Source organism: Coregonus lavaretus (genome assembly GCF_964263955.1).
Source record: "Coregonus lavaretus genome assembly, chromosome: 2".
NCBI classification, from domain to species: domain Eukaryota; kingdom Metazoa; phylum Chordata; class Actinopteri; order Salmoniformes; family Salmonidae; genus Coregonus; species Coregonus lavaretus.
The window spans coordinates 53,630,020-53,774,198 of NC_139989.1; the positions used below are offsets into that span (position 1 = coordinate 53,630,020).

General features: G+C 44.8%; 2 protein-coding genes and 1 pseudogene across 5 annotated transcripts; 2 read left to right on the forward strand and 1 right to left on the reverse strand.

Annotated features, from left to right (window-relative positions):
- The first annotated feature begins 1,125 nt into the window (after positions 1-1,125).
- On the forward strand, positions 1,126-8,245 carry LOC311139679 (inter-alpha-trypsin inhibitor heavy chain H3-like; annotated as a pseudogene). Its single transcript has 3 exons — positions 1,126-1,206; positions 5,215-5,864; positions 7,547-8,245. The product of its transcript is annotated as an inter-alpha-trypsin inhibitor heavy chain H3-like (transcript).
- Positions 8,246-21,687: 13,442 nt separating this feature from the next.
- Positions 21,688-47,899, forward strand: LOC311147916 (GDP-L-fucose synthase-like). Of its 2 annotated transcripts, XM_084184758.1 has the most exons (11): positions 21,688-22,125; positions 42,670-42,832; positions 43,391-43,505; positions 45,203-45,331; positions 45,580-45,653; positions 46,509-46,642; positions 46,751-46,815; positions 46,917-46,983; positions 47,085-47,164; positions 47,478-47,577; positions 47,812-47,899. In XM_084184758.1, exons 2-11 carry the CDS (start codon positions 42,678-42,680, stop codon positions 47,865-47,867), a joined length of 975 nt encoding a protein of 324 aa, XP_084040884.1. In that variant the 5' UTR covers positions 21,688-22,125; positions 42,670-42,677; the 3' UTR covers positions 47,868-47,899. The 2 variants fall into 2 exon arrangements, with proteins under 2 accessions (XP_084040884.1, XP_084040885.1); XM_084184759.1 differs by lacking the exons at positions 21,688-22,125; positions 42,670-42,832; positions 43,391-43,505 and adding an exon at positions 44,684-44,890.
- Positions 47,900-49,651: 1,752 nt separating this feature from the next.
- LOC311144186 (general transcription factor IIF subunit 1-like) lies at positions 49,652-61,601 on the reverse strand. Of its 2 annotated transcripts, none has more exons than XM_084180191.1 (14): positions 61,450-61,601; positions 61,100-61,163; positions 59,652-59,698; positions 55,188-55,260; positions 54,572-54,765; positions 54,163-54,333; positions 53,421-53,629; positions 52,485-52,638; positions 52,236-52,294; positions 52,034-52,159; positions 51,810-51,883; positions 51,118-51,259; positions 50,714-50,867; positions 49,652-50,394 (listed from the first exon to the last, which is right to left on the reverse strand). In XM_084180191.1, the coding sequence occupies exons 2-14, from the start codon at positions 61,109-61,111 to the stop codon at positions 50,190-50,192; spliced, it is 1,620 nt and encodes a 539-aa protein (XP_084036317.1). In that variant the 5' UTR covers positions 61,112-61,163; positions 61,450-61,601; the 3' UTR covers positions 49,652-50,189. The 2 variants fall into 2 exon arrangements, with proteins under 2 accessions (XP_084036317.1, XP_084036318.1); XM_084180192.1 differs by having other exon boundaries at positions 51,118-51,256; positions 61,450-61,597.
- Positions 61,602-144,179: the final 82,578 nt, after the last annotated feature.

Consider the following 144,179-nt stretch of genomic DNA (forward strand, 5'->3'; position numbering starts at 1 on the left):
CTGATGCTAAAGGCATCGAATGCGCTTGAGCAGGTCGAACTCTGAGCCAGAGTAATACGTCAAAATCAGAAACAGAAAAAAGCACTGTGTAGAGAAAAAGATGGATGGGTGGAGAGTGCAATATGGTACACAGTAGAATATCAAACGTGGGGTGGAGGGGCCTACTCAACTCATGAAAGAAGCACCTTTTTAGCTATGGCAGTAGGCCTATGAATAAAGGGAAGGGGGGGAGTTAATTCTAAGATGTGTGTGTGTGTGTGTGTGTGTGTGTGTGTGTGTGTGTGTGTGTGTGTGTGTGTGCGTGTGTTTGCAGTGCATGTGTGCCCATATGTCCCAAGCTTCTGTGGCATACTTGTCACTGTCATTGTTTGATATATGCTGTCTGTGTGGCCAGCTGATAATCTCTGCAACCATGGAGTGTGCTGTGCTCTCAGTCAGAAGTCCCTAATCATCCCCTGCAGGAGACCCAGTCTCTCCCCCTTCAAGCATAGCCTAGCCTCCTCCTCCTCCTTTTCCTCCTCTTCCTCCTTTTCCTCCTCCTCCTCCTCCTCCTCCTCCTCCTCTCCTCCTCCTCTTCCTCCTCTCCCATACTCTGTAGAATAAGCACTGGAAAAATTGGAACTAAGATACTTACCAGCAATGAGAGAAACGCCATAGTCAACACCAATGGCAATGGACAACTAACAATGGATAAGTATGGGCATGTGTGCAGAGATACAAAACCCTCTCAGGGGTGGTCGCCTTATTTGCCTGGACCCATAATAACACAGGTTCCAATAAGCACCCTCAATGGAGAGGTCCCTGAGTAGGCTTCATCTGGGTCTGTGCAACCATCCATATAACTTGTGAAACCCATGTTAAGCCCTAGGAGGTGTTTTTCTGAAAGCTCAGGTCAGACCAAGCAGTGGGTGGGTGCATCCTGCAGGCTGTGAGGCTGGGTGAGGCTGGGTGGTTCTGGGTTGCAGCCTAAGAAGGAGCCGTATGTGACTCAATGATTCATAAAGCTGAATAATTCATTGGCTGGAGGCATGTAGAGCTCTCTCCCTCTGCCTCTGCCTCTCCGTCCCTGGTGAACCGTCTCTCTCTGACTCTGCTCTGACAGACCTACTGCAGTAAGTAGTCACTATGCGGACAGGCAAGAAAGGACAGAACAACTCCAGTAAGAAGTCACTATACAGCCAGGCTACAAAGGACAGACTTACTGCAGTGAGTAGACGGCCAGGCTACAGAGGGCAGAAATAGCTATGTTGCCAAAACTGTCATCTTTCTCCAATGCAGTGTCACGGGAACCCACTGGGAGTGCAGGCTTTTGTTCCAGCCCAATGTACACCTGATTCAATTCATCAACCAATTATCAAGCCCTTAAATCAGGTGCGTTAGCATTGGGCTGTGTGTGTTCATGTGATCAGGTTGATGAGTAGACTATGTTAATGATGCTTAAAACTGGGACTCACAGAATGCTCACAGATAGAGGGCTGCTAATTCCTCAATCCCCTGTGTGTGTGTGTGTGTGTGTGTGTGTGTGTGTGTGTGTGTGTGTGTGTGTGTGTGTGTGTGTGTGTGTGTGTGTGTGTGTGTGTGTCTTGGTGTGCTGTGCCTGTCTAGGTGCTGCAGTACACACAGGCAGGCAGAAGCGGTGCTGATGTAAGCACAATACATTTTTAAACAGCTGGAATTATTAACCCGCTCATAAGTAGGCTCCTACTGCTCACAGTCTTCTACCAGAGGAGCAAGAGGTTTCTGTAACATTTTCAATCAAATTCAATGGTGTTTTCTTGGCTTACAGTACATACAGTACCGTACCGTGTAGTGCAATGCAACAATAAGAGCAAATCATGTACTTCTCTAAGAGGAACCTATCTCTGCCAAATGGAATGTATCTCCATCAGATTCACTTGACATTCTATTTTCCTTGAGGAACACAGCATTTCTTTTTTTTTTTAAATAAGTTAAAAAAGGACTTGTTTTGCAAGACGAGAGGAGGTTAGCCTGGAAAGAGAAGAGGGAGTTGGGAGTGATGTGATGGGGATGGAGGAGACGTGTGGAGAGCGCGGGAGAGAGAGAGAGAGAGAGAAAGAGAGACAGAGAAAGAGAGAGAAAAAGAGAGAGAGAGGGAGGGAGTAAGTAGGCCAACATGGTTTGCTGGTGAGAATGAAGCCACCAGAATATCTGCAGAGAGCACTCCCCCCTCCTTTCTCCCCATCCTCTCTTTTCCCAGCCCCCACCTCTCTCTCTTTCTCTCCCTCCTCACCCTCCTTTCTCATCATCCCCTATTGTCCATACCCCAGAACTTGCTTTGTGGAGTGTGGTGTCAAAAAAGCAGAGCATCTCTTTATTACAGACAGACCTCTCCCCATCTTTACAACCATTGAATCTATATGTTATGACAGTTTACAATCTAAGGTAACGCCAAGTAATTAAGTCTCCTCAACTTCAACAGCCACACCATTCATTACCAGATTCAGCTGAAGTCTAGAACTTAGGGAATTATTTGTACCAAATACAATGCTCTTAGTTTTAGAGATGTTCAGGACTAGTTTATTACTGGCCACCCATTTCAAAACAGACCGCAACTCTTTGCTAAGGGTTTCAGTGACTTCGTTAGCTGTGGTTGCTGACGCGTAGCGTATATGGTTGAATCATCAGCATACATGGACACACATGCTTTGTTTAATGCCAGTGGCAGGTCATTGGTAAAAATAGAAAAGAGTAAAGGGCCTAGAGAGTAGAGCCTAGAGAAGGTTCTCATTGAAGCGTTCATGTTACAAGCAGGAACTATGATACTATACTGTCACCTAGTGTCTATGAGTAGTACTGTCAATGTGTCAGCCTCCCTCTCCTTGTAGCGACATGACGTCATCATGCATAGCAGACAGAGGGCACATCCTCTGCCCAGGCGCTGCTGACGCATGCCAGATCTTATAAGGCATGGATAGATATTTTTGACATATCAGCTAACCACATCATATGTTCTAGCAATAAGTCAGTCAATGACACAGTCGATGACGTTGTATGTAAGCATTGGTTGATTCATGCAACATCTGACCAGGGGAAAGCGACCTGAATTGTTTTGGTCGAATTCTGACCTGATCTAACTGAACATTCTGTAACCTTGTACCTTGCTGAACCAGCTGTGCAAGCAGTATGAAGCAGAGGCATGACAACCTGGTTAAGGATCAAGAGAAAATGGACACCTGCCTTCTTGGCTGCACCCTTCCTGTGCCCCTTTTTGTTTTGTTTCTCCCCCAACTGGAAGGTAGGCTATTTTAGGAAAGATAGCATGTCCCACAAAGATAGCATGAGTATAGCCTAGTGAGCAAAAGACAACACAAAAAAAAATACAATAAAAGAGAACTCTAAACAGCAGTAATCAAGTAATTTACCATTCGCAAAGAAAGAGGATATATCCAGATTACAACCTCTCACTTTCAGTTAACTGAAAATTGAACCTTTTTCAAAATATCGCCCTTTCTAAAACAAGCCATACAAAGCTGGTTGCAATTCCAGTTTCATCCTCCAGAAAAGACAGAACAGATATTACAACAAATAAAAATGGTTAAATTCAAATATTCAAATTTATTTTAATTTTTTACTTTCATTATAAAAACGTATTATCTTTGTTAATGATATTATGAATAGGAAAGGTGGAGTTATGTCAAATGCAAACATACAGTACAGTATATATCTGTAGCTCATTTGGTAGAGCATGGCGCTTGTAACGCCAGGGTAGTGGGTTCGATCCCCGGGACCACCCATACGTAAAAATGTATGCACACATGACTGTAAGTCGCTTTGGATAAAAGCGTCTGCTAAATGGCATATTATTATATTATTATGGAAATGTTTGCTCTATCCAAAATTACAACCAACTGATTGCAGCATTACCAAAAAAAAATGGAGGAGGCAAGTGGACGGGGGAGAAGGTAGGAAACTTGTTTTTCTGCCCTTTATTAAAGACCAAAATTGGCAACAACAAAAAAATAAAATAAAAATGTATACATGTTTTACTTGAGGACCAAAATGTTGACCGAGTGTGATGAAAGGAGTCAGGCGCAGGAGGGTAATCACCGAATACAGCGTTTAATCCTTCGTTAACACACAAATGCGCTCAAATCCAATAAACATAGGCACAGGGGAAAATTCTACCCTGGCAACAGCAAGGTAAGGGTAGCTCAACCGCGCTACACACAGCTCACTTTCAAACAATCACCCACACAGACAACGAAGCAGAGCGAACACTTATACAATGAATAATGAGGGCTAAGGACCAGGTGTGTGTGATTGATAGGACAAGACAAATGGAGTGATGATAAATGGATCGGCAATAGCTAGTAAGCCGGTGACGCCGAACGCCGAAACCTGCCTGAACAAGGAGGCAGCCTCGGCGGAAGTGCCATACAGGTTGCAAAATAGTGAGGAAGAGATATTTCGATGTGCCGATTCCATGGCACATGGTTTATGAACTGATACACAAAATAACGCCAGATTCAAAACTTAGTTTTTCAATTTAAATTATTATACAAAATTCTTGCCACAAACAGAATGTTATGTATATGGATCATACAACCATCTCAGCTCTGCAGATGTAGCTATGAAGAGACAGAATCATTAGATCACTTATTTTGTTATTGCCCCCATGTAGCTTGTTTCTGATCACAGGTTCAGGAGGGGCTGAAAAAATCGCATTTATCAAAAATTAACCCTACAAATAGCATTGTTGGGAGATTTGGAAAACCATGGTCAATCAATCATTGTAAAAAATATGTATCTTTAACTTACAATCTGACAGATTAGACAGGTTCAGAATTTAAGTAAAACATCACTGCACAGTTGAAAAATATATGGCACATGGAAATCATAAGAGGGTGGTTTACAGAGATACTGTAGGTGGGATGGACAGAGTAGCTGAGGGGTGGGTTTAAAAGCTCATGACTGAAAACACAATGTATAATTTATAAGTACTATCTATCTAGATGTAATCTATATCAACATATCAAATAATTTTATTCTTGCTATCTAATTACTGTAAAAAATAAATATATAATAATAAATACAAAAAGTGCCATGTATGTAAAATGTGTGTAGAATGTACATGTAAAACAGAAAGGAAAACGCTGCACACTGAACATGTAACAACTAAAGAAAAAGCTGTAAAAACAAAGTTTATTTTTGTCCTCCGAAGAGGATGGGCCCCAAAAAATAAATAAATAAAAGGTGCATTGTGACAGCTGTGGAGAGCAGGACCTGAACAAAGACCTGGTCATTGTCTATGACGTCCACAGGAACACGTCCATGGGAGTCAAAATGATATTTTGTCCATCACCTTGCTCCCAGTGACCTACCACGCATACCAAAAAATGTGGTCTTCATCGTTGATCGGAGTGGCTCCATGCATGGCAGGAAAATGGAGCAGACCTGTGAGGCCTTGTTGAAGATCCTGGTAGACCTGGCAGAGGACAACCACTTTGGCCTAATCACCTTCGACTACTTTGTATCTACCTGGAAGAAGGAGCTGCTGCCGGCCAACCAGGAAAACCTGGAGGCTGCCAAGAGCTTTGCACTACACATTCACGACAGAGGAGCCACCGACATTAATGCTGCAGTCTTGGAGGGCACAGCCATGTTACACCGACTCCCACGAGAGGGCTCAGCCTCCCTCCGCACACTGCTCACTGATGGAGACCCAACCACAGGTGAGACCAACCTGGAAAAGATCCACAAGAACGTAAAGGAAGCCATTGGTAAGAAATTCCCGCTCTACTGTCTTGGCTTTGGAATGGATGTCAACTTTGAGTTCCTGGAGAAGATGGCACAGTGTGGGATGCAGAATATATGAGGAATCTGATGCTGCTCTGCAGCTGCAAGAAAGGGAACACACACTGTGTATTCACACTACAGTCTCTGCACTACAATGGATTTGAATTTTTTCTTACATACACTACATGACCAAAAGTATGTGGACGCCTGCTCGTCGAACATCTCATTCCAAAATCATGGGCATTAATATGGAGTTGGTCCCCCCCTTTGCTGATATAACAGCCTCCACTCTTCTGGGATGGCTTTCCACTTGATAATAATAATAATAATAATAATATGTTGGAACATTGCTGTGGGGATTTGCTTCCATTCAGCCACAAGAGCATTAGTGAGGTCTGGCACTGATGTTGGCGTTCCAATTCATCCCAAAGGTGTTAGATGGGGTTGAGGTCAGGGCTCTGTACAGGCCAGTCAAGTTCTTCCACACCGATCTCGACAAACAATTTCTGTATGGACCTCGTTTGCACAGGGGCATTGTCATGCTGAAACAGGAAAGGGCCTTCCCCAAACTGTTGCCACAAACATGGAAGCACAGAATCGTCTAAAATGTCATTGCATGCTGTAGCGTTAAGATATCCCTTCATTGGAGCTAAGGGGCCTAGCCTGAACCATGAAAAACAGCCGCAGACCATTATTCCTCCTCCACCAAACTTTACAGTTGGCACTATATATATTCGGGCAGGTAGCGTTCTCCTGGCGTTCTCACCATCTCTTGTCCTTTGGACTGCCAAATGGTGAAGGGTGATTAATCAATCCAGAGAACACGTTTCCACTGCTCCGGAGTCCAATGGCGGCGAGCTTTACACCACTCCAGCCGACGCTTTGCATTGCGCATGGTGATCTTAGGCTTGTGTGCGGCTGCTCAGCCATTTCATGAAGCTCCCGACGAACAGTTCTTGTGCTGACCTTGCTTCCAGAGGCAGTTTGGAACTCGGTAGTGAGTGTTGCAACCGAGGACAGACAATCTTTACATGCTTCAGCACTTGGCAGTCCCGTTCTGTGAGCTTGTGTGGCCTACCACTTCGCGGCTGAGCCGTTGTTGCTCCTAGACATTTCCACTTCACAATAACAGCACTTACAGTTGACCGGGGCTCTAGCAGGGCCGAAATTTGACAAACTGACTTTTTGGAAAGGTGACATTCTCTGACGGTGCCATGTTGAAAATCACTGAGCTCTTCTGTACGGGCCATTCTACTGCCAATGTTTGTCTATGGAGAATGCATGGCTGTTTGCTCGATTTGATACACCTGTCAGCAACGGGTGTGGCTGAAATAGCCAAATCTACTAATTTGAAGGGGTGTCCACATACCCTTGGCTATGTAGTGTAGCTCAACATAAATCATAAAACACAAATGATCAAAAATGGTCCCGACTAAGCTTCAGTAAATGGAATATAAAAGGGCTGAACCAACCTTTAAAGCGCAATTAGATTGTATTTCATCTAAGGAGGCTTGACTGTTATATCCTGATTTCCTCAATGTAGATTTTTTGAGAGGCAACAAGGAGGAGCAGGGGGCAGGACTAATGGATTCTGTACATTTACATTTTAGTCATTTAGCAGACACTCTTATCCAGAGTGTCTTATAGGAGCAATTAGGGTTGAGTGCCATGCTCAAGGGCACATTGATAGATTTTTCACCTAGTTGGCTCTGGGATTCAAACCAGCGACCTCTCGGTTACTGGCCCAACACTCATAACAACTAGGCTACCTGTACTGTATGATTAACAGGGATTTTATGAAGAGGTGGCCTCACCCCTATTGATGGACATGCAGATGGTGTACCTGAGTGGGGCTAACCTGACCCAGACCAACTTCAGCCAGTACTACAACGGCTCCAAGATCGTGGTGTCTGGCAAGATCACCGACAACAACATAGAGATGTTCACCGCAGAGGTCATAGCCATATCAAAAATAAATAGGGTGATGTACTCTGAGACAATACCAATGGAGGACCCCATTGAAGCCAGTTCTGACAGCCACATCCAGAGGCTGTAGGACTACCTCACTGTAAAGCAGCTACTGGACAAAAAGGTGCAGTCGAGTGGGAAGGCGAAAGAGAAGGTGTAGAATGAGGCCCTGGATCTTTGTCGGAAGTGTGGCTTCGTGACTCATCTCACCTCCATGGTGGTCACCAAGCCCCAGGGAGAGGACTCACAGGTGGCCCACAAACCCAAGGAGGGGGAGAAGCCCTCAGGATCCAGGCAAGGCTTCTCCGGGTCAATCTTCCAGTTCATGAGCGGCCAACCCGGACTCCCCAGGCCCCCTGCACAGACAGTGCCAGATTATGGTGGACAAACTCAGACAATGGGAGGAGGAGGAGGAGGAGAAGGAGGAGTCGGCTTGATGCTTGATGCTGAGGAGGAGCATGAGTCATATCCTGCCTATAAAATAGTGAGACCTATCATGAGGTTCCTGTTGCCAGCTTGAAACTTAAGATTCAGGACAAAGAAGTAGCTGTCTCCAGGAGCTTTGCTGTGGATCTCAGTGTTCGCTCTGCCTCCACCGTGGCATGCTGGTTGCTGACTCTTCAGTCTGCCCTACAGGGGGAGCTAGTTGATTTCACCGTCACACAACTCTAAATGACCATGTATACTGAACAAAAATATAAACGCAACATGCAACAATTTCAACGATTTTACTGAGTTACAGTTCATATAAGGAAATCAGTCAATTGAAATAAATAAATGAGGCCCTAATCTATGGATTTCACATGGCTGTACAAGGGTGCAGCCATGGGTGGGCCAGAAAAGGATACATTTATTCAACAAGGAATTTGTAACAGGAGATGTTAGAAGTGTTATTATGTGAACTCATAGAACTCTATAAAGAAACCTCAGTCTTTATTGTTGCTCTTCTTAATTCTAGAACATAATTACTGAATGTATAGTGTTTATCAGTTGATGATGGGAGCAACTATACTGAACAAAAATATAAACACAACATGTAAAGTGTTGGTCCACAGCGGTTGCCAGAGAATTGAATGTTCAACGTCGTTTTAGAGAATTTGGCAGTATGTCCACTTGGCCTCACAACCGCAGACCACTTGTAACCACGCCAGCCCAGGACCCCCACATCCGGCTTCTTCACCTGAGGGATTATCTGAGACCAGCCACCCGGACAGCTGAGAAAATTGTGGGTTTGCACAACCAAAGAATTTCCGCACAAACGGTCAGAAAGCGTTTCAGGGAAGCTCATCTGGGTGCTCGTTATCCTCACCAGGGTCTTGACCTGACTGCAGTTCGGCGTCGTAACCAACTTCAGTGGGCAAATGCTCACCTTCGATGGCCACTGGCATGCTGGAGAAGTGTGCTCTTCACAGATTGATCCCGGTTTCAACCATACCGGGCAGATGGCAGACAGCGTATATATGGCATCATGTGGGCGAGCGGTTAGCTGACGTCAACATTGTGAACAGAGCGCCCCATGGTGGCAGTGGGGTTAAGGTATGGGTAGGCATAAACTACGGACAACGAAAACAATAGCATTTTATCGATGGCAATTTGAATGCATAACGAGATCCTTATTGAGACTTTTACTTTTGATTCTTCAGTATATTTAAAACCAAAGACTTTTAGACTTTTACTCAAGGAGTATTTTACTGGGTGACTTTCACGTTTACTTCAGTCATTTTCTATTAAGATATCTTTACTTTTACTCAAGTATGATAATTGGGTACTTTTTCCACCACTGGCTATTGGTACTCTGTAATTACAAGTAAGTACCCCTCAAGATAAACGTAATTATAACTAGCCAAATCCTGTGTAACATCTAGTATTTACATTGTACTTATGTGAATATTACATGTACTCTATGGCGTACTAGTGTGTTTATTCTCCCACTTGGATGGCGCTTCCAGAAGCTATAAATTGAGGGCCAGGTTGTCAGGATGGGTAATGTACTGTATAAGTACACATTAATTACAAAATAAGTATCCCTCAAGATACACGTCATTTTAACTAGCTAAATCCTGTGTAACAACTAATAATTGCATTGTACGTAGGCAAACATTACATGTACTATGCTTTGAAATAGTGTCTTATTCCTCATCTGAGATGACACTCGTACTAGATCTGTTTTCGTAAGCTCAACCAAGTTAACCCAGATAGTATGCTTTATTTTTGGGGCAAGTACTAGCAACAATGTTGACTGGAGATATATTTTGAACAGTGCACTTTCATGGTTAAATAATTATAGCCTATGGCTATAATCGCTCAGACACCCAGCGCTTCCACAAGGGATCCCAACCTTTGTCACAGTTGTTAATGAATCGGATGCAGCTGAGAAGAAACAAAACAATTAGTTGGTGAATTTAGTGGAAACCTGCCCATTTGTAACAAGCATGGCAACAAGCATTCCTTGTTACACTTCTGTAATTACAGATCGAAATTACTACCAGTTACATGTTGTTATTAAACTGTAACTATGAGTTGTTAGTTAACTACAATACTTGTTACAGTGTAATAAGGACGCATTAATAGGACGTTTTACAAAAAAAATCGATCTTAAGGGGTCTATCAGTGACAGAGTGGACAACAGATACTCAAAACAGAAAGATTTTCCCCTCTAAAAATAAATGTTAAATACAAACAATTCTAAAATATGGAAAATTATTCATTTGAAAATCCCCAATAAAAACATAATCATTTTATTAGAACTTTCAGCACTCTGATGGAGTTGACATTAAACAGAAGTTTGACAGAGTTGATGTTTTACAGTTAACAAAAATGTAATTGTTCTTCTTCATTCAAGTGGTATACACAGTAGCAATTCTAAAACCTAATAAAAAAAACATATTTGAACCAAAATTCATATTCTATCTTAATCTATTAGATAGATGGAGTTGACAGTTTATGGTTGTGACCATGGTGATTCCAATATTGTTTCTTTAAATCTATCAAAAGGAGAGAACTTAACAGATCATGAGTGGTCTTGTTGCACTACATGTTATGAGGACATGAAGAAGGGGTCCTTGTTGTATAGCTGACCCTGCTTATTCCTGATTAATTTATGATTTTAGACAAATCTGACGGAGTTCACCAAATCTCCTGACACATCTTTTAGGAATCACAGTTTTGAGAGAAATATTATTTAAAGTCACAGAGTGTCACGTACGTTGATGAACGGGTCAGAGCAAGGCGCAGCGTGATATGCAAACATGTTTATTACACGAATAAACAATAAACTAACGACACGTGAAGTCCTAAGGTAACACAACAAACCTTATACAGAACAAGATCCCACAACCCACTAGTGCCAATAGGCTGCCTAAGTATGGTCCCCAATCAGAGACAACAAGCAACAGCTGCCTCTGATTGGGAACCACACCGGCCAACATAGATCTAGACATACTAGACTTACATTACATTTTAGTCATTTAGCAGACGCTCTTATCCAGAGCGACTTACAGTTAGTGAATACATATATATATATATTTTTTTTATACTGCCCCCCCCCCGGGGAAACGAACCCACAACCCTGGCGTTGCAAACGCCATGCTCTATCAACTGAGCTACATCCCTGCCGGCCATTCCCTCCCCTACCCTGGACGACGCTGGGCCAATTGTGCGCCGCCCATGAGTCTCCCGGTCGGCTGCGACAGAGCCTGGATCTCTAGTGGCATGGTTAGCACTGCGATGCAGTGCCTTAGACCACTGCGCCACTCAGGAGTTAAAACATATAACATAGACCTACACCCAGTGGCGGCTCCTGAAAAAATTCTCAGGGGGGGCAATTTTTCTGATGATTTAGGTGACCTACACACATTTTTAAAAAGATATGTCCAGCAACAACATGAAGACAGGGGCAGCATATAAGTCAATACCAGAAGCATTTATTGACTGATCTCAAAAGTGTTGGCTTACAAAATCAAAATAAGTTATCACAGTAAAAATAATCAAGGGTGTTCTTTCACATTCCTCAACACTGCATAAACAATATGCATTTCCATAAACAAATGAAATATCAGCTGAAAATACAGCATCTTGGTATTTGTTCAGATTGCAGGATCAACAAGAGCTTTTACCACATGTTTTGCCTCATGGTTGAATTGGAAATATGTGCACCTGAGCATAATTCACAACAAGCAAGCAGGAGCTTTTGATAGAGGCTACTGAAAACATTGATGCAAGTTATTGGTAATAAGAAATTTTTATAGACTTCCATATTCTGCCCTCTTGTATAGATTTGTGAAAATGAACAGTGATAGACATTTTGCCTGAAAACAGAATTTGAAAGTAATTTCTAGAAAAGGTAAACACAGCTATCTGTATGGCTTTGTAAAAATGAACAACCATATTCTGGCCAATTGTATAGATTTGTAAATATGAACAACCATATTCTGGCCAATTGTATAGATTTGTAAAAATGAACATGAACAGATTATTTTTTTTTTTACTTTTTTTTAAATGAAAAATAACTATTTTAAACAACATCAACTGTGAACTGATTTGGGCGTGTGTGTGTTAAAGAGACAGACAGGGAGGGACAAAGAGAGAGAGAGGCTACATTACTTGTACTGAAACTGTTCTCTTCTCTGTTTCAATACAGCAAAGCGTTCAATGACTTTCTCATTGAAATCAGGCATGCTGAGGACTAGTTCCTTCTCCATGGAAAGCATGGCCAGTGCATTCAGACGTTCCTAGCCCATTGAATTTCGCAGGAATGTCTTAACTCGTGTCAAAGTTGAGAAACATCTCTCAGCTTCAGCTGTTGTCATGGGAGTAGTTATGAGGATGTTCAACAGAGTCACAGTCTCAGAGAACATCTCCTGGAGGTTGTAGCTCATGAGAACCTGGTACAGTGCCAGTGCACCACAGCAGCCCTTGAATTCAGGATTCTCATAGATCAGAGATAGTTCTGTCTTGAGCTTTGCCTTGCTCAGCATGGGGTATGCATTCACAGTGGCATTCAGAGCCTCATCAGGAAATGAATGGCAGTACCTTTCAAACATGTCTGCTTGCAGTAAGGTAGCACTCACAAGGTGGCCAGAGAAAGAGAACCTTTCTTTGGTGTGATCCAGGATGGTGTTGCAGACCTCTTCAGACAGCCTCTGCTTCTCCTCTTCTCTCAAAGCTGTTCTGGGTCTTTTGGCTCCTGTTGCTTCTTGCAGCTGCTGTTGAGAGGAGTCCCTGAAGGCAAACAGACCAATGTGTTTGTTGGCTTTGTACAGTATTGTTGTCTATGTGATGCACAGGTATATGCAATGTATCCATGTATAGTACAAATACTTCAGTTCCACTTAAAATGGGCAGGGATGCATAAAGTCTTTAGTGTTTAAGTTAGCCTTTGTGTCTCACATAGCCTGGATGTTCAGCACAGTATACAGTGGTGCTCATAAGCTTATGATCCCATGCTAAAGTTGACTAAAAAGAGGAATAAAAAAGAAAAGAAAATTGGTGTCCTTAAAGGTTGGATTTTCCAACTTTTTTAATTAAGTCATTAAGATCAATTTCCAAAATATGATTTTTTTATTTTTTTATTCCTCTTTTTAGTCAACTTTAGAATGTGTTCATACACTTATGAGCACCACTGTACAGTACACATAGTATATAAAATAAGCTAGATTACACCACTGGCCATATATAATGAGAATAATGTAATTTCAAACACAAATGCAGTCTCCTTTCATGCATACATTTTCAAATAAAGCTCTGCTTTGAGAAAGATCGAATGATATTGTTTAATCTTACCTTATGGCCTGCACACTGCTTGTGAAGCTGTCGAGGGCACGTTTGATAAAGACAGCATCGATGTCCTTCTTCTGTAGCTTCTGGTACAGAATGTCGACGTGGGGCATGATTTTGTGAAAAAGCCGCAGGAAAAAAATAAAATCTTCATCATGTAGCATCCTCACGTAGCCAGATGCCTCTCTCACGGTGGGCTGGTCAAATGAACCCAATGAACCCGTCCGAATGGCTTCAAAACATTCTATGAGGTCGTCTCGATTCTCGTAGACAGTGTTCACGACTCTGCTTAGTAGAAACCTGTTGAATTATTAAATTTGGTCTGGGAGGTCCTAATTGTTTCGTTGCCAATTTATCTTGATTTGTTCGCCGACAAAAAGGAACTTCTTTCAAAGAGACAATCGAGTTGCACTGAAGGCTAGCCATTTTGACAGTAGTAGTGAATTGATTGATGAGGCTACCCGCTCTTTTCTTAGTTACGTTCATGGTTATGTTACGTATGACGAAAGCGCGTAAGTGCAAGCCCTCAGAAACCCATAGAGATTGTATTGAAAGCTCTGATATTTGAAAAAAATTGATTTTACATTAGAGGCTATGAGAGACTTCTGGGCGATTTTCAACCTGACTGAAATCGCCCCAAAACGGGCGGGGACATTTGAAGCACGACTTTAGCCTGATTGGACATTTAGTGGCAGATAAGACGTCTAGATTAGAACACTGATAACTACTTTTGCCGTGATATAATTGATTAGAAAAAAAATCCCTTCCTTTTCCCGTTTGGCAGTGCGTCGCCCATATCGCCCTAATGAACACACGGCCCCTGCCTACACCACATAGAAAATACACACCCTGACTCAACAAATAAGACTCCCCAGAGTCAGGGCGTGACACAGAGGGCTATGCAAGAAACTACATAAGATTATTTTTCAGTTAATATCCATTGTTGCCGTTTTTAGAATTGTAAACACTTTTTTGGAGAGTTTGAAATTGGGTCCTTTGCTCCGGACAAGGGCATTTCCAGGCATGGAAATGAATAATGAAAGTATTTAGAAAATTCCAAAAACAAATATTTTCCCTTATAAAATACCCCTATATTTGCTTTTTAAGTTCAAATAATGAAAAAAAAAATATATTTTTACTATAACAATAAAGTTTCCCTGCCAGACAAGGATTGTCCTGACATTCAAGAATCCCTGATTAATGTTGAGGAGTACTTTATACTTCATCTATTTGTAACAGAGCAATATTCCCCAGCCACATAATAGCCTGCAGACCCATTATGACATGCACCAACCTCATAAAGACCACTTTTTGAGAACTTTTGAAGTGTTATCATGAAATTGGTGTTGTTTAACTTATATAAAAAATGTTGGGTGATTAGTTTGATATGTTGTTTCTGGTTGCTGAATTGGTTTTTCCTTATATATGCAGGCTACACAATGAGCAAAAAATAACAGTCGCCCCATTCACAGAACCATTTCTATATGTAACAGGGTTATATTGGTGATTCCCCTTGCCACATTATTGTTAAGCCAATGGGTTTTTGGTTTTGTCTTGCCTTCACCTACTCAACATGGCATCTTATTGGCTGGTTGGCGTAGCTTGCTTACGAGGGAGGATGTTTCAGTTAGAATCGTCCCAGTGAACAAGCACCAAACCAGCGGTAAGTTGTTGGTTGCAAAGCACTGTACGTCAAAAGTGATTTTTATACTCCCAAGTGATGATGTAAATGTATAATTTATATCAATTTGTTTGTAAATGTTATTCGAACATCACACATAAGATGCAGTGTTTTTTGGTGAATATTTGTTGTAGAGAATTCCAGCTAATACTAGCTAGCAACTTACTGTGTCTGGTGGGGGGTTTGTATATTTTGTACAGTGCAATTTTGTGCTGTTCCTATCAGGTACATTGTTAAAGATATTATATTGTAATTGTATTATTTTGGTAACTACATGCCCCAGTGAACAAGCACCAAACCAGCGTGCGTGAGTGCAGAGTTGGATGGTGAGCCGTGCATTGCATGACTTGCAATTTTGTGCTGTTCCTATCAGAATAAAGCTCCATGACTGGTGTTACAAGATGGAGTTCGTGTTGATGATTGATTGTACACAACGCAAGAAGAGTACTGTTACATATAGGCACATTCAAAGTGACGGTTGGGAGGGTTGTAGTAAGCTGCATGATTGTCCTCAATAAAACCCCACCTGTTTAGGCTATAATTGTGTCCTCTGTTGAGTAATGGCAGGTTGGTGCATCAACCATTAACCATTAATGGTTGGCTTTAATTTGTTTGAGGCCCGCCAGAAAAACAGTTTTACCTTTCTGTTTGTTTTGTTGCATAAAAGGAGACTAGTTTGTCTAGTCAATCATTTGCATGTGTTTGTACAGCAGCAAGTAGTGAAGAAACTGTGTTCTAAAGTGTCCGCATACATGTATTTACCTACAGTGTGTATATCAGCTGAGTTAGCTTTGTAGAGTGTTTAACGCCAGAACTCATATCAGTCCTCCACACCCATGTCATCACCCTCCATTGTGCAAGATAAATGAAAGTAGTCCACAGAGAGGCTATGGTGGGGAAGTACACTGTGTAAGAGACATGGGATTTTATGAGTGTAGGTCATGCTTCACAAAGTTAGCACGACCCGGAGCTATGGAAATAAATTACTTATTTACATAGCCTCTAACTGTATGGCTCTGGCATGAAATACAAAGATAGCATGGGCATAGCCTAGTGAGCAAAAGACAACACCCAAAAGACAATAAAAGAGCTCACAGCATTAGGCCTAGTTTAGTACCGTTCTTGTAAGACTATCTATTTGATTTAAAAATACTTATACATTCCTTTTTTACATAGCCTTTATGCATTTGACATGGATAACTGTCACGATCGTCTAACATAGAGGACCAATGCGCAGCGTTGAAGGTGAACATATTTTATTACTATAAATGATCACACGATCAAAAACACAAACGAAAACGTGACGTCTACGGTTTAACACGAACCGAAATGAACAAGAAACCACAAACACAACGTGAAAGACAGATAGTTAAATATGGCTCCCAATCAGAGACAACGAGCCAACAGCTGACACTCGTTACCTCTGATTGGGAGTCACTCAAACAAAGAAATACAATAACCTAGAACCCACAACAAAACATAGAAACTAACACCCTGGCTCAACATACGAGAGTCCCCCGAGCCAGGGCGTGACAGTACCCCCCCCTAAAGGCGCGGACTCCGACCGCGCCAACGAAACACAACAGGGGAGGGACCGGGTGGGCACTCCGCCTAGGCGGCGGATCCGGCTCCAGTGGAACAGGCACGTGCCGTGCCGGACCGACGACGCACACCACTGGCTTGGTGTGGGGAACAGGCACGGGCCGTGCTGCACTGACGACGCACACCACTGGCTTGGTGTGGGGAGCAGGAGCGGGCCGGACAGGGCTGACGAACCGCCCCACAGACTTGGTGCTGGGAGCAGGAATGGGCCGGACCGGGCTGGCGACGCGCACCACAGACCTGGTGCGGAGAGCAGGAACGGGCAGAGCCGGGCTGACGAGACGCACCACAGACTTGACGCGGGGAGCAGGAATGGGCCGGACCGGGCTGGCGACGCGCACCCCCGACCTGGTGCGGGGAGCAGGAACGGGCAGAGCCGGGCTGACGAGACGCACCACAGACTTGACGCGGGGAGCAGGAATGGGCCGGACCGGGCTGGCGACGCGCACCCCCGACCTGGTGCGGGGAGCAGGAACGGGCAGAGCCGGGCTGACGAGATGCACCACAGACTTGATGCGGGGAGCAGGAATGGGCCGGACTGGGCTGGCGACGCGCACCGCAGGTTCGGTGCGGGGAGCAGGAATAGACCGGACCGTACTGGGGACACACACCACTGGCTCTACACCGGGATCTGGAACGGGCCGGACCGGACTGGCAACACACGCCAGTACCTCTCGCCGTGCCTCCACACCTTCCATCCCCTCTTCTACCAGTGGCCCCCGTAACCCGGCGGCCTTCTCCGGCAACCCACTGGACCGCTCTATCGCGGCCTCCTGCTGGTCCGCCGTCGTGAGCCCCCCCCTAAAAATTTTCGGGGCGTCTCTCCTACCCGTGGACCACGTCTCCATATCCCTCGCCAGCTTCTCGCCCTTCTGCCATAATGTCAAGCCCTTGTCTTCCTCCCTCGGCTTGACCCAGTCCAGGAGGCGAAGGAGATCTGTGAGGGATCTCCCTGGCGATGGCTCCTGAACACGCTGCTTGGTCCCATCTTGGTGGTTTCTTCTGTCACGATCGTCTAACATAGAGGACCAATGCGCAGCGTTGAAGGTGAACATATTTTATTACTATAAATGATCACACGATCAAAAACACAAACGAAAACGTGACGTCTACGGTTTAACACGAACCGAAATGAACAAGAAACCACAAACACAACGTGAAAGACAGATAGTTAAATATGGCTCCCAATCAGAGACAACGAGCCAACAGCTGACACTCGTTACCTCTGATTGGGAGTCACTCAAACAAAGAAATACAATAACCTAGAACCCACAACAAAACATAGAAACTAACACCCTGGCTCAACATACGAGAGTCCCCCGAGCCAGGGCGTGACAATAACATAGAAGCTTGTTGTAATTTCAGGGAAAAGGTTAATAGCTTGTTATTTTAGGCCTAGGCAGCTAGGCTTTATTTATTTATTGAAAAGTGTGACGACAATACAACTCCTGATTGTCGTGGAGCTTTATTTGGGTGCAATGAGGCTGGACGCGAGGCTACCATGGAGGATAGGTGTAGGCCTCCATTGTCATTGTCATTGCACATTGGGACATGGGAAATGGGAAGATGGCGGAAGCGGATGATGAAGTGGAATCTGAGTACAATGGCGGTAGAATCAAGGAGAATTGGAGTATTGTTCAAAAGAATGGAAAACGGAGCAAAGTAGGGTACAGTGATGAGAATGACCCTTCGTATCTAGTAGGAGTACAGTTTGTTAATAAGGAGCAGCCGAGCAGAGTACCAATCTTGAAGAAACCATTTGAGTTATCCAAACTGGTGGAGAGAGTGCTGGGTAAAGTGAAGATGTGAGGATCACGAGAGTTGGGCTTATTTAGATTTTTTGTGATTCTGTGGAACAGAAGGAACGTGTGTTGTGTATTAATCGATTTCATAAGTTTGAAGTGTTGTGTGTGTCTCTTCGGAACAGGGCACCCCTCAAGAGGGTTATATCTGGCGTTTCGTGGGAAGTTGATTTGGAAGAGAAGAAAAATATTCCTGGAGAACCAAAAGAAGGAAGAAGTGGGAGTTTTGTTTGTTTAGGCAATGTACTATTTTTATTAGTGTGGATTGTTAGAATCACTATTAAGTATGGATTTATTTATGTACTTTATTTTTGGTTTCAAACAGTCAAGCTGGTGGTGGCAATACAACTTTTGGATGTAGTCCACCATAAAACAAACAGAAGAAGATAGAACTCCCACAATGCAGTGCGTTTTCAAAATGTCGCCCTCCTTCGTGATCTGACTTCTGTGCCATCAGACAACAACAAACCATAGCTTCATTTAGCAAATCTGACAGTCTACATGAAGACTTTTATTTAATGAAGCATGAGACTGCTGATTACAGCTGCCAGACGAATTCATAAACGGCCTCTGTGCAGTTCCACATCATGTATAAGTTCGGCAGCGAGTTGCTCCGGAGCTGCTACGAAGAGCGGCCTGCAGTTCAGAGATGACCAGCTAATCTGCGGTTCGACCCGGGAGTTGGTCCAGAGGCTTCGCGGACAGGTGGACGTGAGGATGGAATTCATAAGTGAGGAAGAGGAGGGTGCTCTCATTAAAGAACTCGAGCCTGGGCTGAGGAAGAAAATATATGAGTTCGACCACTGGGACGATGTAAGTTGTAAATTGACCTTGCTTGTTGACTACAAAGTGCCTAGATAAAGGATGTGGCTAAAGCTGCTGCACGTCCTCCGCTCCAACCTACACTCAGAGGGGCTGCTTCAGTATGCAAGGAGGAACTCTTTTGGTTAATTTCCCTATTGGCATCATGCAAATGCTTTGTAGTCTTATATTTCACTTACAAACATGTAGAGAAAACAGTAGCAGCAATAACAACAATATCCATATTCTACTAGATGCTGTAAAGTTTCATATTTGGATTGAGTTAGGCTATTAATCATCGTCATCATGCATTAAAAGTTTAATAGATCTTCATTTAGATAGAGAAATCAGGGCCCGGTTTCCCAATAGCGATGCAATTTAGGCTTATGCGTGTTTTAACGATGCATCGGCCGAAGATGTAACATGCGTTTCCCAAAACACCACGCAGAAAGAACGTTTGCCAAGTGCATCGTTGGATCGTTTATTGATACTGATAGGTATGAGAGAAAAAAGTTAGCTGTACTCTCAGATCAGCTTTCTCCATTTAAATCTCACCTTCACTTTAGAATTATTCCACAATAATAGCTCCAGAGAGATATTAGCTCCAGAGAGATATTATCACCTAGGCCTATATGACTGCAATTATTGAGGCTGCTTATTGTAATACTTACCCAATAGTTATGCACTAAATCACAGATTTGGCACAATATTGCACACGTTACACATCATGAAATACACTGAACAAAAATATAAACGCAACATGTAAAGTGTTGGTCCCATGTTTCATGAGCTGAAATACAAAATCCCAGACATTTTCCATACGCACAAAAAGCTTATCTCTCTCAAATGTTGTGCACAAATTTGTTTACATCCCTGTTAGTGAGCATTTCTTCTATGCCAAGAGAATCCATCCACCTGACAGGTGTTGCATATCAATAAGCTGATTAAACAGCATGATCATTACACAGGTGCACCTTGTGCTAGGTACAATAAAAGGCCACTCTAAGGTGGTGAGGAGTATTTCTGTCTGTAATAAAGTCCTTTTGTGGAGAAAAAACTCATTCTGATTGGCAGGGCCTGGCTCTCCAGTGGGTGAGCCTGGCTGCCAAGTAGGTGGGCCTATGCCCTCCAAGGCCCACCCATGGCTGCACCCCTGCCCAGTCATGTGAAATCCATAGATTAGGGCCTAATTTATTTATAATAGACTGTTTTTATAGACTGTTTTCCTTATATGAACTGTAAATCTTTGAAATTGTTGCATGTTGTGTTTTATATTTGTGTTCAGTGGAGAGAGCGTAGAAGTGAGAAGGAATAGATCAGCTAGCTGCAGGCAAGAGTGTGAGGCAAAAATAACAGAAAGTGTAGCCTACAATTAGCAAAATAGAACTCAATTTACTGAACATGAAATAGATTTCAACATGATTGAAATATATGGGCCTATGTCAGTGGTGGTTGGTGCCGTTTAAGATGAGGGAGGAAGATTATTTTTATGATGAGCATGGCCTTATTTCTATTACAGCATATTAGATGACTGTCATTCATATTTCATTTACCCAGCTCAATGTAACATCGATAGGTTTAGGCTACTACATGATACTACTTCATGATTTTCCCTATACCCATCATAAGGTTGCTACAATCTAGCCTATGAATGAAAGTTTACAACGTAGGTGCACTGCTCGAGAGAAAATAGAGTAATCAAGGTGACAGACAATGACACATTCAATACCGCCTTGTACACTCTTGCCTGCAGCTAGCTGATCTATTCCTTCTAACTTCTACGCTCTCTCCTCCTCTCATCTTTTCCCTTTGCTTGTAGACTTCAGTGCACAACAAATCAGCTGTCTGTGACCAGGCGAAAATACCTTTCCAAGCCAAACCTTCATATCATAACCGCTAACCGCTACACTCAGCCTACATCGTTGTCACCATATTAGCTAACGTCATAGTCAACAAAGCTACTAGAACTAACGCGTTAGTAAACCCATTACAATCATGCAGTACTGTGTACAGTCAATAAATTAATAAAACCAAAAGCTTACCTTGACTTTGAAGAGTTCCAGTGTTGGATAGCCATAGCCAGCTAGCTAAGTAGCATCCCTCTCTGTCTGAGCTGGGTGTTTTGAGTAGGCAGCTAAGTGAAAGTGAAGAGCAAAGCCTATTCATGGTTACCGGGAGACCGAGTATGCTCGGTGGGGAGCTGTGTGTGAGGGGGGAATGGATCGCCTCCGAGCTGTGGCTTTCTCTGAGGGCAGCCCTCTCCTAGGCCCTGTGCATATCCTGGACCTGGACAAGGCTGGATACATCAAACCACACATCGACAGTGTCAAGGTAGGTAGACGGCTCTCATATTAACCTGAAATGCATGATAAATATGGAACATGGTGTTCTGTGTGCTAGAATTTTGCCCTGACATGATTATTGAGTGGGCACAATGTGAATACTTTTTGGGCAAAAGTGTTGTTTCTTTTACAATGCTGTTTGGAACTCTGTCATTCTCTCGTCCCACCTCACCCCTTTTTTTTTGTCTTTCATCCTGCCTCTCTCTCTCCCTTTCTCTTTCACTGTCTCCCTGCCCCCTTCTATCCCTTCCTCTCCTCTCTCTCTCTGTCAGTTCTGTGGCAGCTCTATAGCAGGGCTGAGTTTGTTGTCAGACAGTGTGATGCGCTTGGTGAGGGAGGATGAACCCGCTGAATGGCTGGACTTGTTTCTGCCGCATCGCTCTCTCTACATACTCAGGTACGGACCCAAGAAAACCTGCCATAGAAACATGCTGTCTTTCATTGTTTACAAATGACCACCTGCGCATACACTGTAATCAGAGTCTACCTGGTAGGCCTAGTAGTAGGTTTTAACTACCCAAAATGATTCTATGGATTTATATGACCAGGGAAAAGAGCAACTGAGTAAATACCGTAATGAGAGTCTGCACTAAACTCACAGTATCTCCTGTGGAGAACAAGGACATGAAGTGGTTTACAATGTACTTAATTGTTCTCTGTTACCTCCATGTCTGTATACTCTGACTGAACCCCTCCTATAACTATCCTTATGAAGGCCCAGAGGTCAACCTGGTCAGATGACCTGGGGTCGTATGCATCAACTATCAAGCATCTCAGAGTGGAAGTGCTAATCTAGGATCAGGTCCTCCCCTGTCCGTGTTGAATTTAATACCACAAAACTATGAAATAACACATATGGAATCATGTAGTAACCAAAAAATGATAAACAAATCTAAATATATTTTATTTGAGATTCTTCAAATAGCCACCCTTTGCCTTGATGACAGCATTGCACACTCTTGGCATTCTGTCAACCAGCTTCATGAGGGGGTCACCTGGAATGCATTTCAATTAACAAGTGTGCCTTCTTAAAAGTTAATTTGGGGGGGGGCATACATAAGATAGCCCTATTTGGTAAAATACCATGTCCATATTATGGCAAGAACAAATTTCAAGAACATTGAACATTTCTTCAAGTACAGTCGCAAAAACCATCAAGCGCTATGATGAAACTGTCTCATGAGGACCGCCATAGGAAAGGAAGACCCAGAGTTACCTCTGCTGCAGAGGATAAGTTAATTTGAGTTAGCAGCCTCAGAAATTGCAGCCCTAATAAATGCTTCACAGAGTTCAAGTAACAGACACATCTCAACATCAACTGTTCAGAGGGGACTGTGTGAATCAGGCCTTCATGGTCGAATTGCTGCAAAGAAACCACTACTAAAGGACACCAATAATAAGAAGAGACCTGCTTGGGCTAAGAAACATGAGCAATGGACATTAGACCGGTGGAAATCTGTCCTTTGGTCTGGAGTCCAAGTTTGAGATTTTTGGTTCCTACCGCCGTGTCTTTGTGAGACGTGGTGTGGGTGAACGGATGATCTCCACATGTGTAGTTTCCACCGTAAAGCATGGAGGAGGAGGTGTTAAGGTATGGGGGTGCTTTGCTGGTGAGACTGTCAGTGATTAATTTAGAATTCAAGGCACACTTAACCAGCATGGCTACCACAGCATTCTGCAGCGATACGCCATCCCATCTGGTTTGGGCTTTGTGGGACTATAATTTGTTTTTCAACAGGACAATGACCCAACACACCTCCAGGCTGTGTAAGGAGAGTGATGGTGTGCTGCATCAGATGATCTGGCCTCCACAATGCCAAGAGTGTGCAAAGCTGTCATCAAGGCAAAGGGTGGCTATTTGAAGAATATTTTTCGGTTACTACATGATTCCATATGTGTTATTTCATAGTTTTGATGTCTTAACTAATATTCTACAATGTAAAAATAAAGAAAAACCCTTGAATGAGTAGGTGTGTCCAAACTTTTGACTGGTACTGTATATATATATATATATAACATGAAATATAGCTAGCTCTCTCTCTCGCTTTTCCTTAATTTAGGAAGAAATGAATTTGTTTAAAACTGTACAACTGTTGTCTTTCTCTCTGAGTCAACTACTCACCACATTTTATGCAGTGCTAGCTAGCTGTAGCTTATGCTTTCAGTACTAGATTCATTCTCTGATCCTTTGATTGGGTAAACAACATGTCAGTTCATGCTGCAAGAGCTCTGATAGGTTGGAGGACGTCCTCCGGAAGTTGTAATAATTACTGTGTAAGTCTATGGAACGGGGTGAGAACCATGATCCTCCTAGATTTTGTATTGAAGTCAATGTACCCAGAAGAGGACAGAAGCTAGCTGTTCTCCGGCTACACCATGGTGGTACCCTACATTTTTCTGAAATTCACTGAGGATGGTCCTCCCCTTCCTCCTCTGAGGACCCTCCACTGCACCTCAGCCACAGTGGTCAGAGTTAACAGACGTGAACGCAGCAAACTTGAATCACATGTAGTTTCCTCCCTCTAAAGCCCTCAAACTCAACTCTGGACCTCGAAGCCAGTTCCACTAGTTTTCATTGTTCCCCTCTAAATCAGGGATTGATATAGACCTGTCACACCAGGTTGGTGCAATTAATTATCAGGTAGAACAGAAAACCAGCAGGCTCCGGACCTCATAGGGTAAGAGTTGAATTCCCCTGCTCTAAAGTTTCAACTTAATGGTTTACACCTCAGCGACTTTTCTTACATTTCCACCTTCATTCCCTTACACCACATTCACAACCAGCAACGTCCACCAGTCACACACATACCAGTACATACAGTGCCATCGGAAAGTATTCATACCCCTTGACTTTTTCCACATTTTGTTAAGTTACAGCCTTATTCTAAAATTGATTAAATAAATAAAAATCCTGAGCAATCTACACACAATAACCCATAATGACAAAGCGAAAACAGGTTTTTAGCCATTTTTACTAATGTATTAAAAATTAAAAACACATACCTTATTTACATAAGTATTCAGACCCTTTGCTATGAGATTCGAAATTGAGCTCAGGTGCATCCTTGTTCCATTGATCATCCTTGAGCTGTTTCTACAACTTGATTGGAGTCCACCTGTGGTAAATTCAATTGATTGGGCATATTTGGAAAGGCACACCTGTCTATATGAGGTCCCACAGTTGACAGTGCATGTCAGAGCAAAAACCAAGCCATGAGGTCGAAGGAATTGTCCGTAGAGCTCCAAGACAGGATTGTGTCGAGGCACAGATCTGGGGAAGGGTACCAAAGAATTTCTGCAGCATTGAAGGTCCCCAAGAACACAGTGGCATTCAATTCTGCAGTATTTCAATTCCCTCTCCCTGTATATTCCATTAATTTCATTTCAAATTCCAGGTCAGTCTTTGAATTGAGATAATTCAATTCCTCATGATCATGTCACTGTTCAGACAGCTTAGCTATACTGGAAGTTTAAATGATATATTTTTTTAAAAGCAGGCCATTTATTTATACTAAGTACATGAATTCCATTAAGTGGGAATTATACAAATATTGAATTCTAATTAAATTCCAAAGATTACTTTTTTTCACAATTCCAATTCAAACAGTCTAATTCCAATTTAATTCCAATTCCATAACTTGGTTGTTGACATTCTAATTGAATTCAACATACAGTAAATCCTCCACTTCATGAGTGAATTGACCAACTGTCACACTCTGGCTCCGGGACTGTGTGTTAGAGCCAGGGTGTATTTCATTTGGTGGTGTTGGGGATGGGTGTGTTTCATTTGTTTGTGTTTAGTGGTGATTGGTCAATGACTCCCAATCGGAGGTAACGAGTGTCAGCTGTCGGCTCGTTATCTCTGATTGGGAGCCATATTTAAACTGTGTGTTTTCACTTTGTGGTGGTGGGTTTTTGTTCCATTGTTCTATGTTACGTGTTCCTGTTTCAGTAGTAGTCACTGAGGACGTTACGATCGTGTTTTGTTTCGTTTTCGTGTGTGCGCTTTACATAATAAAGTATGTACGCTTATCACGCTGCGCCTTGGTCCGCTCATTTTGAAGACGATCGTGACAGAAAAACCCACCACAAAAGGACCAAGCGGCGTGTCCAGCGGCAACAGTATCCACCTATAAAGGATTCGTGGACATGGGAGGAGATACTGGCTGGAGAGGGTCCTTGGGCACAACCGGGAGAATATCGCCGCCCTCGTGAAGAGCTGGAGGCAGCGAAAGCCGAGAGGAGGTGGTATGAGGAGGCAGCACGGAGTCGAGGCTGGAAGCCCGTGGACGAGAGGCAACCCCAAGAAATTTTTGGGGGGGGGCACATGGCTTGGGCGGCTGGGCAGCAGGAGGCTGCCACAGGTAGACGTGGAGAGAAGGCTACCGGAGTACGGGAGCCATTGGCGAGTAGAGGGAGGGAAGTTGTTGTGGCACGGCGTGAGAGACTGAAGTGTGTTACCAGTCCGGTCCGGCCCGTTCCTGAGCCCCGGTTAAGGCCAGTGGTGTGTGTTCCCAGTACGGACCGGCCTGTGTCTACTCCACGCGTCAAGCCCACGGTGTGCGTCGCCAGCCCAGCCCGGCCTGTTCCTGCGCCACGTACGAAGCCTACGGTGTGCGTCGCCAGCCCAGCCCGGCCTGTCCCTGCGCCACGTAGGAAGCCTACGGTGTGCGTCGCCAGCCCAGCCCGGCCTGTTCCTGCGCCACGTACGAAGCCTATGGTGTGCGTCGCCAGCCCAGCCCGGCCTGTCCCTGCGCCACGTAGGAAGCCTACGGTGTGCGTCGCCAGCCCAGCCCGGCCTGTTCCTGCGCCACGTACGAAGCCTACGGTGTGCGTCGCCAGCCCAGCCCGGCCTGTCCCTGCGTCACGTAGGAAACCTACGGTGTGCGTCGCCAGCCCAGCCCGGCCGGTTCCTGTGCCACGTACGGAGCCTACGGTGTGCGTCGCCAGCCCGGCCCGGCCTGTTCCTGCCACTCGCACCAAACCAGGGGTGCGAGTCGCCAGCCTGGTCCAGCCCGTTCCGGCTATTCGCACCAAGCCTCCGGTGTGTCCCCAGAGTCCTGTGCGTCCTGTTGCTGCTCCCCGCACTAGCCCTGAGATGCGTGTCCTCAGCCCGGGACCACCAGTTCCGGCACCACGCACTAGGCCTTGTGTGCGTCCCCAGGATCCGTCAGCCAGCCATGAGCAGCCAGATCCGTCAGCCAGCCATGAGCAGCCAGATCCGTCAGCCAGCCATGAGCAGCCAGATCCGTCAGCCAGCCATGAGCAGCCAGATCCGTCAGCCAGCCATGAGCAGCCAGATCCGTTAGCCAGCCATGAGCAGCCAGATCCGTCAGCCAGCCATGAGCAGCCAGATCCGTCAGCCAGCCATGAGCAGCCAGATCCGTCAGCCAGCCATGAGCAGCCAGATCCGTCAGCCAGCCATGAGCAGCCAGATCCGTCAGCCAGCCATGGGCAGCCAGATCCGTCAGCCAGCCATGAGCCGTCCAGCCAGGATCCGCCAGAGCCGTCCAGCCGGGATCCGCCAGAGCCGTCCAGCCGGGATCCGCCAGAGCCGTCCAGCCGGGATCCGCCAGAGCCGTCCAGCCGGGATCCGCCAGAGCCGTCCAGCCGGGATCCGCCAGAGCCGTCCAGCCGGGATCCGCCAGAGCCGTCCAGCCGGGATCCGCCAGAGCCGTCCAGCCGGGATCCGCCAGAGCCGTCCAGCCGGGATCCGCCAGAGCCGTCCAGCCAGGATCCGCCAGCCAGCCAGGATCCACCAGAGCCAGCCAGCCAGGATCCGCCATTTAGTCCGGTGCTGCCCCTTAGCTCGGTGTTGCTCCTTATCCTGGTGCTGTCCCTTATCCTGGTGCTGCCCCTTAGTCCGGTGCTGTCCCTTAGCTCGGTGCTGCTCCTTATCCTGGTGCTGTCCCTTAGTCCGGTGCTGCCCCTTAGTCCGGTGCTGCCTCTTAGTCCGGTGCTGCCCCTTAATCCAGGTGGGTTAGGTTGTAGGGTGGTCAAATGGAGGAGGCTACTAAAGCGGGTAGTGACTATGGTGGGGTGGGGACCACGACCAGTGCCAGAGCCGCCCCCGAGGAGCAACACCCACCCAGCCCTCCCCATTTTTTGGGTTAGGCGCGGTCGGAGTCCGCGCCTTTGGGGGGGGGTACTGTCACACTCTGGCTCCGGGACTGTGTGTTAGAGCCAGGGTGTATTTCATTTGGTGGTGTTGGGGATGGGTGTGTTTCATTTGTTTGTGTTTAGTGGTGATTGGTCAATGACTCCCAATCGGAGGTAACGAGTGTCAGCTGTCGGCTCGTTATCTCTGATTGGGAGCCATATTTAAACTGTGTGTTTTCACTTTGTGGTGGTGGGTTTTTGTTCCATTGTTCTATGTTACGTGTTCCTGTTTCAGTAGTAGTCACTGAGGACGTTACGATCGTGTTTTGTTTCGTTTTCGTGTGTGCGCTTTACATAATAAAGTATGTACGCTTATCACGCTGCGCCTTGGTCCGCTCATTTTGAAGACGATCGTGACACCAACACTGGTCCATGTATTCATATTCATGTTGATCTAAAAGGCTAAACTGATCCTAAATCGGCACTCATACTCTGAAACACTTGATACAACTCCTGGCATTTCACACATTGTGCTTGTGTGGTGAATGACTGATGGAATTGTTTTCCTGCATCCTTCCACCCATGAGATCCTTAAAGATGCCGAGTCCATTTTTTCTATTGGTCACATACACATGGTTAGCAGATGTTATTGCGAGTGTAGCGAAATGCTTGTGCTTCTAGTTCCGACAGTGCAGTAATATCTAGCAAGTAATATCTAACAGTTCCACAACAAATATCTAATACACACAAATTTAAGTAAAGGAATGGAGTAAGAATATATAAATATATGGATGAGCAATGTCATTGTCAGAGCGGCATAGGCTAAGATCCAATAGATAGTATAGAATACAGTATATACATATGAGATGGGTAATGCAAGATATGTAAACATTATTACGATAGTATAGAATACAGTATATACATATGAGACGAGTAATGCAAGATATATAAACATTATTAAAGTGGCATTATTAAAGTGACTAGTGTTCCATTTATTAAAGTGGCCAGAGATTTTCAGGTCTGTATGTAGGCAGCAGCGCCTCTGTGCTAGTGACAGCCTACGAATAAAAGTTTACAACGTAGGTGCACAGGTCGAGAGAAATTAGAGTACGTGACAGACAATGACACATTCAATACCACCTTGCACACTCTTGCCTCATCTAGCTGATCTAGGTTGTAATCATTAGTCAGTTGCAAACAAGAGTTTCTATTGGACAAATTCAGGTATGTTTATCCCCGTTTCGTTCCATTTGCTTCCGTTTAAGAAACATTTTTCAACAGAATCGACGGAATGAATACACCCCTGATCACATGCAAACACAGAACTAGCAGCCACATATAAACCGCATCTCCTCCTCACCTTTTCCCTTCGCTTGTGGACTTCAGTGCACAATATTGCCTACAACAGCTGTCTGACCAGGTGAAAAAATATTTCCAAGCCAAACTTTCATACCATAACTACTACACACAGCCTACATCCTTTTCACCATATTATCATAGTCAACATACAGTGGGGGGAAAAAGTATTTAGTCAGCCACCAATTGTGCAAGTTCTCCCACTTAAAAAGATGAGAGGCCTGTAATTTTCATCATAGGTACACGTCAACTATGACAGACAAATTGAGAAGAAAAAAATCCAGAAAATCACATTGTAGGATTTTTAATGAATTTATTTGCAAATTATGGTGGAAAATAAGTATTTGGTCACCTACAAACAAGCAAGATTTCTGGCTCTCACAGACCTGTAACTTCTTCTTTAAGAGGCTCCTCTGTCCTCCACTCGTTACCTGTATTAATGGCACCTATTTGAACTTGTTATCAGTATAAAAGACACCTGTCCACAACCTCAAACAGTCACACTCCAAACTCCACTATGGCCAAGACCAAAGAGCTGTCAAAGGACACCAGAAACAAAATTGTAGACCTGCACCAGGCTGGGAAGACTGAATCTGCAATAGGTAAGCAGCTTGGTTTGAAGAAATCAACTGTGGGAGCAATTATTAGGAAATGGAAGACATACAAGACCACTGATAATCTCCCTCGATCTGGGGCTCCACGCAAGATCTCACCCCGTGGAGTCAAAATGATCACAAGAATGGTGAGCAAAAATCCCAGAACCACACGGGGGGACCTAGTGAATGACCTGCAGAGAGCTGGGACCAAAGTAACAAAGCCTACCATCAGTAACACACTACGTCGCCAGGGACTCAAATCCTGCAGTGCGAGACGTGTCCCCCTGCTTAAGCCAGTACATGTCCAGGCCCGTCTGAAGTTTGCTAGAGTGCATTTGGATGATCCAGAAGAGGATTGGGAGAATGTCATATGGTCAGATGAAACCAAAATATAACTTTTTGGTAAAAACTCAACTCGTCGTGTTTGGAGGACAAAGAATGCTGAGTTGCATCCAAAGAACACCATACCTACTGTGAAGCATGGGGGTGGAAACATCATGCTTTGGGGCTGTTTTTCTGCAAAGGGACCAGGACGACTGATCCGTGTAAAGGAAAGAATGAATGGGGCCATGTATCGTGAGATTTTGAGTGAAAACCTCCTTCCATCAGCAAGGGCATTGAAGATGAAACGTGGCTGGGTCTTTCAGCATGACAATGATCCCAAACACACCGCCCGGGCAAAGAAGGAGTGGCTTCGTAAGAAGCATTTCAAGGTCCTGGAGTGGCCTAGCCAGTCTCCAGATCTCAACCCCATAGAAAATCTTTGGAGGGAGTTGAAAGTCTGTGTTGCCCAGCGACAGCCCCAAAACATCACTGCTCTAGAGGAGATCTGCATGGAGGAATGGGCCAAAATACCAGCAACAGTGTGTGAAAACCTTGTGAAGACTTACAGAAAACGTTTGACCTGTGTCATTGCCAACAAAGGGTATATAACAAAGTATTGAGAAACTTTTGTTATTGACCAAATACTTATTTTCCAAATAAATTCATTAAAAATCCTACAATGTGATTTTCTGGAGAAAAAAATTCTCATTTTGTCTGTCATAGTTGACGTGTACCTATGATGAAAATTACAGGCCTCTCTCATCTTTTTAAGTGGGAGAACTTGCACAATTGGTGGCTGACTAAATACTTTTTTTCCCCACTGTATGATCGACATGTGTAGTGTGTGTGTGTGTGTGTGTGTGTGAGACACATATTGGGTGTGTGTGCATGAGTGTGTGTGTGTGCTGGTAACCTACTTTCCCCGAGCCCACTCACTGCTGAGGAGGAGAAACACTGCAATCCTTTCACACCCCTCCTTTATCCCTCTCTTCTCTTGTTTCTCCTCTGCCTCTGCTGCTTCTTGCAGCTCACTTCTATTTTTCACTAATTTCCTTCTCTGGTTTTCAGACCATGATCCTCTTTCTTTCGTTCTACCTCTTTTCAGTCGTTTTTGCACCCTCAAGACAGCCAACTTTCTCTCTTTATCTCTCTCTTTCTCTCTCTCTCTCTCCAATTTTCTCTTCTTCTCCCATTCTCTCTCTCTCACTCTCTCTCTCTGTAGGGATAGAGTGAGAGAGAGAGAGAGAGAGAGAGAGTTGAGTTTTAAATAATCTTTATTGGGTCTGGGAGCCCACCACACAAATACTCATACAAAACCGTATTTACACATCAATTAAAAACACAACTCCAATTCCTCCTCCACAGTAACTGAACACAACAGCCTCTGAATACCCCATATACTCATAAACAGATCAATATTGTTGACAAGTTTATAATAGGCAAACTCAACCCTTAGTCTTGCTGCCAACATTCCCTCCAGCATTCCCACCACATCCACAGACCCCTGTCCCCGAATACTGTTCTTTCGGGTCTTCCATATGGCTAATTTTGCTGCCCCTAACACAAAATTAAGCAACACAACTACACCTTTCTGACTAAACCTGTACTTTGGCCCAAATATATACAGTTGGGAAGAGAAAACCTCTCCCAGAGCTGAGAACCAATTAGTGATCAGGTCAATCATCCCGACCAACCTGGGACACTGTAAAAACAGATGTGCCAGAGTTTCAGACTGAGCACAGAATGGACACCCCTCCCCAACAGTAGGATCCAGGTGTACCAGATACATGTTGGTGGCTATGGCTCCATGTATTATCCTCCATTGGAGGTCAGCTGTCCTCTTATCAATAGGCAGTTTGTATAATGTTCGCCAACAGCCTTTTGGGGAGGCACCTGGACCAAGCACACCCGCCCACCTCGTCGATTTTACCCCTTCCAGGGAAGAGGCATGGGACACCTTTACACATATTCTGTACATGGCCTTCTTTCCCACCTCCTTGAACTCCCCCAGCTCCGGGGTATCGAAGGAAAGCAGCATCCCCACGTCCTCCTCGAATGCCCCCGCCGCAGCACTAACAATCAGTGCAGGGAACACATAATCCAGACCCTCCTTCCACCGATCAGAATTGGAAGTGTCAGTCACATACTGCAGATGAAGTACTGGCAAGGAATCACAGACCTCAGCAACGACCTTCCTCAGTAGGCGAGATGATCGGATCCCCGCTCTTTCTCCCAGCTCCTCCAACGACCTATTCCTTTTCCACATCAGATGACCCAGCTTAGTACACCCCACGCCTAACAGGCATGAACGTAGGCTAGCTGAACCCAGAACACGAGACTGGATGGCAGTGTTGTGAAAAAGAGGCTCTTCAAAAAGCCACATCCCTGGTGGCGTGCAGGCCTTACGGGACTTGACCAGAACTCTCCAAGCCTGCATAACAGACTCATAAAATGGAGTCAGGCCAGGCAACTCACCCCCCTCCAGATTTAAGAGGAAAAGGTGCTTGTCTAAGCCCAAACAGCCCGCTCTCCTCATCAATGCGTAGGCTGTGTCAACCCAGCTAGAACCGTCACTGTACAACAGTCTCTGGGCTGCTTGAAGCCGGAAAGCCATGATCCTGGAAGAAATGTCCACCAGGCCTTGCCCACCCTCGTGCAGTGGCAGGTACAGGGCTGAAGCTTTAATCCAATGTTGTCCAGACCAGAAGAAGTTGACAAGGGTCCTCTGAAGCTCTTGTATCAGACCCTTTGGTGGCTGTAAAATCATTAGTCTGTGCCACAGGGTAGAGGCAGCTAGGTTATTAGCTACCAGTACCCTTCCCCTATAAGACAGCTGGGGCAGCACCCATTTCCATCTTGACAGTCTGGCACACACTTTCTCCACTACACCCTCCCAGTTCTTTTTCTGAAAGACATCGGAGCCTAGAAAAACCCCCAAAGTCTTCATCCCATCTCTGCCCCACTGAAGCCCCCCTGGTAACCGTGGAGCGGACCCCATCTGAAGCTGGCCTGCCCACAGCGCTTCACTCTTTCCCCAATTGACTCTAGCTGAGGAGGCCCCCTCATACACCTTTAAAGCGTCTGAGAGAACCTTAACATCCTCACCCCCTGTAATAAAAACTGTCACGTCATCTGCATACGCAGACAGTGCTATCGTGGGACCCTTCATTACACCTGGCACAGAGAAACCAGTAAGCTTCGCTCTTAAAAAACAAAGCATTGGTTCAATCGCCAGACTGTATAACTGCCCTGAAATTGGGCATCCCTGCCTGATGCCCCTTTGGACAGGGATGGGACAACTCAAACCACCCCCCACCTTCACCATACACGAGGCCCCAGCATACAGTAAATTCACCAAGACAAAAAAACATCTCCAAACCCAAAGGCTTTCATTGTTTTAAACAAGTACTGGTGGTCCACACGATCAAAAGCCTTCTCCTGATCCAAAGAAAGTAAACCCACATTTACATCAGACAGTTTACAAATGTCCAAAACATCTCTTATTAGAAACAAATTGTCAACAATAGAGCGATCAGGTACACAGTAGGACTGGTCCTTGTGGACCAACAATCCCAGATACTCTTTCAACCTGTTTGAGAGACATTTAGAAACAATTTTATATTCTGCACACAGCAAAGCAACAGGTCTCCAATTTTTTATGAGAGCCAAATCCCCCTTTTTTGGCAACAGTGAAAGTACAGCACGTTGACAAGATACAGGAAGAGAGCCCTCATGAAAAGATTCACACACCACTTCATAAAAATCCTCCCCAATAGACCCCCAAAAGTGCTTATAAAACTCAGATGGTAAACCATCAATGCCAGGGGCTCGGCCTGTTGAGAGCTGCATAACTGCTGTGGACAGCTCTTGCAGTGTAATGTCAGAGTCCAATGCGACTCTTTGCTCAGGTCCCAATTGAGGAAGACCGTATAACAACTGTTCAGTACACAGAGAGTCACAATCCTCCGCCTTATAGAGGGCAGAATAGAAATCCACGGCATGTTGACGCATTTCACTGTCATCCGTGGTCACCTTCCCATCAGGGAGACGAAGGCAGACCATCTGTTTACGTTGCAATGTCGACTGTCCTAGGTTTTTTTTTAAAGCACTAGGAGCATCCATATCCTTGAGGGAAGCGAAACGAGACCTAATCAATGCACCCTTCACTCTTTCATGCAGAAACGACCTCAATTCATGTTTCTTGTCCTGTAAGTTCATGACTAGTCCGGGGTCATTCTGAGTGAGCAACTTCAATTCAATAGATTTAATGTTCTGTTCAAGGGCCCTGATAGTCTCTTTAACTTCAATTAGAGACAGAGCAGTATACTGTTGACAAAATAATCGTATTTGGGCCTTCCCAACCTCCCACCATTGTCTCAAGGACTCAAAATTCCCTTTTGTAACCCTCCATTTTTCCCAAAACAACAAAAACCTTTCACAAAACATGACATCATGTAACAATTTAACATTAAAATACCAATAAGATGATGACCTTCGTGGACAGGACAAGTGAATATCAACAGTGACAATATGGTGATCAGAGAAACCCACAGGAGTAATGTCACACCTTCCAACCCTACTACAGTATTGCTCAGATACATACTACCTGTCTAACCTTGCTGCACTGACATGACATTCATTAACTTTTAGCCATGTGTACTGCCTAACTTTTGCATTCCTTACTCTCCACACATCAGAAAGCTCAAACTCAGTTAATAGACCAGACAGACAAGTTCAGCGGTGCGATCAACAGTAAAATCCACTGTACAGTTCCAGTCCCCCCCTAAAACCATACACTCCTCTTGGTCACACTGTCTTAAGGTTTCCTTTATTTTATCAAAACCAACAATACGCTCTGTACCCTCATTAGGAGCATAAACATTAAAAAAAAAAAAAAAAAAAACATAACATCCACCTTGACCAATAAAACCCGACCCTTGACAATCTCTGTTGTAGATACCACAGTCACCCCTAAGCCTGAAGAAAACAAGATTGCCACCCCAGCACTGAAATTAGTACCATGACTGAGTATATGCTGCCCCTCCCACCACATACCCAGTCAGCCTCATTTTCCTCATCACTATGTGTCTCCTGTAGGAAAACTACATTAAGCCTTTTCTGTTTTATTACTTCTAATACCCAAGCCCTCTTATTCCTGTCCCTTCCTCCATTAATATTGAGAGAACCTACCCTTAGTACCTCCATATAGAAAAGAAAAAGGAAAAGCAGAAGATACCACAGAGAAACCAGACAAAGAGAATAGAACACCCTATGAGGCATAATCATCATCATTATTTAAATTTTCTCTTAACCTGACCACGTTTCCCACCACCTTTTGCTGCTGCAACAGCAGTAACAAATTTCCTCAAGCGAAACCGCTTCTTCTCACTCAACTGGTCTAACCCCACCGTCTTCTGTAACATCACAGCTGACCTCACAAACTTATCAACATCAAAATAATCTGCCAATTTGACGGATTTCCCAAAAGTCTGATCCAGAAACCCATTTACCTCCTCTAGATCGTAAATTGAGTCCTCACCAGCTGATATCGTATCAAGAGAGATATCCATATCCTTCTCCTGATCCTCCTCAACTGAGGCCACAGACCACTGACTCCCCTCTACCACATCCCTTTCAACACTCCCCACTTGCACCCCATCACTCGTACCAGGCATCTCCTCCACTACCTGGGAGACTAGCCCCACCTGAACCCCATTACTCGTAGTGGGCATCTCCTCCACTACCTGGGAGACTAGCCCCACCTGAACCCCATTACTCGTAGTGGGCATCTCCTCCACTACCTGGGAGACTAGCCCCACCTGAACCCCATTACTTGTAGTGGGCATCTCCTCCACTACCTGGGAGACTAGCCCCACCTGAACCCCATTACTCGTAGTGGGCATCTCCTCCACTACCTGGGAGACTAGCCCCACCTGAACCCCATTACTCGTAGTGGGCATCTCCTCCACTACCTGGGAGACTAGCCCCACCTGAACCCCATTTACTCGTAGTGGGCATCTCCTCCACTACCTGGGAGACTAGCCCCCCCTGTACCCCAGCACTCATAGTGGGCATCTCCTCCACTACCTGGGAGACTAGCCCCCCCTGTACCCCAGCACTCATAGTGGGCATCTCCTCCACTACCTGGGAGATGAGCTCCACATGAACCCTCTCCTGTAACCCATTACTTGTAGTGGGCATCTCCTCCACTACCTGGGAGATTAGCTCCACATGTACCCCCTCCTGTACCACAGCACTCGTACTGGGCACCTCCTCACCAGTCTGAGGAAATGGCCCTTCAGATCCATCCTTACCTTCTACAACAATTTTTTTCTGCTGCATAACATTTCCCTCTGGTACAAGTTGCACCTCTGTGCCCTCAACACGGACAACTTGTTCCTCAGCAACAGATGCGTGTGGCTGCTCTACCACTGTCAGCCCACCTCTTCCTACATCAGTGGGCCCAGGCGTTACGAGGACCACCTGCGCCCCTCCCTCTGCCTTCTCCCTTTTCGGGCAAGCATGTCGCTTATGACCAACATCCCCACACTCAAAACACCGTTGACTACCCGTACTAGCATAAGCCATATACAGTCTATTGTCATACTTGACTTTAAACGATAACTCCAAAGTCTGCTCCGGTGAGTCCAAAAACATAAACACCTGTCGCCGAAACGACATTACCTGTTTCAACGCCGGGTGTTTGCAACCCAATGGGACAACCTTAATTGAACTTGCAAACTTCCCAAAGCGCAATAACTCGCGCTCCAATAGCTCATTTGGAATGAACGGCGGTACATTTGAAATCGTTACCCTTGTTGACGGAGAAAAAAGCGGCGTAACTTGAATAAACATTCCTTTAAGAAGTATGCCATGCTCAACCATACGATCAACAAGGCGCTCTTCTTTAAGAAATACCACCACCGCTTTATTCATCCGTGATGCATAAGCAACATTCTCATATCCTACCTTCTCTCCTACGGCGACCAGAACCTCTTCCACCGTGACAGTAGCTTCAGTAACACACCTAAAGCCGTGCCGAAGTGACAGGGACGGCGTCCCGATTCGGGCCGCCATCCCCACCAAAATCAGGGTGATTTCGACACGAAAAACAATATACTTAATTCTACCACAACAAAAAAATAGAAATAATAACCGTAATCATGCATAGAAGAAAAAAGGATATCACCAAGAAAAGGAAAACCCAGGATATTGTAGTATCGAGTCAAATGTTGCTAGTCATTGCTGATAAACAAAGGAGTCCGCTCATACTGAACCTTGATCATAAGTTTATTCATATCACAAGCTTTCAGCATAAGTTTTACAGATGTCATGACACCCGGAGAGCGACGTCCCAGATTGCAATGGCCGCTCTAACCTCTTCGTCGTTTTTACCCAGTATATATAATCTTCCCAAGATAGGGGTGGCTCCCTCTACTGTCCAATCCCCTGTCTACAACACACAGACTTCTCTGTCCTATCCGGGGTGTCACATTAAAACCAGCTCTCTTTCTGCTAAATAAACATCCTTTCAGGTTCCACTTAAAAACATTAACAAAGTCATAATCTTCATATACGACAATATCTAACTCTACACAACACTCGCACTTAGCACTCACTCAAACAATTCCCAGCACGCACCAAACACTCCCAGCATGCAGAGAGAGAGAGAGAGAGAGAGAGAGAGAGAGAGAGAGAGAGAGAGAGAGAGAGAGAGAGAGAGAGAGAGAGAGAGAGAGAGAGAGAGAGAGAGAGAGAGAGAGAGAGAGAGAGAGATATATTTTGGCAGTGTATCAAATACTTGTTCTCCCCACTGTATGTATGTATATGTATATACAGTGGGGAGAACAAGTATTTGATACACTGCCGATTTTGCAGGTTTTCCTACTTACAAAGCATGTAGAGGTCTGTAATTTGTATCATAGGTACACTTCAACTGTGAGAGACAGAATCTAAAACAAAAATCCAGAAAATCACATTGTATGATTTTTAAGTAATTAATTTGCATTTTATTGCATGACTTAAGTATTTGATTCATCAGAAAAGCAGAACTTAATATTTGGTACAGGAACCTTTGTTTGCAATGACAGAGATCATATGTTTCCTGTAGGTCTTGACCAGGTTTGCACACACTGCAGCAGGGATTTTGGCCCACTCCTCTATACAGACCTTCTCCAGATCCTTCAGGTTTCGGGGCTGTCGCTGGGCAATACGGACTTTCAGCTCCCTCCAAAGATTTTCTATTGGGTTCAGGTCTGGAGACTGGCTAGGCCACTCCAGGACCTTGAGATGCTTCTTATGGAGCCACTCCTTAGTTGCCCTGGCTGTGTGTTTCGGGTCGTTGTCATGCTGGAAGACCCTGCCACGACCCATCTTCAATGCTCTTACTGAGGGAAGGAGGTTGTTGGCCAAGATCTTGCGATACATGGCCCCATCCATCCTCCCCTCAATATGGTGCAGTCGTCCTGTCCCCTTTTCAGAAAAGCATCCCCAAAGAATTATGTTTCCACTTCCATGCTTCACGGTTGGGATGGTGTTCTTGGGGTTGTACTCATCCTTCTTCTTCCTCCAAACACGGCGAGTGGAGTTTGACCAAAAAGCTCTATTTTTGTCTCATCAGACCACATTACCTTCTCCCATTCCTCCTCTGGATCATCCAGATGGTCATTGGCAAACTTCAGACGGGCCTGGACATGCGCTGGCTTGAGCAGGGGGACCTTGCGTGCGCTGCAGGATTTTAATCCATGACGGCGTAGTGTGTTACTAATGTTTTTCTTTGAGACTGTGGTCCCAGCTCTCTTCAGGTCATTGACCAGGTCCTGCCGTGTAGTTCTGGGCTGATCCCTCACCTTCCTCATGATCTTGCATGGAGCCCCAGACCGAGGGTGATTGACCGTCATCTTGAACTTCTTCCATTTTCTAATAGTTGCGCCAACAGTTGTTGCCTTCTCACCAAGCTGCTTGCCTATTGTCCTGTAGCCCATCCCAGCCTTGTGCAGGCCTACAATTTTATCCCTGATGTCCTTACACAGCTCTCTGGTCTTTGCCATTGTGGAGAGGTTGGAGTCTGTTTGATTGAGTGTGTGGACAGGTGTCTTTTATACAGGTAACGAGTTCAAACAGGTGCAGTTAATACAGGTAATGAGTGGAGAACAGGAGGGCTTCTTAAAGAAAAACTAACAGGTCTGTGAGAGCCGGAATTCTTACTGGTTGGTAGGTGATCAAATACTTATGTCATGCAATAAAATGCAAATTAATTACTTAAAAATCATACAATGTGATTTTCTGGATTTTTGTTTTAGATTCCGTCTCTCACAGTTGAAGTGTACCTATGATAAAAATGACAGACCTCTACATGCTTTGTAAGTAGGAAAACCTGCAAAATCGGCAGTGTATCAAATACTTTTTCTCCCCACTGTATATATATATATATATATATATATGTGTGTATGTATGTATATATAATAATATGCCATTTAGCAGACGCTTTTATCCAAAGCGACTTACAGTCATGTGTGCATACATTTTTTTTACGTATAGGTGGTCCCGGGTTGCAAACATTTTTTTTACGTATGGGTGGTCCCAGGGATTGAACCCACTACCCTGGCGTTACAAGCGCCATGCTCTACCAATTGAGCTACAGACGAGTGTATGTATGTATGTATGTATGTATGTATGTATGTATGTATGTATGTATGTATGTATGTATGTATGTATGTATGTATGTATGTATGTATGTATGTATGTATGTATGTATGTATGTATGTATGTATGTATGTATGTATGTATGTATGTATGTATGTATGTATGTATGTATGTATGTATGTATGTATGTATGTATGTATGTATATGCATGCATGCATACATAGTCGCGGGAAGTAGGGTTGCTGAGGATGCACCCCCTGAAAAATCAGAATAAAAAACGTATTAATTTAAAAAAGTAGTGCACTGGGCCTTTACTAGTCCTGTATTAGCAGACCATATAGACTTCTGTAGAACAGGCAAATAAAAAAAAATCTGCATCTCTGCTTTGGCAGAAAAGGTTGTTTTATAATTAAGAACAGCATCTTGTAGGATTCAATAGTTGGAATTGTAAGAGTTGTTGCCCTGTCCCTTTCTCTGTGATCGTCATTCTAATGTAATCCAGAAAGCAAAACCTTGTCCTCAAACATTTACATCAAAAGGTGTAAAGTTATGGACAAAGACCCAAAACATCCACAACAAATTAAATATTTTTCTTGATCAAATAACATGGAAAACCTCCGCTTTTTGTGCAGTATTAATTTACCATACTTACAAACCACTAAATGTAAATACTGTATTATACATATGCTGGTCATCTATTTGTACCTGTAGACTTTCCATCAGCATGAAGAAAAAAATGCACAATACAGTAATTGAGTACACTGCGACATCAATTGGTTTGTGATGATGTGATGTGATGATGTGTCTCAGTTGGTAGAGCATGGCGCTTGCAATGCTAGGGTTGTGTGTTCGAATCCCACGGGGACCAGTATGAAAATGTATGCACTCACTATTGTAAGTTGCTCTGGATATTATTTTTCAACTGGAAACATTTAACAAGCAAGTATTTTTATGTTCCACAAGTATTATCAGTTTAACTGTTTTATACAGATAATTATCAGACTCAAGTTGCAAAATGGAAAAATAGGGTTAAGTTGTTAAAATAAAATAAAAAGAATAAACAGAACCACTTTTCAGGAGGATACAGACAGGTCAAGAAGTATGCTTAGACATGCAGAAAAATACTTGGTTTAAACGTAATCTGGCACCTTATGATAATATCATGATATTTTTCTGCATGTCTAAGCATACTTAAGCATATTTTTTATTACATACCTACAGTATAAAAGAGGGAGATATATTATTTCTAATGATGTCAACTTTATTTCTCAACTCCTTATATTGAGCAAATTACACTCAGAGATAATTACACTCACTGTATCTGACATAGGCTTAGCACTCCAATCATTGGTCGGGAAGCCCCCCCCCGCAAGTTACGCACCTGCCTATATAGCCCTATGTTGGATACAATGCTGCAGTTGTGAAACAAAGAAAGTAAAATAAATAAATAAAATTGATATACTTGTGTCAGTATATTTTAATTATGGAATGATTTGATATGGTTTTATCAAAATGTTTGAGAAGGCTATACTGATGTTATGTAGTGCGGACCTGGTACAACGCCATAAAACATTGCAATAAAGAGTCAACACCATAAATGCGTTAAAATCGCCTATACATTTACCAGACAGAAGTGATATTACATTTATGGTGGGGAAAACTTTTTTTTTTCAGCAAACCTATTTTAACAGTCCTGGTATTTTCTTAATGTGGTACCTGAGATGGTGCGAGAAACTGGCATCGTCAGATTCGCTGCACATGATGTCACCTGTAAGGCTACTACACTCAGTATAACCCTTTTTTTCTAAGAGTGTAGCTCACAGGTAACCTATAAGAGCGTCCGCACCTTGCGCCTGCGGCTTTGCTATTGACATGTTTAGTGCGCAAGACAAGAGAGATAGCCTAGACCTCATTTATATTCTTCAGCGTACAGAAATAGGATCTAATACTGACTTTATTCGAGGAGGACAATTCTAACGAAACATTTTACAGGTTTGAATTCATACATTAACTTTGTGTATTGATGAGATACATATTTAAATAACATGAGGGTCTTGCCGAGTAAAACATTTGATTGATTATAATTCTAAATAGCCCACATAAACTATACGGATTAATATTTGAAATGTTTTGCCTTCATTCACATTTGAAATGTTTTGCCTTCATTAATATTTGGCCTATGAATCCTATTTATAGGCCTTTTTTCTTTTGTTGAATGAATGGGTGCTTTTGACTTCAACACATTATTTTTATTTAAAATAGTAGGCCTAGACATTTTCTTTCGACAAACTTCGTATAGGCTACTTTTAGCCTGCTCTTGTTTGCGTTGCTAAAATAATGTCAGTGGTGTAGCCTATATGATCATCTGATGTTGTAATATACTATTTTGTAATATAAGCCTAATGAGCCTAACCATTATTTCGATTAAACACATTTTTAATTTGAAAAATCAAATACTGTATCTGTCGGTATTGGCTTAAGCTATTTGTCCTTTTTCTAAAATTAACATTATCATAATGCAATTCATTCCGTTTTGGACTCTTGATCTTAATATTTAATATGCCAAATTGAATTTATTTCAAAATAAAAAAAATCATTAAATGTAGACAGGAAATAAATACAATAAAGTAGTCTCCATGGTTAAACAAATAGGCTACAACGAAATCGTAAACGAAACGAAAAGTGTGTTAATACGTTTTCAACTTGCGTTTGATGTATAGCATGTTATTAATTCCTTATTAGCCTAAATGTATAACTATTCTTAGTTTTGTATTATCATCATTATTACGTTTTAATGTAGGCTATAAATAGGGCCATGATCACACTGTCATTCGTATCAGCCTACTTTGCTTAGGGCTTCATCGTAATAGCGTTATGTGAATATCACAACTGAAAAATAAAAGTTAGCTTTCTTTGATCAGAGTGAGAGATGGATTCGCAGACTAAGGCTGCGCCGATGCGCGTGCTCGTCACGGGCGGATCCGGATTGGTCGGGAAGGCCATCGAGCACGTGGTGAAACAAGAAGGCGGCTGTCTCGAGGGCGAACAGTGGACCTTCCTCTGCTCCAAAGAAGCCAACCTCGTGTAAGTTATGTCACATAAACCTCATATTCTCAGCAGAGCTGGTCTGAGGCTTGGTCGTTGCAGATAAAAATGACCTAATCTATATAGAGATGCCATGATCCCATAGTCTACATGCCCGAGAAACACCAGCATGTCTGTTCTACATAACATATTTCTATAGGAAATGTATGTCACGTTGCACTGTATGAAACCCTGGTTTAAATATTTGTAAATTCCTGTTATGACCCTTTTGCTTCTGGGACTGGTTTTGTGGTTCAAACAGGAACGAAATGGATAAAAGAAGTCCAAAAAAGAAGTTCACTCCTGGAAAAATTATTATATTCTCTGCTATTCAATTATTTTCTATTCAATTCTATAGATTGATGGATTGATGGATATATACAGTATATAGGTAGAGTTTCTATATAGTTCCTGTTGGAACCACATTAAATGTTTAGCTAATTACATTTGTGCATGCATACTTTTATGAGATTGATGTGTTTTCCATTAAATAGGATGATGATGATGATGATGATGATGATGATGATGAATGATGACATGTATACAATGTTCTGCCAGAGATCTACAACAGACAATAGCAGTTTTTAAGAAGTATCGGCCCACCCATGTCATCCACCTGGCTGCCAAGGTGGGAGGACTCTACCTTCACATGAAGGAGAACCTACACTTTCTGGTGAGATTCATTATCTAACTACCCAGTTTGTTTCAATACCTAGGCTATATGTTTCAGTCCTAAAGTACATTTGTTCAATCAGGGATGGGACTAGAAATTCGGACCGGGCATTACATTTTTTTTTATTTCACCTTTATTTAACCAGGTAAGCCAGTTGAGAACAAGTTCTCATTTACAACTGCGACCTGGCCAAGATAAAGCAAAGCAGTGCGATAAAAACAACAACACAGAGTTACATATGGGGTAAAAAAACATAATGTCAAAAAATACAACAGAAAATATATATACAGTGTGTGCAAATGTAGCAAGTTATGGAGGTAAGGCAATAAATAGGCTATAGTGCAAAATAATTACAATTAGAATGCTAGATGTGCAAGAGATTATGTGCAAATAGAGATACCGGGGTGCAAAAGAGCAAAATAAATAACAATATAGGGATGAGGTAGTTGGGTGGGCTAATTTCAGATGGGCTGTGTACAGGTGCAGTGATCGGTAAGGTGCTCTGACAACTGATGCTTAAAGTTAGTGAGGGAGATAAGAGTCTCCAGCTTCAGAGATTTTTGCAATTCGTTCCAGTCATTGGCAGCAGAGAACTGGAAGGAATGGCGGCCAAAGGAGGTGTTGGCTTTGGGAATGACCAGTGAGATATACCTGCTGGAGCGCAGACTACGGGTGGGTGCTGCTATGGTGACCAATGAGCTAAGATAAGGCGGGGATTTGCCTAGCAGTGATTTATAGATGGCCTGGAGCCAGTGGGTTTGACGACGAACATGTAGTGAGGACCAGCCAACAAGAGCGTACAGGTCACAGTGGTGGGTAGTGTATGGGGCTTTGGAGACAAAACGGATGGCACTGTGATAGACTACATCCAATTTGCTGAGTAGAGTGTTGGAGGCTATTTTGTAAATGACATCGCCGAAGTCAAGGATCGGACTCTACCTGCATTTCTAACTCACCGGACCATTTTTTCCCTCAAAGCTCCCACACTGGCCCATTTTTTTACCTAGAGGCCCCAATTGTTAACCAAATAATGATCATTCTATACAAAACCCCCAATTTAGACAAGCCGATGGGCTGAAGATGGAACCAGCCCATCTGGCATTTTGCCTGAACTGTCCAAAGGTCGGTCCGTTTCTGTGTTCAATTCTGTCCAGTATTTTGTTCAGATCAGTGACTTTTGGTCCCATAGCCTAGTATAATATTGAATGACACAAAACCGATACATCGAAACATACTATATGACTAAATATTTGTGTGTACTGTATTTGTTCTGTGTAGTTATGTCATATACAGTGTGTTTGTTTTGTGTTGTTCAGTACGTTTGTTGTCACAGCATTGCCGTGAAATGGTTTGTTTTATCTAGCTACCGGTTGAGTGCACTGACTGTAAGTAGCTCTGGAAAATATATTCTGCTGAATGACCTAAATATAAATGTCCATGTTTGCCTAGCTGGGCAACAATCTAGGCTGACATTTAGTTGAACTTGTCAAAGCGAAGTTTACACAGTGACTTTGTTGCCACACTTCTTAATCTAATTCCGAAAGGGTATTAATCCATCTGTGAGGAGAGTTACAGGGGAGCTTGTTATCACAGTATCCAAATGCATTCTTTGAATTCATTTGTGGGAAAACAAGTTATTGTGTAAAGCCGTAATACGGGTTTGATTGAATTGAGACCACAGTGTTTTGCCTTCACAGAGGGCCAACCTTCGCATCAATGACAACGTGCTGCAGACGTCTCACGAAATGGGCGTCATCAAGGTGGTGTCCTGCCTGTCCAGCTGCATCTTTCCTGACAAGACCACCTACCCTATCGATGAGAGCATGGTGAGTTGAACAACCAATAAGACCCTATCAATGAGTGCATGTTGAGTTTAATACTAAAATACTATGTGCATTACTTTTGACCAGAGCCCTAATGGCGCTAGTCAAAAGAAGGAGATCAACAGTATAGGAAGCCTATGTGCCCAGTGACAGTATAACTACTGTATGTTTGGGAACCTCTGGCCCTTCAAAATGTGATTTTTAAGAAAAGCTGGTGTATGATCACTCATGCTTTCCTCCCCTTCACACAGATCCACAATGGGCCTCCACACGACTCGAACTTTGGCTACTCACATGCCAAAAGAATGATTGATATTCAGAACAGGTGAGCTGGTGACTAATTGGTTACCTGTGCAGGTACATTAGCACACAGTTTAAAGACCCACTCCAGCCTCCCTAGGACCTCATTTATCACCTGATTTACTTAACAAAAGGTGCATTTCAGTAGCTGGTACAGGTCCCTCATTACATGACACAACCCAGCTAGCACATAATGTTCTGAGAACCATATGTTTCTTAGAGCTTGGTGAGAGCGTGGTTGTCCAATGTTTATTTTCATTATAACCTTCCGACAATGTTCTGGGAATCGTGCAGGATACCCAGCTAGCACATAAAGTTCTGAGAACCATATGTTTCTTAGGTGGGAATTGCTCTTCTATTGTTCTGGGAAGCAAGGGGGAAGGCCGATGACATCAGTGTGCATCCAATTTCAATTTAAGGGGCTTTATTGGCATGGGAAACATGTGTTTACATTGCCAAAGCAAGTGAAATAGATAATAAACAAAAGTGAAATAAACAATACAAAGTTAACAGTAAACATTACACTCACAAAAGTTCCAAAAGAATAAAGACATTACAAGTGTCATATTATGTCTATATACAGTGTTGTAATGATGTGCAAATAGTACAAAAGGGAAAATAAACACAGCCGTTTTCCATCATCCCAACCCCTTGAATTGCCAACTCCTGCCATTGTGTTGAAAAAAACACCATTTTGCAAAAAATATATGTTTTTACCCTTAAGGGTGTGTACCTTTTACTGTATGTATACGTGGAATATTGTTTTTTAACGGGAAAGTAAAAAAATAGCTGGAGTGGGTCTTTAAATGTTCAAACCACAACATGATTGTGTGTGTGTGTGTTTGTGTTTGTATGTGTGTGTGGGCTTGATTGACAACAGGGGATACTTTGCACAGCATGGGCGTCGCTACACCGCCGTAATCCCGACTAACGTGTATGGTCCCTATGACAACTTCAACTTTGAAAATGGTCACGTGCTGTCGGCACTCATGCACAAGACACATGCTGCTAAAAGTAAGTAACACACACACTACTTGTACGCACTCACGCAAACACACACACACACACACACACACACACACAGATACAAACACTTACTCCTTTCTACTCTCCTTCTGACAGAGGAGGGAACCCCTCTACAGGTGTGGGGCTCCGGAACACCCAGGAGACAATTCATCTACTCTCTGGTAGGTTTAGTGAATTACTCTGTGTGTGTGTGTGTGTGTCAGTGCATGTCAGATATGTGTGTGTATGCATTACATCTGTGTGTGTGTGTGTGTTCTCTCAGGATGTAGCGCGTCTGTTCCTCTGGGTGCTGCGGGAGTATGATGAGATTGACCCCATCATTCTCTCTGGTGAGTCCAACATGGTGTGTGTGGGTGGGTGGGTGATCAGTCAATGTGTGTGTGTACAGTATGCAACTGGACCAATCTCCTTTGACACTTGTCTCTCATAGTGGGGGAGGAGGAGGAGCTCTCCATCAAGGACGCCGTAGACATGATCGCAGACGCCCTGGACTTCAAAGGTCAAATAATTGTATCCTTCCACAGGCTGTATACTCCTGATAGGAGTTGCCCCTAGGCACAGATCTAGGATCAGCATATCCTCCCCAAATCCTAACCATTATTCAAATTTGACCTTAGATCAGTGTCTAGAGCCAATCTAGTAGAATCCTTAGTACAACACCAGCAACCACATCTAGAGGTTCATTACACCTGTTGGACTGACAGACTTACAGTTGTAGTAGGTTAAAAGCCCACTCGGGCTGGCTACCCCCCATATCCGTTGTACTGTAACTATGTAATCTCCCTGTCCTTTGCCTATTGTGACCCTTGACCTATGACATCAGTTCGACACCAGCAAGTCAGACGGTCAGATGAAGAAGACGGCCAGCAATGCCAAGCTGCGACGCTACCTCCCTGACTTCACCTTCACGCCGCTCTCTGAAGGTCAGAGATCAAAACACTGAGGGATGCATTTTCTGTCCAGAAAACAACTCAATATTGTAGTGGGAATTAGTTGCCTTGTAAATAACACTGACACATTACCACATGATATTTGATACCTATCCGGTTATCAGTAGTTTTATGATTATGATGAAAGGAACGTTCATGGTAATTAAACCACTCTTCCAAAATGCACAGTATCCATAAATGACTGACTGTGTCTCTCCTCCCCTACAGGTATCAAGAAGACCTGTGATTGGTTCGTGAACAACTACGACATAGCCCGAACATGAAGACCAATGAAGATAGAGACATGAAGATTGTTTAATGAAAAAGACTAGGGCTACGTCCCAATACTACTACTGTGCCTTCCTTCTCTTGTGTCCTTTCCTTCATGTCAACTGATAAGTGAAAGTTCTGGATAGGTTTCACCATATGGCCGGTTAATTTCTGTCAGATCAGTGGTCATGAAGGAAAGGCACACAGCACTCACAATCTCTGTGAAAGTGGAGGCAGGTATACCCCAACTTGTTGTTCTCCCCAGCACTGTAGCAGGTCAAAAAAGCCCCAGTGTAGCCCCTATGTTAGGCTACTGAAATTCAGCTTTAAAAAATCACCTGCCTAATGGGGCAACCACAGAGCAGGTTCAACTTGTCCGGTGGCCATAAATGCCATAAATTGTCCGTCTTTCACTTAAACAATGGGGATGAACCAGAATGATCAATTTTAGGCTAGGTCTACTGGAATTTTATGCAGTTTTGTTTTCAGTAAAAATAAAAATCACATGGGAAAACCTCAGAGCAGGTTCAACTTGCCCGACTGCTCAGTTCACTTGCTCCAGGCAATAGGGCAACCCTTAAGGTCAACCCCTGATTATGTCCTTCCCTGACGGTGGCTGAAACGGTCCAGTCACCTGATCACCTATGACTACCAGTTACTATGAGCAATACTGCAGGGTAATGTGTTTACACTCAAATATATCACATTTTTATTTCAATATCTAAAATATATAGTTGAAGTGTATGATCTATTTGTGATTGAATATTGACAAAAATATTAAAGGGCTTTTTCTTGATGTAAGAATGAGGTGTCAGAGTCATTGAGGAGAGTGATACTGTATTTCTCACTACAAAACAACAAGTATAAGCCTACAGTAAAGTAGCCTGGATCTAATCATTGGAGCCAACTGTTTCTCATCATTCACTTGCCTTGGTCCAGACACTGCAGATAATAATACTGGTTTGTATTAAAAGAAGATAGACACACCATGTGATTTATCTGAGATGAACATAAACTAGAAGAATAGGCCTACCTATGTAGAGCCATCAGACACTGTAATATAAAGTCAACTTCCTGAAGAATTTTGAGATTTATGACATCGCTGTCGCTCCATGTCATTGTAAAAAATACAATCCCTCAATCGTAGAAACATGAGCGGAAGAAGCAGGTTTTTAGGAGTCACGACAGTTTCTAATGTCAACAGGGTTTGACGATAACACTGAGGAAACCAAGATCAGTTGGGATCTGCCAGTAATCATGCCATTAATAGACGGTCAGATGTGCCATTAGTAGATTTGACTCTACTTGGCACATCTTAAGCAATTTTCCTCAGCATAGGAAGAAGCAGGTATACCATTAATAAGCCTACACCTGTCATGTCATGCTGAATAACGATGAATAAAAAGAATGACTCATGACTTCTGTTTAACATGGTTTCTCACTACACAACCACTTCTCTATGGCATGAAGAGCTACAGTCCAACAGTAGACTGTCACTGAAGTAAGTACACACTACTCTTATCCAAGTAAGTACACACTACTCTTATCCAAGTAAGTACACACTACTCTTATCCAAGTAAGTACACACTACTCTTATCCAAGTACGTACACATCGGTGCCAACAGTTGCTGCAAAGTAGATTTCCAATGAATCCACTGGATAGCACAGTAGACTTCCGGCAGAACCTCAAAGAATATTAGAGCTTCTATATTGAAGAGCCATAAGATGTATGACATCCTCGTCCAGTGTTCTGCTTCTAATTATGCAAACCAACCAGAAACATGACAAGGAGACCAGCCATGGCAACAGCAGGGTTTTTATTAGAAATGAAAATAAACAAACAAAAAAATACTAAATTCTAAAACAAGAAATAGAGGCCTGGGGAGATACGCCAATTCGTACAAAATAACCCACACTTGTTTTGTTGAATCCAGTGGTTTGTGGTGGGAGATGAATCGGCAGGCAAGATCTACACGGAATGTTTTCATTGATACTTTCACATTGCCTAATTCATGGACAAACCTATGTCTTGTAAGAGTAAGTGGTTTGACCTGAAAGGAATGCCACAGGAACACTTGACTTCAAACCATTTCTAGAGACAGATATTGAAGCTAGTTTACACCGCATCTCAAATCACAGTTGCATAACACTTTACTTTTTACCTTACTTTACCACTTTCTCTTCCTCGTCTACCCTTCCTCTTCCAAGGACCCTATTCTATTCATCTCCTCCTTCCTCCCTGGGTCATATTCATTAGGCACCAAAGGGATTGAAACAGGGACTTGGACTTCGTTTTCCATTTTAAAACGCATGCCCTAATGAAACACGAGTCCGGTTCACTCGGTGAGATAGAAGTGCATCTTGTCGTTGACGTTCTTCCTCTCAGGGTTGAGGCGTTTGAGGATCTGGGCCAGGACGTTGACCGTCTGCTCGCTGCTCAGGCCCGTCCTCTTGGTCTGGAACTTCTTCAGCAGGTCCTTGGTGGTCATGGGCTTCCGAATCAGGTAGCGGCGCACCGCCTCCTCTGTCAGCTGAACGTCACTGTTGAGAGGGAGGGAGGATGGAGAGGGGGAGAACAAAGCAGGGGGAGGGTAGGTGGTGGGAGGGGGAAGGGAATGAGGCAAGAAGAGTAGGGGAGAGAAAGAGAGGGTGATAGAGAGTGGGAACATGAGAAGATAAGAGAGGAGGGGAGAGAATAGAAGAGGAAGAAAGAAAGAGTATGTGTGGGAGAGGAGAGGAGAGTAGGGGACAGAGAAAAGAGGAAGAAGAGAAAGAGAGAGAACGAGTGTGTGTGTGAGAGCTAGAGAGAGGGTAAGGGTGAGAAAAGAGAACCAACAGGAGAGATTGAAGAGGAATATACCTGGAGCTGGGAGTTGATTTGCCTGAGGGGGGCTGTGGAGTGCTCTTCCCTGAGGGGGCAGGACTCTGGGTGGTGATAGCCGTGCTGCTGGACTCCATCTTCAGCCTCTTGGCAGCTGGAGACTCAGAGCTACCACCCACCACCTGTCTCTTACCTGTGAGGAGGGAGGGAGGGGGGAGGGGGAGGCAGAGCGCAGGATGTTAGAGACAGTTTTAACAACACTTTATTGTTCAATCAAGAAGAGTTAGCATACAGTGCTGAGGTCACACATAGCCTTAAGGTAAGACAAACAAAATAAGACTTTCATATCCTGTGAATATGTTAATGTGCATGCAAATATTACAAATATAAATATCTATTTCCGATCTGTGAAAATGTGTGTGAGTGCGTGTGTGCGTGTGTACCTTGCTCCAGTTTGCTAGCAGCGGCTCGGAGTGTGTTGGAGGTGGAGGCAGAGTCTATGGACGGTGTTCCGGGGCGACTGCCAGTCCTGGAGCTGCCTCCAGAGCCACGCCCACCACCACGCTTAGGAGGAGTACGCTTCTTCTGAGAGGGGGGGAGCAAGAGAGCGAGGAAATTGGGAATGGCGGGAAAACAGAAATGTCAAGAGCGGAAGTCAAGAGCAAAGTCCACTCAAGATCCAGACCAAGAAAGACCCAGTGTTTAGAGACCATTGCCACACCAAGACCAGTTGAAATGTGGAAATCCAAGATCGAGAGCCAGACCAACACCAACCACATCAAAGTGTTAAAAAGGCATATTTTTGTGCCCACACTGCTGCCACACTAGAGAAGCAAGATACCCTGGAAATTGTGTGTTGTGTCACCCCTTTTGTGTCACATAAAAACGACAAAATATGGCATCAGGTTAATCAACTACCATACCCAGGGTTTTAGAAAAGACCCAGACCAAGATCTTGGGCACCATGACCCAGATCAAGAACACGAGATCAAGACTCCATCTCTGCGAGAAAGAGAGAGAGAGTGGGGTCGACATTGAACAGTGGCACTACAAAAGGGACCACACACAAACTGTAACACACACTTACTTTCTCTCATACACACACACACACACACACACACACAAACACACTCACCACCATGAAGAGAGCTGAGGCTGCCTCTCCATCGATGTCGCTGTCCTCTGAAGTGTCCGACTCACCGCTGCTGTCTGAAACACACACACAACATTGTTATCACAAAATAGCCTTCAACAAAAACACACAGTATATTTCCATGGGTTCAAGTCTTGCCACTTCCCTGTGAAACGTGATCAGTAAAGATTCAATAAAGATTCTAAAGAAGAAGAATGAACTGCTACCTCGCTTCTTCTTTGTCTGGACCGGGGTCTTCTTCCCTTCCTCTTCCTCCTCCTCCTCTTTCCCCTCTTCCTCGTTCTGTTTCTCCTCCTCGCTCTCTTCCTCACTCTCCGATGCCTCGTCGATTCCTGTGAACAGAGTTAGAGTTCTTAGAATTCACACACATGCACACGTTGTATTGTTGCCATGGGGGTGCCCTCTGACCTTTGGGAACGGCCTCTTTATTGGACTTGGCCTTCTCTTCGCCGGCCTCTTCCTCTGAACTGCAGGAACAAGGGAGTAAGGAGCAAGAGAGCGAGGAAGGGATGAAGGAGAGAAACAAATAAATTAGAGGTTGCAGGAAGTGTTTTTGTGTATGGCTCTACAAGTGTCAGCTGTGGTGTGTGTGACCCTACAGCTGCAATAGAAGCTCTGGTGTATGTTTGTGTATCTGTGTGTGTGTGTGTGTCTCACCTGCTCTCATCTGACATGTAGTCGACCTCCAGGCCCTCAAAGTCTCCATCGTCACTGTCCTCATTAGCCTCGCTGTCACTACCCCTCTTCTTCTTCTTCTTCTTCTTCTTCCCCTTCGCATCCCCCTCTTTCTTCTTGGGCTTGCTGTCTCCATCTGAGAGGAAAAGAAGAAGGGGAGGTGAGAAAAGAAAGGAAGAAGAGGGGGTGAGAAAAGAAAGGAAACGGAAAGAGAGATGCACCTTCTAACAATTTAACAGTTGAATATCTAAAATGTACTGTCCATTATTTGTTAGACATTGAGATGAGTCTTCGGCTAACAGGCATGTGGTTCATACACATTGTATACTAGTGATGAGCACCGACATGGATAATCCTTGTCGATATCAGTTGCATCCATCCTTCTCTCCTCCCTCCATCCTTCTCTCCTCCCTCCATCCTTCTCTCCTCCCTCCATCCTTCTATCCTCCCTCCATCCTTCTATCCTCCCTCCATCCTTCTCTCCTCATCTCCACAGAAGCTGCTGTCTCTTTCCTCTACTCCATCCTTGGCTCCATCTCAATTTATCTTTCTGTGACTCCTCACGTCCAATCTCCTTGCGTCCTCCTCAACTGTATTGGAGAAGGTCCAAGTTCCTCCCCAAAGAACTTAGTCTCCAATGAGTTTTGAGAAGGAGACGAGGATGCAAAGAATCGAGGGAAGATGAATTGAAGAAAAGCCCAAACCTTCTAACACACCACTGTTGCTCTTGTCACTTAATAATAAATAATAATATGCCATTTAGCAGACGCTTTTATCCAAAGCGACTTACAGTCATGCGTGCATACATTTTTGTGTATGGGTGGTCCCGGGGATCGAACCCACTACCTTGGCGTTACAAGCGCCGTGCTCTACCAGCTTAGGTCTCCTCTCTCCTCTCCTTCGTCCCTCACTCATTACCTTCTCCTCCGCTGCTGTCGCTCTCATCACTGCTCAACTCCAGGTCGTCCTCCAGGTCATGGATGCGCAGGTCCCCTCCTCTTCCTCCCTTCTTCTTTTTCTTCTTCCCTCCCTTCTCGCCCTCCTCGTCATCATCGTCCGGCCCTCTCTCCTGCTCCCGCAGGCGCCTCTGGAGCATGATGCTGAAGTGGTTCACCACCTTGTTCCTCCTGAGGGGGGGGGGGGGGGGGGGGGGAGATTGTGTGTTTGAGAGTGTCACCATCACATTTTCTCTGTACTCTCCTACCTCACTACATTCCCCAGTCCCCCTGCCCCTACCCCCTAGTGTTTTTACCTGAGGGGTGAAGTGGCACCATCACATTTTCATCACATGTTCTTGTTCTTTGTTTATTGTTTTATTATCTCGCTGTCATACTGTGTTCAACCGTGGTCGATCTTGCCTAGCCATCTTGTTTCAAGAGGAACACAATGGAAATAAGTCCCAGACTTTATTGTGTGTTATCCTCGATGATTTTACTCTGGTGCATGTATGGCTTTTTCAAGTGTTATGTGTTCTTGTTTTTTTTTATTGTAGAATTAATCAACTAAACTAAATACCCCACTATGTTCCCCAGTCCCCCTGCCCCTACCGCCTAGTGTTTTTACCTGAGGGGTGAAGTTGCACCCCCAATCTTTATTCTTCCCCTCAGTATCTTCCCTTCTCCTGTCTCCCCCACCCCTCACCTGTCTCCCCTCCCCTCACCTGCCCCACTCCTCCTCGGCCTCCTCGGCGGTCAGCGTGCGGTGTTTGGCCTGGGGGACGAAGTTGTACCAGCCATTGACGGGGAAGGCCTCGAAGGCCCCGTCGGGACACTGGGTAAAGATGTAGTAGGACGCGTTCTCCGTCACGCCCCCCTTCTTCGTACCCTTGAACCTGAGACAAATAGAGAGAGAAACAGAGAGAGAGAGAAAGGGGGCTTCATGTTGATATAAAAGGATAGTGCAGGCAATATGGGAGATCCTCCTGGCCCTCGGATAGACAGAAAGACAGAGGATGTCTTGGTAAGTATTTGTGAGAGAACCAGAGCTAAGTAAAAGTAAGCTCAAAGCCTGTGTGTAGCCTCCCTGCTTTGCTGTTTGTGTGTGTGTGTATGGTTGGGTGTCTGCCTCACCTCTTCCCTGCCTTGCCGTTGACCTTGAGGATCCAGGGTTGGTCCTCCACCTTGAACTCCCTGGTGACGATGCCAAACTTCTTCCTGCGCGCCTCCTCCCTCTGCTTCTTCCCAAACTCACTGCCTGCCGCCCCCTCCTCCGTCTCCTCCACACCATACATCCTCCTGTTACTCATGTCCCGCTCCATACGAGCCTGGGGGGAGGGAGGGAGAGCGAGAGAGAGACAGGAAGGGAAGAGAGACAGAGAGAGAGAGAGAGAGAGAGAGACCGGGAGGGAGAGAGAGGCAGGGAGATAGAGAGACAGGGAGAGAGAGAGACAGGGAGAGACAGGGAGAGAGAGAGAGACAGGGAGAGAGAGAGAGACAGGGAGAGAGAGACAGGGAGAGAGAGACAGGGAGAGAGAGACAGGGAGAGAGAGACAGAGGGAGAGAGAGACAGAGGGAGAGAGAGACAGGGAGGGAGAGCGAGGCCGGGAGAGAGAGAGAGAGGCCGGGAGAGAGAGAGAGACAGGGAGGGAGAGAAACAGAGAGGGATAGCGAATCAGTGAGTGTTCTAGAAGCCTACTGAGGAGAGTTGTAATGAGAGGCGAGTTTCCCAGAGAGTTGGCCTACATACCTGGGTCCAGGAGGAGCAGTTGACTTTGTCCCCAGAGTTAAAGGCCATGATGCTGTACTTCTTACTGGTGTTCCTACACACGCACACAAGGGTTAGTGGTGTAAGCTTTGTCATGATTCATGTAGATACCACATCATGTACAGTGCATTCGGAAAGTATTCAGACCCCTTGACTTTTTCCACATTTTGTTACGTTACAGCCTTATTCTGGATTACATTTATTTTATTTTTTCCTCAATCCACACACCATACCCCAATAATGACAAAGCAAAAACTGGTTTTTAGAAATGTTAGCAAATGTATTAAAAATAACAAACTGAAATATCACATTTACATAACTATAAAGACCCTTTACTCAGTACTTTGTTGAAGCACCTTTGGGAGCAATTACAGCCTTGTGTCTTCTTGGGTGTGACGCTCCAATTCTTCTCTGCAGAGCCTCTCAAGCTCTGTCAGGTTAGATGGGGAGCGTCGCTGCAAAGCTATTTTCTGGTCTCTCCAGAGATGTTCGATCGGGTTCAAGTCCTGGCTGGGCCACTCAAGGACATTCAGAGACTTGTCCCGAAGCTACTCCTATGTTGGCTTGGCTGTGTGCTTAGGGTCGTTGTCCTGTTGGAAGGTGAACCTTCGCCCCCAGTCTGAGGTCCTGAGTACTCTGGAGCAGGTTTTTATCAAGGATCTCTCTGTACTTTGCTCTGTTCATCTTTCCCTCGATCCCGATTAGTCTCCCAGTCCCTGCCGCTGAAAAACATTCCCACAGCATGATGCTGCCACCACGTTTCATCATAGGGATGGTGCCAGGTGTCCTCCAGACGTGACGCATAGCATTCAGGCCAAAAAGTTCAACCTTGGTTTCATCAGACCAGAGAATATTGTTTCTCATGGTCTGAGAGTCCTTTAGGTGCCTTTTGGTAAACTCCAAACGGGCTGTCAGGTGCCTTTTACTGAGGAGTGGCTTCCGTCTGGCTACTCTACCATAAAAGGCCTGGTTGGTGGAGTCCTGCAGAGATGGTTGTCCTTCTGGAAGGTTCTCCCATCTCCACAGAGGAACTCTAGAGCTCTGTCAGAGTGACCATCAGGTTCTTGGTCACCTCCCTGACCAAGGCCCTTCTCCCCCGATAGCTCAGTTTGGCCGGCTCTAGGAAGAGTCTTGGTGGTTCCAAACTTCTTCCATTTAAGAATGATGGAGGCCACTGTGTTCTTGGGGACCTTCAATGCTGCAGATATTTTTTGGTACCCTTCCCCAGATCTGTGCCTCGACACAATCCTGTCTCGGAGCTCTACGGACAATTCCTTCGACCTCATGGCTTGGTTTTTGCTCTGACATGCACTGTCAACTGTGGGACCTTATATAGACAGGTGCGTGCCTTTCCAAATCATGTCCAATCAATTAAATTTACCACAGGTGGACTCCAATCAAGTTGTAAAAACATCAAGGATGATCAATGGAAACAGGATGCACCGGAGCTCAATTCCGAGTCTCATAGCAAAGGGTCTGAATACTTATATAAAGGGATCTGTTTTTTGTTTTTTATAAATGTGCAAAAATGTATAAAAACGTGTTTTTGCTTTGTCATTATGGAGTATGTGGGTAGATTGAAGATTATTAATTTTTTTATACATTTTAGAATAAGGCTGTAATGTAACAAAATGTTGAAAAAGTAAAGGGGTCTGAATACTTTCCGAATGCACTGTAGCTTATACCTACCATTTGATTTCTCTATACTAAATATTGACATGTCAATATAACAAGCCTGGCTGGCGTGTTGGTTCTACACACAGGGCCATACCCGTGGATGTTTGAACATAGTTTACATCTCAGGAGGATGTTGCCCTTTTGAATCCAATGCTACATTGGATTCAATCCACGTCCCTTTTGATTAGCGGAGGTGATTTGGTCACGTGTAAAACGCTCAATCTAAAAACAATTGATCATTGATAGCAGTACGGTTTTGGAAACCTTGGAACCAGGGCCTAAAATTAACACCCGACACCTGCCAAATGCAGGTAGTTTTTGGCATTGGATGTCTATTTCACCAGCCACGTTGGCGGGTGGTTAGGGCTCCACAGTGCGAAAATTTCACTCGCATTTGTGAATCAAAATAGTAAAGTATGATCACATTTACAGTAAAATAAATAATGCAGTAGCTGTTTTCAAAGTATTTCTGCTGTTTTATTTCATAGCTGGTAAATTAATCGCACAAAGTCAAAGAACTACGAATCCTATATAGCCTATTCCACCTAGCACTGCAACAGGTCACAAAAAATGAAATTAAACAACATAACACATTACTACTAGTAATACATTTATTGTTTTAGAAACATTACAAAGCCTGCTCATCTGTTTTTTGTGTGTAATTTTTGTGGGGGGAAAAAACATTTTGTCTGGTAGAAAATCTGAGTGGATGGTAGATTTTGGTGGACCAAAAGGTGAATTGTACAGTGAGGGAAAAATGTATTTGATCCCCTGCTGATTTTGTACGTTTGCCCACTGACAAAGAAATGATCAATCTATAATTTTAATGGTAGGTTTATTTGAACAGTGAGAGACAGAATAACAACAAAAAAATCCAGAAAAACACATGTCAAAAATGTTATAAATTGATTTGCATTTTAATAAGGGAAATAAGTATTTGACCCCTCTGCAAAACATGACTTAGTACAAGGGCAAAACCCTTGTTGGCTATCACAGAGGTCAGACGTTTCTTGTAGTTGGCCACCAGGTTTGCACACATCTCAGGAAGGATTTTGTCCCACTCCTCTTTGCAGATCTTCTCCAAGTCATTAAGGTTTCGAGCCTGACTTTTGGCAACTCGAACCTTCAGCTCCCTCCACAGATTTTCTATGGGATTAAGGTCTGGAGACTGGCTAGGCCACTCCAGGACATTAATGTGCTTCTTCTTGAGCCACTCCTTTGTTACCTTGGCCGTGTGTTTTGGGTCATTGTCATGCTGGAATACCCATCCACGACCCATTTTCAATGCCCTGGCTGAGGGAAGGAGGTTCTCACCCAAGATTTGACGGTACATGACCCCGTCCATCGTCCCTTTGATGCGGTGAAGTTGTCCTGTCCCCTTAGCAGAAAAACACCCCCAAAGCATAATGTTTCCACCTCCATGTTTGACGGTGGGGATGGTGTTCTTGGGGTCATAGGCAGCATTCCTCCTCCTCCAAACACGCCGAGTTGAGTTGATGCCAAAGAGCTCCATTTTGGTCTCATCTGACCACAACACTTTCACCCAGTTCTCCTCTGAATCATTCAGATGTTCATTGGCAAACTTCAGACGGGCCTGTATATGTGTTTTCTTGAGCAGGGGGACCTTGCAGGCGCTGCAGGATTTCAGTCCTTCACGGTGTAGTGTGTTACCAATTGTTTTCTTGGTGACTATGGTCCCAGCTGCCTTGAGATCATTGACAAGATCCTCCCGTGTAGTTCTGGGCTGATTCCTCACCGTTCTCATGATCATTGCAACTCCACGAGGTGAGATATTGCATGGAGCCCCAGGCCGAGGGAGATTGACAGTTCTTTTGTGTTTCTTCCATTTGCGAATAATCGCACCAACTGTTGTCACCTTCTCACCAAGCTGATTGGCGATGGTCTTGTAGCCCATTCCAGCCTTGTGTAGGTCTACAATCTTGTCCCTGACATCCCTGGAGAGCTCTTTGGTCTTGGCCATGGTGGAGAGTTTGGAATCTGATTGATTGATTGCTTCTGTGGACAGGTGTCTTTTATACATGTAACAAGCTGAGATTAGGAGCACTCCCTTTAAGAGTGTGCTCCTAATCTCAGCTCGTTACCTGTATAAAAGACACCTGGGAGGCAGAAATCTTTCTGATTGAGAGGGGGTCAAATACTTATTTCCCTCATTAAATTGTAAATCAATTTATAACATTTTTTACATGCGTTTTTCTGGATTTTTTTGTTGTTATTCTGTCTCTCACTGTTCAAATAAACCTACCATTAAACTTATAGACTGATCATTTCTTTGTCAGTGGGCAAACATACAAAATCAGCAGGGGATCAAATACTTTTTTCCCCTCACTGTATGTCCTGCTTGGAACACTTTATAAATACAAAACATACACTTACGGAAAGTTAGCTGTTTTACCACAGATTTAAATTGAGGTTTTTGTGTAACGCTGGTTCGAGACAACGTTTTTTTTAATGTGTTCGCCCCCGTGTTTCCATTAGCTCAGGAAGAGTCATAGTTCAGGTAGTTCAGGTAAATGTGCAACGCAAAACACCTCTGTGGGAATCCGTGTTAAAATTACACACAGTAAGTTTGTCTTTTGTATTAGAAACATTATTTTGGAGCGATATGAAAGTAGAGTTTATGAGGTTTCCAAAACCATTTTGCATGCGATGATTAACGGTTAGAGTGTCAGGAATGTTGTACACATTGGCCCTGCTGTGGTCAAATGTTGAATGACAACCCAATGGCTGTAAGCCTTGGATAGTACTTACTTGGGGACCCGGACTATGTACTCTGTAGAAGAGGAACTGCTGCCCCCCTGTAAAGAAAATAAATAAATACACACACACACACACACACACACAGTTAACTACACTATATATACAAAAGTATGTGGATACCCATTCAAATTAGTGGATTCGGCTATGTCAGCCACACCCGTTGCTGACAGGTGTATAAAATCGAGCACACAGCCATGCAATCTCAATAGACAAACATTGGCAGTAGAATGCCCTTACTGAAGAGCTCAGTGACTTTCAATGTGGCACCGTCATAGGATGCCACCTTTCCAACTAGTCAGTTCGTCAAATTTCTGCCCTGGAAGAGCTGCCCCGGTCAACTGTAACTGCTGTTAATGTGAAGTGGAAAAGTCTAGGAGCAACAACGGCTCAGCCGCGAAGTGGTAGGCCACACAAGCTCACAGAACGGGACCGCTGACTGCTGAAGCGCGTAAAAATCATCTGTCCTCGGTTGCAACACTCACTACCGAGTTCCAAACTGCCTCTAGAAGCAATGTCAGCACAATAACTGTTCGTCAGGAGCTTCATGAAAACAGGTTTCCATGGCCGAGCAGCCACATGCCTAAGATCACCATGCGCAATGCCAAGCATCGGCTGGAGTGGTCTAAAGCTTGCCGCCATTGGACTCTGGAGCAGTGGAAATGTGTTCTCTGGACTGATGAATCACGCTTCACCATCTGGCAGTCCAACAGACAAATCTGGCTTTGGAGGATGCCAGGAGAATACTACCTGCTCCAATGCATAGTGCCAACTGTAAAGTTTGGTGGAGGAGGAATAATGGTCAGGGGCTGTTTTCCATGATTCGGGCTAGGCCCCTTAGTTCCGGTAAGGGAAATCTTAACGCTACAGCATTTTTTTCATTTTTACAGCAGACATTGACATTCTGGACGATTCTGTGCTTCCAAGTTTGTGGCAACAGTTTGGGGAAGGCCCTTTCCTGTTTCAGCATGACAATGCCCTGTGCACAAAGCACTGTCCATACATAAATTGTTTGTCGAGATCGGTGTGGAAGAATTTGACTGGCCTGCATAAAGCCCTGACCTCAACCCCATCGAACACCTTTGGGATGAATTGGAACACAGACTGCGAGCCAGGCCTAATCGCCCAACATCAGTGCCCGACCTCACTAATGTTCTTGCGGCTGAATGGAAGCAAATCCCGGCAGCAATGTTCCAACAACTAGTGGAAAGCCTTCCCAGAACAGTGGAAGCTGTTATAGCAGCAAAACTCAAAATTTATGCCCAGCAAGCCTGGCAATGAGATACGCAAGCAACATATGAAGCAAATGTGTTGAGCGATAGACTGATACCATCATTACATTTACGTCATTTAGCAGACGCTCTTATCCAGAGCGACTTACAAATAGGTGCATTCACCTTATCATGTTGACCCCACAAGCAAACCATACACCCAAGACTTACCAGTGACGTCATGGTCGACTGTATGCCCCGGTTCTTAGTCAAACAGTCGCCTGTAAGTGATCACCTGTTGAAGTATAACGACATTTCATTCAGTTCATAGCTAGGTTGCAACCTATAGGACATGCTTAACTGACTTTGGTCTCAGCATATGCAGAAATGACTCATCATAATGCAGTTGTTTGTGGTCATTTATGTACTAAAGTTAGCTATAGAGCCATAGATTTAGGATATTAAAGGCTTTGCCTCTTACTCTCTGATAGAGCTAAGTTACTATTGTAGTCTGTGGCTAACGTTAGCTACTAGTAGGCTAAGAAAGACACTCCAGAAATATATTGACCCAGCCAACCTACCTCTTCAAAATGTGCAGAACAAAAAGATGTTAATGTATTTTATGCTTTATAGGTAATCAAACGTAAGTATTGGATAACATTTCATATTACTATGTAGCTAGCGTTCCTCATGCAGTCGTTTGTTAAATATTTGTCTTGGGTTAGTGCTATCTGGAATCCTTGGGACGTCCCTACCCTAAACCTAAACCTAACCATAAACCTTTTCCATTACGTCGGTAGCGACATCCCAAGGATCCCAAATAGCATACATGATTTGTCTTGCTGCGTTCAGCCAACCGTTCCGTCAAGAATAATGGTCGGCCGGAAAACAAAGTCAAACAGCAGTTAGTTCTTAGTGCCATAGGCGCGTGCCGCGAAAAAACAAAGAATCTTCTATTATTATAGCAACTGTCCAGTGTTTCCAGATATCTATGAAATATGACCTATAATTAATTACAATTCCTTCCAAAAAATTATAATTAAGTATGTTAAAAAGCAGCTTTTCTGTGTTAGAATGGTGTGGGGTACCCCAACAACGGAATGGTGTATATACCGGTCATAAAAAATATTCATGCGGGTAGATGACATCATCCTCTGTGAGGAAATAGCAAACATTTTTTAAACATCTGTTTGAGATACAAGTTTGAGGTATGGTTTTTGAAGTGTTTTTTCTCAAATGTATACGTTGACCACAAATACGAGTATAATGGGTCAACATTATTTGTGTACAAGTTAACAGAAATGTACTTTTAAAAGTGAGATTTTCACTGGACAGTTACTTTAAATCATTGGTGGCGAGTCATGATTCAAAAAATCAGGTTGACAGCTGTTTAGAGATCTACCGTAGGCTGCTATGATTCTATCTTGCTGCATATTTACCAAGGCTCAGTTATTTACCAACAAATTATTTTTATTTATCAAACGGTCTCGCGCAATATATACACATTTTCATTGATAAATTATAGCCACACTATATTTGTGCACTTGTTGACGAGCGTTACAAACCTGCCTGGAAAACGCCCTCCATTCATCATTTATGGTACAAAAACACCCTCATTTGCTGTATGATTTGGAGATGTTGAAACTGGGCCATGAAAGTTTCTAAAAGATAATGCAATGACAAATTAGATCACATTTATATAAAGGTGTGGGCAGAATGTTTTTATCTTTTGCAGTGACTTTTTCAAACAAAAAATGAATGCCGCTAATAGCAAGTGCCAAACACTGGAGTGCATTTTGCAAGTTTGATTGTCGAACAATTAAAAAGTAAATGCTACAGCACACTTGTATGGAAAATATGAATTGATGTTCAATATTTCAGCCTGGTCTCATAGACTAGACGTAACATAAAAAAATCAGGGATACTCAAATTAGTATGTTATGTTATGTTTGGTGTGGTTACATAAGACAGAAGGTTACTTAAGGCAAAAACTAAAGGTGGGTGGGCATATAACGCGATTGTCTAGAAACCCAAAGGTTGCGTGTTTGAATCTCATCACGGACAAGTTTAGCATTTTAGTTAATTAGCAACTTTGCAACTACGTACTACTTTTTAGCTACTTTGCAACTACTTAGCATGTTAGCTAACCCTTCCCCTAACCCTAACCCTAACCCTTTAACCTAACTCCTAACCTTAACCCTAACCTAAACCCCTATCCCCTAGCCTAGCTAAGGTTAGCCGCCTAGCTAACGTTAGCCACCTAGCTAATGTTAGCATTACCCACCTAGCCAGCTAGCTATCGTTAGCCACAACAAATTGCAATTCACAACATATCATACAAATTGTAATACGTAACATATCATACGAATTGTAATTAGTAACATACTGTATCATACGAAATGGATGATGGACATCCACAAATTAATACATACCATGCCAAACGTAACATATCATACTAATTTGAGTGTCCCTGATTTTTGTTTACTATGTTACGTCCAGGTTGAATAATTTGTTTATCAATAGATGATTGTGTTCTGTCTATCTGCTGCCTTGGTATAGGCTCTGCATTTAAATAGGCTATGATGTTGTGCTCCAACTGCACTGCAATAGGCCAACTGTAGCCTATGCTGTCAAATATTTTAAATAGGCTACCTGTCTGTCTTTACTTTTGAGGAAGCTTGGCTATTAAATGAGTGATGGATAAATGGTAGGCTAATATTTGTTGTGTAGTGGGAATAAGTCAGTCATGTCAGAAAAGGAGAAACATCCTGCAATATGATTATGATTTAGGCCTATATAATACAAGTAAAATAAGCACATAAGGCTACATGCTGCCTTGCGATCTCCTTACCAACGGCAAATGTATCTGTTTTATCATTAGGCCTACATTATAATGTTTTTATTAGACAACCATTATTATAATTCATGTGCATCAAAAAACGTCAATTTCCCTCAAAATAACAATATTTGCTTGCAATATAATTGATCAACCACTAGAAGTTGTGCATACACATGGTCTGAGAGTGTGTGGGCTATGGAGATAATCATAGTTTCCTGTCAAGTTCATAATTGATAATACCAACCTTTGCAGCAAGGGCTGCGTTCAGTACGTTTTTACGTTCTGGAACATTCAATTAAACGGAAACGGTGCTGTACTGAACAACCAGTTGAAAAACGGGGAGGGGTTGGGTTGTGGATTGGGGAACGCTGTCAGCATGGCCACTGCCCTTTAAATAGGTCACTCATTGTTTCAAGCCACACCTCGCCACACCCACCAAATGGGAGCAAAACTACCTCAAAGTCTGTTCAAGAACATACCAGAAAGAATGCTTTGGGGAAACGTGTCGTTCAGTACAAACCGTTCCGCAACGTAGAAAACGTTCAAGTGAACTGCCGTTCTGCTGCCAACAAAGCTGACTTCATCCCAGCCTATGCTAACCTCCAGTCCATCGACTTCCTGGCGCTGACGGAAACATGGATTACCACTGAAAACACTGCTACTCCTACTGCTCTCTCCTCGTCTGACCATGTGTTCTCGCATACCCCGAGAGCATCTGGTCAGAGGGGTGGTGGCACAGGAATCCTCATCTCTCCCAAGTGGACATTCTCAATTTTTCCCCTAACCCACCTGTCTATCTCCTCATTTGAATTCCATGCTGTCACAGTCACTAGCCCATTTAAGCTTAATATCCTTGTCATCTATCGCCCTCCAGGTTCCCTTGGAGAGTTCATCAATGAGCTTGACGCCTTGATAAGTTCCTTTCCTGAGGATGGCTCACCCCTCACAGTTTTGGGGGATTTCAACCTCCCTATGTCCACATTTGACTCATTTCTCTCTGCCTCCTTCTTTCCACTCCTCTCCTCTTTTGACCTCACCCTCTCACCGTCCCCCCTTACTCACAAGGCAGGCAATACGCTTGACCTCATCTTTACTAGATGCTGCTCTTCTACTAATCTCACTGCAACTCCCCTCCATGTCTCCGACCACTACTTTGTTTCCTTTTCTCTCTCGCTCTCCTCCAACACTACTCACTCTGCCCCTACACAGATGGTAATGCGCCGCCGCAACCTTCGCTCTCTCTCTCCCACTACTCTCTCCTCTTCCATCCTATCATCTCTTCCCTCTGCTCAATCCTTCTCCCTCCAATCTCCTGATTCTGCCTCCTCAACCCTCCTCTCCTCCCTTTCTGCATCCTTTGACTCTCTGTGTCCCCTATCCTCCCGGCCGGCTCGGTCCTCCCCTCCAGCTCCGTGGCTCGATGACTCATTGCGAGCTCACAGAACAGAGCTCCGGGCAGCGGAGCGGAAATGGAAGAAAACTAAACTCCCTGCCGACCTGGCATCTTTTCACTCCCTCCTCTCTACATTTTCTTCATCTGTTTCTGCTGCTAAGGCCACTTTCTACCACTCTAAATTCCAAGCATCTGCCTCTAACCCTAGGAAGCTCTTTGCCACATTTTCCTCCCTCCTGAATCCCCCCCCCCCCCCCCCCCCCCCTCCTCTCTCTCTGTGGATGACTTCGTCAACCACTTTGAAAAGAAGGTTGACGACATCCGATCCTCGTTTGTTAAGTCTAATGACACTGCTGGTCCTACTCACACTGCCCTACCCTATGCTTTGACTTCTTTCTCCCCTCTCTCTCCAGATAAAATCCTGCGACTTGTGACTGCAGGCCGCCCAACAACCTGCCCGCTTGACCCCATCCCCTCCTCTCTTCTCCAGACCATCTCCGGTGACCTTCTCCCCTACCTCACCTCGCTGATCAACTCATCCTTGACCGCTGGCCATGTCCCTTCCGTCTTCAAGAGAGCGAGAGTTGCTCCCCTTCTCAAAAAACCAACACTCGATCCCACTGATGTCAACAACTACAGACCAGTATCCCTTCTTTCTTTTCTTTCCAAAACTATTGAGCGTGCCGTCTTTAGCCAACTCTCTTGCTATCTCTCTCAGAATGACCTTCTTGATCCAAACCAGTCAGGTTTCAGGACTGGTCATTCAACTGAGACTGCTCTTCTCTGTGTCACGGAGGCTCTCCGCACTGCTAAAGCTAACTCTCTCTCCTCTGCTCTTGTCCTTCTAGACCTGTCTGCTGCCTTTGATACTGTGAACCATCAGATCCTCCTCTCCACCCTCTCCGAGCTGGGCATCTCCGGCGCGGCTCACTCCTGGATTGCGTCCTACCTGACCGGTCGCTCCTACCAAGTGGCGTGGCGAGAAGCTGTCTCCGCACCACGTGCTCTCACCACTGGTGTCCCCCAGGGCTCAGTTCTAGGCCCTCTCCTTTTCTCCCTATACACCAAGTCACTTGGCTCTGTCATATCCTCACATGGCCTCTCCTATCATTGCTACGCTGACGATACACAACTAATCTTCTCCTTTCCCCCTTCTGATAACCAGGTGGCGAATCGCATCTCTGCATGTCTGGCAGACATATCAGTATGGATGACGGATCACCACCTCAAGCTGAACCCTGGCAAGACGGAGCTGCTCTTCCTCCCGGGGAAGGACTGCCCGTTCCATGATCTCGCCATCACGGTTGACAACTCCGTTGTGTCCTCCTCCCAGAGTGCGAAGAGCCTTGGCGTGACCCTGGACAACACCCTGTTGTTCTCCGCTAACATCAAGGCGGTGACCCGCTCCTGCAGGTTCATGCTCTACAACATTCGGAGAGTACGACCCTGCCTTACACAGGAAGCGGCACAGGTCCTAATCCAGGCACTTGTCATCTCCCGTCTGGATTACTGCAACTCGCTGTTGGCTGGCCTCCCTGCCTGTGCCGTAAACCCCTACAACTCATCCAGAACGCCGCAGCCCGTCTGGTGTTCAACCTTCCCAAGTTCTCTCACGTCACCCCCCTCCTCCGCACACTCCACTGGCTTCCAGTTGAAGCTCGCATCCGTTACAAGACCATGGTGCTTGCCTATGGAGCAGTGAGGGGAACGGCACCTCTGTACCTTCGGGCTCTGATCAGTCCCTACACCCAAACGAGGGCATTGCGTTCATCCACCTCTGGCCTGCTGGCTCCCCTTCCTCTGCGGAAGCATAGTTCCCGCTCAGCCCAGTCAAAACTGTTCGCTGCTCTGGCACCCCAATGGTGGAACAAGCTCCCTCACGACAGCGGAGTCACTCACCACCTTCCGGAGACATTTGAAACCCCACCTCTTTAAGGAATACCTGGGATAGGATAAAGTAATCCTTCTACCCCCCCCCCCCCCCCCAAAAAAAAAAATGGTAAAGTGGTTATCCCACTGGCTATAGGGTGAATGCACCAATTTGTGAGTCACTCTAGATAAGAGCGTCTGCTAAATGACGTAAATGTGCCCTTGAGCAAGGCACTTAACCCTAATTGCTCCTGTAAGTCGCTCTGGATAAGAGCGTCTGCTAAATGACTAAAATGTAAAATGTAAATGTAACTGAATGCACCTTAGGTTTAGAGTATTTTTGTGTGCATGCACTTTTGATATATGAGGCCCCTTGATTGGGAAATGCTCATCTAACTCAATTTGTATTGCAATTATTGGAAATTCAGAATAAGGAAGGGAATACTATAGTATTTACAGAAATTTTAAGAAGCAAATAAACAAAAACATTATAGAATAGTCTACTAATGAAGATTCAGAGAATTGACATAATAATAATATAATATAATAATAATATGCCATTTAGCAGACGCTTTTATCCAAAGCGACTTACAGTCATGCGCGTATACGTTTTTACATATGGGTGGTCCCGGGGATCGAACCCACTACCCTGGCGTTACAAGCGCCATGCTCTACCAATTGAGCTACAGAGGACCACGCATAGAGTGGAGAAAAAAAGTATTTAGTCAGCCACCAATTGTGCAAGTTCTCCCACTTAAAAAGATGAGAGAGGCCTGTAATTTTCATCATAGGTACACGTCAACTATGACAGACAAAATGAGGGAAAAAAATCCAGAAAATCACATTGTAGGATTTGTAATGAATTTATTTGCAAATTATGGTGGAAAATAAGTATTTGGTCACCTACAAACAAGCAAGATTTCTGGCTCTCACAGACCTGTAACTTCTTCTTTGAGGCTCCTCTGTCCTCCACTCGTTACCTGTATTAATGGCACCTGTTTGAACTTGTTATCAGTATAAAAGACACCTGTCCACAACCTCAAACAGTCACACTCCAAGAGCTGTCAAAGGACACCAGAAACAAAATTGTAGACCTGCACCAGGCTGGGAAGACTGAATCTGCAATAGGTAAGCAGCTTGGTTTGAAGAAATCAACTGTGGGAGCAATTATTAGGAAATGGAAGACATACAAGACCACTGATAATCTCCCTCGATCTGGGGCTCCACGCAAGATCTCACCCCGTGGGGTCAAAATGATCACAAGAACGGTGAGCAAAAATCCCAGAAACACACGGGGGGACCTAGTGAATGACCTGCAGAGAGCTGGGACCAAAGTAACAAAGCCTACCATCAGTAACACACTACGCCGCCAGGGACTCAAATCCTGCAGTGCCAGACGTGTCCCCCTGCTTAAGCCAGTACATGTCCAGGCCCGTCTGAAGTTTGCTAGAGTGCATTTGGATGATCCAGAAGAGGATTGGGAGAATGTCATATGGTCAGATGAAACCAAAATAGAACTTTTTGAAAGTCCGTGTTGCCCAGCGACAGCCCCAAAACATCACTGCTCTAGAGGAGATCTGCATGGAGGAATGGGCCAAAATACCAGCAACAGTGTGTGAAAACCTTGTGAAGACTTACAGAAAACGTTTGACCTGTGTCATTGCCAACAAAGGGTATATAACAAAGTATTGAGAAACTTTTGTTATTGACCAAATACTTATTTTCCACCATAATTTGCAAATAAAATCATTAAAAATCCTACAATGTGATTTTCTGGATTTTCTTTCCTCATTTTGTCTGTCATAGTTGACGTGTACCTATGATGAAAATTACAGGCCTCTCTCATCTTTTTAAGTGGGAGAACTTGCACAATTGGTGGCTGACTAAATACTTTTTTCCCCCACTGTAAGTGGGCTTTACATAGTATATTTGCTTTGGCCTCACTCATCACTCAAATTAACCACCCTAACCCCCTGAAAGCATGTTGAGAGAGTACTGTAGATAATGGTTGAGAGATGGTTGAGAATGTGTTTATAAATAAAACCAGGTTTGCACAAAAACAGCTGCGATTCACCTTCTCAAAACTTATTCACAAGAACACGGGGAGTTGAGAAACGTGTTTTTGTTCTTGGTTTCTTTATTTTCCATTTGTCTTGTCAGGGCTCTGTATTTACATAGAGATCATCAGATGCAACAGAGCATGCCCAGCTTTACAAGACAAATTGACAGCACAGGCAAAACAGTGAGTAATGACGCACTCTTCTACTTCTTTCTAGGTTGTATTTCTTCTTTCTGTCTTCGTTCTCCATCAGCATGGTTTTATCCCTTTTTTTGTTTGACCAACTTTTTAATGAGTTTGTAATTTTTTCAGAAGGGAGTTACAGGTACTGGTATAACATTCAAAATCATATTAATTCAGATATATTCATACATTCAGTTATAGTATTTGCATTTCATATTTCATACTTTCCTGTACCTGTGGGCAGCCACTCAACAGAAGAACAAGAAGAAGAACAAGATAAATGTATACAAAGACAGAGAACATCATCAACAGTTTTGTAATATTCTGTATGTATGGAAAATAAACAAAAAAGGCTTCCCCTCCCCAACCCATTCCCCCCACTCCCTCAGTCCCCATCCCCTACTTTTTTATTCATCACAGTTTTCCTTAACCAATTATGTTATTTAGTGCAAGGCCGACAGACAAGTTCCTTACTTTCTCCCCCTTCCACTTTCCTCTTCCACTTTTGCGGTAAGGCTGCAATTATTTGGTTGTAATTTTGGGTAGAGCAGACATTTCCATATGTTTTTGTTAGCTGCATGTGCGACATAACTCCACCAGTCCTACCGATGATATCATTTACGAAGATTATACGTTTTTTAAACATTCTGTCAAAAAATAAAGGTTTTTTGTCAATTAGTATATTTGAATTTAACCACAATATTTGTTTCATTATTTGTTCTGTCGTTTCTGGAGGATTACATTTTTTACATTTTACATTTACGTCATTTTTAGCTGACGCTCTTATCCAGAGCGACTTACAGTTAGTGCATACATTATTATTTTCATACTGGCCCCCCATGGGAAACGAACCCACAACCCTGGCGTTGCAAACGCCATGCTCTATCAAGTGAGCTACCTCCCTGCCTGCCATTCCCTCCCCTACCCTGGACGACGCTGGGCCAATTCTTGAACATTGGGTGAGACAATCTTACTAATTTGCTTGAGAACCAGTGCCTCTTTTATCTTGCTGCAAATTTGAATTAAGCTTAAAGTATTCTGTAGAATAGGGACCTTAGCAGTCATACGGACAGAGACTCAGCAAGAGGCAAGGCAGGTTGAAGTGCTCAAAGTGTAGATTTAGGAGATTATAGCTACACGTCTTAGTGATCCAATGGTGGAGGTGCCATATAATACAAAATGTCAATCAAATTGTCTTAGAAGATTTACTACATTGACTATACACTGGCAACAGCCAAAAGAAAAAGCCTGTGTATCAGGCTTAACCTATCATAGCTGAACAGACACAGGTAAGGCAAGTGCCAGCTCCCATGAACAAATTGGCCTCAAAGGACCTCAAAGGGGTACAGAACAATTTGGCCCCGCCCAGGATCATACCATTAGCCTACTAAATTTTAATGAGGGGATTCAATTAAGCTGGCCCGGGTGGGCGGAGTTTGCACCGGGTGTAAACTGATTGCATTCCTTTTGGAACCAGGATGCCTCAAAACAAGTCCAAAAGTGCTCAAAACAAAAGTGGCGTTGGTTAAACACGTGGAGTAATGAATAGGATTCAGTGTTTTCACATCTAAAAGTGTTTGCTCTCTTGATAAAAATGCATATCTTCTTTATCTGCCTTCCCAAGTAGGTCTTAAACTAGTTAGAAAAACATACAGTATTCTTTATGGAAAATATGTGTGTTTCAGAACGATGCACCATGCTGCCTTGTCCACAATATGGGCAGCGCAGATTACCGGGCAGCCCAGATTACTGTTAGATTTGAAAAGGGCGCTCCTCCCTCACCTCTTTTACCTGTTCATGTCACGGGCCATAGCCCGGCACAACCCGTGGCAGCTTAATCGAATCCCCTCAATTACAGCCAGTAAACTGGTTCTGCAATGTAAAAGGCAATTTCCCTGTCCTTTATTCAATTCATAAATTCAACTAATCTGTTCTTGGCGATAATTTCTTCTTTCTCGATTCTGTAAAAAGTGTATCTGATAAATGTCTGTGTCCAGGTGGTTCTCCAAAAGCCAGAGAAGATTCAGAAAGATATGAAATCCATGTTTTACACCAAGTGAGAAGTTCCCTTGACATTTTAGCAGCCAGACATCTTACATTTCCAAACATCTTTGCAGGAACAAGTCATTTCTATGTGATGCGGCCGTGGCCAAGTGTAGAAGTAGATGACAGCGCGTCACACAGTGCTACCAAAACAAAGATCTACAATGGGTATACATGGGCATACATGGGTATGGAGCACCACATATCCCGTTAACAATTCTGTAGCTAACATTGTAGATGACTGCGAAATGACAGGGATTAACGGTAAATGCATTACGGCTGATAGGCCTATATATTTTGCAGGGGAATTGATAAACATCACAAAACAAACTCACAGAATGAAACAAATGAATTGGTGGGAGGCAGAGGGCACATGATTCCATCCAATGATGTATATAAACCCTGGATTGCTGATGCTATGTATTGGCCAATTATAGGCTATGAAGCTACTGGCTGCCATATTGGTAGGCCTACTCCACAGAAGGAGCTGTCCTCCATAGGAATTAATAGAATTGTACAGTAATTAAATGTAAGTATTTTGTTGTTGTAGTGGAGACAGTAACATTAGTGCTCTCAAAATGTTTTACTTTAAGGAAAAAATATATTTTTTATTTGTAAAAATTATATACAGTATGTTCAGTTCACATAATGTAATTTAAAATGTGCATTAGGGTGTCTGTAATAGAATATACTTGGCAAAAACGAATGTATACATCAATAAATGCATTTCTACTGTATATCTTCCAAAATCTTTTTTACAGTGGTGGAGGAGCACAAAAATGGCTGCAAAGTGGCTTCAAATCAGCCCCCGGAATTCATCTAAGGTTTATACACATCATTGCCTCCATCCCATCAGTAATAACCGCTGTGTGACTGAGAGAATATTGGTGGTGTGAGGAACCTATAGCACCCACTTCACCATATAGGCCTGTTCGTTGATTGTCCAACATTCATATCCAGTTTTATTTTGTCATGTAGGCTATGAGTGGCGCAGTGGTCTAAGGCACTGCATCGCAGTGCTAACTGTGCCACTAGAGATCCTGGTTCGAATCCAGGCTCTGTCGCCGCCGGCCGCGACCGGGAGACTCATGGGCGGCGCACAAGTCGTCCAGGGTAGGGGAGGGAATGGCCGGCAGGGATGTAGCTCAGTTGATAGAGCATGGCGTTTGCAACGCCAGGGTTGTGGGTTCGATTCCCACGGGGGGCCAGTATAAAAAAAAATATGTATTCACTAACTGTAAGTCGCTCTGGATAAGAGCGTCTGCTAAATGACTAAAATGTAAATGTAGGCTATAAGGGCAAAGTGGGCTACTGTGAGAGATCATCATTTTTTAAGATGCATTTTAATTACAGTAGGCTAACAACGACAAGATCTGATCTATGGTCAAGCCACACCACAAGCATAATATCTCTAGGCTTGATGGTTGGGTATTTCCAGAGATTACAAAAAAATCCTTATATGGCTTCTGAATTGCAAAGCCACATTTAGTTGCCTGTTGTGATTGTCTGAGGCTGTGTTATGCTACTTAAGCGTTTACCGCAGAGCAGGCCTCAAAATGGATGACATCCCTTTCTCCCCCCTCCCTGCCATCAGTGAGAGAATAGCTTCTGACCTCAGCCATCGTCTCCCTCACTTTGTTTTGTTAAGATGGTTTGTATCCAAACCTAAACCAGAGAATTTGCATAAGTCTCAAACCTTCTGATAACAGAGTTTTGGATGGTGTGCAAATTGAGATATTTTTCTTGGGATGTACGTATGGGTTAGACTGGGTGAGGGTATTCAATGTATTCAGCGCTGGAAGAGGGATCTGTCAGGATGAGCTACTGTTCTCTGTCTCTACTCCTGGGTGAGTGGACTGATATTTCAGTCTTTTATCCCAAATGATCACCATGTAGTATTACTGTCTGCCCTTGACTTTGTGTCCTCTCCTTCCTTTCAGGTTCTCTGTTCATCATTGGGACTTTGTCTTATCCTGCTGGTAAGTACCCACTGGGCACAGACTGGTTGAATCAACATTGTTTCCACGTCATTTCAATGAAATTACGTTGAACCAACATGGAATAGATGTTGAATTGACGTCTTTGCCCAGTGGGAAGTTCTATAACCCCTGCATGTTCTTATTTTTATTCTATCTGATCAGTTTGATTTTGAGTTCTGATATTTGGCAAGTGTGGTTAACAGTACAGCAGTAACTCGTCCTAGGGCAATGTGTCCAATTTCTCCTGATGGCCCATAGCTAAACCCTGGCATTGCAGCTATATTTTTTATTGTCTTCTTCTTCTTCTTCCACCCAGGTTCCTGTGATGGCTACACGGCTCTGGATGAGCCTCGACGTAACTATCTTTTCACCTCTTCCTCTATCCCTGGCTACCCCATCAATACCGACGTACAGCGAACAAACATATGGGTGCGCTACATCGGGATCGGAGGGGACACCGTCATTCCACAATGTGCCCCAGTCTATTACGGCGGGGTATATTATCCCATCCATGTGACTTTTACACATCCTCAGTCTGAGTCAGAGACTCCAACAACGGGCTACGCATGTGGAAACGTGGGTGGATGCTGTAATTACTATGTAGATATTCAAGTGATCTACTGCTCTTCTGGAGGATTCTATGTGTACAAGCAAGTGAACAACCACCCAATCAATTACATGGGTTATGTGACATGTGAGTAGCGAGTATAGAAATCCCCTGCTTTTTATATGACTTGTACAGTACTCTTACCACACATGTTATTGTCTATTTAACTGTTATGTGTATTGAGCTGTTTAAATGCACTTTATCTTTGAAGTTTAATTGATGGATTGGTGTATAGTAAAAAAGTTGTAAAGCATAAAGCAAGCTACTTGTTTTTGAAGCAGTCAATCTGTTAAGGTCACACAGACATTATATTTGACTTGAAGTGAACCTGCTTTTGCGTCTCATTGCTCCAACCTAAAATAGTAGACTGTTAAAGTAGACTCTCTGTGTGTCTCTTCTCTCTGTCCAGACCATAGGAACTGTGTAGCAGGCTCCTGTGGTCCCCTTGCAGAGTGCAGTACGACCAAAAATGGAGGCTGTGAATGTGTCTCTGGATACAAGATACCTCCAACACATCTACCCACAAACGAATCCTACGGCTGCCAAGGTAGAAGTGCCGCAGGGTAATCCAGTTTAACTCAAGCAATGGGTGCTATTTAGGAGCTATGCCCACGGACTGTGTGGTTATATCTGTTTGATCAGTTAAGACAGTATGATGGTTGTTCATTCAGCAGAGACCCACCGGTACAGTACACTGCACTTCTCACATGGAAATAAAAATAGGCAGTCACAAATTGGAATTGGATTGTTTAAACTGGTTGATTTATCGTGTGTGTGTGTGTGTGTGTGTGTGTGTGTGTGTGTGTGTGTGTGTGTGTGTGTGTGTGTAGAACAGGGACAGGGGTAGGCACACTTTTTGGTTCAAGGGCCACATCAGGATTCAGAAATTCAACGGCAGATTCGTTAGTCAAAATTAATTTCAAGGACAGAAAAAAAGGTGGTTATTTGAAGATGTGTACACTGAAGCCGTTCTTCTACCCCCCCCCCCCCCCCCCCCCAAAAAAAAAGTGTTTCTTAAAAAACAATCCACTGCAGGCCGCATTGAATCAACCCACCCTTGATGTAGAAGATAGCCTCTAACCCTGTCCTAACTCTCCCCAACAGATATCAATGAGTGTGCGGAGACTGCTAATCTCTGCGGTCCGCATTCCAACTGTACTAATTTACCAGGAGCCTACAACTGTAGCTGTCTCGAGGGGTTCGCACCCTCAGACCCAGCCTTAGCACTCAACCCGTCCCGCAACCCCTGCACAGGTGGGTTTATCACACATACACCTACTGCACCAATCATATCAATGACATGATGCCAGAGTTTGAATTTCATGGCTGCTATGAATAACATACCTGCATTTTTTGCTGTTTTTAACTTTGTGAATATGTACGTGTGAATTTTCCTGCTGCCTCCTGTGTAAGCAAGATTTTAAAAAAGACACAAAAAATAATATACCTTAACGTTGTCTAGTTTTGTGTGCAAACCACACTTTGATTTGTGGAACTTTGTAAATATTGGTGTATTAAATCTATGTCTCCCCAGATGTGAATGAGTGTGTGGAGATTGAGAAGGTCTGTGGTGGTTTCGGTGTATGTACAAACACACCAGGAAATTACACCTGCACCTGTTACAAGGGATACAAGCCTGACGGACCCTTCAACTGTCAAGGTCTCTGAACAGCACTGACACTAGTTTCCTGTGATAAATCTGATTAAACTTTTTAAATGTTTTAATATAAACCATTTATTTATATAAGGACAGGTACAACATTGACATATTGAATGGATAACAACTGCATTGCATCATTACACCTAACTTACGCTAATTTACAGTGCTTCCTAAAAGAGATGGAAGAACTCATGGTAGCATTTTATGTTACAGTATATTATTATCTATATCATACACTACTGATCATAATGTTGGCAACCTGGATGCTGCCTGGCACCCTGTCGTAAGATGCTAATATGCTAACTGAACTATTAAACGATTGAACCCCCACAGATATTGACGAGTGTTTCAACTCAACCATCTGTGGTCAGGAGTCTGTCTGCACCAACACACCAGGAGCCCACAACTGTACCTGTCTCCTAGGCTTCTCACCCACAAATCCAGTCCTAGACCCCAGCAAGGCCAACCCCTGTAGAGGTACTGTGTTGTCTCACTACTGTTGTCGTTAACATACTGTATCATGGGGCATTGACTAGGTTTGCATCCCAAATAGCACCCTATTCTCTATGTAGTGCTCTACTTTCGACCAGGTCTGGTCAAAAGAAGTGCACTACTGTATATAGAGAATAGGGTGCCATTTGGGACACAACCTAGGTCTAGGATAAGATAATGGTGTTAGGCGATTCTTGGCCTGTATTCACAAAGTGTCTCAGAATAGGAGTGCTGATCTAGGATACACTTTTCCTTTTAGATCACAATGACTGAGATTGTGGATAGGTAGCACCTGATATTAGAGCAGCAGTCCTACCAAAGATTTGTTATAACTAAACCAAGATAGACCACAGCCTGTCGTTTCAAATGGAAGTGGGCGGAACAAGCAATGAGGTGGGCAGAGCCAAGCAGGAGCTTGCGAGATCCTACTATATTTGGTAGTGAGTGGAATCGCCAACCGGATGCTTCACATTTATACATCCGGTGAAATATCTGTCTCATTGTTCTATCTGTGGTCCTACTCTTAGATGCTTTGTGGCAATAACTTGTTCTTATGAACTGTATCTGTGGTTTGAACCCTACAGACATTGATGAGTGTCTGAATGCAACCATGTGTGGTCCCAGTGCCAACTGTACCAATTCCTATGGGGCACACAGCTGTACCTGTCTCTTTGGTTACCTACTCACCAGCCCAGATGCCATAGCCAGCCCCTTAAACCCATGCCTAGGTATGTGACATACTTCAGTGTGTGTGTGTGTGTGTGTGTCTGTGTGTGTGTGTATGTGTGTGTGTGCGTGCGTGGACGTGTATGCTTGCATGTAAAAATGTGTGTGTGTGGTGTATCTTTGTATGTACAGTCGTGGTCAAAAGTTTTGAGAATGACACAAGTATTGGTCTTCACAAAGTTTGCTGCTTCAGTGTTTTTAGATATCTTTGTCAGATGTTACTATGGTATACTGAAGTATAATTACAAGCATTCCATAAGTGTCAAAGGCTTTTATTGACAATTATATTAAGTTTATGCAAAAAGTCAATATTTGCAGTGTTGACACTTCTTTTTCAAGACCTCTGCAATCCGCCCTGGCATGCTGTCAATTAACTTCTGGGCCACATCCTGACTGATGGCGGGCCATTCTTGCATAATGAATGCTTGGAGTTTGTCCGAATTTGTGGGTTTTTGTTTGTCCACCCGCCTCTTGTGGATTGACCAAAAATTCTCAATGGGATTAAGGTCTGGGGAGTTTCCTGGCCGTGGACCCAAAATGTTGATGTTTTGTTCCCTGAGCCACTTAGTTATCACTTTTGCCTTATGGCAAGGTGCTCCATCATGCTGGAAAAGGCATTGTTCGTCACCAAACTGTTATTGGATGGTTGGGAGAAGTTGCTTTCGGAGGATGTGTTGGTACCATTCTTTATTCATGGCTGTGTTCTTAGGCAAAATTGTGAGTGAGCCCACTCCCTTGGCTGAGAAGCAAACCCACACATGAATGGTCTCAGGATGCTTTACTGTTGGCATGACACAGGACTGATGGTAGCGCTCACCTTGTCTTCTCCGGACAAGCTTTTTTCCGGACGCCCCAAACAATCGGAAAGGGGATTCATCAGAGAAAATGACTTTACCCCAGTCCTCAGCAGTCCAATCCCTGTACCTTTTGCAGAATATCAGTCTGTCCCTGATGTTTTTCCTGGAGAGAAGTGGCTTCCTCGCTGCCCTTCTTTACACCAGGCCGTCCTCCAAAAGTATTTGCCTCACTGTGCGTGCAGATGCACTCACACCTGCCTGCTGCCATTCCTGAGCAAGCTCTGCACTGGTGGTGCCCCGATCCCGCAGCTGAATCAACTTTAGGAGACGTCCTAGCGCTTGCTGGACATTCTTGGGTGCCCTGAAGCCTTCTTCACAACAATTGAACATCTCTCCTTGAAGTTCTTGATGATCCGATAAATGGTTGATTTAGGTGCAATCTTACTAGCAGCAATATCTTTGCCTGTGAAGCCCTTTTTGTGCAAAGCAAAGATGACGGCACGTGTTTCCTTGCAGGTAACCATGGTTAACAGAGGAAGAACAATGATTTCAAGCACCACCCTCCTTTTAAAGCTTCCAGTCTGTTATTCTAACTCAATCAGCATGACAGAGTGATCTCCAGCCTTGTCCTCGTCAACACTCTCACCTGTGTTAATGAGAGAATCACTGACATGATGTCAACTGGTCCTTTTGTGGCAGGGCTGAAATGCAGTGGAAATGTTTTTGGGGGATTAAGTTCATTTTCATGGCAAAGAAGGACTTTGCAATTAATTGCAATTCATCTGATCACTCTTCATAACATTCTGGAGTATATGCAAATTGCCATCATAAAAACTGAGGCAGCAGACTTTGTGAAAATTAATATTTGTGTCATTCTCAAAACTTTTGACCACGACTGTATATCCGTTACAGTATGTGTGTATATCCCTGTGAGTGTGTGTTTCTCCCTGCAGACATAGATGAGTGTGCTGACACCCCTGGTCTATGTGGTCTCCACTCTGTGTGTACCAATGCACCGGGGACCTTCCACTGTTCCTGTGTGGAAGGATACTTCTCCTCCACTGGAGTACTGTGGGAAACTGATGTCACTGTGTGTGATAGTGAGTCATACTTGTATTGTTTGGAAATATATTATGTACAGAAGAGGTCCAGTGTAGTGAAATGCTTGGGAGATCAGATGGAACTTTATATATTATTTTCTCTCTTTTCTCTCTCTCTCCTTCTCTCTCTTTATTTATTTATTTATCTCTCTCTCTCTCTCTCTCTCTCTCTCTCTCTCTCTCTCTCTCTCTCTCTCTCTCTCTCTCTCTCTCTCTCTCTCTCTCTCTCTCTCTCTCTCTCTCTCTCTCTCTCTCTCTCTCTCTCTCTCTATCTATCTCTCTCTTTCTCTCTCTCCCCTCACAGGTGTCGATGACATTATAGCCTCCATAGTTCCCCCAGAGGTAAGTGGTTGGAAACACACAGGGCTTTAGAATCTGGTTGTGTTGATGTTGACGTGCTGATGTTGTTTTGATGTTGTGCTGATGTTGTATCTGTGTTCCCGCTGCAGGGCCAGTCTAAGGAGATGTACTTCCTCTACCAGATGAACCAACAGCTGAGGGAGAACCCTGACATCGTCCTATCAGAGGGGGTCAGTACAGCAACCTTTACATCTGGTAGACTAGCCCAGTCCAGAAACAACCCCTAGCTCTTACTATCTATTCTAGACACTTCTGTAGACCTTGGGCCATATGTATCTAGTCTCTCAGAGTAGGAGTGCTGATCCAGGATCAGGTTCCCCCTGTCCATGTAATTTTATTTATGTGATCTAAAAGTTTAAACAGATCCTAAATCAGCACTCCTACTCTGAGATGCTTGATACAAACGGCCACTGACATGCTCATTCATTGATCTCTGGCACCACTTAGTGGATCATTTCGATATGGGTCAGGTTTCAGTACATAGTTCTATTCCCCACCCAGAGGGTCCTGTTTTATGTCTCCACATGCTAACTTATGTCATTGTATCTCTCCCTCCGTTCTTCTGTCCCTTCTTTCTCTCCCATTTTATTTTTTCCTCAGTCAGTGACAAACAGCCTCTCCACAGCCCTGGTAATGCCCCCTTCCAACTCTGTCTCATGTTTTAAGTAATAATAATCGGAGTAGGGTTAGTTTGTTTTAGTCAAGGCAGTATGTTTATCATTGAGTACCTTTACATGCACACTAATAATTTGATATTAAACTGATTATGGCAGAAGGCCGAGTATGGCATTAGTCATTTAAACACCTTACTCTGCTTATCTTAATCGGCGTAAGGTCATAATTGAAGTAAGCATACGCAGATTAAAACACCTGGTTTTGTGAGCAATCTTTCTCATTATTAGGACACGTAAACAGCTTAATCGGCGTTCCAGCGGTGTATTTGATCTTATATGCGAGTGAAGTGAGTTCGCAAAAACTGAAATGATGCGTCTTATAAATTAAAGTTCGGACATACACATGTCCGAACTCAGAATCCAATAGTCTTCGCAAAATTAACATGGTTACTGTGGTAGAACGTTTATTTTGATTGGCGATTTCCTGCATTTATCAAAAGGCCCATCCGTAGCCTGATCTCAGATGTGTCAATGTAAACAGGATTATTAGGGAAATCCTTCTTCTTGCAAAGCATGTAAACGTTTTAATCGAACTATTATATTAACCAGACTATCCACAATAATCACATTATTGTGTGCATGAAACCATGCTCGTTCATTAATTCAATAATTAATTCCTCTATTATTTCATAAATTCATCCATCTATCCATTTCCTTAGAAGGTGTCCGGAGTTGGAGGCATCTCAGCGCAGCAGGCCAGTACAGGCCAGGTGTGGAGTGGGGCTGGAAAGGATGGCGGGGAGTCTGGCAGTGTGGTCCTGAAGATCTCAGAGCTCCTGGTGAATGCCTTAGTGGACCCTTCTCAGGGCCAGGTCAACAAAACCATACAGACACCTGAGCTGGGTAAGAAGAACCATTACCACAGTATGGACCTACATACAGCCCCTACCACCTTTCCATCCTTAATATAAGGAATTTGAAATTATTTATATTTTTACTTTTTCTTTTGATACTTAAGTATATTTTAGCAAATACATTTACTTTTGATACTTAAGTATATTGAAAACCAAATACTTTTAGAGTTTTACTCAAATAGGATTTTACTGGGTGACTTTCATTTTTACTTGAGTCATTTTCGGTTAAAGTATCTTTACTTTTACTCAAGTATGATATTTGGGTACTTTTTCCACCACTGCACATACTCTCTCCCTCATTCTCCCCATATAAAATAATACTTGTACTGTAAATGTGTATGTTAGATATTAGTCTGCAGGTAATCGAGGCCAACAGTACAGACACCTCCTCCCTCTCAGCCAGGGGAAACACCATGGACATCAACCTACAGGCTCTGGCCAGAAACAATAATGGTGAGATAGACCAGACACAACTGTATAGTGGTGATTAAGATGACAATGAAGAATATCACCATGATGATGTCTATTATGGGAATCATACTGATGATAATGATATTGATGATGATGGTGGTGATGATGACTATTGCGGGTGCGATGATGATGATGATGATTCTGATGGTGGTGTTGGTGATGATGACTATTCCGGGGGTGATGATGACGATGAAGGTTCTGAGTGTTATTTAACGACAGCCCCCTACTCTGTGTCCCTAGGTACAGCATCAGCAGTATTCCTGACAGTCAGTGGGATGGAGAGCCTTCTGGGCGCTAGCTTCTTGCAGACAGAAAACCACACAGAGATGTTGTCTGATGTCATCACCGCCACACTGCCCAAGATCAACCACACCCAGCTCTCTGAGCCTGTCAACTTCACCATGCACCACAAGAGGGTATGTCGTCTGTCTGTCTGTCTGTTTGTCTGTGTGTCTGTCTGTCTGATTGTACAGTCGACTTTCCTGCCAGTTCTTGATTATGGTGACGCCATTTACCAGATTGCAGCAGCCACTACTCTTACAACTTTGGATGCCATCTACCATAGCGCCATTTGTTTTATTACTGGTGACAGATTTAATACTCACCACTGCATCCTGTATCAAAAGGTTAGCTAGTCCCCATTAATGTCCCGTAGATCAATTCATTACTCCCTTTTTGTTTACAAAGCCCTACTACATAAGCTTCCAAATTACCTAACTTTGTTGCTAACGTATAAAAGCATGAGATCCCAGACCCGTTCACAGGGTTGGTTAACTTCAGATTCCACGGGTTTCCAAGGAATGAGTTAAATCCGCTTTTAGTTTTCATGCTCCACATTTTTGGAATCACAAATTCATTACATTTGGATTCCCTGGTGCCACTAGGGCATTTAAAACCCTGATGATAAATTAATTCACAGAGGTGTGCAATTGTTTTTGATTGATTGATTTTAATAACTTGTTTATGAGGGTTGTGATGTTAGTAATGTTCTAATGTAATGTACTTGTTATTTGTAGTTTTCTCAATTATTATTTTACTTTATGTTCTAAAGGCACCATTGAAAATGAGACCCTGGTCTCAATTGTGCTCCCCTGATTAAATACAAGCAAATAAATGCCTGTCTGTCTGTGTATGCCAGCCTGCCTGCCTGTCTGTCTAACTCTCTATTTCTCTCTCTCTCTCCTTCTCCCTCTCTCCCTCTCTCCCTCTCTCCTTCTCCTTCTCCCTCTCTCCTTCTCCCTCTCTCCCTCTCTCCCTCTCTCCTCCATCTCTCCCTCTCTCCTTCTCCCTCTCTCCTTCTCTCCCTCTCTCCTACTCCCTCTCTCCCTCTCTCCTTCTCCCTCTCTCCTTCTCTCCCTCTCCCTCTCTCCTTCTCCCTCTCTCCTTCATCCTCTCTCCCTCTCTCCCTCTCTCCCTCTCTCCCTCTCTCCCTCTCTGCCTCTCTCCCTCTCTCCCTCTCTCTCTCTCCCTCTCCCTCTCTCCCTATCCCTCTCTCCCCACTCTCTGTCTCTGTCAGCTGTAGCGAAGCACTAGAAAATCATTCCATTATGAGGCATCTACACTCACATATTCTCTGTCTGTTTGTCTGGCTGGCTAGCTGGCTATCTGTTTGTCTGTCTATACATCCCTCCATCCCTCATAGCATACTATCAGTATCTAAACCTGTATCTATCTCTCTTTCTCTCTCTCTCTCTCTCTCTCTCTCTCTCTCTCTCTCTCTCTCTCTCTCTCTCTCTCTCTCTCTCTCTCTCTCTCTCTCTCTGTCTCTGTCTCTGTCTGTCTCAGAGGTTGGCTGAGCCTGGCCTGATGACCTGTGTGTACTGGAAGGACAGAGGAGTGGAATATGGGAATGGAACAGAGGGGAAGATGAGGCATTGGTCAGTGGACGGCTGTTGGGTCGTGTTCTCCGATGAGAACTACACAGTGTGCAGCTGTTCTCACCTCTCTACATTTGCCCTCATCATGCAGACTGGGGAGGTACAGGCTCAGCCGTGTGGGTGTGTGTGTGGGTATGAGCGATTGTGTGTTTTGGTGTTTTGGTGCACACATTAGTGTGTGTGTTTTCATCCTTATGTGTGTGCCTCCATCCTTCCAGACTGTGTCGGAGGACAATCCCTTCCTAGAGTGGGTGAACAGAATGTGTGTGATTGTGGGCCTGGTCTTCTTTGCTCTGGCCATCCTCACCTTCCTGCTGTGTAGCTGGAACCCTAAGATCAACAACACAGCCCGCCTCCACCTCTGCCTCTGCCTCTTCCTGTCCCATCTGCTGCTCCTATTGGATTACACCTACATCACTCACAAGGTACTGGGTTAGGAAAGAAAGTTCATTTGTGTGTACATGTCTTTTTCGTTCTCTTTTTGTGTGTGTGTGTGTGTGTGTGTGTGTGAGTGTGTGTGAGTGCATGCTGGGTTCTGCGTGTGAGCATGTCCATGTGTTTATTTCTATCTCATAGTCCTCTCTGTCTCCAGCTGGTGTGCTCCATCATGGCAGGTCTTCTCCACTTCCTGGTAGTGGCCAGTTTCCTGTGGATGCTGCTGGAGGCGCTCCAGCTCTACCTGCTGGTCCAGAGACTCTCCAGGATCCAGGTCATCCAGAGGGACGGCCTCCAGAAGAAATACCTCTACCTGATTGGCTATGGCATCCCCCTGGTGATCGTGGGCGTGTCTGCAGCGGTGAAGCAAGACGGCTATGGGGGAACTAAAGTGTGAGTAGAAATTGTGTACACACACACACACACACACACATTCTCTCTCTTGCACTAACACACACTTACAAGACATGTTCATTTGTTTCTGTGTTTCAGATGCTGGCTGAAGCCAGAACAATACTTTACCTGGGCTGTGTTAGGGCCAGTGTGTACTGTCCTAGCAGTGAGTGGATCTACACGCACACACACACATATGCATGCACACACACACACACACACACACAAACAAACACACACTGACCTCCTTATGCTTCTTCCACAGCTGAACTGGATATTGTTCTGTGTTACTATCTGGAGTTTGAGACCTACCTTGGCCAACATGAAGAGTGATGTCTCACAGTCCAAAGACACCAGGTGTGTGTGTACATATGTTTGTGAACATACAGTAACTAAACCATATGTAATGTGTATGTTTGTTGATACCGATGGGAATACGTGGTAGTGTTAGTGTTCTTGTCTCTTCATATGAATCCATATGATGTTTTTACACCATTCCATCTCTCACCCCCCCACCCCTACCCCCCTCTCACTCAGACTGATCATCTTTAAGATCCTGGCACAGTTTGTGATCCTGGGTTGTACCTGGGTGCTGGGCTTTTTCCAGTCCACCATGGTCTTCAAGTACCTCTTCATCGTGCTCAACTCCCAGCAGGGCACCTTCCTCTACATCGTTCACTGTCTCTTCAACAAGGAGGTAGACCTACACCACAAGCACACACACACACACACACACACACACACACACTCACATACACACACGTGCACACACACATGCACACACACACAAACACACACACACACAAACACGCACACCTTCTTAATCTCCCCTCTGTCTGCCCTCCACAATCCATCATACTTCTTAACCTCCCCTCCCTATACTCCACAACTTCCTGATAACTCACCCTTTGTGTCTTTTTATGTTGTATGGTTTTGGTATGTTTATAATATTGTACTTATAATAAGTGTTGTGTTGTATTTTGAAAGGTGAGGAAGTAGTACTGGAGGTGTTACTGTGTTGTACAGTGTGCTCTGTGTGTTGTGTATTGTATCATAGGTACGTGATGAGTACAGGAAGTGGCTGGGCTGTTCTTCCAGCTCCTCTACTCCAGACTCTATGGTAAGTCTATACCCTCCTCACTCATCACTAGTTCTTAAATCTATGTGTGGCTTCCTCTTTTTTCCAGGCTGAATGTAATGTTACTGAATGACCCTCTGGTATTCTTTTACCACAGAAAGGCTAACCTGTTGAGGTCTTGTTTTTCCAACAGAAAGGAGCACCTTCAGTCTCTGAAGACCTGGACAAGGCTGGCAAATAGAGACAAAACAAAGGAACACAGCCAGGATGAGAGCAACATGATAAGTTACCATCAGACCTTCAAAGCATTTCAGCACCGTGGGCCTCCACGGTATATCTTTCAATGTACACTGTACACATTAAGTATGAGAGCGAGAGAGAGAGAGAGAGAGAGAGGTGGGTTTTTATGGATGCTAATGACTCAGATGACACAGCCTGACCTTTTGTAATGACTAATATTTCCTTTATCTATTTAAAACAATGTTTTATTATCCTGCAAATGTATTTATAGAATGTCATATTTATCAATTATGTACACAGTAGTTACAGCATAATTACCTGTGTGCAAAATAAACAAATGAAAATGTCTAGGTTGCAGTTGTTTTTATATAAATAAATAACTGCATCTCTACCTGCTTTGAGTCTAGCATTTACCATTGGATTGTCCCTCAGGGACAATAATGATTTATTCAATGGAATCCCTGTGGCTGAGCCCAGATAAGAAAGTCTCAGGCAGCTGCAGTCTGAAGTGTTTTGAGAGCAGAGAGACTGGGTTTCCAGACACAGATGGCACAGGAGTGGTGAGGAGCGGACAGGAGGGCATCCTCTCAGAGCTATAATAGAATAGCTGGAAGAGAACCACAGTTATAGACAGACAGTACTGCACTTGCATTCTATTGTAATGCCCTCTTTTCACCACATGGCGACAGCACCTAATCATCAATGCTCTCGGTCTCATTGGCGTTAGGAGTTAAAGCGAGTACGCAGGTCTCCTGTTGATGGCGAGATACCATTGGGTGCAGGCTTTTGTTCCAGCCTAGCCATGATTCAATTGATTAACAAACAATGAAAACCTGGTGGGGTTTTAGGGAGAGAGAGGGAGAAAGACAAAAAGATGGAGATGGATAGATATATGGCAGGAAAAGTCAACGGGAGGAGGAGATATAGAGGCATACAGAGATGGATGGAAAGAAAGGGAGATTCGAAGACTGGTGAATGCAGCAGCAGGAGTGAAAGATAGTACAATAGGGGGACAGAGAAGAAGAAGAAGAAGAAGAAGAAGAAGAAGAAGAAGAAGAAGAAGAAGAAGAAGAAGAAGAAGAAGAGGAGGAGGAGGCTGGGTGTGGGGTGTTTTGCTCCGAGTTACAGTGCTGCTATTCTCTTTGCCTGTTACCATGGGAACACAGCTGCAGTGCTCGCTGGAGTCGTGCTGGTCTGTCAGCCGGGAAACTCTGTTTGGTAAACAGTCTTGCTCTTTGAGTTCGAATGTGTTAGACTTTGTCAAAATAGTCAGGAATAAACTCCAAACCATGTTAGAAATCGATGCAGTGCGGCTGGGGGTGTTTAGTATGCAAAGTTGCCAGGCAGCTAACAAATCACCCACTGGGCACAGATGTCAGTTGAAAGTCTAGGTTTAATTGAAATTTGGTTGAGTTGTCAACTAACATGAATTCCACGTGAAATCAACAAAAAGAATGCACCATGTTATTGGATTTAGGTTAAAGGTTGATTCAACCAGTTTTGCCCAGTGGGCAGTCATTTACTGAATTCCAAATCAATCCCCAGTCCTCCTCAACTATCCTCCAGGCACTCCTTTAGATCTGAAAAGAGCGGATAGGTTAACATGGTAATTGCTTTACTTTGCTGTTTAATTGGATGGGTGATATTTTCCATAGCCTAAGGGGCAGAGGTCGATTTAGTATTTCAGTAAAAGTCTTCCATAATGAGTCTGTAATTATGCTTAAAGCCTCTGAGATGTAGTGGATCTTTCTGTCCAACAGGCCTGGGGGTTAGTTAGTGATACAGTGGGATGACCAATATGTTACGAATTCCCTGCCAGTGACTCTTAGCACACCATCTCACAGCGCTCTCAGAGAAACAAACTCTGTAACTTTCTAACTTCTGCAGTAGACTACCCTCCCCCACTGGAGCCAAGCAGGCCAGGGGGGTTAAAAACTGGCTCTTCACACCTAGGGCCCTGGCCACCGATTTGTTGCTAGGGGTCCTGGTTGCCAGGGGCCTTATCACATTGTGGGGTCATCACAGGCGGTCAGCTTGGGTCCCAGATCAGAAACTCCTGCCTCCCCGTCTGTCTACTTCAAGCAGTCACAGAGAGCAGCAAGCTCATCTCTATCCTGCACAACAACAGCTGGACTCATATTTAATTTAATATTTTTTTTTTGTGTCATTTAGCAGACGCTCTTATCCAGAGCGACTTACAGTGCATACATTCTTTTTTTTTCATACCCCCTGTGGGAATCGAACCCACAACCCTGGCGTTGCAAACACCATGGTCTATCAACTGAGCTACATCCCTGCCGGCCATTCCCTCCCCTACCCTGGACGACGCTGGGCCAATTGCGCGCCGCCCCATGGGTCTCCCGGTTGCGGCCGGCTACGACAGAGCTCTGAGCTTGTGGGATGGTGTGTCTGCACAAAGCGAGTTGTGTGACATTTGAATATTGTTCTTTGTAGTTGTTACTATTGTTGTATAATGTATTTGTGTATAGCTGTATTGTAATATGGCAGGTAGCATATATACTGAACAAAAATATAAACGCAACATGTAAAGTGTTGGTCTCATGTCTCATGAACATTTTCCATTTGCACAAAAAGCTTATTTCTCTCAAATGTTGTGCACAAATTTGTTTACAACCCTGTTAGTGAGCATTTCTCATTTGCCAAGATAATCCATCCACCTGACATGTGTGGCATATAAAGAAGCTGATTAAACAGCATGACCATTACACAGGTGCACCTGGTGCTGGGGACAATAAAAGGCCACTCTAAAATATGCAGACCATGAGACATCATGAAATTCGGTCTTCTCACAAAAACGTCTGTAGTGTCAGAATGGCCTACAAATTATTATGACCACTCTATTGAAAGAACACGCTGGTGTTCTCCGTTTTGCTCTAGGACGCCCACAAGCCTCACAAGACTTGTCTGAAGTCGGTACAGCCTCTTCTGCCAACTTCTGTCTGCAGCGTCAAAACAGTTTGGGCTACACACTAATATAACCCCTCTGTGGACAGCTGAGACTCTCACAATGGGATCCAATAATTTTTTTAGATATATTTTGTTATCCTTTAAAAGGTCTTACAATTCAAAATCAAATAGCTAAATGATCCTTGGTATGACCCCTCCCCCTTGGTATGACCCCTCCCCCGGCTTAGACAGGGCTTAGACTCTAGTGCCCTCAAACTCAACTCTGGACCTCAAAGCCAGTTCCACTGCATTTTTTCATTGTTCCCCTCTAATCAGGGACTGATTTTGACCTGGGACACCAGGTGTGTGCAATTCATTATCAGGTAGAACAGAAAACCAGCAGGCTCAAGACCTCGTAGGGTAAGAGTTCAGTACCCCTGCTCTAGAGGGTCAAGGTATCTGTGACCAACAGATGCCTATCTGTATTCTCCAGTCATGAGAAATCCATAGATTAGGGCCTAATTAACATTTTTCAATTGACTGATTTCCTTATATGAACTGAACTGAAAATCTTTGAAATTGTTACATGGTGCATTTATATTTTTGTTCAGTGTACATTTTCATCCTTCCCTTGATAATAGCCTTGTTGCTCTACTTGTGCTATCAGTTATAGGATTGTGTACAGTGGATTCATTACCTCTGTTTCTTCTGTTTTAGAACCACTGCCATTCTACTACCTTTCCGTGTACATTCCATCTGTGTGTATGTGTGTGTGTCAGTAAAGTATCCTTGTGTGTAACTCTGAGGTTGCCTTATTCCGCTCTTACCGGGGGAGATGTTTGTTGGTCACAGATCAGCCCAAATGGAGAGTCGCTCTCTTTCACTATACATGCCCTGAAGGTTGGAACCAAAAAGACCCAGGAAGAGATCCTGTCCCCCCCCCCCCCACCCTGTCTCAAGTCTAAGGACATAATTATGATGAATCAGTTTATAGTTTGTAATCTATCAAGTCAACTTATTGCTCCACTGATGATGCTCTAGATGCTGCATGTGTGGATGTGGAGTACTACACATCCACACATGATGGTGGTGTATCATACAGGTATCTATGCAGTATTCTCAGTTCTCTACCTTGTATTATCGTACTTAGCCCGATACTTGAGTCATTAGAACACTGGCGCTAATGGAGTTTGAACATGTTCATACAAACCTCCCACTCACATCCGTACTTCTTTCACTTGTTTATATCATATCTTCCTACATAGCCTAAAGGAAAAATATACATCTTCCCACATATTAATTCATTCACTTTTTGCACTTTTTTTACACACACACACACACACACACACACACACACACACACACACACACACACACACACACACACACACACACACACACACACACACACACACACACACACACACACACACACACACACACACACAACACACCAATGGTCTGGTCCAACCCTGCTTCAGGAAGAGACTACATACAGACACTCATAAGGGGTTTCTCTGTCTCCTACACCTTTCTTTCTATCTCTGTCTAGATTGATGGGGTGATGAGTAGGCCATAAGGGGTGAGGTTGGTTGGGGAGGGGGGGGGGGTATTGAAGGGTGAGGTTGTATACAGTATGTCACGGAGCTATTGAGGGGTGAGGTAGGGTGAGTCAGAAAGGGATTGAGGTAGGGTGAGGGCAACAGATGATTAGTCAATGCACCCACCTCCTCTCCAGGTAATAGGGGCTCTCTGCATTGCTGAGTGAGTGGAATACCAGATGTACCTGATAAAACCACTCTGAGGAATGACTAGTTTGATTGTGTCACGGTGAGATGTGTCTAAGATATTATATTTGAAGACAAATGAAGATATATTAGTTGACATTAGCCTACTGTTGATTTATAGTGGGTCTAGTTGTTGTTATGTTAGTAGCATATATCGCAGTAGTTGGGTGGTTATGTCATAGAGGTGCGACAGCAATATTGCAAGAGCCCATTGCAGTTCAATCTAAGCAGGAGTGGCATTACCTCCACACAGAGGTCTCTCTCTCTCTATCTCTGTCTCTCTCTCGCGCGCGCTCTCATCACTCGCGCGCTGTGCAGCTGAACTACGGCGTTTGCAGAGAATATAACAAATCTGACTCTTCCCTTCAAGCATTGGAAGAATATTTTGGAACGGAAATCAGAGGAGGTACTGTAATCATTTGTTTACCTTCCAAGGGAATGTGAATTATTTTATAAATGGCATGCTCCTATAGTCGCATAGTAATGAATAGTTCAGACGGAAACTGATCGATGGCATGCAGTTGCTTGCAGAGCAGCCACCTGCGCTAAACCTAAGCTCTGCGTTGTATGTCTATCGGCGCAACAGTACTAGTAGCCGACATGGTTTTATAAGCAAAGCCTACTTCATTTTTGTGTTGGTGTTGGTTGTGTTGTTTGTTTTGTAAATGTTGGAATTCAGTTGAATGATTTAGGCTATAATTGGTGGGAGGACGCTATAGCCTAATCGAAACACTGCCTATTTGAATTACAGTTGTTGGATATGTTTGTGCGGCGAGAAATCTATACGATACATTTATATTTGTGTTTAGACTACTTGTGCAAAAGAATGAGAAAGACCGTGTCGGTCGATATATCGACGGTTGGACGCGCGGATGGACAGATGTGAGAGGGGGATTTGGAGGGAGGAGAGGAATCACGCGGGGATACTACTGTGACGTTCTGCATGTGATGTGTTCTCTAGCCAGGTTTGTCCTATATCTCTCTCTCTCTCTCTCGCTCTCTCTCAAGCTCAGCACTGTGACCAGATTTTGCACTTTAACACAGCAAATCAACTGTCGCTGTCGTCTCGGTATTGGCTATAGGACAGGATAATGCAAGGCTGACAGGCTGTCACAAGCCAGCGTGTGCACTTTGGATAATATGGATTATATGAGAAAGTATTTAACAGTATTGGCTGAACAGCATTGGTTGAACCTCTTGAAAAATTACTGAAAATGTGTGTCTGCGACGCGTGTGAGTGTGTAAGCTGAGAGAGAGAGAGAGAGAGAGAGAGAGAGAGAGAGAGAGAGAGAGAGAGAGAGAGAGAGAGAGAGAGAGAGAGAGAGAGAGAGAGAGAGAGATGGCTTGGTATCAGCAGATGTTGATGCACCGCGGGGTCCCCTTCTCCACCGGCTACCATTTGGACGTTAGGCACCGATCACACTCCCGACACCGAGAGCAATTCAGCCGCCCACACGTTGCCCTGAACGGATGGTATGTGGAGTGAGCTGAACGCAGAACCCTGATTTGTTATAATCAAAGACATACGGATGAATCATGACCACTGCACTGAGTTTTCATTAGGCAGCCTAGTTCTCATTTATGTATATCTATTCCGTTCTATTTCCATTCTACAGTTATTTCTTCAAGTTAGCTTACAGTTTTTTTTCGATTGCTAACAAGCATTGTTCAATAGTGTGGATACATGTGCAAAACTGTAAATACAGTTATCAAAACAACATGCAACTTGGCAATGCACATCCTACATGTCTCAAAATAAAATCTTTCTACCAAATGAAAGCTAATGGTCTCTCACTACATGCACACTTTGTCCTTCATAGTATCATGACCTACAAAACTCTAAAAACAGTTACCACTTGAAAATGTGTCAATTTGTCTTTAATATCATATTTATTTAGATGAACCAACAGTCATTTTTACAAAAGAAGAGACCTGTACTGTATAGAATGTCCTGCAAGATATGTAAAGAAATAAAGCAGAAAGGCTGCAATATGCTTCAATATAATTTACTGTATTTTTGCAAATTAATGTATTCCAAAATACACAAAAATAAATAATTCCAGTACTGTTAAACAAACAAAAAGGGAACAGTGTACACCTGATATGATGCTACACTTTCAACATTTTGAAATGTATTATTGTCTGCCAACACTCTCTTGAATTTCTTGAGTTTTATGGCATTGTTCCTAATGACCATGTCAACAATTACAGCTTCCTGCTGAGCAGAGAAAATCCTACCTCCCCCCTCCATTTGGTAACCGTTGGGTCCTAAAACAGAAATAAAATTACACACAAGTGGTTCGGAGAGCTTTTGCTCGATTTACTACTCTACAGTAATATTCAGTACAGTTAGATGCCCATGCAGAATGCATATCTTACTGTTAGATTAATTTGTATTTTAAGAATAATGACTAAAGGATTTCACCCAAATACAGTATAAATGTGTGAACGGTGTTAGTTATAATGTAGTGGCAACCCACTAACAGAGGGGGGCGGGACTAAACATTCCAGGGTGAAGGGGACTGAGAAAACGGGTTACAAAAAGCCCCCTAAAGGTGGGCGGAGCAAAGTGCCTTTGTGTGTCAAGGGGTATAAAACAGGAGTGTATGGGTTTTGGCGCCAGAGCTCTCCATGAATAAAAATACAGATCATTCTTGCTGGTTGTGGACCTTGAATCATTTATGATTAAAATCAGAGCCTTACAACCTCTGGTAATGATTCAAGCTTAGGTTGAATTAGAGATAGAAATTCTCGTGACAGAGTGGTCTTTCGAGCGGAGCTTAAAAACGTCTTTGTCGTTCTAAGGACACCGAAACCGTGCACGGGCGGGTGATTGCATCCGTGGAGAATAGTCCTGGCCTTCGACGTTAACGTTATAAACAGGCCGGTGATTACTCTTATGAACGATAAAGACGTTAACGAGTTTGAAAAAGCATTTAAATCCAAACTGCAAGGAAAAGGTCGGTAATTTTTATTCATGGATTTGGTGAAATGATTTGAACTTGTATAAGAATAGTAATTATTGTGAAGGGCAGAGAATAGTTACCAAAATCTCAAAGGAAGTAATAATTATTATGATGGAAGGAAGGAGGGTCCGTAATTGACCCTAGGTAAATAGCTATTACCAAAATAATCTAGTTCATATTGAGATTGTACGAGATACAGTCTTTACAATATAAACAGGAAGGGGGATAATTTTCATTGTGTGCGATGGATACATTAAAAAGGTCAAAAGTCGTGTAAACAACTGGGGATTTGCTCTAACTCTGTCTGTTTCATGAAACTGGAGCAGTTACGACCTCTAGGTTACAACTAGTGTTAGCAAATGATCGTATAATGTTGTGTACGTGTGAGACTTGATGATCCATCGGAATACGTGATAATTGTCTCAAGGAGGGACTGAATTAGTCGCGTGAGAAAAAATGGTTATCTGACTCCTTTCATGAAACCGGAGTTTAAAAAAAAACTCTGAGTTATGGGTTAGATAATTTAAATGGTTAATTACAAAAGCAGATCATAACATTGGCTCAAGAGACGCACTAATAATAGCTCCTAGGAAAATAATTCTGGATTGAATTATTACTAAACGGGAAAATTTCTTATTTTTCCACCATGGGAAATAAATATTCTAAAGAGGTCCGAGAATTAACGGGGGATGAAAGATATATGTTAGGAGGAGATCGAAGAAATATGTTTTATGGATCCATTTGGGAGAAGAGGTATGGATTTATTGGGCATCTCAATGTGGAAAAGGTAAAAGTTATGATTAAGCAGATGCATGTAAACTGTGGAACGGATTTGAAAAAACAGCAAGGGGAGGGGCTAGAGACAGCGAGGGTCTTTTTGAAGCGCGAAGGAGAGAGGAAGTGCTTTAACTGTAACAAAGAGGAATATTTGGCAAGGGAGTGTAAGGCCCCGTGTAAATACTGTAACAGAACAGGTCATAACCATCGTGACTGCAAGGGTAAAGGAAAGGGCAGTGTCGGAGATAGGACAGTCTATTTTTTGGTTCAACGGGTAAAATGTTTGAAAAAATGATTCGTGTCGATTAAGAATTGGCTAAAAACACCACGAAGCGATTATTTGAGAGGTACCTATAAAATTCCAACGATATATACGTATGAACTTTCTCACCCAAACGTAGACGTACGTCATGAGTGAGAAAGTAGAGAATATTTACATTTGCATTTTTGGTCATTTGGCAGACGCTCTGGTCCGGAGCGACTTGCAGGAGCAGTGGGGGTTGGGTGCCTTGCTCGGGGGCACATCGGCAGATTTTTCGCCTGGTCGGCTCGGGAGTTGGAGCCGGCGACCTCTCGGTTGCTGACATGGTGCTCTTGGTTACTGGGCTACCAGCCGGCCGATATGAGTTTAAGGTTGTGCCGTTGTTTGATTAGGTGATACGGTTATGTGATAAGGTTTAATGGGTAATCGGACCATAACTAAAGTGGTTATAGAAGTAATGTATAAATAGTAGAGAGCCAATAGAGGGTTCCATTGAACTATTATGGTTTGTTGGGCATTTGAATGGCATAAGGTGAAATCTGTGTGTATGAGGGAATTCAACGGCTGTTATGAATGATAACCGGATACTACTTAGTATTTGGTTGGTTAATGCTGAATGGAACATTTGAGGCGTGGTTGGGGGGTAACTAGGAAGACGCACTTATTCAATGGTAAATGGGTGTAGGGAGAGAGAGTTTTTACATGTATTAAAAGTTGCATTAGATAGCTTTAGTAGTATTCTAGATAGGTCTATGAAAATATGTTACAAGTACGAATGACATTATTTCCTAAGAAGGAAGATTTGTAGGGAAGGTCCCCGCGCCTCCCCCATAATGTAGGAAGGAGCAGGAGAGGGGGGAGAGGTGAGAGACAGTACATAGTTCAGATGGTAGGAATGTCATTAAGTGTATGCTTATCAACGATATCAAGTATTTGTTTTATTGATTGGGGCCGAATCAGAGAGAACGGTTAAAGGGATTGAATGGCGAGCTGGAGTGGCGATAGAGCTGTGAAAATTGAGTTAAGGACGATAATTTATGGCTCTGGTTAGCGGGAAAAAATAGAGACGGTCAAGCGAGTTAGATTGAGCTGGAAAATTTCAATTAGAGGTCTAAAGACTTTACTGAAAGAAAGTGCTTTGATGAATTCAAATGGTTATTACTTTATTGTATAGGTTGAGTAACACCAGTGGTGGATGAAAATAAATGGTGGATTCCCCACAAAAATTTTTTAGTTTCGTTACGTGAACAATGGGATATCGTTTTTACTATTAGGATGATTGATTGAAAAAACATTGGTTATAAGTATGAAGTTATTAAACAATTGGTTTACATTTTAAGAACATCAATGCAACAAGTTGCAATGAGGAAAGGAATAGTAAATTGGGGAGATAAAGGGGAAAATAACTGAGTTGTATAATAATTTGAGGGAACATTACCATCGACTTGCAGACTTCTCCAAAGTACATGAATGTAAACAGGAAGACAGTGAGACCATCAGCCAATACTTAGAGAGACTGAGAAATGTATTTAACGCAAATGGTGGCATACCTGAGCCTCCCCAGGGGTAGGAAAATGATACTCCGTACCATCAGCAGCTAAAAATAGCATTCCTTAGTGGAATGAGACCAGAAATAAGCAGGAATATTAAGAGGACTTTAGTGGGATGGGGAACTACTTCGTTAACCGAGGTCAAGAGATATGCAATCCATCATGAGCAGAATAGTAGACAGGGTAGAACTCCATAATAGAAGGGGAGAGAGATTTACCTAGTGGGTGGATCAAATAATTGATAATGGATCATTTGAGATGAGATCACATGTAGCAGATTTAGGGTAATCAATTAAATAATCATTGTATACTCGAGGAATTTTTAGTGGTTTTATGGATTAGTTATGAGGAATTAGATTGATACAAACATTATTGATGGGTAAGGACTGGGGATATCTGTATCATGTTTTGTGTGTGCTACCATCTTTAGATTACTGATGGTAATTGAAGGTTAACAAAATGGATAACCAGGAGAAAGAGATTAGTTTATCTCATTGGAATGTTGCTAAGGGTGAGGGTGAGCAGTAGTGAATTTAGGCAGTATTTAGGTCATAAAAGGGAGCTACCAAATTAAGTTGAGCCTGGCTATCTTTGATTGTTGTTTTTCAATTGGGTTTTTCAAATAAAAAAAGAACACACCCAGCATGATGTTTATAAAGGGTTGTTATGTTGAATGTAGGGGATTTTCAACAGTTCATAGGTGGTGTTTACTATGCTGTGCGATGGAACGGTTTGTTGGGGGATATTTGAACCTAAATTAATGCAATAAGCTGCAGTAATCAGAGGAATGTACAATCTAAGGTGAGACAGCTATTGCCTAGATCATTGATTTAGCAATAGGATCAGTAAGATAGGGACTAGAAAGAAAAAAAATAATAGATGAAGAATGATGAGCTTTTTGGTAATGATAGACTGCTGTAAAGCTTGGGTACTCCATTATGTACTGCATACGGGTAAATTAAGTGATCTTATCTATGGGAAGGCAATGGCAGCCCATGGTAAAATCATTTGGAACTCTAAGGAGGAAGAACAGTTTATGTTGTTGCTCTCTTCCCAAACAGTCTTAGCTTTTCATACATATATCAGGGATGTTACCCAAATGGTAGAGAGTAAAGAGGGATATGACATTGGTCGTGATTTAAAGATGGTGAGTTTTTTTTTTGTGGGCTATTAGATATAACTGGGTTAATCACAAACATAGAGGTTTTTATTCTTTGTTGCTAGGCAGAAGACTTAGGTGACCTAGGGTCGAAGTGCTTGCTCTTACTTCAATCCATGGCTGTATTTTGTCTCTCTTCAAACATTGTGAAGGGAGCGGCACCAGGATTAAGCAGAGTTCAGGCTAAAACCTGTCTCTCCTTTGCTATCTTCTTGATTGATTACAGCAAGAGGGGGGGTTGTGTTAGGTTTGAAATATTTAAATATGGATTTGTCATGTCCAACAATCAGTCTTCAGGTCAAGCCCGGGAGAGCCGGGGTATAACAGAGTTTGAACTAAACATAAGTGTTTTTACAAGATAAGAGATTGATTGATTGGATTACTAATTGATTCTGAACTGAATGAAAGTCGAATTTAGCCACCATAAAAGACAAAGGAAGTGGGAGGAGCAATAAAGAGGCAAAAGACAGTCTCAAAAATGAAAGGCATGGCAATTGGTTGATAAATTACCTAAGTGATTGTTTAGGTAGGTGGTAATATTGACACATGAGCAGAACTATGTGTCAAGAGGGGGGAAGAGGCTAATGGTAGGATTAAATAATATACGAAGGAGAGGACAAAATACTTTTTTAAAAAAAGAAAGAAAGAAAACATTTTTTTAGATACAGTCTAGAAAGAGAATGCAGTCAGAAATTGTTAGATTAATCTGAACATGTGTGAAGATAGTTTATTAACCACACCCGTATGTCAGAGGTTTTGTGCCCCACAGGTGAACTAAAGGAGAAGGTGACCCACTCTATCTAACCAGGTGACTGGTGAGCATCCAGTCCCTAAAGAAGGAAAACTGGAAGCAGGCCTGTTGGGAAGGGCCCTATCAGGTTATATTGGTCACTGCCTTGGCCATTAGAATAGCAGAGAGAGTAACCTGGGTCCATGTTACCCACTGCAAGAGGTAAGACCACATACAAGCACCACTGAAACACACACAGAGTTGGAGAGCAGAACTGGACCAATAAGGTCCGGGGATCACCTCTGTTAACGAAGATCTCCTACCCCGACCTATCATCACTGTAGTGTGTTCTTAGTGTGTGAGTATGGGGTGGTACCAAGCAGAAGGACTAAAGGCAGGAGAGGGTTGGCGGTTTTTGGGAATATGGGTGACCCTGAGCTGCATCATAGTCTCGGCTTATATTATAAAATCCCATTGTATTTATGTTCAGCTCCCTCGGCGGATTGTTCCTGGGCTCAGGTATTTAGACATACTGGGGGACGGAGATATGAGTGGACGTCCAGATGGAGGATAAGGTATAACGACATCCCCACGGAGATGGTAGTAACAATAGTAAAGGTCACTAAAGAGGACATGAAAATAACTTACTGGGCTTGCGCGGACGAATACGGACGGGATACTTGTCTAAGATTACATTTGATGGAGTCAAAACATATGGAGGGCACAGGTACTGTCATTAATCCATTAATAGCAATAGACCGAGTAGATCAGTCAAGGGATGACGGAGTCAATTCGACTAACCCGTCCACTATGAAAGATTTTCTCCTCCAAGAATGGAACCAAGGGGAAGTGGAGGGGGTCCCTGATGAGAATCTCTGGTTAAAGTGGATGAAGTACACCGCTAGGGCCTTGGGGGAGACCAATTGTTATGCATGCTTCATTGGGCGACCGACAATGTTGACCGCCCCAATGCCAAAGGCAATGTTTCCCTGTGTATTAGACCTGGGGTCCAATCAAAAAGAGCCCAATTGCACAGGGAAAAAATGATGAACCTTGCCATCCCTCTGACTGATGTGTGGTGGGCATGTACTAACAAAGGGAGCATTCGACAGACATTACCAGAAGGATGGGTGGGTACTTGTGCACCAGTATTGTTGGTCCAAACCTGTAAGAATTAGTCATCAAAGACCAGTGACAGGAAGAATAATCAGGAGGAGGAGAAATATAGGTCAGGAAGGAAATAGCCCAATTTGGATAGATGGTATAGGCATCCCCAGGGGTGTTCCAGACAAATACAAAGCTATGAATCAAATATGGGAGGGTTTTACCACAACATTTTTCTGGTGGGTGACAATAAACAAAAATGTGGATTGGATTAATTATATCTATTACAACCAACAACGATTTATTTACCAGACTAGAGATGCAATAAAGGGGATCTCCGAGCGATTATCCGCCATCCCGCTCATAACTTAGTAGAGGTTGGTTCTAGATCAGGCAGAAAGGGCCGGTGTCTACAGAATGATAAGCCATTGTTGCACATTTATCCCTAAAAACACCACACTGGATGGGATAGTCACCAGAGCTCTTACAGAATTTACTGCACTAAGTGAAGAATGAACTGAGAACTCAGAAGTTAGCACATCGTGGATAGGGTGGTTTGATGAAATGTTTGGTAAATGGAAAACCATAGCAGCCACCATCTTAGGAGCGGTCAATGTTTGTATGGGTATTCTTGTATTATGTGGTTGTTGTCTTGTTCCCTGTGTCCGAGGATTGGTGAGTCAGGCGTTGGTGAAATGCAGTATCTAAACAATGATGAGAGATGGACTGACTCTGGACTCAGACCAGGGGAATGTGAAAAACGATCCTCCAGGCTTGGTGGATGACGAGGATTTGGACCCTGAAAGACCGCAATTGGATGAAATGTTTATTAGTTCTGACGTGATCTCTGAGATTAATCATGCTTGTAAAATACATTTATCCTGAATGTGAAGACATTTCGTCAAAGGGGTGGATTGTTAGATTAATTTGTATTTTAAGAATAATTACTAAAGGATTTCACCCCAAATACAGTATAAATGTGTGAACGGTGTTAGTTATAATGTAGTGGCAACCCACTAACAGAGGGGGGCGGGACTAAACATTCCAGGGTGAAGGGGACTGAGAAAACGGGTTACAAAAAGCCTCCTAAATGTGGGCGGAGCAAAGTGCCTTTGTGTGTCAAGGGGTATAAAACAGGAGTGTATGGGTTTTGGCGCCAGAGCTCCCCATGAATAAAAATACAGATCATTCTTGCTGGTTGTGGACCTTGAATCATTTATGATTAAAATCAGAGCCTTACAACCTCTGGTAATGATTCAAGCTTAGGTTGAATTAGAGATAGAAATTCTCGTGACACTTACCTGTTAGTTTGCTGGAAGGTTCATATAACAGATGATACAGTTGAGCGTTGCAAATTTGGCTGCACTCTGAGACCAGCATCTCTCATTGATAGACCATGCTTGACAACATGATCAATGATTGTAGCCCTAATCTCATCTGACACTACAACTCTGGGTCTTCCCCTCAGTCTTTTTCCACCACGGATACGTAATCCTCTGCCTCTCCCGGCAACTCTTCCACCTCTGTAAGCCACTACACGATCTCTGGCTGGGTCCATGTTTATGTAAAATATATTCCAAAGATGTCCCCTTTTGTAGAGATGGTAATGACATAAAAAATGGAAAACACCTGGGTAGGTCTTCAGTTACGTAATGTAGAATGAAAATGAGCTGTGAATAATTAAGAGTTATTATTATTATTTTACTTTAGCAATGTTACAGTCAAATTCAATTTTCAGTAGCTTTTGAACTTGAGTTTAACAGTTTTGATAAGGGTATCTTAACATTTGCAAAATGGTCTGTAGATACATAGAGCTTTGTTGGTAAATGTGTTTTTGTGAAACAAGTTTTAATGTAATTTGAAAGATGTTGTCATTTGAAGGCATTTTGTGTCAAAGCAATGACAAATGATCCACAGGTTGCCACATAGAGTGTTGTTGTGATAACTGTATTTAGAGTTTTGCACATGTATCCGCAGTATTGAACATTGCTTGTTAGCAATTGAAAAAAAACTGAAATAGAGATAAGATCTATTTTACTAGGAGTATATTCCACTGGGCACACACTGGTTGAATCAACGTTGTTTCCTTTATGAGAGAGAGCTACATGCTGAAAAAGTCAAGTGGACAGTGTGGTGCCAGGATAACAACCTCTCCCTCAACGTGACCAAGACAAAGGAGATGATTGTGGACTACAGGAAAAAAAAGTGGACTGAGCACGCCCCCATTCTCATCGACGGGGCTGTAGTGGAACAGGTTGAGAGCTTCAAGTTCCTTGGTGTCCACATCACCAACGAACTATCATGGTCCAAACACACCAAGACAGTCGTGAAGAGGGCACGACAAAGCCTATTCCCCCTCAGGAGACTGAAAAGATTCGGCATGGGTCCTCAGATCCTCAAAAAATTCTACAGCTGCACCATCGAGAGCATCCTGACTGGTTGCATCACCGCCTGGTATCGCAACTGCTTGGCCTCTGACCGCAAGGCACTACAGAGGGTAGTGCGTACGGCCCAGTATATCACTGGGGCCAAGCTTCCTGCCATCCAGGACCTCTATACCAGGCGGTGTCAGAGGAAGGCCCTCAAAATTGTCAAAGACTCCAGCCACCCTAGTCATAGACTGTTCTCTCTGCTACCGCACGGCAAGCGGTACCGGAGTGCCAAGTCTAGGTCCAAAAGACTTCTCAACAGCTTCTACCCCCAAGCCATAAGACTCCTGAACAGCTAATCATGGCTACCCAGACTATTTGCACTGCCCCCCCACCCCATCTTTTTACGCTGCTGATACTCTGTTAATTATTTATGCATAGTCACTTTAACTCTACCCACATGTACATATTACTTCAACTACCTCAACTAGCCGGTGCCCCCGCACATTGACTCTGCACCGGTACCCCCCTGTATATATAGCCTCCCTACTGTTATTTTATTTTACTTCTGCTCTTTTTTTCTCAACACTTTTTTGTTGTTGTTTTATTTTACTTTTTTATTAAAAATAAATGCACTGTTGGTTAAGGGCTGTAAGTAAGCATTTCACTGTAATGTCTGCACCTGTTGTATTCGGCGCATGTGGCCAATAACATTTGATTTGATTTGACAGCGCACTATGCTGATTCAGCAGGAACCTGTTTAAAGGTGTTGAGTCAGTCGACCACCTTGCACGTGGCTCACGATAGGGAAGGCTGTAGCAGGTTAATACATGCTGATGCTTGTACAGTATCCAGCCCTCCAGGGTTGCCTAAATTCTTTCAGCTGGTGAGGTTTTTAGTAGCGTCAGGTGCGGTGCCTGGTTGGAACTAAACCTTGCAGCGCTCCAGGCCCGGATCAACCCAGGGTTACCTACACTACCCCCTGCTCCAGCCCCCCATCCATTCTGGTGAAAGGACCATAGGCCAGAGGGCTTTGGCCTATCATCTAGTCAGCCAATATTGAATGTTAGGTCCATTAGCTTTTTATGACCCCAGAGTACAGTCAGACAGGCCCCTACGACCCTGCTAACATAACCACATAGGTAGAGCCCCTACGGCCCTGCTAACATAACCACATAGATAGAGGCCCCTACGGCCCTGCTAACATAACCACATAGATAGAGGCCCCTACGGCCCTGCTAACATAACCACAATGCCCCATAATGACAAAGCAAAAACAGGTTTTTAGAAATTTTTGAAATGTATTACAAATAAAAAACAGAAATATCACATTTACATAAGTATTCCGACCCTTTACTCAGTACTTTGTAGAAGCACCATTGGCAGCAATTACAGCCTCGATTCTTCCTGGGTATGACGCTAAAAGCTTAGCACACCTGTATTTGGGGAGTTTCTCCCATTCTTCTCTGCAGATCCTCTCATGCTCTGCCAGGTTGGATGAGGAGCGTCACTGCACAGCTATTTTCAGGTCTCTCCAGAGATGTTAGATCGGGTTCAAGTCCGGGCTCTGGCTGGGCCACTCAAGGACATTCAGAGACTTGTCCTGAAGCCACTTCTGCGTTGTCTTGGCTGTGTGATTAGGGTTGTTGTCCTGTTGGAAGGTGAACCTTCACCCCAGTCTGAGGTCTGTTGCGCTCTGGAGCGAGTTTTCATCATGGATCTCTCTCTACTTTGCTCCGTTCATCTTTCCCTCGATCCTGACTAGTCTCCCAGTCCCTGGCCACCACCATGCTTTGCCGTAGGGATGGTGCCAGGTTTCCTCCAGACGTGACGTTTGGGATTCAGGCCAAAGAGTTCAATCTTGGTTTCATCAGACTAGAGAATCTTGTTTCTCATGGTCTGAGTGTCCTTTAGGTGCCTTTTGGTAAACTCCAAGCGGGCTGTCATCTGCCTTTTACTGAGGAGTACCTTCCGTCTGGCCACTCTACCATAAAGGCCTGATAGGTGGAGTGCTGCAGAGATGGTTTTGCTTCTGGAAGGTTCTCCCATCTCCACAGAGGAACTCTGGAGCTCTGTCAGAGTGACCATCGGGATCTGTGCCTCGACACAATCCTGTCTCGGAGCTCTACAGACAATTCCTTTGACCTCATGACTTGGTTTTTGCTCTGACATGCACTTTCAACTGTGGGACGTTATGCAGACCGGTGTGTGCCTTTCCAAATCATGTCCAATCAGTTGAATTTACCACAGGTGGACTCCAATCAAGTTGTAGAAACATCTCAAGGATGATCAATGGAAACAATTTCGACTCTCATAGCAAAGGGTCTGAATACTTATATAAGTAAGGTATTTCTGTTTTCGCGTTGTCATTATGGGGTATTGTGTATAGATTGATGATGGAAAAAAAAGATTTATTCCATTTTAGAATATGGCTGTAACAAAATGTGGAAAAAGGGAAGGGGTCTGAATACTTTCCGAATGCACTGTAGATAGAGACTTGTACTGGTACTATACAGTGGCTTGCAAAAGTATTCACCCCCCTTGGCATTTTTCCTATTTTGTTGCCTTACAACCTGGAATTAAAATGGATTTTTGGGGGGTTTGTATCATTTGATTTACACAACATACCTACCACTTTGAAGATGCAAAATAGCCACTGGGATTTTTGCCCATTCTTCAAGGCAAAACTGCTCCAGCTTCTTCAAGTTGGATGGGTTCCGCTGGTGTACAGCAATCTTTAAGTCATACCACAGATTCTCAATTGGATTGAGGTCTGGGCTTTGACTAGGCCATCCCAAGACATTTAAATGTTTCCCCTTAAACCACTCAAGTGTTGCTTTAGCAGTATGCTTAGGGTCATTGTCCTGCTGGAAGGTGAACCTCCATCCCAGTCTCAAATCTCTGGAAGACTGAAACAGGTTTCCCTCAATAATTTCTGTATTTAGCGCCATCCATCATTCCTTCAACTCTGACCAGTTTCATTGTCCCTGCTGATGAAAAACATGTCTGAGAGAGAGATAGAGAGAGAGAGAGAGAGGTGAAATTAGTGCATGTAGGCGACATACTCTGTGCTGTCAATGTTGTGATGGCAAGTGGATTGCTAGCCACATGCGTATGCACATACACACCACATGCTCAAGCACACTGACACACATTGATTCAGTTGAAGTCGGAAGTTTAAAACTTGTTTTTCAACCACTCCACAAATTTCTTGTTAACAAATTATAGTTTTGGTAAGTCGGTTAGGACATCTACTTTGTGCATTACACAAGTAATTTTTCCGACAATTGTTTACAGACAGATTATTTCACTTATAATTCCCTGTATCACAATTCCAGTGGGTCAGAAATTTACATACACTAAGTTCACTGTGCCTTTAAACAGCTTGGAAAATTCCAGAAGATGATGTCATGGCTTTAGAAGCTTCTGATAGGCTAATTGACATCATTTGAGTCAATTGGAGGTGTACCTGTGGATGTATTTCAAGGTCTACCTTCTGCCTCTTTGCTTGACATCATGGGAAAATCAAAAGAAATCAGCCAAGACCTCAGAAAGAAATTGTAGATCTGTAGGTCTGGTTATCCTTGGGAGCAATTTCCAAATGCCTGAAGGTACCACGTTCATCTGTACAAACAATAGTACGCAAGTATAAACACCATGGGACCACGCAGCCGTCATACCGCTCAGGACGTAGACGCGTTCTGTCTCCTGGAGATGAACGTACTTTGGAGCGAAAAGTGCAAATCAATCCCAGAACAATAGCAAAGGACCTTGTGAAGATGCTGGAGGAAACAGGTACAAAAGTATCTATATCCACAGTAAAACAAGTCCTATATCGACATAACCTGAAAGGCCGCTCAGCAAGGAAGAATCCACTGCTGCAAAACCTCCATAAAAAAGCCAGACTACGGTTTGCAACTCTACATGGGGACAAAGATTGTACTTTTTGGAGAAATGTCCTCTGGTCTGATGAAACAAAAATAGAACTGTTTGGCCATAATGACCATTGTTATGTTTGGAGGAAAAAGGGGGTTGCTTGCAAGCCGAAAAACACCATCCCAACCGTGAAGCACGGGGGTGGCAGCATCATGCTGTGGGGGTGCTTTGCTGCAGGAGGGACTGGTGCACTTCACAAAATAGATGGCATCATGAGGAAGGAAAATTATGTGGATATATTGAAGCAACATCTCAAGACATCAGTCAGGAAGTTAAAGCTTGGTCGTAAATGGGTCTTCCAAATGGACAATGACCCCAAACATACTTCCAAAGTTGTGGCAAAACGGCTTAAGGACAACAAAGTCAAGGTATTGGAGTGGCCATCACAAAGCCCCGACCTCAATCCTATAGAAAATGTGTTGGCAGAACTGAAAAAGCGTGTGCGAGCAAGGAGGCCTACAAACCTGACTCAGTTACACCAGCTCTGTCAGGAGGAATGGGCCAAAATTCACCCAACTTATTGTGGGAAGCTTGTGGAAGGCTACCTGAAACGTTTGACCCAAGTTAAACAATTTAAAGGCAATGCTACCAAATACTAATTCAGTTTTTCTAAACTTCTGACCCACTTGGAATGTGATGAAAGAAATAAAAGCTGAAATAAATAATTCCCTCTACTATTATTCTGACATTTCACATTCTTAAAATAAAGTGGTGATCCTAACTGATCTAAGACAGTGAATTTTTACTAGGATTAAATGTCAGGAATTGTGAAAAACTGAGTTTAAATATATTTGGCTAAGGTGTATGTAAACTTCCGACTTCAACTGTATATAACAACAGAATTGCTTGATGATAGGTGCCAGTTGTTTACTGTCAAACCAGAAAACATATTATAGCAGGGGCATATAATTTTTTTTCCAGTCGGATAAACACTCCAAACAGCCTACCCAATCGCTCAGAGGCGTCCGCATGGTCCTAAAGCGCACCGTTGCCTCGTTTTGTATCACATTCCAGGGGCGCAACTTTCACTGGGTACTGGGGGGGATAAAAATGCAATTTCAGAATGTGGGGTTTGCGCCCCTGTATTATAGACAGATATTTCAGAGGTGAAATGTAAATATTTAATTGAAATATCAAGGCCCTGAGAGCAATTACCAATTATATTTTTGACATTTCTATTATAAAAATCACAGTAACAGTAATACAACTTAGAAAAAAGTGTGATATGACCTGAAAATAATTACAGGTGATGTCGAGAAATGCTACCCACACACCATGAGGTGATTCAATGTGTGTTGTGTTGTTGTTATTGTTGTGTGTGTGTGTGTGTTCATTCCTGCCCTACACACACTGAGTAGTGATTGTGTGTGCCGGTGACTTTTCCAGTCTGTTGTTGCAGTAATTGATGTCTGATTGAGTAATAAGTGGTGTGTGTGTTTATGTGAGTGAGTGAGTGAGTGAGTGAGTGAGTGAGTGAGTGAGTGAGTGTGTGTGTGTGTGTTTAGGTGTGTGAGTGTGTGTGTGTGTGTGTGTGTTTGTTTGTGTCTGTGTGTGTGTTTAGGTGTGTGAGTGTGTGTGTGTGTGTCTGTGTGCATGTGTTCACCCATGCATGCATCTGTGTGATATGTGTGTGTGTGTGTTTATGTGAGTGAGTGAGTGTGTGTGTGTGTGTGTGTGTGTGAGTGTTTGTGAGTGTGTGTGTGTGTGTTACTGTAGGTTAGGAGGTCTGATTGAGTTGCTAGTGGTCTGGTGATTGAGGTTGGCAGTGGGAGGTGTAACAGACGGCCTGTGAGGCTGAGCCTGTGTGAGGAGCCACTCACATGTGTGTGTGTGTGTGCACCAGCCCTGTCACCGGTGTGCCACAGTGCTTATACAGGCATGCTGACAGAGACTGTGAAGTGGGGTTTGTTGTATGTGAGAGTTTGTGGGTTCTTGACAGGAAGGTGTTAAGGTGGCCTAAGGTAGCAGACTGGTGACAACACTCTGTCCAAGTCTGGCACAAAGACTTGTATGTGTGTTTCAAATCAAATCAAATACAACAGGTGCAGACATTACAGTGAAATGCTTACTTACAGCCCTTAACCAACAGTGCATTTATTTTTTAATAAAAAAGTAAAATAAAACAACAAAAAAGTGTTGAGAAGAAAAGAGCAGAAGTAAAATAAAATAACAGTAGGGAGGCTATATATACAGGGGGGTACCGGTGCAGAGTCAATGTGCGGGGGCACCGACTAGTTGAGGTAGTTGAAGTAATATGGACATGTGGGTAAAGTTAAAGTGACTATGCATAAATAATTAACAGAGTAGCAGCAGCGTAAAAAGATGTGGTTGGGGGTGGGGGGGGGGGGGGGGGGGGGCAGTGCAAATAGTCTGGGTAGCCATGATTAGCTGTTCAGGAGTCTTATGGCCTGGGGGTAGAAGCTGTTGACACCGCCTGGTATAGAGGTCCTGGATGGCAAGAAGCTTGGCCCCAGTGATGTACTGGGCCTTACGCAGTACCCTCTGTAGTGCCTTGCGGTCGGAGGCCGAGCAGTTGCCATACCAGGCGGTGATGCAACCAGTCAGGATGCTCTCGATGGTGCAGCTGTAGACATTTTTGAAGATCTGAGGACCCATGCCAAATCTTTTCAGTCTCCTGAGGGGGAATAGGCTTTGTCGTGCCCTCTTCACGACTGTCTTGGTGTGTTTGGACCACCAAGGAACTTGAAGCTCTCAACCTGTTCCACTACAGCCCTGTCGATGAGAATGGGGGCGTGCTCAGTCCTCTTTTTTTTCCTGTAGTCCACAATCATCTCCTTTGTCTTGGTAACGTTGAGGGAGAGGTTGTTAGCCTGGCACCACACGACCAGGTCTCTGACCTCCTCCCTATAGGCTGTCTCATCGTTGTCGGTGATCAGGCCTACCACTGTTGTGTTGTCGGCAAACTTAATGATGGTGTTGGAGTCGTGCCTGGCCATGCAGTCATGGGTGAACAGGGAGTACAGGAGGGGACTGAGCACGCACCCCTGAGGGGACCCTGTGTTGAGGATCAGTGTGGCAGATGTGTTGTTACCTACCCTTACCACCTGGGGGCGGCCCGTCAGGAAGTCCAGGATCCAGTTGCAGAGGGAGGTGTTTAGTCCCAGGATCCTTAGCTTAGTGATGAGCTTTGAGGGCACTATTGTGTTGAATGCTGAGCTGTAGTCAATGAATAGCATTCTCACGTAGGTGTTTCTCTTGCCCAGTTGGGAAAGGGCAGTGTGGAGTGCAATAGAGATTGCATCATCTGTGGATCTGTTGGGGCGGTATGCAAATTGGAGTGGGTCTAGGGTTTCTGGGATAATGCTGTTGATGTGAGCCATGACCAGCCTTTCAAAGCACTTCATGGCTACAGATTTCAGTGCTACGGGTCGGTAGTCATTTAGGCAGGTTATCTTAGAGTCCTTGGGCACGGGGACTATGGTGGTCTGCTTGAAACATGTTGGTATTACAGACTCAGTCAGGGACATGTTGAAAATGTCAGTGAAGACACTTGCCAGTTGGTCAACACATGCTCGTAGTACACGTCCTGGTAATCCGTCTGGCCCTGCGGCCTTGTGAATGTTGACCTGCTTAAAAGTCTTACTCACATCAGCTACGGAGAGCGTGATCACATAGTCATCCAGAACAGCTGGTGTTCTCATGCATGCTTCAGTGTTGCTTGCCTCGAAGCGAGCATAGAAGTGGTTTAGCTCGTCTGGAAGTCTTGTGTCACTGGGCAGCTCGCGGCTGTGCTTCCCTTTGTAGTCTGTAATAGTTTTCAAGCCCTGCCACATCCGACAAGCGTCAGAGCCGGTGTAGTACGATTCAATCTTAGTCCTGTATTGACTCTTTGCCTGTTTGATGGTTCGTCGGAGGGCATAGAGGGATTTGTTATAAGCATCCGGGTTAGAGTCCCGCTCCTTGAAAGCGGCAGCTCTACCCTTTAGCTCAAGTTTGTGTGTGTAGGTATGTTTGATTGTGTGTGTGTGTTGGTGTGTGTGTGTTTGCGTGTGTGTGTCCGTCCATTTCTGAGGATGTCAGGAGATGACGTGGAAACCGGCCACTAGGGGCAACAGTGAGTGCTGTGACCTTGGTTTTGCTAGGGTGTTGTGGGTGTAAGCATCTGCCTCTGGTTCCAGTTGTTGCATGTTTGAATCCAGAGATAGAAAGTTGTTTTTGATATTTTGGTTTTAAGCCTATCCCAAACCTTAACCCTTACCTTAACCATTTGGAGTTAATGCCTAACCTTCAGAATTCGGAGTTAATGCCTAAACTTAACCTTGGAACGATACAGAGACATTTGGAACAACTTAGAAATTTGACGTTTGAGAAACATGGATGAACGTCTAATTCTGACGTGAGACTGTGAGAGCTTTTGGTGTCGAGAGGGGGCACCATCTGGCATCCTCTCTGCTCTGTGCCAGCTACCCCCTCCTCCACTCCTCCTCCTCCAATGAGGAGAGGGAGATGGAGAGGGAGGAGAGAGGGAGGGGAGGGTAGAGAGGGAGAGAGAGGGGGAGGGGAGGGTAGAGAGGAGAGGGTAGAGAGAGAGGGAGGGTAGGGGAGGGTAGGGGAGGGTAGAGAGGGAGATAAGGAGAGAGGAGCGATGAAGGGGAGGGTAGAAGTAGACCACACTGTATTTGTGAGGTTGTGTAGATGGATAGAACAATGGAGAGGGAGAGTTAAAGTGGTATTTCTAGAAATATATTTTCCTCTGCCCTTTATGTAGCCCCTCTGTCGCATTCTCCACTGACTGTCCAGTACACAGTGCACAAAACACACTCAAACAAACACATATGAGCATGCAAGCATAAATCCATTGACACACCCACCCAACACATGCATGCATGCACGCGCACACACACACACTCACACATACACGCAGAGGGGATTTTGGAATAATGCCTTGGGTATTTTGTACTGCCCCAGTTTCATTTGGCATCTGTGCTGCACACTCATCCATCTCTCTCTCTCTCTCTCTCTCTGCACCTCTCTCTGTCTCTCTCTCTCTCTCTCTCTCTCTCTCTCTCTCTCTCTCTCTCTCTCTCTCTCTCTCTCTCTCTCTCTCTCTCCCTCTCTCTCTCTCTCTCTCTCTCTCTCTCTCTCTCTCTCTCTCTGTAAGACACACAGATGCACACACAGTTACACACATATTGGTATCTGTGCCAAGATCTGGGAATAAATATTTGATCCCTGTCACCCACAGCAGCTGGGATTGCACTGTAGACATAATCTCTGTGTTTCTGCATTTGTACTGTGTGTGTGTGTGTGTGTGTGTGTGTGTGTGTGTGTGTGTGTATAGCTAGCTAGCTAGCTAGCTACCAGTCCCTCTGGGGAGAGCCGTTTAGATGCTTCATTCCAACTAAGCAGACTGGAAATGTCAAATTCTAGTTGTAATAAGACAGAATGACTCCTCTCCCCTCTCCACTCAGTGGGGCTCCATCACCTGATTCCTAACGTTTCACAAACTGATAGTCACTAAGTGACAAACACATACTTTAGGTCTGCTATTTACCATGATAAAGTGGGTTTGTATGTACAGTGGGGAGAACAAGTATTTGATACACTGCCGATTTTGCAGGTTTTCCTACTTACAAAGCATGTAGAGGTCTGTAATTTTTATCATAGGTACATTTCAACTGTGAGAGACGGAATCTAAAACAAAAATCCAGAAAATCACATTGTATGATTTTTATGTAATTAATTGGCATTTTATTGCATGACATAAGTATTTGATCACCTACCAACCAGTAAGAATTCCGGCTCTCACAGACCTGTTAGTTTTTCTTTAAGAAGCCCTCCTGTTCTCCACTCATTACCTGTATTAACTGCACCTGTTTGAACTCATTACCTGTATAAAAGACACCTGTCCACACACTCAATCAAACAGACTCCAACCTCTCCACAATGGCCAAGACCAGAGAGCTGTGTAAGGACATTAGGGATAAAATTGTAGACCTGCACAAGGCTGGGACGGGCTACAGGACAATAGGCAAGCAGCTTGGTGAGAAGGCAACAACTGTTGGCACAATTATTAGAAAATGGAAGAAGTTCAAGATGACGGTCAATCACCCTCGGTCTGGGGCTCCATGCAAGATCTCACCTCGTGGGGCATCAATGATCATGAGGAAGGTGCAGGATCAGCCCAGAACTACACGGCAGGACCTGGTCAATGACCTGAAGAGAGCTGGGACCACAGTCTCAAAGAAAACCATTAGTAACACACTACGCCGTCATGGATTAAAATCCTGCAGCGCACGCAAGGTCCCCCTGCTCAAGCCAGTGCATGTCCAGGCCCGTCTGAAGTTTGCCAATGACCATCTGGATGATCCAGAGGAGGAATGGGAGAAGGTCATGTGGTCTGATGAGACAAAAATAGAGCTTTTTGGTCTAAACTCCACTCGCCGTGTTTGGAGGAAGAAGAAGGATGAGTACAACCCCAAGAACACCATCCCAACGGTGAAGCATGGAGGTGGAAACATCATTCTTTGGGGATGCTTTTCTGCAAAGGGGACAGGACGACTGCACCGTATTGAGGGGAGGATGGATGGGGCCATGTATCGCGAGATCTTGGCCAACAACCTCCTTCCCTCAGTAAGAGCATTGAAGATGGGTCGTGGCTGGGTCTTCCAGCATGACAACGACCCGAAACACACAGCCAGGGCAACTAAGGAGTGGCTCCGTAAGAAGCATCTCAAGGTCCTGGAGTGGCCTAGCCAGTCTCCAGACCTGAACCCAATAGAAAATCTTTGGAGGGAGCTGAAAGTCCGTATTGCCCAGCGACAGCCCCGAAACCTGAAGGAACTGGAGAAGGTCTGTATTGAGGAGTGGGCCAAAATCCCTGCTGCAGTGTGTGCTAACCTGGTCAAGACCTACAGCAAACGTATGATCTCTGTAATTGCAAACAAAGGTTTCTGTACCAAATATTAAGTTCTGGTTTTCTGATGTATCAAATACTTATGTCATGCAATAAAATGCAAATTAATTACTTAAAAATCATACAATGTTCTTTTTCTGGATTTTTGTTTTAGATTCCGTCTCTCACAGTTGAAGTGTACCTATAATAAAAACTACAGACCTCTACATGCTTTGTAAGTAGGAAAACCTGCAAAATCGTCAGTGTATCAAATACTTGTTCTCCCCACTTTATGTGTGTGTGTGTGTGTGTGTGTGTGTGTGTGTGTGTGTGTGTGTGTGTGTGTGTGTGTGTGTGTGTGTGTGTGTGTGTGTGTGCAGGTTTGCGTACTTGTCAGTATGCATGTGTGGTGTGTGTAGTGTATGTGTGTGTAGTGTGTGTGTGTTTTTCTTTAATATATTGTAATTCAGAGTGCTTTCTAATGACAAGTGTAGTGACTTTAGTGGTTTTGTTTTGATGTGAATTGCACCTTGCATATTCATGGACTTTTAACTCTCTAAATGTGAGCTGTTAACTAAACAATGATGAGTACAGCAGTAACCATGATGTCCTAATTTCACAGATTTGAGTAGACATTCAGTATTTTGTTACCAGGGTATTCATTAGGCACCAAACGGAGGAAAACTGACTGAAACAGGGAGGGTTACCTGAACTTGACCAATCAGAAACACTTATTTTCATTTTCTTTTGCAAAACGTTTTGAAACGTTTTCCGTTACGTGCCCTAATGAATACAACCCTTTATGACAACAAGTTCACATCTTGACATACACAAAAAAAAAAAATGTATGCACGCATGACTGTAAGTCGCTTTGGATAAAAGCGTCTGCTAAATGGCATATTATTTATTTATTATTTTGACAACTATATCAAAAGAACAGACACAGAGAACGGATTGGATGACAATACACATTTAGTTAGCAATATAAAACAACTGGTAGTAAGGGGCAGCTAAAAGGTTCCAAACACTGGTTTTGACCTAGAAAATACCATCACACATTATACAGATTCTCTACAAAATTTCGCCATAAAATTGAATGGGAATTCCCCAGCTGACAAATTGAGAGGCTGTCACATTCATTTTGATATTGTCAGTAAGTTTATCTCTTCCGCCCATTAGGGCTAATTCAGATAGAGACACACACAACGGCTCACACAATCTGTTGAGCCGCCACACAGACAGATCTGTTTACACAGGATTCAGACTTCAGATCACTACATCTTTATTGTGCCTAACTGGAAAGACAGTTGTATACCAAGGCCCATACCCAAATGGACCTCTAGACCCTACACCCAATGCACTTGTGGAGATCTGAGATTAGTTGATTGGTATAAGCAATATTTTGACTCTTCCACCTTGCCTATTAGAGGGCAAAGTGGAGCTATTACCAAGTTTATTGCACCTGTCAAATCCTCTTAGATTTCCACAAGTGCAAAAGCCATAGGGTTTAGCGGTCCATTTGGGATTGGGCCAAATACAGTCAGTGGCCAAAACGCACATTAAATATCACTCTTAAACCATGGAGAAGCACTAGTCTCTGTGCTATTAGTAACATTTGCCATCCCTTTAGATGGCTAGCTAACACAGAATCAATCAGTTCAATCAATCTTCTAGTTTAAAAAAAGGAGGAGAACCATAGAATTCTGGTCCCTGGTGCAACAAAAGGTTGGGAAACACTTCATATAGACACCCCGTTGATGATAGGCTGTGTAGTGGTAACGCTGAGAGACACTGACAGAGAGAGAGAGAGAGGGGAGAGAGGGGGGAGAGAGAGAGAATGAGAAAGAGAGGGGGGAGAACAAGAGCGAGAATGAAAGAGAGAGAAAGAGAGCGGGAGAAAGAGAGAGAAAGAGAGAGAGAAAAGAGAGAGAAATGGAGCCCCATGGGATGCTTCTTGAGTTGTAACAGCTCACCTCCTGTGCGTGGGGATTGCCTATTGGCAGATATATACACCCTGTGGAGAACTATACAGTAGACAATGCAACAAAATCCCAGCCAACCATGGGCCTTAGCCTGGCTAGCTGCTACATCAACCAATCATCTGTTGTTTATCAGAGACCAGAGACATGAGTTATGCTTGGCCACCTGCTTGTGTTTTCTATTTATCCTGAACAACAAACCTTCATGCAAGGTGTGCTTTGTGCTGTGTTTTGGCTCTGCATGTGGTGTGTGTTAGCCTGTTGGTCCCAGATCTGTTTGAGCGGTCTTGCCAATAACCATGCGAGTTGGCAAGATGGCACAAACAGATCTGGGACCAGGCTACGTTTGTGTGTGTCTGAGTAGACTAGGGCTGACCCCAATTATTCGACTGGTCGATTGTTTGGTCGATAGGCTGTTGGTCGACCAATATATTTTTTTGTAAAGCAGCAGCAAATATATATTATACACTGAACAAAAATATCAACGCAACATGTAAAGAAAAAAAGTGTTGGTTCCATGTTTCATGAGCTGAAATTAAAGATGCCAGAAATCTTCCATATGCACAAAGAGCTTATTTCTCTAAAATGTTTTGCAAAGATTTGTTTACATCCCTGTTAGTGAGTATTTCTCCTTTGCCAAGATAATCCATCCACCTGGCAGGTGTCTCAAGTTTTGAGGGAGCGTGCAATTGGCATGCTGACTGCAGGAATGTCCACCAGAGCTGTTGCCAGAGAATTGAATTTTCATTTCTCTACCATAAGCTGCCTCCAACGTCGTTTTAGAGAATTTGGCAGTATGTCCAACTGGCCTCACAACCGCAGACCATGTGTATGGCGTCGTGTGGGTGAGTGGTTTGCTGATGTCAACGTTGTGACCAGAGTGCCCCATGGCGGCGGCTGGGTTATGGTATGGGCAGGCATAAGCTACGGACAACAAACACAATTGCATTTTATCTATGGCAATTTGAATGCACAGAAATACCGTGACGAGATCCATCCGCCGCCATCACCTCATGTTTCAGCATGAGAATGCACGGCCCCATGTCGCAAGGATCTGTACGCAATTCCTGGAAGCTGAAAATGTCCCAGTTCTTTCATGGCCTGCATACATGTTTGGGATGCTCTGGATCGACGTGTACGACAGCATGTTCCAGTTCCCACCAATATCCAGCAACTTCGCACAGCCATTGAAGAAGGGTGTGACAACATTCCACAGGCCACAATCAGCAGCCTGATCAACTCTATGCGAAGGAGATGTATCGGTCTGCATGAGGCAAATGGTGGTCACACCAGATACTGACTGGTTTTCTGATCCACGCCTCTACCTTTTTTTTAAGGTATCTGTGACCAACAGATGCATACCTGTATTCCTAGTCATGTGAAATCCATAGATTAGGGCCTAATTTATTTATTTCAATTTACTGATTTCCTTATATGAACTGTAACTCAGTAAAATCTTTGAAGTTGTTGCATGTTGCATTTACATTTTTGTTCAGTGTATATATATATATATATATATATATATATATATATATATATATATACACTGCTCAAAAAAATTAAGGGAACACTAAAATAACACATCCTAGATCTGAATGAATGAAATAATCTTATTAAATACTTTTTTCTTTACATAGTTGAATGTGCTGACAACAAAATCACACAAAAATTATCAATGGAAATCAAATTTATCAACCCATGGAGGTCTGGATTTGGAGTCACCCTCAAAATTAAAGTGGAAAACCACACTACAGGCTGATCCAACTTTGATGTAATGTCCTTAAAACAAGTCAAAATGAGGCTCAGTAGTGTGTGTGGCCTCCACGTGCCTGTATGACCTCCCTACAACGCCTGGGCATGCTCCTGATGAGGTGGCGGATGGTCTCCTGAGGGATCTCCTCCCAGACCTGGACTAAAGCATCCGCCAACTCCTGGACAGTCTGTGGTGCAACGTGGCGTTGGTGGATGGAGCGAGACATGATGTCCCAGATGTGCTCAATTGGATTCAGGTCTGGGGAATGGCGGGCCAGTCCATAGCATCAATGCCTTCCTCTTGCAGGAACTGCTGACACACTCCAGCCACATGAGGTCTAGCATTGTCTTGCATTAGGAGGAACCCAGGGCCAACCGCACCAGCATATGGTCTCACAAGGGGTCTGAGGATCTCATCTCGGTACCTAATGGCAGTCAGGCTACCTCTGGCGAGCACATGGAGGGCTGTGCGGCCCCCCAAAGAAATGCCACCCCACACCATGACTGACCCACCGCCAAACCGGTCATGCTGGAGGATGTTGCAGGCAGCAGAACGTTCTCCACAGCGTCTCCAGACTCTGTCACGTCTGTCACGTGCTCAGTGTGAACCTGCTTTCATCTGTGAAGAGCACAGGGCGCCAGTGGCGAATTTGCCAATCTTGGTGTTCTCTGGCAAATGTCAAACGTCCTGCACGGTGTTGGGCTGTAAGCACAACCCCCACCTGTGGACGTCGGGCCCTCATACCACCCTCATGGAGTCTGTTTCTGACCGTTTGAGCAGACACATGCACATTTGTGGCCTGCTGGAGGTCATTTTGCAGGGCTCTGGCAGTGCTCCACCTGCTCCTCCTTGCACAAAGGCGGAGGTAGCAGTCCTGCTGCTGGGTTGTTGCCCTCCTACGGCCTCCTCCACGTCTCCTGATGTACTGGCCTGTCTCCTGGTAGCGCCTCCATGCTCTGGACACTACGCTGACAGACACAGCAAACCTTCTTGCCACAGATCGCATTTTACATTTACATTTACATCATTTAGCAGACGCTCTTATATATATATTTTTTGTTATATATTTTTAGATATATATATAAATTGGGGGGGGGGGGGGGGGGGGGGGGGGGGTTAGAAGGATTACTTTATCCTCCTTAAAGAGGTGGGGTTTCAAATGTCTCCGGAAGGTGGTGAGTGACTCCGCTGTCCTGGCGTCGTGAGGGAGCTTGTTCCACCATTGGGGTGCCAGAGCAGCGAACAGTTTTGACTGGGCTGAGCGGGAACTGTGCTTCAGCAGAGGTAGGGGAGCCAGCAGCCCAGAGGTGGATGAACGCAATGCCCTCGTTTGGGTGTAGGGACTGATCAGAGCCTGAAGGTACGGAGGTGCCGTTCCCCTCACAGCTCCGTAGGCAAGCACCATGGTCTTGTAGCAGATGCGAGCTTCAACTGGAAGCCAGTGTAGTGTGCGGAGGAGCGTGGTGACGTGAGAGAACTTGGGAAGGTTGAACACCAGACGGGCTGCGGCATTCTGGATGAGTTGTAGGGGTTTAATGGCACAGGCAGGGAGCCCAGCCAACAGCGAGTTGCAGTAATCCAGACGGGAGATGACAAGTGCCTGGATTGATGTGCCATCCTGGATGAGCTGCACTACCTGAGCCACTTGTGTGGGTTGTAGACTCTGTCTCATGCTACCACTAGAGTGAAAGCACCGCCAGCATCCAAAAGTGACCAAAACATCAACCAGGAAGCATAGGAACTGAGAAGTGGTCTGTGGTCACCACCTGCAAACCAGTCCTTTATTGGGGGTGTCTTGCTAATTGCCTATAATTTCCACCTGTTGTCTATTCCATTTGCACAACAGCATGTGAAATGTATTGTCAATCAGTGTTGCTTCCTAAGTGGACAGTTTGATTTCACAGAAGTGTGATTGACTTGGAGTTACATTGTGTTGTTTAAGTGTTCCCTTTATTTTTTTGAGCAGTGTATATACAGTGGGGAGAACAAGTATTTGATACACTGCCGATCTTGCAGGTTTTCCTACTTACAAAGCATGTAGAGGTCTGTAATTTTTTATCATAGGTACACTTCAACTGTGAGAGACGGAATCTAAAACAAAAATCCAGAAAATCACATTATATGATTTTTAAGTAATTAATTTGCATTTTATTGCATGACATAAGTATTTGATCACCTACAAACCAGTAAGAATTCCGGCTCTCACAGACCTGTTAGTTTTTCTTTAAGAAGCCCTCCTGTTCTCCACTCATTACCTGTATTAACTGCACCTGTTTGAACTCATTACCTGTATAAAAGACACCTGTCCACACACTCAATCAAACAGACTCCAACCTCTCCACAATGGCCAAGACCAGAGAGCTGTGTAAGGACATCAGGGATAAAATTGTAGACCTGCACAAGGCTGGGATGGGCTACAGGACAATAGGCAAGCAGCTTGGTGAGAAGGCAACAACTGTTGGTGCAATTATTAGAAAATTGAAGAAGTTCAAGATGACGGTCAATCACCCTCGGTCTGGGGCTCCATGCAAGATGTCACCTCGTGGGGCATCAATGATCATGAGGAAGGTGAGGGATCAGCCCAGAACTACACGGCAGGACCTGGTCAATGACCTGAAGAGAGCTGGGACCACAGTCTCAAAGAAAACCATTAGTAACACACTACGCCGTCATGGATTAAAATCCTGCAGCGCACGCAAGGTCCCCCTGCTCAAGCCCATGTCCAGGCCCGTCCAGGCCAATGACCAGGCCAATGACCATCTGGATGATCCAGAGGAGGAATGGGAGAAGGTCATGTGGTCTGATGAGACAAAAATAGAGCTTTTTGGTCTAAACTCCACTCGCCGTGTTTTTAGGAAGAAGAAGGATGAGTACAACCCCAAGAACACCATCCCATCCGTGAAGCATGGAGGTGGAAACATCATTCTTTGGGGATGCTTTTCTGCAAAGGGGACAGGACGACTGCACCATATTGAGGGGAGGATGGATGGGGCCATGTATCGCGAGATCTTGGCCAACAACCTCCTTCCCTCAGTAAGAGCATTGAAGATGGGTCGTGGCTGGGTCTTCCAGGATGACAACGACCGAAACACACAGCCAGGGCAACTAAGGAGTGGCTCCGTAAGAAGCATCTCAAGGTCCTGGAGTGGCCTAGCCAGTCTCCAGACCTGAACCCAATAGAAAATCTTTGGAGGGAGCTGAAAGTCTGTATTGCCCAGCGAAATCCCTGAAACCTGAAGGATCTGGAGAAGGTCTGTATGGAGGAGTGGGCCAAAATCCCTGCTGCAGTGTGTGCAAACCTGGTCAAGACCTACAGGAAACATATGATCTCTGTAATTGCAAACAAAGGTTTCTGTACCAAATATTAAGTTCTGCTTTTCTGATGTATCAAATACTTATGTCATGCAATAAAATGCAAATTCATTACTTAAAAATCATACAATGTGATTTTCTGGATTTTTGTTTTAGATTCCGTCACTCACAGTTGAAGTGTACCTATGATAAAAATTACAGACCTCTACATGCTTTGTAAGTAGGAAAACCTGCAAAATCGGCAGCGTATCAAATACTTGTTCTCCCCTTATAGGGTGTGTCTATATATATATACAGTATATATTAATTTTTTTATGGCACACGAGACACCGGTCTTATTCACGCCCATCTCAGTGAACTAATCCATTGCTGAGGCTGAGACTAATCCATTGCGGAGGCCGCGGGGATGGCACAGTCCAAGAAGAAGGGGAATGTGGCTAAGATGCACAATGCACGTCTCTCTCCAGAATTAGCTCTCTCTCGCCAATTTGTGCACATTCATTGTTTCAAAACTTCATTGTGTGAATTGTTTGCGTTTGATTGTTAGTGTCTATCAATTCCCCATTACATATATCACCAGTTGTACATTTACCGTTAATTCCTATAATTTCCCATCTACAATGTTTGTTTTGTTACTGTAATTTCTGTTAATGCATTCAATATATTATTTATTATAAATGTGCCCATTTGGGGATCTGATAATAATTCTGATTGGCTTAACGTACCACCACTAATGAGCTGTGGAGCTTCTCAAAGTAATGTTTGCTTCAACTCAAACAGCAAGCAAACAAAGTCTGTTTTCACATCCATTGAGAATAACAATAGTTCCTCAATGTACAGTGCATTCGGAAAGTATTCAGACCCCTTGACTTTTTCCACATTTTGTTACGTTACAGCCTTATTCTAATTATATATATATATTTTTTTGTCCTCATCAATCTACACACAATACCCCATAATGACAAAGGGAAAATACAAGTGAATATATTAATAAAAGTAACTTTATCAAAACGTCAGGTCAGGGTAAGCATACACAAAACACAGCCCTTATTTGAAGTGTTTCTAAAATCCCTCATGGGAAAAATGAATGGTGGAAAAACAATTGGAACCATTTCCCTGTTTGAGCAATGGGTTTTATGGGCATTATGACACCTCCACTGTGGGGCTCTGTAGTTGATTTTATTAAAACACATAGGGTGTGTCTATATATGGAAAAATACATGTTTTAAAATGTCGACCAATCGATTGGTCGAAAGAACAGATTACTTTTGGGGGTTAGGGTAGTTGGTGATTGGGTGATGGTAGGGGGAGGTATGGGTGAGGGTAGTTGGTGATTGGGTGATGGTAGGGGGAGGTATGGATGAGGGTAGTTAGTGATGGTAGGGGGAGGTATGGGTAAGGGTAGTTGGTGATTGGGTGATGGTAGGGGGAGATATGGTTGAGGGTAGTTGGTGATTGGTGAGGGGAGTTGGTGATTGGGTGAAGGTTGGGGGAGGTATGGTAGAGGGTAGTTGGTAGTGCTGAGCGATTAGTACTTTTTGAGGTCGGTTTGGTTTGCGGTTCGAATTTAAAAAAATAATCACGGTTTTCAATTTCAGTTTCGATAATTTAAAAAAACATTAAATGCACTATGCATTATGTGGGTTGAATGTTGTAACAACACAGAATAAAACAATTAATACAAGTCCCATGATGGTAGTGACTGCCCATTACAGCTTATCACTTATTAACCATCATTTTTCTTTAATAAAATATTTTAGTTGTTGTGTATATTACATTTGTTTTATTTGATGACTTTATTATTTAATTCCAAGTCATCTCATCTCTATAGAGCTGCTGTCTATGATATCTGACAAAATCACTATTTTAGTAGTTGTTCAAAGTAAAAAGGCATACTTTTATGACTGCTGAATACCAACTATCAGTCACTTAGATCATGTATTTTCAGGTAGAGATACATCCGAAGCAACTGCTCTCTATCCCTCTCGATCGTGCATTTCTCTGTCTCTTCTCTCCCTCTCTGTGTCTGCCCCACGCAGACAGGATAAGTAGGCACGCAATGGATTATGGTCATGGTTTTCTGCACTAAACTATGTAGAATATTGGCCTGTTGGAAACTACAACTCCCTACTACATCGCACAGTTCGGGCTTGATCTGATTTACGTCTACAGAAACTGTGCATTGAGCTCAGATTTTCTTACAATGGAATTTAAATAATTGAACCGACGTCAGTTAATTAGTTTAAAAACCAAAAAATAACCAACATGTCGGTTAATAGCTCAGCACTAGTAGTTGGGTGATGGTAGGGGAGATGTGGGTGAGTAAAGGTTGGGAGGGTTCTTCCACCCTCAATTAGAGGTCCAGGTCAGATATAACGACATCCCCCAGATAGAAGAGGGAAAGATATATTAGAGAATATGGGTGAGGGTGGGAGAAGAGGAGTGAGGATGGGGGAGACATAATGATGCCCTTCAGACATGCTGAATCAACTGTGACAATGACAATCGCAAGACCTATGGATGTCCTCAGGGCAGTGTGTGTGTGTGTGCATGAACATGTACTTTTGTATTTGTTTCCTATTGCAGCCTGTGTGATATGTTTGTGTGTCTGTCTACTGCACATACCATACTGTAGTTTACCTACATCAGGACTGTGGCACGGCTGAGTGATGCATGTGTATACAGGACGTATTAGAGAGCTACGATCACGTCGTTTGTGTCTGGATTTTTTGCATAATTCAGTTAGTCATCCAGAAGTGTGTTCATTCTCTGCTCTCAATATTTATCCGACGCCAAAGCTCCATGATCGAGCAAATACCAGGAAACAAGCTGTGGGCATCAGCTAATCAATAGCAAAACAAATGCTTTCTATCTCATGAGTCAATATCGACTCGTACGTATCCTCCTTAACACTAACACAGGGAAAGTCTAAAGCTAAGTCTCTCATACTGCAGTCATTTCATTTCATTTAAACGAACGCAGGCAATCACGCACACACCTGCACACACACATGCACACACACATGCACACACACAAGTATGCACAAACATACACAGGCAGGCCGGGACGAGCACACACGCAGACACGCACGCACATCCCCGCCCCCTCCTCACACCCCCCTCCCACAACCTCTACGCTCCCTAGCACCCCAAGGGTACAGTATGAATTCAGTAACACTGACACTTAATCTAATGTGGGGTGCACTACAAAGACAGGGAGGATCGTGGCAGGCCTGTGTGAAGGCCTGATTTATGTGGTAAGTGCACACTTCTTTTATCCACTATCGAAGCATTGACATCATTAGCAGAGAGTACATAGCCTTTGTCAAAGAAAAAAGGGAATATGTGAGATGAGAAGTTAACTGTTGGAGTTAGAAGGAGAGTTGGAGTTCTTGGAGCTTTGAACATGACACCCTCTCTTATCTATAGAGACTAGGAAGTGTCCTAATGATCTGAAATGACTTCCTCTCCTTGTCTCCTCACTCTCGCTGCCATTAACTTTACAGTATGTAGATGGAATCATAGATTACAGTACATGGTCACATTCTATGAAAAGTTACATAGATAGTATGTAGTTACATGTAACCCAGCTCTAGATTGAAGACCCAAGATTCATTTACAAAAAAGCCTGCACAGCACTGGACTGGAACAAAACCTTGCACACACTGTCTGCAGCACTCCAGGACCTCCAGAGTTACCCACCCTGAGTTAGTTACATCCACCAGGACCTCCAGAGTTACCCACCCTGAGTTAGTTACATCCACCAGGACCTCCAGAGTTATCCACCCTGTGGTGGTTAGATCCTCCAGGACGTCCAGAGTTACCCACCCTGAGTTACTTAGATCCTCCAGGACCTCCGGAGTTACCCACCCTGTGGTAGTTAGATACTCCAGGACCTCCAGAGTTACCCACCCTGTGTTAGTTAGATCCTCCTTTCAAATCAAATGACATTTTATTGGTCACATACACATGTTTAGCAGATGTTATTGCGGGTGTAGCGAAATGCTTGTAGCTCCAACAGTGCAGTAATATCTAACAATTCACAACAATACACACAATACATAAAAAGCTAAAAGTAAAATAATGGAATTAAGAAATATATAAATAAATAGTAGGACGAGCAATGTCGGAGTGGCATAGACTAAAATACAGTAGAATAGAATACAGTATATACATATGAGATGAGTAAAGCAAAAATATGTAAACATTATTAAAGTGACTAGTGTTCCATTATTAAAGTGGCCAGTGATTTCAAGTCTATGTATACTGACCTCGCCTTCTGGATGATAGCGGGGTGAACAGGCAGTGGCTCGGGTGGTTTTTGTCCTTGATTATCTTTTTGTCCTTCCTGTGATATCGGGTGCTGTAGGTGTCCTGGAGGGCAGGTAATTTGCCCCCGGTGATGCGTTGGGCAGACTGCACCACCCTCTGGAGAGCCCTGCGGTTGCGGGCGGTGCAGTTGCCCTACCAGGCAGTGATATAGCCCGACAGGATGCTCTCAATTGTGCATCTGTAAAAGTTTGTGAGGCTTTTAGATGCCAAGCCAAATTTCATCAGCCTCCTGTTTGTGTGGGTGGACCATTTCAGATCTTCAGTGATGTGTACTCCGAGGAACTTGAAGCTTTCCACCTTCGCCACTGCTGTCCCATCGATGTGGATAGGGGCGTGCTCCCTCTGCTGTTTCCTGGCATCACACTCCCAGGGCCCTCACCTCCTCCCTGTAGGATGTCTCGTCATTGTTGTGAATCAGGCCTACTATTGTTGAGTCGTTTGCAAACTTGATGATTGAAGTAGAGGTGTGCTTGGCCACGCAGTCATAGGTCAACAGGGAGTACAGCAGGGGGCTGAGAACGCACCCTTGTGGGGCCCCTGTGTTGAGGACCAGCGAAGTGGAGGTGTTGTTTCCTACTGTCACCACCTGGGGGCGGCCCATCAGGAAGTCCAGGACCCAGTTGAACAGGGCGGGGTTCAGACACAGGGCCCCGAGCTTAATGATGAGCTTGGAGTGTAGTATGGTGTTGAATGCTGAGCTATAGTCAATTAACAGGATTCTTACATAGGTATTCCTCTTGTCCAGATGGGATAGGGCAGTGTGCAGTGCGATGGCGAATGCATCGTCTGTGGATCTATTGGGGCGGTAAGCAAATTGAAGTGGGTCTAGGGTGTCAGGTAAGGTAGAGGTGATATGATCCTTAACTAGCCTCTCAAAGCACTTCATGATGACAGAAGTGAGTGCTACGGGGCGATAGTCATTTAGTTCAGTTACCTTTGCTTTCTTGGGAACAGGAACAATGGTGGACATCTTGAAGCAAGTGGGGACAGCAGACTGGGATAGGGAGAGATTGAATATGTCCGTAAACACTCCAGCCAGCTGGTCTGCGCATGCTCTGAGGACGCGGCTAGGGATGCCGTCTGGGCCGACAGCCTTGCGAGGGTTAACACGCTTAAATGTCTTACTCACGTCGGCCACGGAGAAGGAGAGCCCACTGTCCTTGGTAGCGGGCCGCATCTGTGGCACTGTGTTATCCTCAAAGCGGGCAAAGAAGGTGTTTAGCTTTTCCGGAAGCAAGACGTCAGTGTCCGCGATGTGGCTGGTTTTCCCTTTGTAATCCATGATTGTCTGTAGACCCTGCCACATATGTCTCGTGTCTGAGCCGTTGAATTGCAACTCCATTTTGTCTCTTTACTGATGTTTTGCCTGTTTGATTGTCTTACGGAGGGAATAACTACACTGTTTGTATTCGGCCATATTCCCAGTCACCTTGCCATGGTTAAATGCGGTGGTTCGCGCTTTCAGTTTTGCGCGAATGCTGCCATCTATCAACGGTTTCTGGTTTGGGAAGATTTTAATAGTCACAGTGGGTACAACATCTCCTATACACTTCCTGATGAACTCAGTCACTGTATTCGTGTATTCGTCTATGTTATTCTCAGAGGCTACCCGGAACATATCCCAGTCCGCGTGATCAAAACAATCTTGAAGCATGGATTCCGATTGGTCAGACCAGCGTTGAATAGTCCTTTGTGCTCCGCTATACGGTATGTCCCTGTCTGTCTGCTAACATGGTGCTGGAATGTTATCCAATCTGAGTTCTGTGTGTGTGTGTATGTGTGGGTATGTGTGTGTGTGTGTGTGTGTGAGTGTGTGAGTGTGTGTGTGTGTGTGTATGTGTGTGTGAGAGTGTGAGTGTGTGTGTGTGTGTGTGTACTGTATTTTGATTTGTTTAACACTTTTTGGGTTACTACATGATTCCATATCTGTTATTTCATAGTTTTGATGTCTTCACTATTATTCTACAATGTAGAAAATAGTAAAAAATAAAGAAAAACCCTTGAATGAGTAGGTGTGTCCAAACTTTTGACTGGTACTTTATGTACAGTGAGGGAAAAAAGTATTTGATCCCCTGCTGATTTTGTACGTTTGCCCACTGACAAAGACATGATCAGTCTATAATTTTAATGGTAGGTTTATTTGAACAGTGAGAGACAGAATAACAACAAAAAAATCCAGAAAAAACGCATGTCAAAAATGTTATAAATTGATTAGTAGTATTTGACCCCTCTGCAAAACATGACTTAATACTTGGTGGCAAAACCCTTGTTGGCAATCACAGAGGTCAGACGTTTCTTGTAGTTGGCCACCAGGTTTGCACACATCTCAGGAGGGATTTTGTCCCACTCCTCTTTGCAGATCTTCTCCAAGTCATTAAGGTTTCGAGCATGACTTTTGGCAACTCGAACCTTCAGCTCCCTCCACAGATTTTCTATGGGATTAAGGTCTGGAGACTGGCTAGGCCACTCCAGGACCTTAATGTGCTTCTTCTTGAGCCACTCCTTTGTTGCCTTGGCCGTGTGTTTTGGGTCATTGTCATGCTGGAATACCCATCCACGACCCATTTTCAATGCCCTGGCTGAGGGAAGGAGGTTCTCACCCAAGATTTGACGGTACATGGCCCCGTCCATCGTCCCTTTGATGCGGCGAAGTTGTCCTGTCCCCTTAGCAGAAAAACACCCCCAAAGCATAATGTTTCCACCTCCATGTTTGACGGTGGGGATGGTGTTCTTGGGGTCATAGGCAGCATTCCTCCTCCTCCAAACACGGCGAGTTGAGTTGATGCCAAAGAGCTCGATTTTGGTCTCATCTGACCACAACACTTTCACCCAGTTCTCCTCTGAATCATTCAGATGTTCATTGGCAAACTTCAGACAGGCCTGTATATGTTCTTTCTTGAGCAGGGGGACCTTGCGGGCGCTGCAGGATTTCAGTCCTTCACGGCGTAGTGTGTTACCAATTGTTTTCTTGGTGACTATGGTCCCAGCTGCCTTGAGATCATTGACAAGATCCTCCCGTGTAGTTCTGGGCTGATTCCTCACCGTTCTCATGATCATAGCAACTCCACGAGGTGAGATATTGCATGGAGCCCCAGGCCGAGGGAGATTGACAGTTCTTTTGTGTTTCTTCCATTTGCGAATAATCGCACCAACTGTTGTCACCTTCTCACCAAGCTGCTTGGCGATGGTTGTGTAGCCCATTCCAGCCTTGTGTAGGTCTACAATCTTGTCCCTGACAAATATTTGATTACATTGATTACATTCAATTGCATTGAATATGGTCTTACTGCTATTAGCCCATATTATTTTTTACAAAATGTAGATATCAATATCGTAAACAGACAGATTTTGATGGGGATTTTTGTATTATGTTAATTTGATTTATGCGGTGGACAGACATCAACTCTAGTAGTAAAGTGGATGTCCACCTAAAATGTGTGTGTCTGTGAGTGTGTGTGTGTGGGTGTGGGTGTGGGTGTGTGTGCTTGTGTGTGTGTGAGTGGGTGTGTGTGTTTGTCTGTGTGTGTGTGTGTGTGTGTGCGGGCAGGCGCGCGTGTGTGTGTGTGTTAAATTGTTGTAATTCTGAGAAAAGTATTGGTAGGCTTAGCTTAATTCTAGAAGGTGTTGGTAGGCTAAGCTTGGTTGGAGCTAAAATTGCAGTGAAATCTGATATTTAGGATCATTGGTTGCAATTAAATATCTTAATTTCTGGCTATTCAGACATAGCCTGCCAGATTGTTGAAACGTCTATGGTTTCGAAATTGTCGCCATAAGAATAATTTCCAACTTAAATTGCACTCTTCTAAAATAGACAGGGAAAATCAGTCATGGTCAATAGGCTATGCCAATAGCTATATTTAAATGCTGTATTATCCACAACCCACAGATATTGTCTCAATGTTTCAGAAGACTCTATAATGTAATAACCATTACATAATAATGGGACCACGTCAAAGCAATACTAGATTGATACAGTATTGTTTTCGTTCCTGTCAGACCTCTGGATTCTGATTCTGCCCATGGTGCTGAAATTGACACTATTTGCTTGTTTGTCGCAAGGGTATAAGGTCTGATGGTGCTAAAGTAAACAGTCACAACACCATAGCGAGGAGACATCCTACTCCGTGACTGCCCTGTCAAGGCCTGTGCATCTGGGAATGTGTGTGTGTGTTTGTATTGTCATCAGCATCAGTTTTCTCCTTAGTTGCAGGGCATGTCTAGTGAGGATACAGCAAGGACAGAGATAGATAGATATATTTATTTGACAATTTAAAACACAATACAACCACACATGGATAATGCATTTACAATCATCGAGGATGACAAAAAAAGTTTGAAAAATATTTCCGTTGTAGTCCTCTTAAATAAATGGTTCAAAAATGAACCAACATAAACATAGTAGTCCTAGGCTCCACAGTAGACCCAGCCTACTAGCCGTACTCTGGTTACACAGTATAACACATAACAAAACAAAGGACAGGACCACATTGTCATAGCCTACAACATTACATACAGACAGGATGTTTTCTTCTTCTGTTGCTCGATCATTAGCCAGCTTTTGACATTCTTTTTAAATGAAGTTATGTTCTTAGTAGAGGCCTTCTTTTCCTCTCTCCATCCCTCAATTCTCCTTCGGGCCAAGAATCCAGTATTTGAGGCTCAAACCAAGCATGGTATGTTTTGACACATAGGTGTCACGATCGTCATAATGAGTGGACCAAGGCGCAGCGTGATATGCGTACATCTCTTTAATAGTGTACTTAGCAACACGATACAAATAACAAAACAACAAAACGAAACGTGAAGTCCTCGGTCATACACAAACCTACACGGAACAAGATCCCACGAATCACAAGTGCACAAAAGGCTGCCTAAGTATGGTTCCCAATCAGAGACAACAAGCAACAGCTGATTCTCGTTGCCTCTGATTGAGAACCACCCCGGCCAACATAGAAACACATAACCTAGAACAGAACATAGGAAACAAAACATAGACACTACACAAAGAAACTAACACCCTGGCTCAACATACAAGAGTCCCCAGAGCCAGGGCGTGACAGTACCCCCCCCCCCCCCAAAGGCGCGGACTGCGACCGCGCCAACATAAACCCAACAGGGGAGGGGCCGGGTGGGCATTCCACCTCGGAGGCGGATCCGGCTCTGGGCGTGACCACCACCCTCTAACAACCCCCCCGTAGCGCCCCTGGTCTGGTCTGGCCCCGCTGGCTGGAGCTGGACTGGACATCGGTGGAGCGGATTGCTTAGGCTCCGGTGTGGAGCAGCTGACCGGTACCTGACCAGGCACCGGTGAAACAGGCACGGGCTGTGCCGGACTGACGACGCGCACCACAGGCTTGGTGCGGGGAGCAGGGCCGGGCCGGACCGGGCTGGCGATGCGCACCACAGGCTTGGTGCGGGGAGCAGAACAGGCCGGACCGGGCTGGCGACGCGCACCACAGGCTTGGTGCGGGGAGCAGGAACAGGCCGGGCTGGCGACACGCACCATTGGTTTGGTGCGGGGAGCAGGAACGGGCCGGGCCGGGCTGGCGACGCGCACCACAGGCTTGGTGCGGGGAGCAGGAACAGGCCGGGCCGGGCCGGGCTGGCGACGCGTACCATATGCTTGGTGCGGGGAGCAGGAACAGGCCGGGCCGGGCTGGCGACGCGCACCATAGGCTTGGTGCGGGGAGCAGGAACAGGCCGGGCCGGGCTGGCGACGCGCACCATTGGCTTGGTGCGAGGGGCAGGAACAGGCCGGGCCGGGCTGGCGACGCGCACCATTGGCTTGGTGCAAGGGGCAGGAACAGGCCGGGCCGGGCTGGCGACGCGCACCACAGGCTTGGTGCGAGGGGCAGGAACAGGCCGGGCCGGGCTGGCGACGCGCACCACAGGCTTGGTGCGAGGGGCAGGAACAGGCCGGGCCGGGCTGGCGACATGCATCACAGGCTTGGTGCGAGGGACAGGAACAGGCCGGACCGTACTGGGAACACACACCACTGGCCTTGTGCGGGGATCAGGAACGGGCCGGACCGGACTGGTAACACACCTCAGTACCTCTCGCCGTGCCTCTACACTCTCCTTCCCTCCAATGACCAATGGCCCCTGTAACCTGGTGGCCTTCTCTCCTAGTCCACAAACTCGCCCTGTATCTGCCTCCAGCAGCCCCGTCGTCCATGCCGTGTGCCCCCCCCCAAATTTTTTATTGGGGTTGCCTCTCGCCTGTCCGACGACGACACTGTTGGCGCCGTACCTTCTCTCTCGCCAGGGCTTTAACTTTAGCCCATGGCCCTTTGCCCGCGAACATATCCTCCCAAACCACCATTGGCCCACCTGGGCCATCGCCAACCTCTCCAGCTCCTTACCCGGCGTTTGCTCCTGGAAACGCTGCTTGGTCCTGTTTTGGTGGGATCTTCTGTCACGATCGTCATAATGAGTAGACCAAGGCGCAGCGTGATATGTGTACATCTCTTTAATAGTGTACTTAGCAACACGATACAAATAACAAAATAACAAGTCCTCGGTCATACACAAACCTACACGGAACAAGATCCCACGAATCACAAGTGCACAAAAGGCTGCCTAAGTATGGTTCCCAATCAGAGACAACAAGCAACAGCTGATTCTCGTTGCCTCTGATTGAGAACCACCCCGGCCAACATAGAAACACATAACCTAGAACAGAACATAGGAAACGAAACATAGACACTACACAAAGAAACTAACACCCTGGCTCAACATACAAGAGTCCCCAGAGCCAGGGCGTGACAATAGGCCTGATGCAGTCATGGTGAATCATCAGTTTGGCTTTTTGACTCCTCTCTCCTCGTCCAACTAGAAGTCTAGCTGGCATGAGGCATCCCATTACAGTCCTATTTGGAGAGCACTGATGAGCATCATAGAATAGAATAGTCCTTTATTTGGTGAAGGAAATTAGTCTTTGGCTCTTCTACCAATCCCAACCCTCCCAGACATCAACGAAATACTCAACATACAATAATGTGTTAGGAGCACAGGGTTAGCCAGCCACAAAGTCTGCTGCAGTGCAGCTCCTCTGGAGGTACAGTATGTAGAGGAATGCCTTGCTCTGGGGCACAAAGGTAGTGGATGGTAGCCATGATCATGTAAGGAGACGAGGAGAGAAAGCCACTTGGAGTATTGAGATGTGGCCCTAGAGAGACAGTGGTGGTGGAAGGGTGTTCATGTGTTAGCAGGCTAGTGGGTCTCTGTGAGGAAGGAGATTAGCTACCCTGATGAGGATTACTGTAAATGGGTGTGTTTAACAAGCTCAGGGGTGACCAAATACACAGCACAAAGTCTTCTCTGAAAGAGGTTCCATGCTGTCTCCTGTCTCTCTCTCTTTTCTTCTCTCACTGTCCAACCCATCCCTGCCCCATTACCGTGTGAAGCAGCCAGATTTTCATTTTAGTCATTTAGCAGACGCTCTTATCCAGAGCGACTTACAGTCAGTGAATACATATCTTTTTTTTTATACTGGCCCCCCGTGGGAATCGAACCCACAACCCTGGCATTGCAAACGCCATGCTCTATTAACTGAGCTACATCCCTGCCGGCCATTCCCTCCCCTACCCTGGACCAATTGTGCGCCGCCCATGAGTCTCCCGGTCGCGGCCGAGCCTGGATTCGAACCAGGATCTCTAGTGGCACAGTTAGCACTGCGATGCAGTGCCTTAGACCACTGCGCCACTCAGGAGACAGTGGTCACTGTCACTGATGTGTTTGTGTGTATGTGTTTTGAGACATCCAAACCATTTGCTGGTAACGCTGCAGTGAGCAGCCTGATGAGGTGCATGGGGTGTAGAGATAAAATGGCTAAAAGCAGAAAGATAGTGATTAGGAGGGTGTGTGTGTGTGTGTGTGTGTGTGTGTGTGTGTGTGTGTGTGTGTGTGTGTGTGTGTGTGTGTGTGTGGCATATAGACTGTTTGACTAGTGTTCAGATGGAGGGATAGGGTCTGATGCACAGCAGCTATCAACAGCCAAACACAAAGGCGGGGGAGGATGGATAGACGGAAAGGAGGATGATAAACATGGTGAAGGGCAGAGGGCTTCTGCCCTTCACCATGGGAGGGAGGGAAACAAATAGGGAAAGAAAGAGGGGGAGAAGGATTCTCACGGCCCACTAATTTGAGGACATGTCCCAGGGCACCGTTGAGAGAGAGAGAGAGAGAGAGAGAGAGAGAGAGAGAGAGAGAGAGAGAGAGAGAGAGAGAGAGAGAGAGAGAGAGAGAGAGAGAGAGAGAGAGAGAGAGAGAGAGAGAATATCATGTCAACGGAGCGAGCCCAATAACACCCGTGAATGTTCTCACAACATTCGCATTAACATAGCCCCAACCTAAGACAGACTTTAGGGACTTCAGAGGACATTGTGTGAAGTCAACTGATAGGTCACGACCCTGTCACGACACTAAGAGCAAAATGGACACGCACACACACACACGGACAGCGAACAGAATGGGAAGTGGCTGCATGCAAGGTCATGTAGGGCTGCCGGGGAGCGTGGGTAATCTGGGCTGTGATGTCACAGCTTGTCTCAGTCTGGTTGTTAGCAGGCGACCACTTGCATATTCACACACACTCAACAGGACACTGGGATTGGAGCACTGTGACAGTAGTCATGAGTATATGTCTCAATGTATCCAATTGATCCTCCACTCTTCTTCTACCCCTCTTTTACTCTGCCATGGAAGCATTCCATCTATTAGTATGGAGGATGTTACAGTATGTAACAGTGTCTACATGGAAGCTTTTCATATATTAGTATGGAGGATGTTACAGTATGTAACAGTGTCTACATGGAAGCTTTTCATCTATTAGTACGGAGGATGTTACAGTATGTAACAGTGTCTACATGGAAGCTTTCCAATTATTAGTACGGAGGATGTTACAGAATGTAACAGTGTCTACATGGAAGCTTTTCATCTATTAGTATGGAGGATGTTACAGTATGTAACAGTGTCTACATGGAAGCTTTTCATCTATTAGTATGGAGGATGTTACAGTATGTAACAGTGTCTACATGGAAGCTTTCCATTTATTAGTATGGAGGATGTTACAGTATGTAACAGTGTCTACATGGAAGCTTTTCATCTATTAGTGTGGAGGATGTTACAGTATGTAACAGTGTCTACATGGAAGCTTTTCATCTATTAGTGTGGAGGATGTTACAGTATGTAAGTGTCTACATGGAAGCTTTTCTTCTATTAGTGTGGAGGATGTTACAGTATGTAACAGTTTCTACAGTCTGGAAGCCATAGACTCATCAGACAGAGACTGACACTATTCCTAGATCTTTCTTTCTTTTTCTCTCTGTCTTTCAAACATGGGCACGTACACACACACATGCACGCACACGCATGCACACACACACACACACACACACATACACACACACACACACACACACACAAAAAACACACACAAACAAACAGGTGTCAAAGCCAGGTGAAGCTGACCTGACGCACTCCTTTACTCTACTGAAGTATTCTGTAACTACTTGTGTCTTCACCTTCAGACCACCATCACTCCTCCATCCTTCTCTCTCCCTCTTCCTCTCTCCTCTCTCCTCTCTCCCTTTTCACCCTCCACCTCTATACTACCTCTACTCCATCTCCCTCTCTCCTCTCTCCCTTTCCACCCTCCACCTCTATACTACCTCTACTCAATCTTCCTCTCTCCCTCGTCTCCCTCCACTCACTTGTCCCTCCACACTCCTTCCTCTCTCTAACTCCTCCACTCCCCTTCTCCTCTCCTCCTTGCTCCCTCTATCAGGGAGTTAGTACAGGTTAATGCTGTAGATACACCAGGCACTGAGTCACAGCTGCTCCAAGGCCATTCATACCTGGCACAGAAACAGGCAGGAGAGATGGAACGTTGTGGGGCTATTTCCAGATATGACTAATGCTTATATGAATAAGGCTTTGAACATGTGTTTGTGTGTATTTGTGTGTGTGCTTGTGTATGTGTGTATGTGTGTTTGTGTTTGTGTTTGTGTTTGTGTGTGTGTGTGTGTGTGTGTGTGTGTGTGTGTGTGTGTGTGTGTGTGTGTGTGTGTGTATGTGCAGTGTGCACATAAAGACACCGGATGTCTTTGATGCACCTCATTTGTCAGACTGACAGATGGAAAAAAAACATCTAATCTCTCCTTAGTGCTGGGTCCACAGTAAAACACACACACACACACACACACATATCACACAGATGCATGCATGGGTGAACACATGCTCACATACACACACACACACACACACACACAGACACACAGAAGTGTAAGTCGCTCTGGATAAGAGCGTCTGCTAAAATGACAAAAACAAAAAAAATAGTGTGTGTGTCTATCTCACTGCATCAGTGCATGTAGCCATGTCTCTAGCCCTGTCCTGCTGTCAGACATTTCCATAGGAGAACCCTTTGAAGAACCGTTTTTGGTTCCAGGTAAAACCCTTTTGGGTACCATGTAAAACCCCTTCCACAGAGGGTTCTACGTGGAACCCAAAAGGGTTCTCCTACGGGGACAGTGTAAGAACTCTTTTGGAACCCTTTTTTTCTAAGAGTGTAGCAGTGCACAGTAGTGTTTCCCCCAGACCTTTTTAGCTCACTAATTAAAGGTAGACTCAGCAATATGGAATGATTGGCATTATCATACACTGCATGGCGACTTCCAGCTTACAGATATCAACAACATAATGGAAATGTATTCAGAAAGAGAGAGGTAGAGAGGTAGAGAGGTAGAGAGAGAGAGAGAGAGAGAGAGAGAGAGAGAGAGAGAGAGAGAGATGATTGTAGTACAGTATGATTGATCTCCTTTTTACACCTATATTGTGTTAACAGCTGCTGTAGAAAGAGGTGATCATGAGGCAGTAGTCATTATATAATCAGTGTGTGTGTGTGTGTTTCTGTTTATGTTTCTGTGTATGTTTGTTCAGTATGCATATTTTGACTTTCTACCTCTGAGAATTTTGGCAATTATAGCCAATTAGCTTAGGGTCCTCTGGCTGAGCTGAGCTCCCAATGCTAGTGCCTGACTGAAATAGTAAAAATGATGGAGTGATGCGACGCGAGGTGAATGTTGAGTGAGATCTGTATGACAGGACACCTCAGTACAGCAGTACAGCCCATGACTAGACTACACTACACTGGACAACTCTGAACTGTAGGACATACTGTAGGACATACTGTAGATATACTGTAGGACATACTGTAGGGCAGAAAGTATTCATACACCTTGACATATTCCACATTTTGTTGTGTTACAGCCTGAATTCAAAATTGATTAAATAAAAAAATAATCTCACTCGTCTACTCACAATCCCCCATAATGATAAAGTAAAAACATGTTTTTCTATTTTTTTGCAAATGTATTGAAAATGAAATACATAAATATCTAATTTACATAATATTCACAACCCTGAGTCAATACATGTTAGAATCACCTTTGGCAGCAATTACAACTGTGAGTCTTTCTGGGTAAGTCTCTAAGAGCTTTGCACACTTGGATTGCACAATATTTGCCCATTATTATTTTCAAAATTCTTCAAGCTCTGTCAAATTGGTTGTATCATTGCTAGACAACCATTTTCAAGACTTGCCATATATTTCCAAGCAGATTTAAGTCAAAACTGTAACTCGGCCACTCAGGAACATTCACTGTCTTCTTGGTAAGCAACTGCAGTGTAGGGCCTTGTGTTTTAGGTTATTGTCCTGCTGAAATATGAATTAATCTCCCAGTGTCTGGTGGAAAGCAGACTGAACCAGGTTTTCCTCTAGGATGTTGCATGTGCTTAGCTCCATTCTGTTTATTTTTTATCCTGAAAAACTCCCCAGTCCTTAACGATTACAAGCACACCCATAACATGATGCAGGCACCACTATGCTTTAAAATAGGGAGAGTGGTACTCATTAATATATGGTGCGAATCCAATACAACAATTTGTATTCAGGACAAAAAGTGAATTGCTTTGCCAGATTTTTTGCAGTATTACTTTAGTGCCTTGTTGCAAACAGGATGCATGTTTTGAAATGTTTGTTACTCTTTACAGGCTTCCTTATTTTCAACATGTCAATTAGGCTAGTATTGTGGAGTAACTACAATGTTGTTGATCCAGCCTCAGTTGTCTCCTATTACAGCCATTAAACTCTGTAACTGTTTTAACGTTACCATTGGCCTCATGGTGGAATCCCTGACCGGTTTCCTTCCTCTCCGGCAACTGAGTTAGATAGGACGCCTGTATCTTTGTAGTGACTAGGTGTATTGATACACCATCCAAAGTGTAATTAATAACTTCGCCATGCTCAAAGGGATATTCGATGTCATCTTTTTTTTTACCAATAGGTGCCCTTCTTTGAGAGGCATTGGAATACCTCCCTGGTCTTTGTGGTTGAATCTGTGTTTTACATTTTCTGCTCGATTGATGGACCTTACAGATTATTGTCACGCCCTGACTCTGGGGACTCTTATTTGTTGAGTCAGGGTGTGATTTTCTATGTTGTATTTTCTATGTGGGTTCTAGTATGTGTATTTCTATGTTGGCCGGTGTGGTTCCCAATCAGAGGCAGCTGTCGCTCGTTGTCTCTGATTGGGGACCATACTTAGGCAGCCTATTGGCACTGTGTAGTTGTGGGATCTTGTTCCGGTTAAGGTATGTTGTGTTGTGCTGCCTTGGACTTCACGTTTCGTTGGTTTGTTGGTTGTTTTATCATTTAAATAAACATGTATGCATATCACGCTGTGCCTTGGTCTGACCCGTCGATGAACGAACGTGACAGAAGATCCCACCAGACCTGGACCAAGCAGTGTGCCGAGGAGGAGCAGAGAGGATGGACTTGGCAGGAGATGAGAGAGGATCTGGCAAGAAAGAGGGAGGCCCTGATCAGGGTGGAGAGGCAATCCCCCAAACAAATTTGTGGGGGGCACACAGTGTGGACGACGAGGCAGCAGGAGGCCGCGACAGGGCGGATCTGCTGGTTAGGAGAGGTGGCCACCAGATTACGAGGACCATTGGTTCAGGGGGAGCAGAAGGAAGGTGTAGAGGCACGGCGAGAGGAGCTGGTTAGGCAGCAGAAGGAGCGGGGGTTAATAAAGGAACCCAGTCCCGCTCCTTGGACTAAGCAAGTGGTGCGTGTCGCCAGTCCGGTCCGGCCCGTTCCTGCTCCTCGCACTAAGCCAGTGGTGCCTGTTCCTGCTCCTCGCACCAAGCCAGTGGTGCGCGTCGCCAGCCCGGCCTGGGCCTGTTCCTGCCGCCTCGCACCAACCCAGTGGTGCGCGTCGCCAGCCCGGCCCGGCCTGTTCCTGCCCCTCGCACCAAGCCAGTGGTGCGCGTCGCCAGCCCGGCCCGGCCTGTTCCTGACCCTCTCACCAAGCTAGTGGTGCGCGTCACCAGCCCGGCCCGGCCTGTTCCTGCCCCTCGCACCAAGCCAGTGGTACGCGTTGCCAGCCCGGTCCGGCCTGTTCCTGTCCCTCGCACCAAGCCAGTGGTGCGCGTCGCCAGCCCGGCCCGGGCCTGTTCCTGCCCCTCGCACCAAGCCAGTGGTGCGCGCCGCCAGCCCGGCCCGGCCTGTTCCTGCCCCTCGCACCAAGCCAGTGGTGCGCGTCGCCAGCACGGCCCGGCCTGTTCCTGCCCCTCGCACCAAGCTAGTGGTGCGCGTCGCCAGCCCGGCCCGGCCTGTTCCTGCCCCTCGCACCAAGCCAGTGGTGCGCGTTGCCAGACCGGCCCGGCCTGTTCCTGCCCCTCGCACCAAGCCAGTGGTGCGCGTCGCCAGCCCAGTCCGGCCTGAGGGAGGCCCTGATCAGGGTGGAGAGGCAATCCCCCAAACAAATTTGTGGGGGGCACACAGTGTGGATGACGAGGCAGCAGGAGGCCGCGACAGGGCGGATCTGCTGGTTAGGAGAGGTGGCCACCAGATTACGAGGACCATTGGTTCAGGGGGAGCAGAAGGAAGGTGTAGAGGCACGGCGAGAGGAGCTGGTTAGGCAGCAGAAGGAGCGGGGGTTAATAAAGGAACCCAGTCCTGCTCCTTGGACTAAGCAAGTGGTGCGTGTCGCCAGTCCGGTCCGGCCCGTTCCTGCTCCTCGCACTAAGCCAGTGGTGCCTGTTCCTGCTCCTCGCACCAAGCCAGTGGAGCGCGTCGCCAGCCCGGCCCGGGCCTGTTCCTGCCGCCTCGCACCAACCCAGTGGTGCGCGTCGCCAGCCCGGCCCGGCCTGTTCCTGCCCCTCGCACCAAGCCAGTGGTGCGCGTCGCCAGCCCGGCCCGGCCTGTTCCTGACCCTCTCACCAAGCTAGTGGTGCGCGTCGCCAGTCCGGCCCGGCCTGTTCCTGCCCCTCGCACCAAGCCAGTGGTACGCGTTGCCAGCCCGGTCCGGCCTGTTCCTGTCCCTCGCACCAAGCCAGTGGTGCGCGTCGCCAGCCCGGCCCTGTTCCTGCCCCTCGCACCAAGCCAGTGGTGCGCGCTGCCAGCCCGGCCCGGCCTGTTCCTGCCCCTCGCACCAAGCCAGTGGTGCACGTCGCCAGCCCGGCCCGGCCTGTTCCTGCCCCTCGCACCAAGCTAGTGGTGCGCGTCGCCAGCCCGGCCCGGCCTGTTCCTGCCCCTCGCACCAAGCCAGTGGTGCGCGTCACCAGACCGGCCCGGCCTGTTCCTGCCCCTCGCACCAAGCCAGTGGTGCGCGTCGCCAGCCCAGTCCGGCCTGAGGGAGGCCCTGATCAGGGTGGAGAGGCAATCCCCCAAACAAATTTGTGGGGGGCACACAGTGTGGACGACGAGGCAGCAGGAGATGAGACAGGGCGGATCTGCTGGTTAGGAGAGGTGGCCACCAGATTACGGGGGCCATTGGTTCAGAGGGAGCAGAAGGAAGGTGTAGAGGCACGGCGAGAGGAGCTGGTTAGGCAGCAGAAGGAGCGGGGGTTAATAAAGGAACCCAGTCCCGCTCATTGGACTAAGCAAGTGGTGCGTGTCGCCAGTCCGGTCCGGCCAGTTCCTGCTCCTCGCACTAAGCCAGTGGTGCCTGTTCCTGCTCCTCGCACCAAGCCAGTGGTGCGCGTCGCCAGCCCGGCCCGGGCCTGTTCCTGCCCCTCGCACCAACCCAGTGGTGCGCGTCGCCAGCCCGGCCCGGCCTGTTCCTGCTCCTCGCACCAAGCCAGTGGTGCGCGTCGCCAGCCCGGCCCGGCCTGTTCCTGCCCCTCGCACCAAGCCAGTGGTGCGCGTCGCCAGCCCGGTCCGGCCTGTTCCTGGCCCTTGCACCAAACCAGTGGTGTGCGTCGCCAGCCCAGCCCGGCCTGTTTCTGCCCCTCGCACCAAGCCAGTGGTGCGCGTCGCCAGCCCGGTCCGGCCTGTTCCTGTCCCTCGCACCAAGCCAGTGGTGCGCGTCGCCAGCCCGGCCCGGCCTGTTCCTGCCCCTCGCACCAAGCCAGTGGTGCGCGTCACCAGCCCGGCCTGTTCCTGCTCTCGCACCAAGCTAGTGGTGCGCGTCGCCAGCCCGGTCCGGCCTGTTTCTGTCCCTCGCACCAAGCCAGTTGTGTGCGTCGCCAGCCCGGTCCGGCCTGTTCCTGCCCCTCGCACCAAGCCAGTGGTGCGTGTGTCCAGTCCGGCACGGCCTGTGCCTGTTCCACCGGTGCCTGGTTCGGCACCGGTCAGCTGCTCTACTCCGGAGCCAGAGCAGTCCGCTCCACCGGTGTCCAGTTCAGCTCCGGTCAGCTGCTCCACTCCGGAGCCAGAGCAATCCGCTTCACCGGGGTCCAGTCCAGCTCCGGTCAGCGGCTCCACTCCGGAGCCAGAGCAGTCCGCTCCACCGGTGCCTGATCCAGCTCCGGTCAGCTGCTCCACTCCGGAGCCAGAGCAGTCCGCTCCACCGGGGTCAAGTCCAGTTCCGGTCAGCGGCTCCACTCCGGAGCCAGAACAGTCCGCTCCACCGGTGCCTGATCCAGCCCTGGTCAGCTGCTCCACTCCGGAGCCAGAGTAGTCCGCTCCACCGGTGCCCAATCCAGCTCCGGTCAGCGGCTCCAGTCCGGAGCCTGAGCAGTCCGCTCCACCGGTGCCCGGTCCAGCTCCGGTCAGCGGCTTCAGTCCAGACCCAGACGTCAGCCCCTCTCCAGGTTCGGGGTCTCCCACACCTGGGTCCAGACAGGGCTTGGAGTATAGTGGGAGGAAGGAGAGGGGAAGCAACGCGCCGAGGTCTAGACCAGACCAGGGGCGCAACAGGGAGGCGAAGAGTGAGAGGTCGTCACGCCCTGAGCCGGATCCGCCTCCGAGGCGGAATGCCCACCCTGCCCCTACCCTGTTATGTTTATGTGGTCCTCTGTTGCTCAGCTGGTAGAGCACGGCGCTTGTAACGCCAAGGTAGTGGGTTCGATCCCCGGGACCACCCATTCACAAAACAATTTAAATAAATGTATGCACGCATGACTGTAAGTCGCTTTGGATAAAAGCGTCTGCTAAATGGCATATTATTATTATTATATTATTATGTTGTGCGGTCGGAGTCCGCACCTTTGGGGGGGGTACTGTCACGCCCTGACTCTGGGGACTCTTATTTGTTGAGTCAGGGTGTGATTTTGTATGTTGTATTTTCTATGTGGGTTCTAGTATATGTATTTCTATGTTGGCCGGTGTGGTTCCCAATCAGAGGCAGCTGTCGCTCGTTGTCTCTGATTGGGGACCATACTTAGGCAGCCTATTGGCACTGTGTAGTTGTGGGATCTTGTTCCGGTTAAGGTATGTTGTGCTGCCTTGGACTTCACGTTTCGTTGGTTTGTTGTTTTGTCGGTTGTTTATTCATTTAAATAAACATGTATGCATATCACGCTGCGCCTTTGTCTGACCCGTTCATGAACGAACGTGACAATTATTGTATGTGTGGGGTACAGGGTAGTCATTCAAAAATCATGTTAAACACTATTATTGTGCACAGAGTGAGTCCATGCAACTTGTTAAGCAAATATTACTTGTTAAGCAAATGCTTACTCCTGAATGTATTTAGGCTTGCCATAATAAAGGGGTTGAATACTTATTGACTCAAGACATTTCAGCTTTTCATTTTGTATTAATTTCTAAAAACATAATTCCACTTTGACATTATGGGGTACTGTGTGTAGGCCAGTGATAAAAAAAAATCTCTATTTAATACATTTTAAATTCAGGCTGTAACCCAACAAAATTTGGAAAAAGTCAAGGGGTATGAATACTTTTTGAAGGCACTGTAGTGTAGGACATATATTTACGTTTTAGTCATTTAGCAGACACTCTTATCCAGAGCGACTTATAGCAGTGAGTGTATACATTTTATTACTGTTCCCCCATTGGAATCGAACCCACAACCCTGGCGTTGCAAGCGCCATGCTCTACCAATTGAGCCACATGGGACATACTCTAGCGTATACTGTAGGACAGGGTTCTTCAATTCCGGTCCTGGAGGGCCGAAACACTTCTGTTTTTGATTTCTACCTGGTAGTTAATTGCACTCACCTGTTGTCCCAGGTCTGAATTAGCCCCTGATTAGAAGGAGAGGATGAAAAACAGAGGTGTTTCGGCCCTCAAGGACCAGAATTGAAGAACCCTGCAGTAGGACATACTGTAGATATACTGTAGGAGATACTGTTTTTCTTAGCATATTGTGTTGTAGCCTTCTATAACCCACTTGCAGCTTTTGGCATTTTATCATGACCCTCTGAACAAACAAACAAATGAGTCACGGTCCAAAGGCACTCATTCTCCATCCACCAGTGGATCTCACTCCATGGCTGTAGCTTCCATCAGGGTATTTACAAAGGACGTTTTTGGAAATAATATACCGGCATACAATTTTTAAAGTTCAACTTCCATGGTTGAAGCATTGCTTATATGTTTGTTTATATGTCCTTATCAGACATACAGGCATGGTGAATGAGATCAGTCTCACTCTGTGATGCGTACTCTCTCTCTCTGTCTTTCCCCTCCCCCTCCCCCTCCTCCTTTGAACTCTCTCCATTCTCCCCTGAGGAGACAGTGGAGGTCACAGTTCTCTAGCCTCTCTGGAGTGTGTGTGTGTGTGTGTGTGTATACGCTGTGTACATCCATGCGTATGTCTGGAAATATGTGTGTATGCGCAAGCGTGCTTGTGTGTGTGTGTTTGCAGGACTTTGATCCCCTCTCCTCCCCTTTGCCGTGACCACTCAGGGGGAGAGCAGAAGCTTTATCTAAAGAGTATTATTGCAGTAAATGAGATGTCATGGTCAGCTCAACATGCAGCCAGTCTGACCTTCCGTTGACTCCTGTCTCTCCTGTCTGACAGAGATGGAGGGAGGGAGGGAGGGAGGGAGAGAGCAGAAGAGAAAGACAGGGAGAGAGAGGGAGTGAGAGAGAGAGAGACAGAAAGGAGGCAGGTAGGGAAGGGGAGATAGACCATAAGGAAGAGAGAGGGAGGCAGTGCGACAGTTAAGAGTGAGCAGAGTGATCTTGGTTTGTGGTGGACTATCTCTGTTCATATACTGAGTGTCAGTGTGTGTGTGACAGGAAGGATCCCAGTTTGTCTGCGGTTGAGTTTGGGATGAGATGGACTGAGCGTGCGTGTGTGTGTTTATGTGTGTGTGTGTCTGGTTCCGACCAGTGTGACAGCTGCCCTCCACTCCACTGACTGTAGCAGACAGGGATGGACAGGTGGCTTCTCATTAAATGATGGTGGGAGGAAGGGAGGAAAGGAGAGAAAGAGAGACAGAGAGAGGGGGATAGAAGGCGGGGCAGAGGAGAGAGATTGAAAGACTATGAATGACTGTTGAATGACTATCGCCCGTAGCACTCACTTCGGTCATCATGAAGTGCTTTGAAAGGCTAGTTAAGGACCATATCAGCTCCACCTTAACCGACAACCTAGACCAACTACAAATTGCTTACCGCCCCAACAGATCCACGGACGACGCAGTTGCCATTGCACTGCACATTGCCCTATCCCACCTGGACAAGAGGAATACCTATGTAAAAATGCTGTTCATCGACTACAGCTCAGCCTTCAACACCATAGTGCCCTCCAAGCTCATCACTAAGCTCAGAGCCCTGGGTCTGAACCCCTCCCCGTGCAACTAGGTCCTGGACTTCCTGACGGGCCATCCCAGGTGGTGAAGATAGGCAACAACACCTCCGCCACACTGATCCTCAACACAGGGGCCCCACAGGGGTGCATGCTCAGCCCCCTCCTGTACTCCCTGTTCACCTATGACTGCGTGGCCACTCACGTGTCCAACTCAATCATCAAGTTTGCTGACGATGCAACAGTGGTAGGCCTGATCACCAAGAACAATGAGACAGCCTACAGAGAGGAGGTCAGAGACCTGGTGGAGTGGTGCCAGGAAAATAACCTCTCCCTCAACGTCAACAAAACGAAGGAGCTGATCGTTGGCTACAGGAGACAGCAGAGAGAGCACGTCCCCATCCACATTGACGGGACCGCAGTGAAGGTCAAAAGCTTCAAGTTCATCGGCGTGCACATCACTGATGACCTGAAATGATCCGTAGTTCACACTGACGGTGTGTTGAAGAAGGCACAACAGCGCCTCTTCAACCTCAGGAGGCTGAACAAATTCAGCTTGGCCCATAAGACCCTCACAAACTTCTACAGATGCACCATTGAGAGCATCCTGTCGGGCTGTATTACCGCCTTCTACGGCAATTGCACTGTCCGCAACCGCAGGGCTCTCCAGAGGGTGGTGCGGTCAGCCAAACGAACCATTGGGGGCACACTGCCTGACCTCCAGGACATCTACAGCACCTGGTGTCACAGGAAGGCCAAGAAGATCATCAAGGACCTTAGCCACCCGAGCCACGGCCTGTTCACCCCGCTACCATCTAGAAGGAGGAGACAGTACAGGTGCTTCTATCTCCAGTCCATCAGACTGTTAAACAGTCACCACTAGCCGGCCTCTGCCCAGTACCCTGCCCTGAACTTTAGTCACTGTTACTAGCCCGGCTAACACCCGTTACTCTACCCTGCACCTTAGAGACTTCTTTGCCCTATGTACATAGTCATTGAACGACTTCAACTGTATATTCCGGACTCTGACATTGTTCATTCTGATATATCTTAATGTCTTTCTTTTTAATTTTTGAATTATGTGCATATTGTTTTGTATTGCTAGGTATTATTACTGCACTGTTGGAGCTAGAAACACAAGCATTTCACTGCACCTGTGATAACATCTGCAAATCTGTGTACGCAACCAATAAACGTTGATTTTATTTTATTTTGAAAGCGGGAGAGAAGGGTGGCAGAGAGAGCATACAATGGCGGGAGGATGAACTAGGTGAAGGACAGAATAAAGAAGGAAGAGAGGTAGTGAAAGAAAGGCAGAGACAGGGAAGGGGCTGTTGCTAGGGACAACGGTACAATAGTGAACCAAAGCCTCCCACACATTCCCTGCTTTATTTTCCTATTTTCCTTCTCTGATTCTATCTCTTTGTCCTTCCCCGCTCCCACTTTCTTCCCTCACTCCCTCAATTCCCTCCCGACAACCATTTATTTTGAACACATCCCTCTCTCCCCAGTCCTTATTGTGTTTCTCTGTATTGGACCCTCTTCCCCATCTCTGCTTCTCTCCCTTGTTCTCACCCACTCTCAAGCATCTATCCCCCGGCTATACCCCCTTCCTACCCTCTGGTCATTGGAGAACCCCAATTGACGGAAAACCATAACACCCTCACTCCTGCTCTTGCCCTCTCTTTCCAACTCCATTCTTCCCTCTTTTCCTTCCCTCCCTCTTCTCACCTCTCTCTCTCTCTCTCTCTCTCTCTCTCCCTCTCTCTTCCCCCCACTCCGTCTCTCATCCCCTCTGCCCCCCCTCCCCCTCTCTCTCTCTCTCTTTCTCTCTCCCTTTCCTCCCACATGTCTAGGATTTGTATTTATGTCAGATTACGGCATCTAGCAACCAGCTAGAGGAGATTTCCCCTGGCACCTCCCATCCATCGCTGTCTCTCTCCTCTCCTCTTCTCTCCTTTCCACCTCACTATCTCTTTACACTATCATTCCCTCTCTCTTCACCTCTCCACCTGGATCCATTTACATTACATTTACATTTACGTCATTTAGCAGACGCTCTTATCCAGAGCGACTTACAAATTGGTGCATTCACCTTATAGCCAGTGGGAAAACCACTTTACAATGTGTATTTAAAAAAAAACCTTGGGGTAAGGGAGGGGTAGAAGGATTACTTTATCCTATCCCAGGTATTCCTTAAAGAGGTGGGGTTTCAAATGTCTCTGGAAGGTGGTGAGTGACTCTGCTGTCCTGGCGTCGTGAGGGAGCTTGTTCCACCATTGGGGTGCCAGAGCAGCGAACAGTTTTGACTGGGCTGAGCGGGAACTATGCTTCCGCAGAGGAAGGGGAGACAGCAGGCCAGAGGTGGATGAACGCAATGCCCTCGTTTGGGTGTAGGGA

Coding starts and splice junctions, on each gene's coding strand:
- LOC311147916 (XM_084184758.1), top strand. CDS start 42,678: ATGGATTCGCAGACTAAGGCTGCGCCGATGCGCGTGCTCGTCACGGGC. Junction 46,643..46,750: donor CAAGACACATGCTGCTAAAA/GTAAGTAACACA, acceptor TCCTTCTGACAG/AGGAGGGAACCCCTCTACAG. Junction 46,816..46,916: donor GACAATTCATCTACTCTCTG/GTAGGTTTAGTG, acceptor GTGTTCTCTCAG/GATGTAGCGCGTCTGTTCCT.
- LOC311144186 (XM_084180191.1), bottom strand. Junction 52,160..52,235: donor TAAAGAGGCCGTTCCCAAAG/GTCAGAGGGCAC, acceptor CTCTGTTCACAG/GAATCGACGAGGCATCGGAG. Junction 51,260..51,809: donor CCTCAGCTCTCTTCATGGTG/GTGAGTGTGTTT, acceptor CCCCCCTCTCAG/AAGAAGCGTACTCCTCCTAA.